Source organism: Copadichromis virginalis, linkage group LG15, assembly GCF_057382275.1.
Source record: "Copadichromis virginalis isolate Kocher_CV1m ecotype Utaka linkage group LG15, C_Virginalis_male_GT1.1, whole genome shotgun sequence".
Lineage (NCBI taxonomy): Eukaryota > Metazoa > Chordata > Actinopteri > Cichliformes > Cichlidae > Copadichromis > Copadichromis virginalis.
The window spans coordinates 7056091-7199278 of record NC_140632.1 but is presented as its reverse complement, the minus strand read 5'-3'; the positions used below and the strand labels follow the sequence as shown (position 1 = coordinate 7199278).

Sequence of the window (143188 nt, the reverse complement as noted above, 5' to 3'; positions counted from 1 at the left end):
GCAAAGAAAGAATTCCATTGCACAGAGAAATGCTTTCTTAGCACATATGACAATAAATGCTTTGAATCCTTTAATGTGGTATAAATTAAATGTTTATCTTCAAACAAGCTTCAGCGTCAGCATCATCCACGCCTGCAGCTTCAGCTTCAGCATCAGTCTTGCCTGGTCCAGCCTCTGCGTCTTCATCCTCGCCTGTTCAGCTGCTTAAGTTAAATATCTATTCAGCAAATCATAATGCAGCAAATCAAAGCATTTAGGTACACATGGTCAAGACACCGGCTAAAGTTCAAACCAAGCATTGGAATGGGGAAGAAAGGAAAAGGAGTGACTTGAACATGCCACAGTTGTCGGTGCTAGATGGGCTGGTCTGGGTGTTTCAGGAACTACTGAATTACTGGGGTTTTTCCCACACAATTATCTCTACGGTTAACTGACTTTACAGCTGAAAAAGAGGAGATATTCAGTGAGCAGAAGTTCAAATAACCTCACAGGCTCGTCTGTTTAGTGATCAGACAGAATGGCTGACTCCATTAAGAGCAAAGGAAAAGGAGTGCGCATATATTTTAATGATGACCAGTGTACATCTACAGACATTATCACCATGCACTGAACTCCTGATATTGGATATCTGGTACTGAAATGCTGACCATTCTACCCACCAAGAGAGTTTCGTGCGGTCTTAATCACAGCTCTTTATGTTCCACTACAAGCTAATACTAAGTTAGCTCTGCATGATACCATTAACAACTGGCTGAGCAAATATCCAGAAGTAGGTGTGATTGTAGAAAGAGACTTTAATTAGGCATAGTGAAAGACTGTAATGCCCAAACTGTATAACAATATACATTTCTGAAAAACGGGAAAAGAATATGACGATCAGGTTTACACCAGCATCCTAGCAGCATATAAAGCTGTCCTATCTTGACACCCTAGCCTCCCTGACCATCTCATCTTGAATTAAGTCCATCATATAGACCTCTATAGACCATGGCCAGCTGTACAAACTGTCCAAGCCTGGAGAGAAGAATCCATTTTACCGCAGCAGGACTGATTTGAAAAGACAGACTGAGTGTTGTCTGTACAGCGCTTGAAGAACACAGCTCTTCTATTCTGGCATGTGTAGCCTTCTCTACTGACAGCTCAGACGCCGCGCCTTGTTGTCGAGGCATAATTTTTGGTTTGGGAACACTGATGGTCTTAACCACCAAGATCATCCATATTCCAAGACCAAAAATGATTGCTCGAGAGCAAGGCAAGGCCTCAAAGTTGGCTTACAGTAATGCCCAAAGAGAGCTAACGAATAGTATTAAAAAAGACAAATATCCTGGGAGGAGCCTGACTTATTTTAAGGTGCTGAACCAACTTGCAGTTGTGTTCACTAAGATCTTTAACCTGTCCCTGTGAGAAGTTGTATATGGTACTATTGTCCCCATGCCCAAGGAACAAGGAAGCAGTCAGGTGTCTCAGTGATCATTGCCTGTTACTTTGACATTGTGGTGGACCACTGGAGGGCTCCAATCACACAGTTTACAGGAAGTGTTGTTGCTGTGTTTTGAAGGTAAAAGTATTCAGTTGTGTGGTGATGAGCAATAAAGGAAGTGTTAATCGAGAGCTCTGGTGCCGTCTGTGTTTATGTGTTTGCGATCGTGGCTCAAGAGTTGGCAGTTTGTCTTGTAATTGGAAGGTTGCCGGTTTGAGCCACGGCTCCGACAGTCTCAGTCGTTGTGTCCTTGGGCAATACACTTCATCCGTTGCCTACTAGTGGTGGTCAGAGGGCCCGGTGGCGCCAGTGTCCAGCAGCCTCGCCTCTGTCAGTGCGCCCCAGGCCGGCTGTGGCTACAATGTAGCTTGCCATCACCAGTGTGTTAATGTGTGTGTGAATGGGTGGATGACTGAATCTCAGGCCTGGGTGGCGGTACGGCTCTCGAACTGATGGAGCACATGCTATCCTTGGGCCGCAGCTCATCGCAGCTAATGGCTTTCCCATTGTAACATTCAGGAAAAGGTTGGTGACTGTTTGTTTTCATGCTGGGATTTCCAGTGAAGCTTTGTTGTTGCCGCTAGCTCTGTGCCTATTTTGGGCGACGATTGTCTTTGTGCCCATGGACTGCTGGTCGATGTCTCTAACAGATGCTTAATCGATGCCCTGTGCTTCTCTTCAATACCCTGTTTCACTTGGGCCATTGAGCCCCTGAATCAGGCTAATTTAGTGACTTTGGGGAATGTTTTTCAGCGTTTGTTTTTTGAGTTTCCTTCACTGACTGTTCCGAATTTCTCGAACATGGCAATGGTGTTTGCGCATGCACACTGCCTCGACCCTGCGAAACTGTCCGTCGCTCGGGAGGAGTTTGCGGCCATGGAGCGCCTCAGCATTGTACAGTCCTCGAATAGTGCCTGGGCCTCTCCGCTACACATGGTGCCCAAATCAGATGGTTGGTGGTGGTTGTGCGGGGATTTTTGCCATTTGAATAATGTCACGGAGAACGACCGTTACCCCATTCCCCATATCCAAGAATTTTCCACACACCTTGCCAGCACCTCGATTTTTTTCTAAAATTGACTTGGTGCAGGGGTATCACCAGGTTCCTGTGCCGAAGACGTTCCCAAAACTGCTGTAATTACCCCTTTCGACCTGTTTGAGTTTTAGCGCATGGCGTTCGGCCCGAAAGGCGCTGCCTAGACTTTTCAGCAGTTGATGGACTCTGTGTTGTGCGGCCTGCCTTTCGACTTCATGTACCTTAACGAAATATTGGTGGCCAGCTGTTCTGAGAGTCAGCACACGTCCCATCTGCGTCAGGATTTTCAGTGCTTGGCGGCACACGGCCTGATTGTAAACCTTCCAAGTGCCAGTTCAGGTTGCCCGTTCTGGATTTCCTGGGGTGGCACATTTCCGCTGAAAGTGTGGTTTCGTGTCCCATGTCGGTGAAAACGGTGCAGGAGTTCTTGGGGATGATCAGTTTCTACAACTGCTATTTTGTAATACAGCACTGTTGGGGTTTTTTTTTTTTTTTTTTGAGCAGACAGCTAGGAAATTAGACAATGGGGATCAAAGGAATATCTAAAGGAGAAACCCATGCAACAAATCTGGTTTTACCTGGTTAAATATAGCCTCGGAGAGACATTGCAGATAAAACAGCTCTTAAAACATTTTAGTCAAAAGCCTCTTAGGCTTACCTACCTCATACCTGACTCCTGTGGTGAAGTTACTACTGCCCTGATACAAACCAAGGCCTTCACAAGGAATTACTGTGAGTACTCAAGATGAGAAATGTCTCTTGTTATATACAGTAGACCTTATTAATTACATTTTTGGGATCACTCGGGAACATAGCATATTAATTGTAAGATATGTAATGGATACAAAAATGGGCACTTGTGCAAAAGTGTGAAAATAAAACACATTTACTTTGGGTAGTTAGCTAGCTTAAACACAATTCACATTTTAACAAATTATATAAAATATAAAATAAAGGGAAAAATCATTATGAAACAAGCTGCTGTGGCTCTGCTTAAGAACTGTGACATATAATAGTACTATTGGGTATTCAAAAGGCAACTGGAAATATGTCTTTACACTGACACACTGAATAGGAACTTATATTATTTAGTATAATCCAAATAATATAAGTCTCTGTCAGTGCGCCCCAGGGCAGCTGTGGCTACAATGTAGCTTGCCATCACCAGTGTGTGAATGTGTGTGTGAATGGGTGGATGACTGGATGTGTAAGGCGCGTTGGGGTCCTTAGGGACTAGTAAAGCGCTATACAAGTACAGGCCATTTACCATAATCTAGAAGAACAAAAAAAACATGTTACATGTCTGAGTCATGACCCGTGAGCTGGTGGCCTGAAAGAAATGCTTCATCTGGTTTTGCAAGATATTAATGCACATTATCCATGCTTGGGTAAATGGTTCAGAACAAAGCTTCAGCAGGAAAGAAAATGAAACTCAAAGTACATTTGAAAAAGTAATGAAAGGCTAAAGACATTACAAACACACCAAGGCGTATCGGCTTACATCTTTTGGCATGTTGAAAAACAAAGACACAAACAGTAATTATAGAGTAATTATAACTTCACTCACCACAGGTGTGCAGCTCTGATTACAGGCACCATTGTCTGTCACTTGCAGAAGCAATGACGAGTTATGCATTTGCCCAGTCTTTAAGGCCAGTAGGAATAGAACTGAGTACATTTATACCCAGAAAATTGTGCCATTTAGAATTTAATGACATCAACATGACTCAGAAAAGATAGGACAAAGCCATGTTTGCCCCTGTGTAGCACTATTCTATGAAACAACATCCTGTAAATGTCTGGGAGTTATAGAGACCAGACATTTTACCAGACAGAGACCTGGAATGTTGGAAGAGGAATGTTATCTCATTCCTAGAAGGCAGAAACTGAACTCAAAGAGAACCACATAAACCAGAGACAATAAATTTAAAAAGTAATGAGGTAAGTGGAAACTGGTGCAGAACACAGGTAATCTAAAAACTAATCACAGAGGACATGACAATGGAAACAGAACTAAAGCTTCAGTGAAAAAGACTATCAAGGCAAAACAGGGAGTAAATTAACACAATGAACTTGACACAGATGGGAAAGGCTAACAAGAATAAGATACTAAACCAGATAACCTAAAGCAGAATGCTAACTGAAATCAGCATGAACTGAAACAGTTTCTTTAAAAAAGTTTCTTAGTAAAGTCTCGATTAAATAACCATGAACAATCAAACTAAGAACTAGAAATGGCACGATACCACTTTTTTATGTCCGATACGATACCGATATCATAAATTTGGATATCGGCTGATACTGATATGAAGCCGATATAGTGTGTTTTTTAATCAATAAAACTGTTTTTTTAATATCTTGCTGCATTTTGTATAAGTTCATACTCAAATTTAAAAAACAAACAAACACTAAAGCTATTCTGTTATACCTGTATGCAAAAAATACACTGCACCCAAAATATTTCATAGTTCAGCAATACTGATCAATCTAATAAACTTAAACCTACTCCATCTTCCCTATTCTGGTATTTTAAAGAGTAAGCAACCTAACTAATAGGGTTGGAAACTCCCAGCAAAAAAAATAGGGAACCACCCCCCACCGCATGATGCTGCTGTTGTTCAGCCGCTGGTTTCCTTTTTCTGGCGCGAAGTGGGCGATAAACAAACAACAGAGACGGACTCGTGACAGAAAAGCCGATCAGCTGGTCATTGATCAGTTTCATGATTGAAGTAGCAGCAGGAGAGGGAGAGAGAGAGAGGCAGTCGCTCCATATATCGGTTGTTAAGCTTAACGCTGGAATGCTTTACAAACATTCAGAGATGAACTTACACACTTGCTTTACTTCTCTCTGGGATAACCTTCTCGGAGATGAAATGCCAGTTTGGTAGCGAGGCTACAAATACACAACCAGACCGCTGACAGGTCTCACACGCCACAGCCGCCTACGGTTATGAACCGAGTTATGCCATGTGGCAAGTTTTGTGAGGTGCTTTTTTGATATTTAATGGATCGGATTACATTTTTTTATTTCTCTCCGATATCCGATCCAGTAATTTAGGTCAGTATCGGACCGATACCGATACGTAATATCAGATTGGTCCATCTCTACTAAGAACCAAAGGGAATATTAAATAATAAAGAAGAATTTCAAATGTCAACAAAATGAAAGAGTCCAGGATCATGACATTGGATAGAGGCATACAGTATATTTCTTTAAAATCCTTGAGAATTGATAGTGCCTTTCAGATATCTAAGCTCCTCATACTATCCAATCTTTAGGTCTGACATCACTGGCTCCAAAGTCAAACAAACACTACAACATTATTGAGAGTTAAAAACTGTCTAAATTCTTTTATCTTTAATAGAATTATCAGTGTGGAGGTTCTACCAGGTGTAACAATTAAGTTTAGCATCCAGGCATCCATGAAAATAGAATTTATCAAGTTAAACAGAGTTAGAAGTTAGCAGGGAGTTACCTTGCTAATTTCCACCTTAACATAATATACCATGTTCTGACTGAGGAATTCCTGAAAAAAAATTATGATATTCCCATATGCAATGTTCAGTATTGAGCTGGCAGTTTAAGTAATAGATCAAGCTGTTAAAGTCCTCTGTACTAACCGGAACTGTTGGAGGTAAAAGCACACAAAAGCAAACATAAATACACAAAATAGCTTGACAGAAAATCCTTTAACACTATCTAATTATGTTTCCTATTAATAATGAAGCATATAAATGCTAAGACTTGGCAGAAACCCAGAAAAGAGCTAAAAGTAGAGTAGATGTTGTTCTTCTATTCATCAAATGGCCAGAAACACATCCTATATTCAAAATCTTATTTGCTAAAACGCTTCTCATGCCTGCTTTATGTATATTATTTTAATATATTTTTTTCCACATTGTGCAATTTCAGCTATGACAAGCCTTATGGAAGGCAACATTCCATATGAATGGAAAAGACTATTCATTTGATCAGCATGGCGACCTCAACTCTGGATATGATATCATCCTATGGAGGCAGATACAAGATTTTTTGGATGTGCGCGACATCGTAGCTCATTACAGTATAGAGCAAGAGAGCCTGTCTTTTACCTCACAGGAAACAAGACATGCTCTCAGCAGTCAGATAGTAAGTATTTCCCTCCACTGGCAAGTTATTTGATTTTTCCAATATTCATTCATGGTTATTATTTTCAGGTTATCTATAGTCCATGTTAGCAGGATTTGTCATCAATATTGGACTGACTTGGAAAAAAAAGGGGGCTGAATTTCACCAACTCTGGTGATTTGCTGCATGCTACTCTATTGTTTTGCTGAGACTGTAATATGCCATCCTTAGTTAAATCTCTTGACAGCTGCTCTGATCATCGCCATTTTGTGAATGGTCCATCCCACTTAAAATTAAAGGTAGTACCATTAGACTTAGGCTACGTTCACACTGCAGGCGAAAGTGCATCAAATCCGACTTTTTTGACCCTATGCGACCCATATCCGATCATGGTTTGACAGTGTGAAAAGCACAAATCCGATCTGGGTCACTTTCGTACGTGGTACTGAATCCGATACATATCTGATGTTTTAGAAAGCGGCTGCTGTTTGAATGGTCATGTCGCATTAAATCCGTCTTCTACGTCACTGACACAAGACAGACGCCAATTATCAGCACTGGAGAAGACATTGCGAACGCTTGCTGGCCATCCAGTGAAACTGTTTGGAAGACAACGTTGGAGAAACGTGAACATTTCATTTGTACTGTATAATCTGCAGATTCTGACAGAAATCTGCGACTATCCTTTGAAGCACCGCTCCTCTCTAAAACAGCAATAAAGATAATTATTAGGCCATATCTAAATGACAAAGTAACTTAGAGCAAAATTGGGAAACGTAAAGTCCGAAACAAGTCTTTATATTAATGTCAATCAGTCAAACAATACTGTTTGGTCTGGGTCTAAACAGAGCGCGTTGTGTGTGACGTCTCCTTTTGCGTCTTCTTCTTTTGGGGGCCGCTTTGAGCATTCACACTAGAGCACGTTTGCTGTCACATTTTATTTGTAGTGTGAACAAGCGCACAAAAAAATCAGATTTGATCAAAAATTCGGAATTGAGCATTAAAACCTGCGGTGTGAACGTAGCCATTGTTGCACGCTATATTCAGGGCTACTTGTTGGCTACCTTTTAGCATGCTAACATTTTGTTTGTGTAAGACGTAGCACAACTCCAACATTACGACAAGCAAACAGATTTAAATTGACAGTCTGTTATAATTCTGTTTTATTTTTAATACAGGGGTATCAGCTGGGTGTACATCAAGTGCTTTGATTGTCAGCGTTGTGCAAACATGTGTTGCACTGTTTTCATTTTGATGTGGTGAGACGAAATACCTAATGGGAAAGTAAATCAATTTGCAAATAAGTACAGCAATCCCTTTTAGAGATGATGTCATGTTGAAATACATATAATAAATCTGAGTATATGTTATGGTTAAATGGTGCAGAGGTAATGTAATTACCAGATCAACAACAGATTGTCAGTTTATGAAGACCAAGGCTGCCCACGTTAGTAAAATAAATTAATAACATATGGTTTATTAGAATAAACACATTGATAGATCTGAATATTAATCTAAAACTGAGCTTTACTTAAGAATTATCTACTCCTGAATCTGGTCTCTGCATAGTACAGTGCATCATCTCTTAGTTGAAAGAAACCCATAAAGACTTTGCATCTGGTTGCATTATTTTTTTTCCAAGTTTCCTCAATTTCCTTCTTTACTTGTGTAATTGGCACCGAGATATTTGGTTATATGAAAATAATTGTGATTTTGTTCTAGAGTCATGATATTGTCATAATTATCCAGGCTTTCTAAGAAATGTGTAGTGAAACTAGTGTTCAGTCCACTGAATAGATCTATGAATGTGACTGATAGCGTCATGCTTCTGTTTAACTTCCACTTTACTGTGTGTCGGTTGCGTAATGTGGTTTCTTGTCTCATTAAAAAAATTACTTTGATTTCACAATTCTGAAAAGCAAATTATGACTTTTATCATTTCAAACAATATTATGAGTTTCCATAATTCCCTGTGGCCACCTTGCCTCAGTTTTTTTTCTTTAAACCAAAGTTATTCTCGCTGTTGTACAATTCCACTCCAAGTCTTTCCCACTGAACGTCTTATACAATGTGAACCTTTACTTAAATGCGTTCAGTTTTATGTATGGTGAGATTGTGTATAGGCTACTTAATAAAGAAAAAAGTCTTGGATTATGTAGTATAAGTTCTACCATCAGAATCTTTATTTCCTATACAGTATCAAACATGTGCATTCAATGACTTCGTGATATTGCCCAAATTCTTCCTCTTTTTTTTTTTTTTTTACTACAGATGTATTTTTGTTGTATTTAATGAAGTAGTTCTGTGTTTCTAAGAAATTTAGCATTTTTAAAAAAAGCATTGCCCTCTAAAATATACAATAGCGCAGTAGCATTGTGAAGTAATAAAAATTTCAAATGTAGCACAAGTACCTCAGAACTACAGTTGAAGACAGAAGTAGAAGTCAACAAAGAGCAGTAAACTGAGGCTACAGTGACTAATCGTAAATGCAAGTGGGTGACACCTTTTTGCCATTTAGGAGTGTTAAGATATATTTGTACATATATGTGTACAAATATGACATAATAATGCTGAGGAATTATTGTGTGAAACTTTTTAATGGGGTGGCGTGGTGGAACAGTGGTTGGCATTGCTGTCTAACATCAAGAAAGTCCAGGGTTTGAATCCAGGCTGGGGCCTTTCTGTGTAAAATTTGCATGTCATCCATGTGTTTGCATGGCTTCAATCCAGTGGTATGTATGGGGGAAGATTAATTGGTGATTCTGAATTGGGCAAAGGTGTAATTGTGAGCATGAACAGCTGTCCACCTTTCTGGGTTAGAACTACAACAGCCTGGTGACCTGTACAGGTTCTACCCTGCCTCTTGCTCCATGTCAGCTGGGATGGGCTCTCGCTCAGGTGTCCCTGAAGAAAAGTGGAAGGCAATTGATGTGTAAGCACAAAATTATACATTCTCTAATTCAAACCAACAACAGCTGTCAAATCAATGTAGTTAAGTACAGAAATATAAAAACCTATATGAATTTGACACTACTTTATATAACAAAGTTTTACTTGTAATAATATAATAAAAATCTCAAATGTTTTGTGGGGACAACAAAGTCAGAAAAGCAGCCAACAGACACCAGGCAGGGCATGTAAACAAGTAAGAAAACTTTTGATTTGCAGACATACATGGCGGCTAATATATCAGAGCCTTTTTGCTTCCTTTGACTGCTATAGAATTATTTTTAATCCTCCTGGGAAAATACCTGGTATTGTCTTGCTAAGTATCAGATGCATAATATGTCAGTATTACATAACAGTACAACCACTGATAATACTTCGACTCAATTGTAACCAGAGTTGTCAAAGTGGATATATGTTGTGTAACAAAACTACAGCTGCTATAGTCCGAATAATTCATAAATCACTTGTTTTTTATAGCTCACAACTGTGAAACCTGTCAAAAATAATTACCAGGAAAAGTAAGTAAAGTAAATGGAAAGTAAAAGGACATCCCATTTCTCAGTGACATCGAACCCCATGTGACCAAAAAAAGAAAAGAAAAGAAAAAAAATGAAAGAACTGATAGTATTTCAAGTTCAAGAACTTTAACCACACCTCTGTCTTTTGCAGGAATGCTGAAGAGATACACACAAATTATTTTTCAGAGCAAGTTTTTGAAGATTCACTCATTTACACTCATAAGAAGCACACGGGGAAGATGAAAAATTCTTTCAGCATCTTTCTTGCAGTTTTATCACATCACTTTTCTGGTACAAAATGCTCCAATGAAGCCACAGCAGACGGTGACATCATTATCGGAGGATTGTTCCCGATTCATGAAAGCGTTACTATTACTGTGAATGATGATGGCCGTGAAAACCGGACATGTGACAGGTAATACACATACACAACTGATCATTGTACACATTTTATTAGGGTATATTTATATATAATATATCTGATTGTGTTGTACAGATTTAGCACAGCTCGTCTGGTCCACTCTCTGATAATGGTGCACGCACTGGAGGAGATAAATCAGGAGCGAGAGTTGGGAAACCTCACCTTGGGATACCTCATACTTGACTCCTGTGGGGACGTTACTACTGCCCTGATACAAACCCAGGCCTTCATGATGAGAAACAGTGAGTTCTCTCGGGGATAGAAATCTGCCTTGTTATTTGAGAATCATTTTTGACACGCAATAGTTCTTACTAATTGAATTTTCTTTGGAGATCATCATGGGAACATAGCACATCAACTAAGAGAGATAATGGATACTAAATTAGGCATTTGTGAACATTTTCTTAAAAGTTGTATATTTATATTTATATTGGTAACTGGTAATTATGGGACCGTGCATTTCAGGTAATTTTACAGAATCAGCAGGAAGTAATGTAGTAGTGTAACGAATAGTGTAGCAAATTACTTTCTCTGGCTTGTAATTAAGTGTTGTTCTAAATTACTTTTAACAAAAGTAAAGATTTATACATTCTTTGTCTGTGTATTCTCTTAAGTTACTCAATGTGAATAATGTATTTGGAATACTTTGGATTACTTGATATATTGTCATGCTTTTTAGCTTGTTAGCTGGCGTTAGCTGAGGTTAGTTCAGAGACCGCAGACTATTAGACTTGATGGATAGTATTAACAACCTGCTAGCTGCAAATAATCATGTGCAGTTCTGAAAGGAATACCAACTAGATTTTGAAATCTTAATATAAAATTAGTAACAGTAGGGTGGACATTAGGTAAGACAGCACTTCTTGCAGTGATCTGATATAGAAAACAATGTCTGTATCAGTAAAATGTTTTCTTTCTGCAGGTTGTCATGCAGCCTGTAATCCAGCCTTCAGTAATAGTAATAAATCACACAGCAATAGTACATCGAAGATACTGAAGTGGCACATAACCCAGGTAGCTACCACAACTATGACAAGGTAGTTGCAGTAGGGTAATGTTAGTTTTTAAAAAAGAACTTACTTCCAGGTGTTTCTTTAGGTTGGAGTATTTTCATGCTGAGAGCAGCTTGGTTGCTGGCAGACAGAGTTTGCATTGCACTCTCAGATTACATCCATTCCTTTCTTTGTGAAGTGGTGTTGGAATTTCCAAGTAAGAAATCCATCCCTGCCTGTGCACTGCTGGCTCTGTTGTGTTGGCTCTGGGTTCATTGTGTAACTGACGCCACCAAAATTAACAAGGCGCTTACATTAGAGCCTCTTGTTGCGTGTTTTGTTTGGATTTCCGGCAATATGTGGAATTACCAAAATTAGAGAAGGGATAGCCTAACATATGAAACAGAAAAGACCGCCGTGCAATCATGTATTTCAACAAAGTAGCTGTATTTTAATTATGACTTATTTGAGCAGTAACTGTAACTGAATACAGTTACTCATATTTTGTATTTTAAATATGTAACACCAGTACATGTATTCCGTTAGTCCTCAACACTGTGTGTGTATCAGTTTAAATGAAGGTAATAGTATCAGTTAATTCATTTGTAGGTAATAATCGCCAAGCTTGTGCACAGCAATCCTCTCCACCTGTCCTAGTTGTCATTGGTGATTACTACTCAGAGATATCCATAAGCGTTACAGGTCAGCTCCATCTGGAGTACATCCCTGAGGTATGACCGACTTCTGAGGTTATGTTACCTAACCCTAAATGTAAAATCAATTGTACAAACATTAGCAGCTAATATTTGGATGATACATTTTGCATTCATGGATATGATGAACAGCAAAAAAAGACAACAAAAACGCAAATAGTATAGCTTAGCAACAAGAATTGAAAATAGGTGAAACAGACACACTTAGTCTAAAAATGAATGATATATGTGTACAAACAGAATATGAAATGTTTGTTTCACTTCATAATGTTTTGTGATATTTTCCACAGATAAGTTACGGTGCAACTTCTGGTTTCCTGAGTGATAAAACCCGTTTTCCAAGCTTTATGAGGACCGTACCACAAGATGATCACCAAGCTTGTGCCATTGCCCAGATTCTTGATCATTACGGTTGGACTTGGGTCGGTGTGGTAGCAACTGATAGTGAATACGGTCGCTATATAACTGAACGCCTCTGGCATCATGCAACCAAAAAAGGCATCTGCTTCGCCTTTGTCTCTGTTCTTCCAGATGCTTTAAATGATGAATTGCTTGAAGAGAAAATTAACTCTACAATCAAAAGCATCATAGATAATAGAAATGTTAGTGTTATTATTTCCTTTGTCAAAGCTTACTGTATGATAGATATTTTTGGGAAACTTCTCAAATATCCTCAAGCCAGAGGGAAAGTTTGGTTGGCCAGTGATATTTGGTCACAGTCACCTGAAGTACTGAGTTCTCAGAACTACAAATTGAGTGACATAGGAACAATCTTTGGGATCACTCTTAAATCTGGAAACACAACCAAGTTTGAGCGATATCTCGATGACCTTGATGAAAATCCCAACCACCACGAGAACAACACATTTTTGTCTAATTTTTTAAATGAGCATGGGACGAATTCATCAGAAGAGTTAAAGAAGTTGATATATCCATATGCTGTGTTCAGTATTGAGCTGGCAGTTAAAGCAATAGCTCAAGCTGTTAAAGACCTCTGTACTAACCGGAACTGTAAAAGACAGCCCTTACAGCCATTGGAGGTAAAAGCACAGAAACACATAAACACATACAGCACAGCATATTAGAAAATCTTTCAATACTAAGAAACTATATTCATTATTTTCTATTAATACTGAAGCACATAAATGATCCACAGAGGCGTGTCAGGTCTCACAGAGGACCTGACTTACCCATTAGTATTGAAACATCACCAATCTTCTAACTATATTCTAAATATATAATTCTATAGGTGCTATAGACATGAAATTCTTTCCATAATTCATAATCCAATTCCATGAATTAACTTATGTGTAATAATGAGAAATGACACAGGAATAAAATATTGAACACGCTTACTGAGATTTCTTTAATACTTCGTACAAAAGCCTTCATCGGTGATGACAGTTTGTATGGAGTCTAGTCGCATGCATTGCTCAGGTGAGATTTTGGCCCATTCTTCCACACCAGTTAAATCCTGGAGGTTCAGTGAACTCTGAGCTTTAGTTCTTTCCATTGATTTTCAACTGGATTCAGGTCAGGTCATTTTAGCACCTTTTTTTTCTGAAACCTCTGTAATTATTTTCTCCAAGCCATCAACTTGTCCCCATTTCAAGAGTGCCCAAAGAAGTACTACTGTTAATGTTTATTCTTAAACATGATCAATTATTAATCGGCTATGTACCACAGGCCTTCAAATTGTTACTTAAAAAGTCATCATGTGACCCAGCTGTCTTAGCTAATTATAGGTCAATCTCCAGCCTTCCTTTTATTTCTATAAAGAGTATTTGTAAAACAGCCGAAAGATCTTCTGCAGAGAATTGGTTTGTTTGAAGAGTTTCAGACAGGTTTCAGAGCTCATCATAGTACAGAAACAGCTTTAGTGAAGGTTACAAATGATCTTCTTATGGCCTCTGACAGTGGAGCCATTTCTGTGATTGTTTTGCTACACCTCAGTGCAGCATCTCACACTGCTGTCCATAATATTTTATTGCAGCAATTGAAGCGTGCTGTAGATATTGAAGATGCTGTGCTGCAGTGGTTTGAATCATATCTTTCTAATCTAATAGAGTCCATTATGTTCATCTAAATGGAAAGTCCTCTTCACACACTAAGCTTAATTATGGAGTTCCACAGGGCTCCATGCTAAGACCAATTTTGTTTACATTATACATGCTTCTCTTAGACAGTATCATTAGAAGGCATAGCATACATTTTCAATGCTATGCAGATGACACCCAACTTTATCTATCCATGAAGCCAGATAACACACACCTATTAGTTAAACTGCAGGAATGCCAGGAAAGACATGAGGACCTAAATGAGCTCTCATTTTCTGCTTCTAAATTCAGATAAAACTTAGGTTATTGTACTCAGCCATAAAAAAAGAAATGGCATTGAAATATTGTACCTAACCAGATGCTTACTCTGGATGGCATTACCTTGGCCACCAGCAACACTGTGAGGATTCTTTGAGTCATTTTTGACCATGATATTACCTTCAATGTGAATATTAAACAAATATGTAGGACTGCTTTCTTCCATTTGTACAATATCGCTAAAATTAGAAATATCCTGTTTCAGACTGAAGCTGAAAAACTAGTTTATGCATTTATTGCTTCTAGGCAGGATTTCCAAACAAACTACCTGAAAAGTCTTTAGTTGATCCAAAATGCCAAAGCAAGAGTACTAACAGGAACAGAAAGAGAGACCATATTTCTGTCTTTCTATATATATGTTAAATCCAGAACTGAATTCACATTCTTGAATAATCAGGTCGCATCTTCTCATAATGACTTTATAGTACTGTAGCCCCCGATTAGAGCACTAGATTTCATTTCTTTGCACGTGTTGATTGGATGAGTTGTTACATCTGGTGAGAATTCCATGTAAATAGCACCTTTAGAAATATATTTAATTTGTAAACTAGTTGCATGTTCAATACTTATTTTACCCACTGTATATTTTTGTGTATATGTATTGTACTAGATATTGAACAAGTGGCCAGAAACACAATCCTCGATAAATGTTAATTTTTCTAACCGCTACAGGTAAATTATTTTTAATTTGTGTTTTCAAAACTTCAGCTACGAAGAGCTTTACGGAAGGCAACGTTCTACATGGAGGAAAAAAGTTATTCATTTGATCACCATGGTGACCTCAACTCTGGATATGATATCATCCTGTGGAAGCAGACTCAAGATTCTCTAGATGTGAACAACATTTTAGCCTATTACAGTATAGAACACCAGAATCTGACTTTCACCTCACAGGAAACACAACAGGCTCTTCAGAGACACATAGTAAGTGTTTACCTTTCACAGGCAAGTTATTTTACTCTTTAACTCTTTTATTACACTATTCTTTTATCATTGGTACTGGGTTCCATTATAATAGCAAATATTGATATGCTAACATGCTAACTTAAGAGTTTGCACATGGCAAAAACTGCCATCATTGAGACTTTAGTCTCTTTTTCTGTTGATAATGTATATGTTAGTGTGTAAAAACGTGCAAACCCTTGTGTCTAAGAACAGATGGTATATGCCACACTGATTTAAAAATAAAAGGGTGGGGGTGGGGTGGGGTATGATTTCATATGGTCAGTAAATAAAATTGACGGCCATGATGGTGATTCTTTCCTCTCTAAGGGAAATGTGACTTCCAGGTGCACAGACAGCTGTAGGCCTGGCTACAGGAAGACTTCAGTTACAGGCCAGCCTGGTTGCTGCTATCAGTGTGAACCCTGTGCTGAGAACCAATATTCCAACTCCAATGGTGTGTATTACAAAAACAACTCCTAACTCCATTTGTGTTGCAAACTGCAAAATATTATGAAAACAAGTGTTTTGAAATGCTTATATTACACAGTCTGTTGCATTGACAGCTCAAGGAATTTGAATCCAAGTTAAATATTCTCATGACCTTTTGTCCTCTGTTTCCAGATTCGGAGACATGCCATCCTTGCAAAGAAAACTATTACTCCAAAAACACCAGTTCAGTGTGTTTACCCAGAAAAACTGATTTTCTGAAATGGGGTGATGTATATCTTATTGTGCTGCTGTCTTTTACTTCTTTAGGAGCAGTGCTTACCATTGTTGTTGGGATCATCTTCCTTGCACACTGGAATACCCCTGTTGTGCGCTCATCTGTTGGCCCAATCAGCATCATTCTCCTCCTCTCCCTTATGATCACATTTACTAGTGTTATATTATTTGGTGGTCCACCCAATAGCTATCAGTGTCAAGCACGGCAGGTGGTGTTTGGCTTGAGTTTTACCTTGTGTGTCTCCTGCATCATGGTCAAGTCCTTTAAGATCGTCTTAGCCTTTGAGTTTGACCCGGTCATTCAAAGTGTGCTGAAGAAGCTCTACAAGCCTTACCTCATTATTGCAGTCTGCATGGCAGGTCAAGTGGTTATTGTCACCATGTGGCTTGTACACGGTCCTCCATACATTGACTCAGAGATCACACAGGACAACATGAAACTGATGTTTTGTAATGAGAAACTAATTACTGCATTTGGAGCCATGCTAGTCTATATTGGCCTGTTGGCTCTCATCTGCTTTGGTGTTGCTTTTAAGGGACGAAAGTTGCCTGACAGTTACAATGATGCAAAGTTCATCACTTTTGCAATGCTCATTTACTTCATCTCCTGGATCATGTTTGGCCCAGTCTATGTCAATGTCACAGGCAAATATCTTCCAGCAGTGGAGATGATCGTTATCCTCATCTCATGCTACGGCATCTTGTTTTGTCAATTTTTCACAAAGTGCTACATAATTTTGTGTAAGAAGGAAGCAAACACAGAGAAAGCGTTCCGTTGCAATATTAGGAATTATTCCATGGATCACAAAGGCAGTGAGGATGAGCTGTCATCCAACAGAGTTGAAAACCCTACTTTATCTGCATCAGTTGAGTCACAGGATAACTGGAATTCAGTCACACCGCCTTGTGTTTCCTCAAACTCTCTCTTTCCAGTCTCAAACTCATGGAATAATGTCCTTGAAAACAACCTGAAATCCACTAAGAAGACCCTACAGAGATACAATAGCTTACCACCATCACTAATCAAATGATTCACAATAGTTAAAAAGGTATTCAAACAATTGGAGTGTAAAGGGGACTAAATATTAGAGTCTATGCATTTTTAAGTCTTTAAAGTTGTTTATCAAGTTGTTGAACATCTTTATCGCCATCTTGTGCCAGTAAAAAATGTGACATCATCTAGGTTGGTTGGTTGGTTGCAGCTAATAGACTTACATTAATTTATGTTATCTAACTAGTGACAGAACCAATAGTTTGGTGAATAGTTTTATGTAAAAAAAAAAAAAAATAGAAAGAAAGAAAATCCACCTGTTAGCTGTAATGTTCAGGTTTTTAAAACACTTTATAATTGAAAACATCCATCAGCATCTCCATAGGAAAAAAAATCCTTCTTCTTTACTTACATTTGATTTTCCTGACTTCTAATATGAAACAATCCACTTAGTGAGATGATGTGAGAGAAAAAAAGATCTCCAAAACTAACTGCATCTCTTCCTCAGAGACTCCTTTTTTCTTTTCTTTTTCTTTTTTCTTTTGTTGCAAGGATTCCCGACCATGTTTCAGTAAGAAATTGAGTCATGTTTGTTTTGTGATGCACATATAGTAAACTGTTTGAATGTCCTTGTGTAAGAGACCATTATTATAATATGTAACAATGCCTCATCAATTGATTCTGCTGCTCGTATACCTGGCCCAAGGAGGAATACTCTGTGTCTGTCTCCAGCTTGTCGTTCTCTTGAATTACCAGGAAATCTGACTCAAACAGGCTCTCCTGCACACTGTCCTCATTTATAAAGTGCTTTACAAGCCTGAACATGGTGGCTAACAGGTGGATTTTACCGTTTCAGTGCAGTTAGCCAAACAACGAGGAACCACTTACTGCTTAACAGTCAGAGAGTAAAAGTGGACAAAGTGGACAGCATATCCTTGGCTTTTTTTTAACATAACGACTCACTGTGGCAGCCTGATCAGTACAAAAATGATCTCCTTTACACTACTTTTTATTTAGTTTCCTTATTTTTCACTGAGTCACTGATTCGTTCACTAGTTAGCTAAACTTAACTAATGTAAGTCTATTAGCAGCAACCAACCCAACGACGTCATGTTATGTATTTGGACAAGATGGCATTAAAGATGTTCTCAAAACTTTAATTTAAACAGTTATTCCTTAAATCCAGCTTTGTGCGACTCCAGAACATCAACATGCTAGCAGCTGAGGTAACATAGTTGCTGTTGATTTCATGTTGTTAGTCTGGACAGATTTTGTCAATATGATGACTTCACACATTTATTAAATTAGTGTAGCCACATTCATTCAATTAGATGATGGCCTTTTAGTGGCCAGTATTCACATAATAATTGACTAGTCGGGGGTTAAAGGTGAAAAGAGTACAGTACAGTAAAAGATCATTTTTAAAAAGAAACATCTGAAATATTGAAAGCATCTTTCTTTACATTATGACTTTCAATATTTACCATCACAGATTTGTTACATATTTTAACTGAATTTGATCATGTCTTCTTCTGTTATATTTTTGTAAATGCATCTGAAGGAAAAGAGACTCTCTAAGAACTAAACTCACTTCATTAGCTGCAAGGTGCTAATACTTGGTCTAGTTGTACTAGACCAGGGGTCTCAAACTTGTGGCCTGGGTGCCACTTGTGGCCCACTTCCCCCTACTTGCGGCCTGTATATTGATGTGAAGAAATAAAATGCAATTTTTTCTAGGGAGGATTTGTTTGTTGTTGAATGGAATGTTAAAATAAGTTCTTTAAGTTATTTGTAAAGAAAACAATTTTCACTCGTAGTCAAAAACTAATGCATACATTTGTGTTTGCATTTTTATTTTGTTAAATACAAACAAAATCATAGCAGAAGTGTTTCCACGTATCTGGCCAGAAAGAGAGTACCAGTTTGTTTATTTAGTATTCCAATGAAAGGCTTCAGTTATTAAGAGTGAAAAAAAATTACATTCACATTTGCTGTTTTGTCTTGTTATACAATATTTGAAATTAAAAAAAAAAACAAAACAAAACGCTACATTTTCAGAAATATTCGTGGGTGTTTTCTCATTTGTTTGTTTGTTTTTTTGTATTACTTGACCATGTCTTCATGCCTAAATGCCTAGAGTTGGTGCCATATGAATGGCAAATTAGATATTTGTCTTAACTAGCAACTGGCCTTATAAAGTGGCCAGTTAATGTATGTATGGTAGAATAACTTTCTGTTACCTGTTACTTATATTCAGGTCACAATAAGACTTTGAAAACCAATAGTAACTCAGTTACAGGTGAACCAGTTATATAATACATGTACATTGTTTCATAGTTTGAATAAAGTAGGAATTATCTGTTTGAATCTGGGTGTAGGTTTTACCTGACACTTTTTAAGGTACACCTTCTTACTTGGTTGGACCCCCTTATGGCTTGAAAACTGCCTCCAGTCTTCATGGCATAGATTCAACAATAATGTCATACAGTTGCTGCAGACTTGTCAGCTGATGTGAACCTCCTGTTCAACCACATCTCAACGATGTTTTACTGGTGACTTTGGAGGCCAATGCACCTAACATCTGTAAGTGTAGTTTTCTTCTGTAGCTCAGACATTCGACTCAACGAAACCATCCAAAGAAGTGCCTAACTGTCATAAACAACAAGCCTGAGCTGATCCACCAAAGAGTTGCTATAATGTGCTCTTTGCAACATTTTCTTTTTAATCTGATCAGTGACTGGTCAGTGTTGTACTTTATGATATTTGAACAAGAATCGGCATGACATCAGCCATAGCGGAGCGAATGTGGATTGTTCCACATTTGAAACATCACATGAGATTTCTTGTCACGGTTTGTAGGACAGAGCATTTCTAACCAATGTCACGGGCCCCCTATCTGATGTGCCAGTGGTCAAATTAACGAATCCAATGCAATTAGTCATTCAATTTACTGTGAGATTCTGTGGCTGCTCTGAGTATGCCCCTCTTTCCCTGTCTCCCTCTCTCGATTTTCTCTAGTTTTCCATTATGGGATTTTCTGTTTATCTGTTGTGGTCTTGACTGTTCATTTCTGCATCCCATGTCTTACTGTGTGTATTTGTGTGTGTGTTTCTTGTCTCAGGGCGAATGTGTGCACACAGAGAGGTAAGTGTTGTCGGTGTGTATACACCAACATCGGTCTGCTTGTGTATGTGTGCGCGGTGACTGTTCATGCCTCACTGTGGGACGCGTTGATTAGCGCTCACTGCGGCTCAGCTCCCAGCTGTCCTTGCGGCTGGTCGCTGATTGAAACCAATCAGGCTTGCGATGGCCCCATCGCAGTGACCCCCAACCCCTCCCACCCCCGGCCTAATCACCTGCTGATTGGCCCACGCAGGGCCCCCTCCCGTTGGCACGAAAGGTTAATTTGACCGACGGATGAAGGCTCCAGGAGGGAATAGGAACGTGCGCTGGGTGATATTGCATGGATATAGCCCACCTGTCAGTCACAGCCACTTAAAGAGGAGCAGCAAGGGAAACACTGACAACTAGGGAGGAAGCAAGAAGCAGAAAGGAAAGGAAAGAAGGAGCAGTGATGTTGGCGTAGAAGAGCACCTAGTGATTAGCAGATGAAGTTGAGACAGAAACAATAAAGAGGAAGACAACAAGATACAGCTGAGTGCTCTGTAAGAAACCAGCAATGTGATTCAAACTAGAGTTTTTAGGTGAACTTTCATCTCCACTGCATCTTGTTTACATTCGGCTCTGATATTTCTATATTTCTGTGTTCTTTTTGCACAAGTGACATAATTAATCACTTACACAAATGGCTCAAATATTATATAGTCTGTGATAAGTATTTTGAAAGAGTGCATATAAAATAATATTTGAGATTAAATAACAATAGTATGTGTGAAAGAGTTGTCACCAAATTACTATAATATTAATCTTCTTTCCTTAAACTCATCAGGGCCAGCTCTGTTCTAGGATGCCCTCTGGACCCAGTGGAGGTGGCGAGTGACAGGAGAATGGTGGCTAAGCTTTCATCCCTGTTGGACAACATCTCCTACCCCATGCAGGAGACTCTGACAACACTGAGCAGCTCCTTCAGTGGCAGGCTGTGGCACCCACGATGTGGGACGGAGAGATTTTGTAGGTCTTTCCTCCCCACTGCTGTCAGACTCCACAACAAAGACTTTTTGCAGCTGATCAAACCCACACATGTGCAATAAGACTAAGTCTTTTCTGACAAAGTTGTATTTTTACTCAGTTGTATATAGCATTTGTATTCTATTTTTATCCTATTGTATATTTTATTCTATTTTATTCTACTGTATATAGTATTTTATTTTATTCCATTCTATTCTGTACAGTTGTGTACAGTATATTATTCTTAATGTATTCTAATTTTTGCCATATAACTTTGCACTGTCCACTTCCTGCTGTGACAAAACAAATTTCCCACGTGTGGGACTAATAAAGGTTATCTTATCTTATCTTATCAGAGTCATTACACCTGAATATTTTGATATTCAGTCAGATTTATTTTATAATTTGACAACCCTATCTTAATACATATACATAAACATACTGAGGCACTCTGACAAAAACAGGTTGGCCTGCCTTCTAAGTTACAGTTATTTATTTATTTATTTATTTATTTTTACAGTCAGTATATTGCATATACTCTTCATTGGAAATATTGTAGTGAATAGGTCTTTCCAGAGGGTGGCGGTGTTGTATTCATTCTGGATACTCGCATCCTGTCTAATAAATAATCTATTAGTGCTTTATGGCCATCTTCTTTATGTTGATGCTTTTAGGTCTGTTTCCCCCTATTACATTACATTTGCATTATGCTCTCTCACATAACTCTCTGTCTGGCTGTATGTGTGTCTATGTAAGTGTGTGTGCGTGTGTAATTATAAGTTTCTAGCATGATAGTTTATTCTTAACCTTTGCAGCTTAGCAAAAAGTTAATTCCAAAACTTCCAGCTCCATCTCATGTGCTTTTTTAACAACAGCTTTAGCTTTTGGATTTGTCATCAGGGGTAATTAGAATAAAAGGTCTAAATCAATCACTAATAAGTCAACCGGGAGTTTGAATTTAAATTTTTCAAAATGCTCGTCGGACTTCTTTTCTGCAGAACACCACAGATTTTCAATTTTAAGTTTATTAAAAAGATTAGACACTTAAAGTCTTGTGTAATCAACAAAGTAATGATAAAGAAATCAAACCAAAGACCCTTCCTTTCACGTTAACACTTTAACGTTACACACCTTCCCCCACACTGGTCTTACTCTCCTTTGCTATGTCAGTGCATAGATCTCTGTTTGCTCTCTCTGTCAGTGTGTGTGTGTGTGTGTGTGTGTGTGTGTGTGTGTGTGTGTGTGTGTGTGTGTGTGTGTGTCTGTGTTTGTGTGTGTGGCAGGTTCTTCTCCCTCCTAGTCTCTGGTGGGCAGAATAATGTTGCCAGATTACCATATCATTACCATATCATTTCCATGTCATTATCACTATGCTGCCTGTGATATGTTTCTGTGTGTGTGCGTGCACATGTGTGTGTGTGCATGCATCTGAACTTTGCATCAGATCTTCAACTGTTTCTCTCTCTGAGGCACGCAAACACTCATGTTCTCACACACACACACACACACACACACACACACACACACACACACAGGAAACACGCATGCACACAGCCCCCCACAGGAATACACACATCCCCCTGACATGCTCCCTCTGTTTTTCACTGTCACAGACTCTATCTCTCTATCTACGTCCCACACCCATGTAAGCGCATCATAATTCTTGATAATCTGCCATTCATAATGCTTGTTTACATGTTTGTTTGCATTCATCTAAATGCCAATTAAAGTCAACCTGTTGGTGGGACAGCCACAATAGCTAACATTTGTTTTTGAGAAAAATGCGGCTCTCTTGGTGGTTTGTTAAAACTATTTTAAAAACATTTTGTTTTTCTCCCAGAGGAGTGATACAGCACTGGACTACCCGCGATCGTGTCTTTAAGGAACAAATATTACAACCAAGCTGCTCCACAGTACTTTTTTTTTTCTTATTTAAGGCGGTGGCTGATAGCATGTAAAAGCTGTTGAAGCTAAAAGCATTAATTAAATGGCGTTGTGATGTTTATTTCACTTGTGTTGTGTTTAGCCTTAGACTCACATGTTGTGGACGTGTGATTTCCAATATTAAGCTTCAGCCATCAATGCACCTTCACGACCAAGACTTCTGTAGTGATTCATCTTCCGGCTGTTTGCTAAAGTGCTGAATACAGCAGCGCTCCCATAACAGTGCCGAGTGAGGAGCAGGGGAGTTATGACAAAGACTGATGTCTTGTCTTAGTTCAAGAAAGACAAGAAAGTGATTCAGGGTACCTAAAAGAGCAAGCGCGGTTATACATCTTACACTAGTAAACTGCTTCTGGAGATTACTGAAGGAATACTAAAAGAACATCACAATGACAACACAATACGTGACTGTATTTAACTGTAAAGCATGTAAATGGTAAAAATGGCCTATATTTGTATAGCGCTTTACTTAGTCTCTATGGACCTCATAGCGCTTTACAGTACATTCAGACATTCACCCATTGGTGATGGCAAGCTACATTGTAGCCACAGCTGCCCTGGGGCGCACTGACAGAGGCGAGGCTGCCGGACACTGACCACCACCAGTAGGTTGTGTCCTTGTGAAGTGTTTTGCACAAGGACCGAGACTGTCGGAGCCGGGGTTCGAACCGGCAACCTTCCGATTAGAAGACGAACTGCCAATTCTTGAGCCACGATCGCCCTTAGTATTTACAGCACATTACAGTAAAATCTTTAAACACAAGTTTAATGTTGGCAAATGTAGCACTTTAGAGTCATTTAATGGTAACATTGCTACTATATATTTAAAGTATATAGAGAACATTTTACATGATTAGTCAGTTGAGATTAGAAAAAAAAAAACACAGACCTCTTAATTTAATTATCAGTTTTGATTTCTCAAAATGAATATTTGTTGCTCTTCCCGGTCCGTTATGATTAGACATTAGATTTTTAAGTGTGGCTTGATAAAACTGGTTATTTGAAGCCGTCAGCTGTTACCTCTTTTTTTTCTTCTGTTTATTAACTAACTGAGAAAGTCGATGTCAAATAATAATGAAAAAATAAATGATTTTACCTGTTATATTGACTAAATGGAGGGACTACCTTTAGTGACTACCTTTTAAATCAACGCTGCATACAAATCAACTGGTAATTTTCCACTTTTGCATGATGCTAGGTTAATTACTGTACGGTTCATGGGAATAGAGAGACACTTGGTTCTGACATGCTATTCTGATAATCCCGAACCTGCTTCCTTATCTTGAATCAGACCTCTCCTGCAGCGCTATCGGTTGGGCAATATAACAAACATATTTTGAGCAACTTTACATCGTTTGTGCGCAGTCAGAAATGCCTCACAAATGAAAAGCACGCCTTCCCCCATATGACCATCAGTCTGCCATTCTGGCTCCAATTCTCACCCTACAAAGTCAGCCATTTTGGGGTCTGCAGATGCCAGACAGAGCCCATTTAGGGAGGGGAGCATGTTAGGGGTCGCGCCCTTGTTTACATGGGGAGCCAGAGCTGATGGTTTTAAAATGGCGTCCAGATGGTGACAGAGGCTTGATTGCAGCAGAGAGGGGGGCTTCTGTGTCCCGCCCACTCCTGCTGTCCAGCTACTTTAGCTAAAGCTGCTATCTCTCTATCTGCTCCCTCTTCCCCTTATCATCAAGCTACCACTCCCGTTTTATCACTCCCTCCTCTGTCCGACAGCCATTACCGCGTGTTTCCTCTGTGGATGTGACGCTACACTTGTCTTTATGCTATCTCTGCCATTGTTTCCTCCCATTACACTCATTTAATCTTTTGCTCTTTCTCTTAACTCACACGCTCCCCTGCAAGATGCATGGCAAGTGTGTGTGTGTGTGTGTGTGTGTGTGTGTGTGTGTGTGTGTGTGTGTGTGTGTGTGTGTGTGTGTGTGTGTGTACGTTATGATCTATGTGATGGATTGGACAACCACCCCTTCAAAGTGCAAGCTTGAATAAGGGAGCTCTGTATTAAGGCAGAAGGGAGAAAGAAGGAGGTATGCAGTTTGATGAATGGAGACAGAGGAAGGTATGAAGCAAAGGCAAGAGAGAGGGAGAGGTGTCAGTCTGCATCCCTGCTTGATTACTTCAGAAGGAGGTGGGGGGGTGAGAGAGGACGAGGATGGGAGAAAAGAAAGTGAAACTGAGGAAGGGGGAAACTGGCGGGGGGTGGGGGGATTGAGGTGAAGATGATGAGGGGAGGAGATGGGGAGGGAAGCTCAGTGGAGGAGAGTGGGGGAGGAATAAGAGGGCGGACCGCATTAGATACAGATGTTGTGATTGTGTTTGTGTCAGTGTGAAATATGATTAGTGTTCTCTCTCATTAGGGAGCTGATCACCCTCTTGCCTGCCACACACACTCACACACGCACACAAACAAACAGACACAGACACACACACACACACAGTTAAAAATGGGTAAGAACCTTCAGATGTGTTGAGTGTGACCCGTGTGTGTGTCTGCAAGCCTGCTTTTTGCACATTTTGACTTGTGAATGGGCTCGTCTGCATCTTAGCGTGCGCGTGCACACGTGCGATGTCTCGGATTTTTGTGTGCGCACGCCGACAAGTGTACCTTCTCTTCCCACCCCCCCTCCACTCCCGTCGTGGTAGCTGGTAAGTGATTCCACAGGCTGTTGGCGGAGCTCCAGCACGGCTCAGAGTGAGGGAGAAAAGTGAAGGGAATGGAGAGGAAAGGAGCAAACAGAAGCGTGTGGGAGAGAGGAAGAGAAACAGTGAGAGAGAGGGAGGCAGTGGCTGTGTAATTAGTAGCAGGTTTTCGCAGCCCTCTGCTTCTGTTTAATTAAAAACTGAAAGAGGGAGAGAGGAAACAAGGAAGGAGAGGGAGTCTGCAAGAGTGGAAAAGAGTTTTGCATAGTTATTCTGTTTTTGCCAGGAGCAGGTGCGAGGCTGGCGCTGGGAAAGATGCCCAATAGCTCCAGGCGTCTCCCACTAGGCTTTCGGAAGAACAGTTAAAGGGGTGAACTCCACCAACAATTTCTGATTCAATCTGAAAGTGGTTTTAAAAAGTGAGTGTTTGGATTTTCTCTCATAGTGAATGATGCACGTGATGATACTGACAGTGACACGGCTGACATGAAATAATCAGGGTGATGGTTGGGGAGGCTTTCGGTTTCTTTTTTGAATCCTGCAGTTGAGCAAAAGAGGACGATGATGACTCAGCGATATTGGCGGCAGTCAAGGTGCTGATGAAGAGTTCCCTCCGTCTTCTCTAACCCAGGGCTATGGATCCATATTGCTGAGCACGCTCTTTCTCTTTCACGGCAAAACTCCATCTTTTGTCTCTTTACTCCACCTACAGCCAACTTTGTTCCTGTCATCCATCCCAGCTCGTTGGGGATCACTGCCCTGTTTTTTTTCTATTTCTATTTGTCCTCCCCCTCCCCGACTCTGTCCCGCTGCATCTTTCTTTATCTCTCTCCCTCTGGCCTGCCTCGTATATAGAAGCTTCCATTATCTCAGTTGTTTTGTCACACACTGTTTTCTCACTTTCACACAGTCTTCACCTTAATGAAATGCAGTGGCAGGAGCTGGTGTAGCGTTGCTTTCGCAGCCACACGCTGACGAGAAAATTGATTTTTTCCTCTTTTTTTTTAGTCCTTTAAAGATGCACTGTACCTGATTTGCCACACATATTATCACGTTCGTCACAAAGCGGACTCTTCGCTTTGGATTTATTCATTATAACAAAACTAAAGTCACAGAGGAACCCACGCTGATCAGCTGGAGCACTTCTAGTTTTCATTTTGTCCTGTGTGGATCCTTCTGCAAGCGTTCCTGCTTCATCCCACAGTCACAGGTCATGACTGTTAGGTTTGCTGTTAATTCTAAATGGGCCGTAGCTGCACGAATACGAATGTTTATCATCTTTCATCATTCATGTATTGCTCTGTTTTGGTCTCCACCAACTCACAAGAGAAATGCCACATACTTTAGCCTCAGGGTGCTGTTAGGATGGTTTGTTAGGTAGGTGATATCCTTTTATTCAATGAAAGAAGCGAGAAAGAACTCAAAGAAGAACTCATCAGTACTCTCATTAATTATAAGATTTTGCACAAAGAACTAAAGCGCTCTATTATCCACTCTATATAAACATCTCAGCCAGAGGAACAGGTGGAATTCTAGTGGAGAGGAGTGAAGCAAAGCTTTTTGTAAACCACTCACAAGAAATATCCTATCATCTGAACGATCTGACCTGCTGCTTCATTTCTGAGTGTCCTCTGTGCTCATGTAAATGTGTGGGGTACTGTAGCGGTATTTTTTGACCTTTTGGAAATTTCATTTGTGTCTTGTGGTGCCTGTCAGTCAATATAAGAGTAACAACAAAGACATCACAGCTACATTAGAGACATTGGTGACAAGAAAAGGTGCTGCAGGAATGTAAGCATCATTTTATATAATTTTTATTCAACAGTTACGCTACAAGGTATAAACAGTCTCTGGGTGTGAGATGTTTGCAAAGGTGGTACCCTGTTCCTCTGGTCTGATAGTAGCCGAGATATGCTTGTGACCTTTCCAAAATTGGCTGAAGTGTTTCTCTTCCATTTACTTAATAAATAGTCTACAAACTCTAGCAGCTACTGCTCTGAACAGACAAAAAGAAAGCCGTCTTTTGGCTGCTGATCAGTGTCAGACAGATAAGATACCAACTAAGGAAGACAAATGCATCTCTTATTTATCACCTGTAGGAACCTGTCTCTCTGTTCCAATACCTTTAAGTGTGTTTACAGATGTAAACAAGCAGCGCGTGTTAAAAATACTGCTAAAACCAGTCCATCTGAAATCTCCAATTATCAGGGAGAACATGTGCATGTAACTGCATCCAGAGACAGTGATAATTTATTACAAGCACTTTGCTTAGTAATGTGATTTATTATTAACGCTAAAAAGCTTTAATACATATACACAGAATCACAAATATATGCCTTAAATATAGATGTGTAGATAGTGTTTAATTCATTTGTCCAGGTTGGACACTATACTGTGTTTGTATTTGGTGGATTTTCAAACACCGGAAGCTGTTGGCTTCATTATTACTGTATGTTAGCTTCATTCCAGTAACACAACCAGGACACACACAAAAATGTGCATTTACAAGCACAGCTTTTTACCTGCTCCTCCACTCTGCTTTCGCCCTTCATTGCTTCTGTTTTTCTTTTGGTCGGTTCAGTGCATTCCCTCAACAAGCCATGTTTTCCTGTTTCATACACCACCCTTTTTTTTCATTGCCAAATGCCTTCGCAGGTTGTCTCTATGATGCGCCCTGCCTCTCTCTCCCATTCTCTTTCATCTTCCACTAAGTCCTCCTGTCTTGAAAAGGCAAATGAGAGCGAGATGAACTGACATATGGTCAGGTAGGAAAATAAAGACAGGAAGAAATAGAAAAAAAAAGGGGGGGGGGGGGGCGAGTAAGAGAGGGGAATAGAGGCGCAGGAAAGGGGAGATGTGTTGGGGAGTGAGGAGCAGCTGCCAAAGCCAGTCAGTTGGAGGAGAGTGAGGAGCAGGGAGATAAGGAAGACAGCCAGAGAGCGGGAGCTAGCAGGCACCCGGAAGAAAGACACTGATACCCCCCTCTCACACCCCAATACCACAGCCACCACCACCACCAACACCACCTCCTTTCCCTCTTCCCCTTCCTCCCTCCTCTCTCAGCCTCCTCTACTCCTTTGTGCAGTGTCTCAACGGAGCTGCGTTTGAGTGGCAGGCTGTCACAGATCAGCTAGCAACTAAAGCAGAGGGCTCCGAGTGTGTGAGTGTGTGTGTGTGTGTGTGTGTGTGAGTGTGTATGTGTGTGTGTTTCAACCAAGGCAGGGGGCTGCCAGCCCAAAGCGAACAGATCAGGGGAGAGTCTAAGTGGGTTTATCAGTGCCACCGAGAGCCAACGCACACACACACACACACATCATAAACTTGAGCACACAACTGTCGCACGTTAACACAAAGTAAAGAAACAAAGAAGTGGTGGGTATAAGACACACATGCAGTTGGATTTAGGCATATGCTCACGTGCATACACACACACACACACACACACACATACAGAGCGAGAGAAAGGGTATTAGACCCAACCAAAGCAAACCTGTGAGCGTGAAAGCGCCTTACTGCCTGCCTGCTAGCAAGAGATGTGACTGGATTCTTAAGCAGCAGCCAGCTAGAGAGTGAGGGCTGCTACACACACACACACACACACACACACTGCTTATATCCCAAGGTTCAGACGAAGGCTGGTGCTTCATTCTTCTTGTAGCTCGGTGCCTCGGAGCCCCACCATGCTTGTTGAGGTAATGATTAGGTGCGTCTGTGCAGTTGTGTCTGATTTCCCATGGTGTTGTATCTTTATTTTGATCACATTTATTAACTTTTTTTGGTTATTTTAAAGGTGGTAACTTCTCCCTTTTTTGTAGAGAGAGTGTCATTCAGAAAGAAGGAACAGAGGAGGAGGGAACACTAAGCAAGATGTCAGAAGTATAAAGTACACCTCAGCATATGTAAGGGCATGCTGACTGAAGCGGTTTGCTAGATATTGTTAGATATTGTGCCTAAAAGAGCTAAGTACTCAAATCTGCTTCAGTCAATATTTTTAGGTTTGACTGTGTGTAAAGTTAAAGAGGTAGCTTTTAATTATTTCAGTTTCTTTTAGATCTGTGGAATGTTTTAGCCTCCCAACACCCCCCGAACAAGACTATAATTACTTCATGTTTTAAAAAAATAAAGCAAAAAGATTAATTAAATAAACATGTGCATGCATTTCTTTAAAAATGCTGCCAGTAGACCAAGGCTGTAAATATAACGAACATGAGAAAGATGCAAATAATTGCTGAGTGGGAATTTTTGGCACATTTGATGTTTTAACGTCTTGATTGTGCTTCACAATTGTGTGTTTAGGTTATTTGCTGACAAACATTATATGTAAGCCTGAAAGTCATGAAAATGTCTGTGTACTTATAAATGTGGATTTTATTGAAATTAAGATGAGCATGATGAGCTTTTTATGCCAACTAAACCCACAGCAGATAAAACAGATTTGTTGACATATATGGCCTGTATTTATATAGCGCTTTACTAGTCCCTAAGGACCCCAAAGCGCTTTACATATCCAGTCATCCACCCATTCACACACACATTCACACACTATACAGTTAACATGTTTCAGATCATAAACCAAATATTAGGCAAAGATAACCCGAGTAAATACAAGATGCAGTTCTTAAATAATGATTTCATTTATTAAGGGAAAAAGCTATCCAAAACCTGTGTGGAAAAAGTAAATGCCTCTTAAACCTGATAACTGGTTGTGCCACCCTTGGCAACAAGAACTGCAATCAAGCTTTTGTGATAACTGACAGTGAGTCTTTCACATTGCAGAATTGTTTTAATTCAGCCACAGTGTTGGGTTTTTCAAGCATGAACAGCCTGTTTAGGGTGATACTAGAGCATCTCAATCAGATTTAAGGCAACAACAGTTTTTTTTTTATTTTGAGCCACTCTGAGGTGGACTCGCTGGTGTGCTTTGGATCGTTTTCCTGCAGGATAACTCGAGTGACTTGAGCTTCAGGGCATGAACTGATGGTCGGACATTCCCCTTCAGGATTTTCTGGTAGAAAGAAAAATTCATGGTTCCATCAATTACAACAAGTTGTCCCGTGAGATGACAATGTGGTGTTTTTAGTCAGCAGTGGGTTTGGTCTTGGACCTCTCCAATAGATGCCATATTTGCCCAGTCATGAACACTAAATTTAACTGAGGCAGGTGAGGCTTGCAGTTCTTTAGATGTTGTTCTGGGCTCTTTTGTGACCTCCTGGATGAGTCACCGATGCGCTTTTGGAGTAATTTTGGAAGGTTGGCCACTCCTGGGAAGGTTCATCACTGTCCCATGTTTTCTCAATTTGTGGATAATGGCTCCGACTGTGCCATTACAACTGTGACACAAAGCCTTAAAAATGGTTTTGTAACTTCTTCCAGACTGACAGATGTCCATGACTTTGTTTCTCAGATGTTTTTGAGTTTCTTTCAAACGTGGCATGACGTGTTGCTTTTTAAAAAAAAGATCTTTTAGCCTGTTTCACTCTGTCAAACAGGTTCTATTTAAGGGATTTCTTGATTTAAAAAAATACATTTTGTATTTACTCTGGTTATCTTTGTTTAATATAAACCTGAAAAAGTATGCGTGACATAAATGCAAAAATAAATACATTAAAAATTACATTTAAAAAAAATCAGGAAGGGGGCAAATACTCTCACTTTCTATTGTATGTTACGTTAGCGTATGTTCGTTAAAATGCATCTGTGTTTGCATATTTGCCTGACCACAGGTGAACCCTTCCCTCTCCGCAGATGTGGCCTACTGTCATGTCTCTGTGTGCAGCACTCGAACAAGCAGGCCTAATTACGTCTTTAAGTGCATAATTAGGAGCAAGTTAAATTGGCGGGTAGCACACAAGGCACACTCCTGACTGGAAAACACAAATCATGTGTGACACTATGCCTAACATGGCTGTTTACTGCAGAGACGACACGGCAGGCGAAGTTTCTGCAGTAATGCACACATAAGTACAGATTACGCTTCGCTGAAATAAATGCAAAGGCATCTTTACATTCATTTTTTAAAAAGGGAATTAATTAAGGGAGAAAAATGTGGATGTAGGTGTAGGATAGGGGTGCAGGATGCAGCAAATACAAGGTTGTTTGGTCACCTTTGCACCACCTGTACACACAAGTTTTCTTTCTTTTAAACTAATCCTGCATAGTGCATCAAAGAAAATATAGAAACAGATGCTTACATTTAAGAAGCGCAAATATTTGTTTATTTTTCTTTTACCTTATTTCTGCACCTTAGCAGCCATTCACACTCAAAACAGCTGCTTTTTTTCCCCTCCAGATGTTCACAGCAGTTTTCAACATAACACAAACACTGCTCTTGCTCTTTCATTCACAGCACTAATACGCATAAATAATGCACACTCCTCCTACTCACACACACACAGAGAGAGGCTCATAGAGGAGATAAAGAAGGACAGAGGGAGGCAGAGGCAGAGGAGAGAGGGGAGAGATTGACAGGGCAGACCTTCAGCCTCTCTCATGTCCACAGAAGGGCTGTTTGTTTAGAGGAAATGACACGTGCTGCCGAGGAGGAAATGATCTGCTTGGCCCCCGTGTAAGATCCTACCTGGCACCAAGACCACTGCACTCAGCTCTTTTTCTCTCCTCCAACGCACCCTCACCCCACCCCTCCCACCTCCTCTTCCTCCTCCACCATCCCTTTCTTCCCTTCATCTTCTCGGCTCTCCATCCATCGCTCGTCTGTCACGGCAGGAGTGCAGCCAATCCATCACGGGTCGGAGCTGGGCGAGCCGTTAGGGCGTGCGTAGGTGTGTGTGTGGATGTGTGTGTGAATGACTGAATATGTGAATCTGAGTCATGTTTGCGCTGTTGTGGCCCACAGCGAAGACCCAACTGTGCTCGAGTCCATTTGGTGTTTGCATGCAAGCTTTTGTACACAAACACACACATACACACACGCTTCCTCGCTCTTTCACCTTTAATAAACAGTGTGACTGGTGCCTGTGTGTTTGTGCATGACACCACGGAAGTGCACCAGCCCTGCCTTCCCCGTGCTCTGCTCACAGATTGTTGGACCATAGCAGGCTACAAAGGAGCACATCACGCTGGGATACAGACTTATGATGAAATATCAAATCATGTAGTGGAGGAGTGTGTCTGCGTGGGGGCTTGCCTGCACACACACACACACTCATGTACACCTAATCGAACTGTTGCTGTATTCAACTGAAGGTCTCCCACTGAGTCATTATGATCTGCTGGTAGCAACAAGGCAGCATTACAGACGGCATGTTGTTTTATTTACATAATACATCTCCTTTAGGCCGCTGATGTGGTCTCTGTAAAATCACTTTGGATTTATGAGGCCACTTTCACGCTTGTTACCACAGGAAATATGAGTGTCTATCAGCGTGTGTTAGTGAGGAAAAGAGTCCTAGCTACGAGCAGCACTGACAGCTTCACACAGGTCGCTCGTGCTTTGTTTTTTGGTGACAGTGAATTGTGGCTGTGTGCCGAAAGCCAAATTCAGCCCAATAAAACATACTGAAGCTTTGTGAGGAGTGTGTGTGTGTGTGTGTGTGTGTGTGTGTGTGTGTGTGTGTGTGTGTGTGTGTGTGTGTGTGTGTGTGTGTGTGTGGACATGCACGTACTTGAGTGTATGTTGCAGGTTAACCATAGAGTAGATCTTCAGAGTTTCCAAGCCATCAGGGGCACACTGGGATCAAGCTAAGCCCAGCGGGGAGCTCTTGGCTAGGCATCAGTATGCACCACCACAGCCGCACTGTGCTGGCTTTCATCAGTCGAATGTGTGCGAGTATGGGTGTGTGTGCGCGTTGTTAAGTACCTGAGCGCAGATCAAACGTGTTTGTCTGTAATTAGTTCATATAAAAGCATTAGTGTGTGTTTTTGTGTCCATGTGCTCATGAATGTGCACATGATTTTGCCTGTAAAGGGCTCATTAATGCTGTGAGCTGTGTGGTCATAACCGTGATCAAGAGGCAGAGTGATGCTCTTTGTCCAGAGTCCTGATAGAATTAAGTGGTCAGCTGAGAAGCAGGTCACAGCATCCAATGACTGAAATCCCATTAAAACATTTCATATGATTGCGTGTGACCATGTTCAAATCATCCAAACAAGGGTGTGACTCTGGGCACAAGAGGTGATCATATTTAGCTTGAAGATAAGACGTGCTACAGCAGCTAAGACAAAGCATGCAGTGTAAGTATCTGAACATATCATCCTCGTCTTGACGTCCAAAAGAGCACCCCGGTCACTTTTTCACAACAGATGTCTTATTTTTAAAAGATGTTATCAGGCCAGGCCTATTAACATTTACTTATCACTTTAAACACAGCACAAGTGTGCAGTGTATGAAAGAAGAGGCACACGCTGTAACATTAGGACAGTGCAAGTCAATCATACAAATCTGTGAGTTGGTTAGCACGTTAGTGAATACCTATAAGCACTTTCACCCTCCCTAAACCAAAAGAGCTCTCTAGTCTGGGAGAGGGAGGGCACAGCTTTCCCACCAGTACGATGAAACACACACACACACACACACACACACACACACACACACACACACACACACACACAGAGTGGGAGATCCTCCCATTGTCCCATTGTTTAATATATGGAGCCAACCAAATTGTTTATAAGTAGGGAAATTTTACTGGGGTTAAAACTGACACTGGTTTTGCATGTATCTGAAATACTGTGGATACTCTGGCTTCCTCCCACAGTCTAAAGGCAAGTCTGTGTCTCTGTGTTAGCCCTGTGAGAAACTGGCAACCTATCCAGGGTGTACTGCAGCTCTTGTCCTATCACAGCTTAGTTAGGCTCCAGCCCTTCTTCTTGAATTGGATAAAGTGGGGATAATTGTGGAAATCCTGTTGTTTAAATAGTGCCAATTCCCAACAACAGCTTTATACTGTAAGGTACAAAACTTACAATATTACAAAGGAACCTCAACAATCACATGACCCCCTATGAACAAGAACTTGGCTAGAGTGGGAAGGAAAAACTCCCTTTTAACAGGAAGAAACCTCAGAAACCAGAAACCTCAGGTAAAACAGGCTCACGGATGGGCAGCTGTCTGCTAAGACCGGTTGGAGGTAAGGAGAGGAAGACGAAACAAAGATACACTGTGGGAGATAGAGATGAAAAATGATGGATGATTAAATATAGTAGTGTTGTGTAAACACACAAGAAGGGAAAACACATGGTAGGAAGAAGAAATGCTCATGGGAAGCCCCCAACAGCCCAGGCCTATTACAGCATAACTAAGAGAGGATTTAGGGTCACCTGATCTAGCCCTAACTGTGTGCTTTATCAAAAAGGAACGTTTTAAGCCTAATCTTAAGAGTAGAGACGGTGTCTGACTCCTTAACTGGGAGATGGTTCCACAGAAAAGCGGCCTGGAAGTTAAAGGCTCTGCCTCCCATTCTACTTTTAAATACTCTATGAACCACAAGGAAACCAGCAGTCTTAGAGTAAAATGATCTAATGGAGTGATACAGTACTATGCTATGAGAGCTTTAAGACAAGACGGGGCCTGATTATTTAAGATCTTGTATGTGCGAATTCGATTTTGAATTTGATTCTGGATTTAGCATGGAGGCACTGAAGAAAAGCCAATGTGGGACAAATATGCTCTTTTCTTTCTAGTCCCATTCAGTACTCTCACTGCAGCATTCTGGATCAGCATATTTAATATTTCAGACCAATTTAAATATTTTCAGAACAATCAGCAGAGAAAGTGTATCACAGTTTACCACTGGTTTTGTAACACTTACGTTCCTTATTCTCATAAGCAGCCTGCTACCTGTAAGTCGTATGTTGTGTATCTGGACTTTTTCCAGGTTCTCAGTGTTTTCATATAGTAGAGTTAATGAAGAGTGGAACTGAGCCAACTGTGTCAGTCAGTGATGAATATGATCATTTTAACAGCCTTAAAGCGTAAGGAAAAACACGGGGGCGGTTTGTACGTTAAGGAAAGAAATAATCAAATTCACAAATGTATAATTTGATTTGATAAAGATTCTGTGATACGATCAAAACTCTCAAACAACACCCACTAGGACTTTAAGGTGTGACTGCTTTCGTCTGTATAGGTATTCAGGTCTGTTACATAGTCTGTATAGAATACCATTATTAACCTGGTCGATAAACTTCAAATTTCATTAGTGTTCACTTTCAAAAACAATAGTTGTCGCCGCTGAAAGCGGAGCCAATTTGTTTATTTATTTATTTTTAAATATCTAATATTAATTTGCTTCAAATGAAACAGTTTCTCTAATATAATTCATGAGGTTCTGGATTCATTTATGTGTGCCACAACTGGAATTACAACAACAAGATGACTTAAGTGATAATCAAATCCAGCCTGCACCATTCGCTGGGGAAACATGGGCAAAGAAACCCCATGAATCAAAAGCAATCTCGGTATTGATGGCTCATGTTTCAATAAAAATCAATGGTGCTTGCCTTGTGTCAGGCGGGGTCAACTCTCCAATTCAATTTCCTCCTGGGGTAGAGCTACACAGGCAGGGGTTACAGACAGCAGTGTGTGTGTGTGTGTGTGTGTGTGTGTGTGTGTGTGTGTGTGTGTCTGTCCTAATATCACACGTGACGTGGATGTAGCTACTGCTGCAATGTGTGAAATCGTCATAACAGCTTCGATAAAGCTAAAGTCAGCAACAAGCAAACTGTACTTTTTTATTGAATGTACAGCTAGTTTTTAAAGTAGTATGTTTTAAAGCACTTCGTTATGATTTACAGCTGTAGTTCGGAGTTTAAAAGTGGACATCAGTCTGCACTTTTTGTCTGTGTTTCTTCGGTTGCGTATGATTGATGTCGTTTCAAGTTGACTGCACAACTGGCGGTTGCCGTCTTCACTCAGTCGACAGCATTTCATTGCTCATCGTTAGTCTGTTCTGGGAAATCACTGTGACCAAAAATGAATAAATAAATAATAATAATCTGCAACTGAACTGTCCATTAACATCTGCTTCTGCATTAATTTGGTCTTTCAGTTTCGATTACTCACAGTTGTTTATTCAGGGGCAATTACGAGCATCCACATATGATGGGTCACGTGTTCGGCTGGACACAACAGTTAATGTTTGCTCTCTGTCCCAGTTTGAGGTCCATAGTGGAATTACAAATGTGCAGGCACTTGTGTTGTGAATGTTCCTTCAAAGGGGTGATATACAAATAGAATAGCAGGAGCAATGTGACACACATAAGGAGACGACCTTGGAAGAGAGTTCAAATTCAAATCACGTGTTCCCTGTTTGCTTTATAGGCAACTTTTTTCTTTCTTTTTTTTTTATCACAGCTTGCATTTTACTTGATATTTCAGATGTAAGTAACTCTGACCTTAGCCTACATGCGACACGCATCTTCAGTTTTCTTCACGTACACCATGACTTCTATTCAGAGTAACAACAAGCCTCACAGAAAAATGTTGAGTCACATTAAACAAAAGAAGCGAAATGTGCTGTGACAAAGTTCCCATCGTCCCAACCGCTCATCAGATCGTCAAACAGCCTCGAAAACACGCTTCCTCCACACATTTCTGATTTTGATTTGATCAGATTTTCTGAAGCTTCTTTTTAGAAATGTCAGAAAACAACAATCTGTAAGTTCTGTTCAATATAAATGTCTCTGGTAATGTCTGAAATGATGCGCCACTATGCTTTAACATTTAATTAGTCCATTCCCTATTACATCCTGAATCTTCCCTCACCTTCAAACTCCTTTTATTTGTCATGTACACAGTCACATCTTTACCTGTAAATCCAGCACTGCCCTCCTAATACATGCTTCTGTTTTTCCAGTTCTTACTCAGACTTACATTTTGTAATATCTCATTAACAACAGCCAATGGGTTTCCAGATTTCCAGCTGAGTCTTTAAGAAACTTTGTATGAATGAATGGTGTGTGTGTATGATGTAGGTTAAATGGTGTGGGAACTAAACAACTCCAGTGTGTGAGAACTACCGTCACGAGCACATGGCCACAGCCACTGTGAGGTTCATGCCAACTGTTGTCACAGCTATAAAGAATTTTGTGTACCAGCTATCAAGATGTTGTTAACGTAAAATATTTTTTCTGCTTTGTATATATTGTCCTAAACATTATTCAGATTAGGTAAGGTTAGGTTATTATTTATTTAATGTTTAACATGATGCTTACTTCATGCAGTGGCTTATTATTTATCTTAGATTGCATTGGAAAGCGCAGACCAGAGATTACCGGAAAGTTCTTATAACAGCTAAATGTCTGTTAGCCAAATTTATGTTAAAGAGGAAGTCACTATAGTTTCACTCTTATAAGTTAGAATTTGGCAAAACTCTAGGTTTTTGTAGAAAAAGAGAAACTGCTAGGAGTTCAGAAGATTAACTTTGGGTTGTGTTCACAATAATCTCTGAGATATACCTGAAACAAGTTGAACACAGTGCACACACATTAGTGTAAGAAGGCTAGCGATTAGCCAAGAAATTATGCTGATTTGACTGAAAAAGAGAGGACAGGTGTGCTGTGTAGAAACAAGTAGATTAGCCTTGCTATCGCTAGTTTACTTGCATCAATAACAATGAAACAACAATGTACCATTAGAACCTATTTTTTTTTTTAAAAACACATGTCCACTTGTGATCACTGCAGAACATGTAAGTTTCTTTGAAATATTAAATAGCTCATCAGAGACTGTGTAAAGATGGGGTCTCATTTCGGGTGCAAAATGTGTTTAATTTCAAAATTATTGCTTATTTAAATGATTTTCATGATCTTAAAAAACATTTTTTGAACATATGTGTTAAACAGCGAATAATCTGTCTTGTGATACAATTATTGATACTAGTATACGATTTTATTATTTTTATAAATGTTTGCAGACAAATACAGTCACATCTTCATGAGTCAATGCAATGTTAACTTGCAGAAAAAGAAAATGAAGCTAAGTAACTGAACTAACACATTTAATTAAATAGCAATATTAATACAGGCTAACACAGCAATGCCGTTTATCTTTTCTTCTTCAGCTACACAGATACTGTAATGTAATGCAGGTTATTGTGTTGCAATGTATCACTTACAGATACACAGATGACACGGGGTTGTAATGTCACTCAGTGTTAATCTATGTTTTCCATTCCTGGTAAAGGTTACTGGCTAATAACCCAGTAATGGTAGTGGTATGGTAGAACTTGAATGAAGAAGGGTGGCTGTAGCTAAGGAGGTTAAGCGGGTCGTCTATTTATTGGAAGGTTGCTGAGTTTTTTTGCACCATGCCAAAGTATCCTTGGGCAAGATGCTAGCTAGAAAGCAATGAGGCATAAAAAGTGTTTGCGTGAATAGCTGAATGAGGCATGTTGTCTAAAGAATTTTGAGTGCTTGAGTAGAAAAGCACTATATAATAATAACGAGCACATTTACTTGAAATTGGTAAGTTGCATAACGATTTTACTTTACCAAGATTTTAATTAAATGTTTTGTTCATTGAAGCTACAAGCTGTTTAAAGTGAAGTTTTAAAGACTGTCACAAAGAGCTTGCTTTACACTGAAATGCACATTTGTTGAAAAAATTCATAGCAGCACAACCTTACATGAAAATCATTTTAAAAAAGGATCTAGTATTTGAATCCTGCACTTAACAGTGGAATCTGACTTCACCATCACATTTGTGATTGAGGTCAGCACAGATGACGTAGTAACAGTTTGTTCCAGCGCTTGCACCAGCAGAAGGTTTTAAGAAGTTAGGGCATCTCTAAGAATTATTTGCATTTCTTTCCTGGACAAGTTAATTCATCTTTTAATGCCTGAAAATGGTTGTTTTTGTATGAGTTTGAGATGATTCTTTCCTTTTTCTTTTGTTTGCAAGATACATTTGTACTATTTAAGGTCAACCATGGGTTCCCATAAACCATAAGGGATAGAGGTACTCTAAAACTTTTTGCTGGTAAGATAGAACTTTTCTTTTGTCTTTTTCGTCCTGTTTGTTCAGTCCCTGCAGAAAAAAAATGAGGCTTTCTCGAATTCAGCTTCTTTCACATCCCTAGCAAAGCTGATACCATCACTCTGCCCAATTCACTGCCTGTCAAAGCTAAAACAGCATTGGACACAGTCATAAAAGCCGGCATATTTAGGGGTCAGAGTTGAGTTTAGTTAAAATTCTCTGGCAGTGTGCACTGAAACGCCTGACGCAGACACTGGAGAGCTCCACTTTTCACTGAAAATAAGAGTCTTCCTGTTACAATTGATTGTTTAGTAAAAAAGGCATTTATGTGACTGTTTTCAATTAAATGTAAAAATCTGGGAATTAATTTTCTCCGCAAGTGGTGAAAATGCCAACAGTTCTTTAGCTGCTGTGCGATTTTTATTAGCTGTACATTCTCATCCAAATATGAAAATGAAGTATAACCCTTCAGAGAGAAGGCAGGAGATCACCTCGTGCCTCCACTCATAGCCTCTTCTGTCTGCCTTTCACACACACATACACTTTACACAGGCTACGTGCTGATTGGACACGGGCAGGGGTTTGCAAACAGAACTCACACACCACACACACATGCACGTACACAGAGATGAGAGGAGCCCCTGCAGTGCTGAGGATTGCTACACAGTCCTTCATACTCTTAACTATAAAAAACATTTTTTTTAAAAGCAAGACAAGGCACACAGACAGCAAACATCTTTAATACACATATAAAGAAATCTTGTCAGTGGCCTTGAGGCTGGTTGAATTTCATGTCTACGTCATATAAACTGCATCGCTCTGATCATGTGAGAGTTTATTAATGTAGAGGCACTTAACGGACACAGGAAAAAAGAAAAAGAGCGTAGCAAGAGGACTCAAGAAGCATGGCTCACTGACCCTCCCAAACCCATCCCATCGCATTCAGATTGTGCTGCTATTTCCCGACTGATCTATGCCATCTGGCTATGGATCTAAATTTTTGGCACCCCATCCGTGTGGAATGCCCCGGCACACGGCACAGCTCGCAGTGAAATGAAGGGAAAATGAAAATGAAATGAGCTGAGCTTCTCTCCTGATCCTGGTCTCAGCTCTGTCCTCTGCTCAATCTCATCACCCCCCCTCCTACCCTTCCACTCCCCTCCACTCCTCCCCTCTGTATCATCATCCTCCTCCCACCTCCTCCTCCCCCTCCACCTCCCTCCCGCCACCCCCTGGGTAATCAGTGTGCTCTCTCATTCTGTGGCACACGGAGACACATTGATCTGGCAGCGCGCACTCACGCTCGTGGACACGCACTTGCGCACACACACATGCACACACCCCAAGATTGTCTCTCTCACACACACAGACACACTCACACATACATTGATCTGGCCCGCAGGTCAAGTTCAATAGGAACAGCCAAGCCCCCCCCCCCCCTTTTTTTTTAACTGACTAGCTCTGCAGTATACTGCAAGGAGCTCTCATTCCTTATCTATCTGTCTCCCTCACACACAAACACACACACACACACTAATACAAACACACTCTGTCACACTCTTTTACACATATTGATAGTGGCACCTGAATCTGACAATAAAAACTGCACAAAATAAATGAATTCTCACACGACCACATGATTAAATCCCATTCTCGAGAATCCATCACGTCTAATTTTCAGCATGAAACATGTTTAAAATGAAGTTTAACTCACGGTCAAAAGACAAACTGTAAGTTAAAATGAGGTTTGGATATGGTTTGTAACACGGTTTTTGTAACGTTAATGTAAAAAACAAATAAACATAACTCGCCCAGATGGTCTGTTCCGTTTTTGTTCACATCACACGCTGAACATGACTTTAATTTTCCTGACAAATAAATGTGAATTTTCCTGTGAGATCATGCTGATCGAGACACACAAATCCTTTAAATGCATGCACCGTACAACCAGAGACACACAGGGAAACATGCAGAGCAAGACAGCCGAAATCAGAGAAATTCTCACAACACGCTGGAGACGCATCTCAGTAAGCAAAAGCATGCCGGGATTGTTTGGGAGGGGGAATCCCACTTGACTAAAATCTCTCTTTTCCTCTCTCTATAATTTATTTTTTTACTCTTTTATGATTCTGGAGTAATTTATCCCTCAGAGAGAAAAGGAGACAGACAGACGGACAGACAGAGGCAGAGACAGCGGGGGAGAGAGCGCGAGAGAGTCCCACATTTGGCACTACACTTTGATTTAGCGAAGCAAATTTAATTTTGTTTGCTTTATGCAAAAAGTGGAATCGGCCTCGACTTCTGTTGATTTCCACTGGAGGCAGAAACATCGCTAATGGGAGCTAGCGCCGCACTCACCACAGCTACAGGGCTACGACACTAACTGAATTAGCCTCATGCATATATTTAATACAGACCTACTACACAAATTAGCCTGGTGGTATGTAGCCTAGCACCTCTCCAGTGAGGCTTTGAGATCTGAGCAGCAAATTAATTGGCTAGGTTGCCTCCAAGAGTGCCTCCTCTGTTTTCCCTCCACCCTGAATTATGCTTTTCAATTGCTAAAGCATATTTGATATGCATGGAGGAGAAGCGTGTAAAGCAGTATTCCTTCACAAAAAAATGCAATGTTTGCTTTCATTTCTTCGCTTTTGTGCATCTGCCAATCATATAATGAGACAGCTGCAAGAGAAAAGTTTGTGAACCCTTTAGAATTACCAGGATTTCTGCATTAATTACTCGTAAAATGAGCCTAATCTTTGTCTAAATCACATTTACAGACAAACACAATTTCACTAATAACACACAAAAAGTTCTACTTTTAAAGTCTTGCTGATCTCACTGAGTGATAAAGTGCAGGCTGAAAAAAATAAGTCAATATCTTTGCTAATAACATTACTTGAATTCAGGCATTCCAATGCAGGAGATGAAATTAAGCTCCATCCACACAGGAAGTGAACTGTTTAGTCGCTAGGGGACATTCCAAGTTCTGGTAGCCTAGGTAACCCTATAATATATTTACTACCAGATTATATGGTGGTAATTCATAGTTCTCTCAACCCGTGTTAAAAGGACCCATTTGACGTAGTCTATGTATCTGGTTAGGATCCTCATAAGCCCGTCCCTTTGGAGGTGGTTTGGGCACCTCAAAAGGCCACCTGGGTTAGACCCACAAGTCAGAGCAATTGTGTTCCTCATATGGCTTGGGAATGACTCGGGAATCCCCAGGAGGAACTGGAAAGTGTAGCTAAGGAGAAAAATGCCTGTGATCCTGCAAAGATCACATCAAGAGCACAATAACTGCCAGAAATCTCTACAACTAGCCCAAATCTTTGATTCAGTGTCCACTATAAAAAAGACACTTAATAACAACGTTGTTAGTGGCAGATACCACAAAATCACCTGGATGTTCCACACAACACACAAAACCTGGGACAAGGTTTTGTGTATTACTGTGACAAAAGTGAAATTCCTTGGCATTTTGGCATTTGGAGGGGGAAAAAAAAACCTATGGCGCATGGTAGAGGAAGCATGATGGTTTGAGGCTGTTTAGCATATAGTGCAGTCGGGTTGCTTTGTAATCACTGAGGGAACAATTAATTCTAAATCTGAGAATGTCATCGCAGCAGTCTCTGACTAAAAGCTCCGCAGAGTTTGGGTAGACAAAGCAATGATTTATAGCACACATTTAAAGCACAAGTAAAGCAACAATAGAACGGTTGAAAGAAAAAAAATCCTGTTTTTTGTATGTCCAAGTCAGAGTCCTGACCTTAATTCATTAATATGCTGCAACATAACCTGAAGAGGGCTGTTCAGTTGAGGCATGACAGAAATATTGATGAACTGAAACACTTTTACAGGGAGGAATGGTTCGAAATGACTCCTCATTTGCAAGCAGCTATATGAAACTTTCATTGCTGTTTCTTTCTGCCAAAGAAGCTTCTGAAAATTCAGGAGTTCGCTTTCTTTTTCCAACCTGTACTTCAAGTTATTACTTAAATTGGTGAATAAAGACAAATTGTATACTTGCGACTAAGCTAAAGATCAGATAAGATTTAATCCGTGCAGAAATCCTGGTACCTTGTCTTCAAATTTCCAGTTATATGGTTGCATATGCACAATTGTTTCATTAAATAAGCTGTTACACATCGGAGTACAGCCTTCAATATTAGAGTTACTCCACAAATACATATCCTCTTGGCAAATACCACGTTGCTTTCATGTTTTATTTGACAGTGAATTTGTCTGTTCATTATGAAATTCCACATGCTGAGAGACAATGTAATGAACTTGAGCACATCTGTATCCCATGGTAACTAGAGACTGGAAACACTGGGGGACTAATCCTTTGACGATTTCATACTCAGGGAAAAAAATGGAGGTACATGTAAGGAAAGCAACACAGGAAAGCAAAAAAGAAAAAGAAAAACTTGATTTAAAAGAGCTTTAGAAAGAGAAAACAAGTAAGAGAACAAGACAGAGATTAGTTTGATTACCACACTGAGAACAACCATTACTGCTCCCCAAGGCCTTACCCCTATCCATCTTGGTTCGATTTCTGGACATGCATCTTGGGTAAGTTTCAGGAAAAGATCTTTAAATGTAGTCATGCCTCACACCATCTCTCACATGTTATCCATTCGAACACACAATGTCCTCTTTATCTTAACTTCATGAACATAGCAGCGTGACTGATTTCAGCACAAATTATTTAAAACCAGGAGATGCGGTTGATGCTTCTCACATCACACACTGGTTTACTTATAAACTCGGGGAAATATATGTTACTTGGCCCAAACTCTAGCCTTTGCATCTGGGTTTGGCGTGGGTGCTGCACTGGAGGGGGGGCCTGTGTGTTTGTTGGGTGTTTAAAAAAGACACACAAAAGTAAGAAGTCTATTGAATAGCCCTCCCTCTGCCCTCGTTTCACAACCCCCAACAGCTCGTAGGAGTGATGGAGGACACAGGGGTTAAAGGCAGTTAGATTCTCTGGTAAAGAGATGAGATGCATGCAAGTGACATGATCCACAATAAAAGCACATTTTATAGAATAAATGTGGAGTCCCCTTTTTAATATATGAAATATGCATTATAAATATACATCTATATATTGTGTCCTGTATCTAAAATAGAAATCTAAAATGTTTTTTTGTAAACTCAACTGTGAGATAATTTAATCTTCTTTAACTACACTCGTTAAAACAAAAGGCATCACAACAAGGCAGTAAACAGAAACCTTGCAAAACCAAATGAAAAGCAGCTCCTCAAACATTTTTGTTGATAAAAATAAAAATGTCCATCTTTCAATTCACCCAAACTTACCCAGCTGTTTTCACAATGCAACTCCCTCTTTATCTTTTATGCCCTTTTCCTCTTTACCCTCTCCTTCCATTTCTCTGTGCACCATTGTCATCCCTTCATCTCCAAAGCAAGAGAACTCACCTTCGCCCCTCTGTTCTGATTTGTAATTGACCAATTTAGTAACTAGTGTTTGCACCTGTGAGTCATCAGTGTGGCCAACTGATCCTTTTGCTTCAGCGTTTTGACAGACAATGCTTTAGCACATGAACACAAGAGAGCTGAGTTGTGAAGACTGTGCCAAATATTGTCAACTGTGTGTTGTGTGTTCGGTGGGGGGAGAAAAAAAAGTATGATTTCACATTGGAGTCTAAGTGAAAAGCGGACAATGTGCTTGTATTTTTTGGTTTCAAGGGGTTTTAGACAGAACTGTCAGGTTTTTGTAAGCGTGTGTTAAATTTAGTTGTTAACATGTAAACAAGACAGAGAAAAAAAAGTATAAAAGCAGTAGAAAAATAACTTTTTGTCTCTTTTGGGTACTTTTTTCCTACCTTCGTGTATTGCACAGAGTATTGAGATTTTGCAGACAATCTCTTAAGACTAACTTTTCCGCTATTTTGGATGTGTGACAATCATGGTGATAGTGCAGGGTCAAGTAATTAAAGCTCAAGTCTTAGAGACTGACCTCCAACCAACTGGCAACCATCTGGAACACACCGTCTTGTTTACACAAAACGCACCAAGCAGATTTTAAAAGGTGTGGCTGTCTCAATTTAATTATTAACATTTTTTGAAGTTTTACCACTGCTTAGCTAGTAATTAGCAAATATCTGCAGACAAGTCAGAATTTTCCATGAAATCTATGGGCAACTGAGGCAATCTGCTGGCGACTAAAGCAATCCTAAGGATATTTTTGGTCCAACACACTTGTTTCCAACTTCTTTGAAATAATAAATTTTTCTTAGTGGCCAGTGGTTGTTTCACTTCCAATATGGTGGATATCTCAAGCAAAACACACATGACCACAAGAAACTTCAGTACTTACTAGATTAAGGTCTGAATTTCACAAACTAGCTGTGGACTCATTGCGAATAATAATAGCAACATCTCATGGATTGTTAAGCTAGCTGCATTAGCAAACATTTGCAAATTGATAACTCTTTGACCACTCATAAACCTAATTTAACACCACATTAAACAGTAATGTTTGATAAAGACAAAGTTGTTGTTAGCTAGCTAGCATTGGCTAGCAAGTTGTTTGGCCCCCCAATTATACTGAAATTGTGATCAGAGTAAGGTTACAATATTCAACCTTCAAATCTTTGACTGTTAAGGACATCCCAGTAAGAAACTGGTATCTGTACATTTCACTGTGAATCCCCAAATGTATTGAAAATAGCAAATAAAAGTATACTAGCACACAATTTAAAGCTAATATCTCTATATACACATAGTAGTATACACTAAATGTGAAAATAACTGCTAAATGAGACTCACCATAAAGTCTTCTCATCTAATGGCCTAATTGATACGTTTGCTGTTTCACACACAAACAATGACATCACCATAGTCCCATCACAACTGTAATCTTCTCCTGAACACTTGGACTCACTACACAAAGAAAACCTTCATATCAGTGCTGATATAGGAGTAGAAGGAATTGCAAAGAGATTTTTTTCCAGAGTTTTCTACAGAAAGTTTAATCTTTTTAAGCTGTTGCAGCATCTCCCTCTGAATAATCTGAGAGTCTCTGAGTTCTTGTACTGATACATCATTGAAAAGTAAAAATCGATTGAAAATGGTGTCTTCAACCTGGCGCATTCCACATTACAAAAAACAAAAAAAGCGTATGACAAGCTGAAACAACACCAAATCACGGCTCACGCTAGCTGATGCGATGTCACTTTTGGTTGACCACCATCCACCCCCATCCCAACCGTCAACATAGTCTTTAACCCTCAGAAACTCCTGACTTAATATAAAATATTTCCCAAACTATTGCTACTATAGCAACAGTTATCAGTTTTTATTCATTTTACTTCTGTTGGTTCCTGTTTTTTTGTGGTCTGTGATCTGTCCCCAATGATTAGAGGAAACCGATAACCATTTAAGAAAGAGACATTAAACTTTACACTAGAAAAATTAGCTGATTGGAATATCGAAATACAACATCCTTTCCTGTCAATACCTGCATTGATCTGTATTAGTAATCAATAGAGAGACCTATGTTTGTAAGATCAGTCTAGACAGCAATGTCCCTCCTCGGTTAGGGTGCAAAGCAGTCAGTCATACATTTCAGCTCTTTAAATCATTCTCTGATTGTGTGTACGCACAAACATGGAAACTTGCTGTTTGTTTCTCAATTTAAACACTCTGCACCTCTTTATAAGGATTTTACTCACTCTGCTCATTTTCATTGACAAACTCCAATTTATTACTTCAATCTTTCACATAAACAGTGTATACCCAGGTACAAACAACCAGTCTCTGTCTTCGCTGAAGGCCTATACAGGACTCATTCATATCGACTGTGCTCACACAGTAACCCATTGTGTGTCCATTTGCATGGATAGCTGTAGATTTATTTGTACTGTAGGGCGCAGTGCAGATTTGTGTATGGACGTTTATGGAGATTTACTCCTGCTTTAACCCCAGGGTTAGCCATCAGTATTGATTGGAACAGACTTAGCCTGATTTTAATCCCTGCTTGGCCCAAGACTATCGATCAAGGCGCTGAGCTTTCAAGTGGGTTTAACGACCTACCTGCCCCTTCTCCCGTCCCGCACTCCCCCTTTTCCTGATGTGCTCTTTTTCTGCTTGAGGAGAAAAGGGAGAGGTTTGTTATCACCCCCCAAAGCAGAAGTGACACGAGGCTTTAAGCTTGTATCCACGAGGCCACACACTCCAATACAACCCTACACCTCCAAACCATTACACCAGGCTGTGACAAGTAGCTGCTGGTAAAATACGACTGCTTCCCCTGACTGGAGTTTGTGTAGGACATTTTAAAGAAGGAGGAGAGATGAATCTGTGCACCTCTACAGCAATGTCACGGTAAAAATACCTGCCGGTGAATTATGACCACTCAGCTAGAGGTAGGAGCATCCCTTTATGTCTTTATAGGTTCTCTGAAGACAGTTATATGGGACAACATGAGAAGTCTTATAGTAGCTCTGGTGTCTTGGGACTTGAGGAGTGTTGTGAATTTATAGATCCACAGAATGGTCACCAGTCTGATTGGTCCACCACAGAAACACTGGAAATCGAGATCTAGGCTTTAGAGGTATTTGACTATATGTGTGTGTTGGCTTTCCACCCCCTATACAGAAATATGAATTTGAGTATTTGAGTGTATTCCTGTACTTTGAAACATTTGTCACTTTTTGTGTAAAATACAGCTAGTGGTGTCTGCATGTGTGTGTGAGATAGTTACTGCGCTTGGTGTTTCTCCTCCATTTGTCCTCCCAGAGGCAGATCAGGCGAAGGGGAAATAAATTGGAGAAAGAGAATAAATCAATGCTAAACTGAGCACCAGTGAGACCTCCCAACCCTGACACCACCTCTTACACACATAAACACACACACGTACACAAACGCACAATGTGAAACGTGTCCATGGAAATTGGTGTATATGTCCATATATCAGTACTTACAAGCTAGGAAAAGAGAAATTGGCTGTTTATATACATGCAAACCATTAGCACTGTGCAAAAGTCTTGAGCTACCCCCTCATTTCTTTGTATTTTGCTAGAAAAATTGAAAATTGGTGCAGTGATTTGTTTACACCTCAGGCAAGATTTCTCGTCATCTCATTAAGTAGTCTTCAGGAATAGTTTTCCAGGCTTCCTAAAGGGCATTTAAAGCTCTTCACTGGATTTTGGCTGCCTTTTTATTCCATCTTGCTCCAGTAATTTTGAGGTCCAAGCTCTGGAGGAAGATATTGTTTGTTTTTTGATCCAGCTGTGTGTGTGTGTACTGCAGTGTGTTTGGGGTCATTGTCATGCTGAAAAATTAATCTGGTGCCAATCAGACAGTTTCCAGACACTCACTCTTGTACCCCTCTCTTGACCTCTCTATATATTGGCAACAACTTGTACCAAAAGTTTCTAATTTGTATTCATCAACAGGTCCAAGAAACCTTTTGTCACTGATTTTCAGTCCAGTTCTTGTGTAATTTGGCATAACTCTTCTCTGCCTTTTCTCCCTGTTTTCCTTCCTTAGAAGCCCACCTTGCATTGAGACCATTTCTGATGAGGTTTCACTGAAGAGTCAATGGATCAACTGATGAGTCAGTTGCATGTCTCAGGTCTTGTGTCATGCCTTTAATGTATTTCTTCATATTTCTTAAAGACTTGACTTTCAGATACGGCTCATCTGCAGCAGATAGTTTTTCATCAGCTGGGAAAAAAACAAGACCTCCTCCAAAGACAGGAAATTCTTGAGAAAGGTTGTTTCCCTATATGCTTGTATATGTAGCATGGAAGGACCAAAGTCTAAGTTATTATAGTCTTCTTGTATGAGCTGTTGGTATGACTGTTTGCACAGCAAGCCATGCCCTAATTCACCCTCAACCAGTCATGGCAGCCTGGTCCTGCCAGAGGTTTCCTCCTTATAAAATAGAGTTTTTCCTTTCCACTGTCACCAAGTGCTTGCTCAGAGAGTCGTTTGATTGTTGGAGTTTTTTCTACATTATTGTACAATCTTTACCTTACAATATAAAGCCCCTCAAGGTGGCTGTTGTTATGATTTGGCTCTATATAAAAAACTGAATTAAATGTTATTTACTAGACGACTGCAGCAAAATGACCCAAATTAAACCAACCCTGCAAATATGTTTGATAGGTCCGGTTCAGCAAAAGGTACCTAGTCGGCATCAGTCTGCAACTGAAAACTGCAATGCCCGTAATAATAAAGCAGACGTTTAATCTTTCATAAAATGTAAATGAAAAGGTTATCTTTACAGATTGGTACTAGGCTGTAAACATGGATAATGCTGGTATTTAGTTGAAGATTTTACAATTGATATTTAAGGCGACCAACTCACTGATATGAGTTTTGGTGCCAGCCTCAAATGGCCATTCAGGGAACTGCATTTTGGCACTTCTGCACTGGCTTCATGTTTCAACCCTCCAGGTGACTACACATCAACTGACTCTACAACTATTTACGATGCACTTAAACTATCTGCGGTAGTGGTTTCAATTGCTTTCATCCTTCACACTTCATCTGGCATTTTCAGTGCCCACATGCACACCAGCAGATTAACAGTCATTAACTTGACATTAAAGTTTAATAAACAGCTTTCAGCCTCTGCATGTTAACTCACTACACAACTATACTCCAACTGACATTTCTGTCATTTAGTCCAAACTATCATTGGCACTTCAACTTCAGATTAAAAGTCATCATTTACAGATTAGCTGACATTTTAACGGCTTTCATCTGTAAATTTTCTGAACGACAAACCCACAGCCGTCGTCCTTCACTATTCAACTCGCACACCAACTGCTTTAAATGCCATGCTAAAAATTTACATTTTTTAATTCTCGGAGCAAATGATCATTGACTGATTTCAGCTGCTTTTGGTTCTTGCATTTAAAACTCTTTCAGAGCTTCAGCCTAAATTCCAACATCCATTCAAAATCTCTGATGCAAGCAGTAAACTCTTCCGGACATTTTTAAAGCCATTTACTGTGTTTGTACCTGCACTTTCTAGTATAAGCCATCACAGCAACACATTTTTTCTCTGTCTTTGCTCTTTTTGTTTCAAACACCCGCATTCACTGCAGTGCTCATCATACTGGAAGAAATCCATATCAATCCAGCTGGATGTATTCTCTGACTCCAACCCCCAAAAAACAACCGAAAACACTAAAACATCACCTCCTGACATGTAGTTTTAACAGACCGCACCGAACGGAGCCCAGGCCACGTACTTCAGGCTGCAGATGGAGTCGAGCACTGGTGGTTGGGGGCGCGAGGGAGGGTGTAGATTGGGATTTTGGGGGTGCAATGGGGAATGGCTCTTCTCTGTGTTTTCTATTCAACCTAAGTCCTCTAAGACCTCCTCATCTCTTCTGAGAGGAGCAAGCTGAGATCTGATCTAATGCTGAGTGCCACATCTGAGTGAGTATGTGTGTGTGAGAGCAAGTGAGAGACACGAAACTACGATAAGAGCCTGCTGGGGACAAGAGTGTGTATGGGTAATGAACGAGGCTTGAGTGTGTGTGTGTGTGTGTGTGTGTGTGTGTGTGTGTGTGTGTGTGTGTGTGTGTGTGTGTGTGTGTGTGTGTGTGTGTGTGTGTGTGTGTGTGTGTGCGCGCGTGAGTGTTTGTGTGCTTACATTTAGGGGTAATGAATTAGTCCAGGGTTTATATTTTTCTGTGTGTGTGCCCCGTGTCTGTGCACTCTCCCTCATCTCTGAAGGGTTGTTTGGGGTATTCTGTTCAGGTTTCACTCAGGGGGGAGGTGGGTTCTCCGAGTCTTGCATTCAGATGTAATTAGCCCAGACAATGGGCTGGTTAAAGCTGGAATCCTCCGAGCCCCCTCTTCCTTTGATTGTGTGGGCCAGCTGTGGAGGAATGGCCATTATCTCCCTGTGTCCGGCAGCATAAAGGAGCCCCCCTTGCCCCAGTTACCCCTGTGTTAGAGTTCCCACAGGGGGAGGGACATGGGCTGGTCACATACTGGTCTAGAGAAAGTGAAAGCAGCCAGAGTACTGGTGTGCTTGCAAACATTCGCTCACATTAATGGCTTCACCTCACACTTGAACTGTTCGTTCTCAAAGCAGTGTGGGAGAGCGGGTGGTACTGTTTACACAGGAGCCAATAAAAAAAGGCTTTTCACATCTGGATTCAAAAAGTGCTGGCCTTTAATGTAGTACTCCTGCTGCACTGCTACACCCAAAAAAATAAATAAACAGAGAGAGTAAAAACAAATTCAAATACAGCAAAAATGTAGGAAATGTAAAAAAAGGAACAGATGCCTTTCTTCTGTGGGTTTTTCCGTGTGCGTGTTTTTTTTCGTTCCATCTCAATCATAATCATTCAATCATAAATATCTCATAAAGAGTTGTGCCTGCGCACAGGGACACTTTGGCCCATTAGACTTGGGAAGAAATTGAATCTTTACAGCACTGGGGCCATAATTACTGTTAATTTAACGCTCAGAATCTCCATCATTAACTTTCACTCGTGAATACAGACAGGGAAACGAAGACTGCATGTGTGTGCAAAAGCGCTGCCTGTGTTGACAGCATAGCCGGCCCTTTGACTGAATTAACAACGACCTCTTCGTCTTGTAAGAACAGGACCCGCATCGTTTATGCGTTATTAAGTCCTGTAATTGGGCAGCCAGTAGTTTGCATATTAGTCTATTAGGGTAATATGTTTTGCCTCTCTCAACACACGGCTTGCCAGAGCCCCTGGCGACACATTTGGTAATTCTCCGAATTACACCCTAATCATAAGCCAGTGTTCTTTCGATCCCTATAAATCTGAGCGCGTCAGTTTATGTCTATGCATCCTCGGCTCAATCAGTTGAAGGATTTATTGGTTAACCTATCAGTTCTTATATGAAATTTTATTGTAGGTCACCTTGGTCTTCAATAACCTTATAAATGCTATTTTCTTTGCATGCCTTAGAGTCCCTCTGGCTTTAAATTTATTTTATATATATATATATATATATATATATATATATATATATATATATAAAAGATTACACAGATGTTCCTTGATGCCCATGATGCTGCACAGCATCCCTGTTTGAAGGTGAAACATTGATGTTTTTTGGTCCTTTGAGGTTCCTTTAACCTCCTAATAGCTATGATGTCTTACAGTCAGTGCCCCACTTTGAGCCAATAAAATCACATCTCCTAAATACCAGTAGTTGCCAAAGTAGGTCCAGGGACCCCCGAGGGGTCTAATAGGGTTTCAGGGGGACTCAGCAGAATTAAGAATAGTTTAATTTCAATATTATTGCATTAATTTAAAGATAGGACCAGCAGATGCTGCAAAAAAATTAGTGCTTTGATGAATTTTCACTAACTTAACTGATATTGTCTTCCCAACACCTTAACGATCCTGTGCTACAATGATAAACGAGGTACTGAAAGCCTTTAGTGAAAGCTTAGTTTCCATTAAAAACACTTTCATGGAGAATTCAAAGTCTTCAAAATGTACACAAAGTAGTGTTTATATGATAATATACATTAAAATCGTCATTATAGCACAGCTTTAATCAAACATCAGTGCATCAGATTATGTTTAAAAGCTCAATCTTCATAGTTACAGGTAACATTAGCTGTCAAATAGGTGTGGGATTTCCTGGATTAGTCTAAAGTTGCATTAATTATCAGCTAAGAGATTTTAAAGTGCAATAAAGTGGATATTTTATATGGTATTTATGGGACTTGTGGGTATACCATTTAAAACTCATGTTGGAGAGCACAAATTTGCTGAAGGAGGAAATATTTTCTACATTTTGTTCCTCATCCGCACATTAAAGGTCGAGGCCTGCTGTCTGAAAAGCCAAGCCTCGCGTGCCACATCTCAAAGTTTACCCAACAGGCAGGTGGAGGTGGGGGCGGGTGGTGTAGGGTGGAGTGGGCTCAGAGCAGGCAGAGGGATCCATTCTTGTAAGCCTCCTCTATTTTCGGCCCCGATTTGCCCTCTCCTCCTCCCCCTCCCCTCCTCCCTATTATTTGTCCCGTCGGCCGAGAGCGCGGCCCCAATGAGCCCTTTGGAACGGAACGAAAAGAAGGAGCGAATTGCAGCTGTGACGTGGGCGTTGTTGTTCCATTCACTGCGTTCGCCATGGTAACGGGGCAGAAGCTGGAAGCACGCAGCCCCTCTCTCTGGACAGCGTCCTGGGGGCAGAGAGGCAGCTGGAAGTTTCTCGTCACGATCGCTGCTTTGTTTTCGTGGCGCAAAATAACCTCCAGATATCCAACTTCACGCGCGTGGAATCAGACGTGGTCGGAATGTTTGGTAATTTTAAACATTTTGCTCTCTGAAAGTTGCGTTTAAAAAAACTATTAAAACGGGAGTGATGGCTATCCTACAATAAATAATATGTAAAGTCTTCATCTCGTGTGTAACTTTTACGCAGCGTTTTGACGCACAAATCCAACACTTGTGACCCAGTGACCCAGATCAAGGTTATAAAAGTACTTTAAAACAAAGACAGAAACGTCAGACACCCCCCCCCCCTTTTTTTTTTTTCTTTTAGTACAACCCAGGTTCTTCTGCCTATTCTGTGTTTACACTGCCTGATTTCTCCCTCCACTTTGTAGTACTCTAGCATCCTGCAGGACTGCCTGTATTGTTGGGCAGAGTGATTGGGGTTTCTGTACAATCTCCCGTGACCAATGAGCGGGGTGCTGTCAGGGGTAACCACATCTGTCAACCGTTCTTGGCCAATAAAGAGCGGAGCGAGGCGGACCACAGGTGCGCGCCTCTGCGTCCCCTTGGCACAGCGCCCGGGAGATGCTGGAGAGAGACGCCTAGCTGCCCCGTGGCGCAAAAGAGTTACTGTCAAAGGCAGCCTCCTTTTAACTCCAGCTATCACTCTGGCTCCGATAGTTATGGCGACCGCAACGTCCAACCACTACAGCGTCCTCAGTACCCCCAGCAGCGCGCCGCCGCCGCACTCGGAGTCCGGGAGCATGCAGCAGGCGGCAGCGTACAGGGACGCGCACACCCTGCTCCAGAACGACTATAGCACGTTACCGGGCGCTGGGCATCCGCTCAGCCACGCGCACCAGTGGATAACGGCGCTGTCTCACGGTGACAGCGGGGCACCCTGGCCGTCTAGTCCCCTCGGAGAACAGGACGTGAAACCCGTATTGCATGACAGTGACCGAGAGGAGCTGCAGAACTCCAGCAGTCTGCAGCAGCAGCAGCAGCAACAGCAGCAGCAGCAACAGCGACACCCTCACCTAGCGCACCAGCAGGCGCATCACGACGCCAGAGCATGGCGAACCAGCACAGCCACAACGCACATCTCCGGTATGGCGACATCTGAGGGCCAGAGCCTGGTGTACTCTCAGTCCGGCTTCGGTCTGATGCCGGGGGGAGAGCAAGGGGGGATGCACCACCACCCTCTGCGCGAAGAGGACCACCACAGCCACAGTCCGCACCTCAGTGAACACGGAGGCGGCCCCGGGGCCCACCAGCAGTCTCTCACACACCATCACCAGCACGGGGGCCATCAGGATCAGTCTGACGAGGACACGCCGACCTCTGACGAGTTGGAGCAGTTTGCCAAGCAGTTCAAACAGCGGCGAATCAAGCTTGGCTTCACCCAGGCGGACGTGGGACTGGCTCTCGGGACACTGTACGGGAACGTTTTTTCTCAGACGACCATTTGCAGGTTCGAGGCGCTTCAGCTCAGCTTCAAAAACATGTGCAAACTAAAACCGTTGTTGAACAAGTGGCTGGAGGAGGCGGACTCCACCTCGGGGAGCCCCACCAGCTTGGATAAAATCGCGGCACAGGGACGGAAAAGGAAAAAGAGAACCTCCATTGAGGTGGGCGTCAAAGGGGCTCTGGAGAGCCATTTTCTCAAATGTCCAAAACCGGGAGCAGCGGAGATCAACTCCCTAGCGGACAGCCTGCAGCTGGAGAAGGAGGTGGTGAGGGTTTGGTTTTGTAACCGGCGGCAAAAGGAGAAGAGGATGACGCCCGCTGGGGGACAGATACCTGGAGGAGAGGACATGTACGGGGACACCCCTCCTCGCCACGGAGGACAAACTCCCGTGCAGTGACCTCAGTTCTCAATCCCGAGTAAAAACACGGACCCCTTAAAGGAGGTATAACGCCTCCTTATTTCTTTTATTCTCTGTGCTGGACCGCTCGGAACTGGACCTCAGCCAGTTTAGATGTTGGACCCACGGACAGACACAGTGGGGACACGCAGTGGCACGCGAGCGCTAAAAATACTCATAGCAGAGCCGTATGGAGAGGTTTCATGCCGCAGAACTGCCAAACGTATCGGGGTGGTGTGTGCTAACCAGAAAAAAAAGAATAAGAAAAAAACAGCGACATTTTCTTTATGCCAGACCCAGGCGCCAGTGTGCCATCATCAAATATGTTATTTAAAAAAATAGAAGAAGAAGAGATGAAAAAAAGGCAGAGTGTGACACGGACGAGACGTGTCCGCGGGGAGAAAAAACATAAAAACTCGCTTCGGGCATGATGATTTAGTCGCAGTGAGTGTGGGTAAATAAACGCCATTTTTCCATCATAACAAAAGCAACAGGGGTTCTTCGCGGCTTGTGGCAAGAGAGGGCTGAAATGGCAGACACCTGCTGTACAATGTTTAAAATTTTAAGCCAATACCAGCCAGATAATTTATTATTATTATTATTATTATTATTATTATTATTATTATTATTATTATTATTATTATTATTATTGTAAAATTGTAGGTATTCGTCTAAATTTATTGTGACGACCTGAACCTATTCACAATAAAAATACAGTATTGCTTTAATATAATAAAATGTGAAAGTATTTACATTTTTACATTCCTAATTTATCAGCAAATAATAATAATAAAATAAATAAATAATAATAATAATACAATTGAGACTGAGTATTGGTGGACTTCAAGGCTTTTCCTTTTGTGCAGAAATTTCTGTGCGCCTGTTTACAGTGTGTTTTTGCTGTTTGTTATTTCTGTACTTTTCCAAAATGCTGTGACGAGAAAGACCGAGACTGTCCGGCTGGAACACTCTGAACAATCCAGCCCATTTTGCCTTCTTTTCCTGAGAAGAAGAAAAAAACTGAATATATCCTGGTACCAGCTCTGGCCACAGTGGCTATACTTCTACTACTACTACTGTATGACTCATTCATTCACGGAGAAGGCGATCTGTGGGATGTATCTTCATTCGTTTTTGTATTGCTTCGTTCGTTCGTTCGTTTGGTTGTTTGTATGTTCAGTTTCTTTTCTGTCAGTCTGTGCCAAAGCACAAACACAGACACGTGTTCTTGTGCCACTGAAATCCTGTGATTGATAACCTGATCTGATAGTAGGAGTGTATGTGGGAGGAAAAACCCACTAAAAGGTTCTTTTACCAAATTATGAAGAATAAATATACATATATATATAAAACAGAAAAAAAGAAAGAAAGAAAGTGGAAACTCAAATAAAGCTGAGGAATACTGATGACTGGAGAGGAACATTTTTAATAGACCAAAGCTTGTTAATGTGAGACAGTGTACAAAAAAAATAACAAATCTGAATGTATAAGTCTTACCTAACAACATCAAAGTAGGTCTATAACCTCCCTTTTCATCGCCAATCATAAAAAATAACCATAGCAATATTTTTATGTAACGTTTTGCAATACGCACATGGCATTTTTTATTTATGGGTAGGTATTACATAACAATTCGCCCTCGATTAAAATAAGGCCCCATATTTGTAAAATTTAAAAAAAAATACTGTAATCACACCCTGTTTAATCTTCAGCTGAATTTGAGTTTCTGATGGGTGGAGGGGAAAAAAGAGGCAAACCAAAACAAAATAGCAGTGACCTGAAATCTGTGATCAAACGAAGAGGAAAAAGAAATCAACGATTGCACAATTTCTAAATGCTTTTTGTCATTAAAGCGTATTTGTTTTCTAAAACTCTGCAGTCCTGCACGTTCATTGCGCTTCAGGGTGGAAGAAAGAAGGGGGAAAAGTCGCATTTAACTGTATTTTTTATTGTGTGCGGACTCGCATTAAAATTGGGGATTTTATCAGTTCGTCTCGGTTGTTTAAAATGTTTCACCTGCTTCGCTGAAGTGTTTGCTACCGCTGATGTGCTCTGATACTGCTGTGTGATGGATGTTACAGAAGATGCTCAGCAAGTGACTTCAAATTATTATTATTAGGATAAATGCGAAATGTGATCGACAAGCACGGCGAGATAAATTTCTGACCATCGAAGCAAAATTTAAAAAAATGTTATTAGGCAATGAATAAATAAATAAAAAGCAGGCCTGTCTGTAAAGGATGTGAAATGAAGGTATATAGGCCTCACTGCAGGTGAGGTACAGAAGCTGATGTAACAATAGTGTTATTATGTATAACTGGGCCTGCTGCCATCAGCATGCACACTAAAAATAACCATAAACCTGTCCTATTTATCATTTTCATGTACGATGAAGTAATATACAAATAGTTTAAATGGGAAACGTGTGCAAATAAATCAACACTGAAATGTTGTGCAAAAAAAGGAAAAAGAACATATCGACAGGGTTTTTCAAATAGAGATTAAAAGGTTGTGGCTTCAGTCTAAATTACAAAAAAAATGAAGCTTAAACTGTTGTTTCAGAACCTGTGCGAGCCTTCACCAGCTGGAAATGCATTTAACAGTACATCTCTGCACTGGGTTTGTTCACCTCGTGTCTGTACTGTATGTTTTATTACACCTTGGCCTGATCGGTGGTCAAATCGGAAAGTGTCCTGACGCCACCTGGTGGTTTAAAGGAAGCCTCAAGAGCCTTAAGTTGAATGTAAGGTGGTCTATTTTTGAACGGTGAATGCCGATGTTAAAAATTATTATTTTTTACAGGCCAGTGTGTCCATTATTCCATAATCATCGATTTTCATGAATAATCATTAGGCAATTAGTTATGTGTTGAGGTTACAGAACAAGAGAAGACACACAAGCTTAAAAATGGCATTAAATTTAAAAAAGTAGGTAAAAAGTGAAGAACACATACAGATTTTGAATTTTACTCATTTTTGAGTGAAATTATTATTATTATTATTATTGTTATTATAATTCCTTCTTTACTATAAAGATTCACAATTTTCCCCTAATTTTTAGATCCAGTTATTATGTTATTTTACTAGATTCCTGCATTTCTCCACCACAATCTTGATCAAACATACTCTAAAAAAAAAGGTTTATTGTAGTATCAATTAAAGGGGAGATGGAGGCAAAGTTTATTTACCTGTGTTAAATTTCTAGGTGAATGGTGGTTAAAAACATTCTGACACTTTGCATTTTGAGAATGTGGAACTGGGATATCTTTATTTAAACAAACTGACAATGCACATTTTTGTAATTTCGAATATTCAATAATAGGTCAAGTTAAAGTAAATGAAAAAATATGTAGATATATAATTTGCTATCAACCTTAAAATAACAAGGAATCTGTCTAACTGTGCACCTGTATTTTATTTTACTATCATTTGATATACACAAGCTTTTATTTTGACACCACTTGAAACTGGTGTGTGCAGTTGAGGGGCAACAAAAGAGAGTGCCTGAAAGAGAAAGAAAGAGATAAGCGTGAATATTTGTGTGTGTGTGTGTGTGTGTGTGTGTGTGTGTGTGTGTGTGTGTGTGTGTGTGTGTGTGTAAACCTGGTTTGAACCCAGCTCTCTGGAGGACCCCATTGCCTGGATTCCGTCCTATCAGCAAGCGACCATCTGCCCTCCTCCCGGCCCTCACGCTCCTACAGGCATCCTCTGCATTTTTCATATTTTTACACACACACACACACACACACACACACACACACACACACACACACACACACACATTCAGACACGCTTAGTTCTCACTACACACATTGTCTCACCTCACATATCATGCATTCAGCCACGTGTTAGACACACACACACAGCTGCTCCCTCTGACACTGTATGCCATCTTTGACTCACCAGAGATGATTTATACTCTGGTGTCATTGTCAGTCCTGAATTGTCTCCCCTATCTTGTGTGGAAGCGATCTCCCAGGGATTTTGCACAATGGTCTCAGAAACGCAACCAGCCAAAGCTATCAAATATCATTCATCTGTTCTCGAGCTGTTTGTCTCTTCCCCTTTTCAAGCCCGCTTCGCACCCAAACCCACGCTCCGTCTCTACATTGGTGCTCCCGCAACTTGCCTTTTCTCTTTCTATACCCTGCTTTTTCCTCTCTGTTTCCCTTAGAGCCCAAAGAAAAGGGCAGAGAGCTAATCCTTCAGCATTGTTGGGTGGGCTTAGTATTGTCGTATGGCAGCAAGCACAGAGGGAGAGGGATTATGAGATAGATATGCCAGAGTATACCCAGTTCAACATGTTGATACTGAACAGTTCATGCAGAAATATTCTAATTTTTCATGCATGCAGCAATCCACACAATGACGGAAACAAAACCAGAGGAAAATATGGCAGTTATATTTAATGAAATATTAGAAGTAATCCATTGTCATACAGCATTTATCTCTGTTTATGATACATTCATAAGAATCTCTTTTTTTTTTAACCCTTGCAGAGCATGTTCTTTCAGGTCATATTCATTTATCTCACTCTCTCTGTCTTTCTATATATATATCTATATATATATATACATTTATAAATTATATATTTAGTTTGGCTTTTTTCTGGCTCACTTATTTACAGTCCAACAAGATACCACAAGTGTTTTTCCGCACGCACAACATCAAGACAACAGCGCAATGTGGCCTCTACAAGTCTACAAGCAGGAATCGGGGTAGAATGGGAACTGTGACGCGCAGGGCGGGGCTTAAACCCTGACTTCTCACCTCGAAATGCAGAGGAACACTGAGACAGACAGAGTTGGCAACAGACTCTTATCAGGAGGACTTTTGCAATTTGTACTGCCAGAGGTGAAGTCGCACGGGAGAGAGGAGACACTGATGATCAGCCGATCAGCAGGATGACTCACCTCACCCTGCTTACAGAAGATCGAGTGTCAGTTTGGTATCTCGGCTTCAAGTGAACATAAATCACTGCAGGGTGAAGCTGAGTTATTGTGTCTTGTAAAGGCAGAGTCTGCAGCAAATGTCAGACATGCAGCAAACCGCATGTATGAGCTGGAAAACTTTCCAGGTTGTGGATATACATGCAACCACTGCTGTGGATGGACATGTGTAGCTTTTATAAGAGTTATATGTCAGCAGAAGCCTGAAGAAAATCTAGCAGCGCACTAATACACCAATGCATATCATTAGTCTGACAGTGATTTTCAGACATAGAAACATAACACGTGTAAACATAACTAAAGTGCAAAATGTAGAAAAAAAGTAGAATTGCTTATCAAATTCAAGCACATCAGCCATCTTAACAAATTAATAGAAATAGCATAAACTAAATATAATATATAAATAAATGTAACATACAAAAACAGAAGTCATACACTGGCACTGGTATGAAGTAAACAGTTTAGCTTCAGCGTCCATAAGGCTGAATCTGACTACTAACATTAAAAGGCAATAGCATGCAGGCCAGGGGTTTTAAGACACCAAACCAAACTTTTCAGTTCATTAGCTTCTTAGTTTCAGTCTGTTACTCCACTGAAATTCAGCTGCTGAACACACACACTTACACATACACACACCCATAAAGGCTTCAGTGTCTGCTGTGTCCCCACAAAAGACTTAGATCAGACTCAGAGTTTGGACTAGCAACTTATGGCATTGTTTTATCGAGCAGAATTCAACAGCGAGGCATCATCACATTCAAACTCATGGTTTTAAAATGACATCAGAATCGTAATAGTGCCTTAAGGATCAAAAAATAAATAAAAAGCCCTCTCATCCTTTGGACTCTTTCCTCATCAGTTCCCTTCGTTATGTAGGATTGTTGCTTCTTCTTTCGAATTAGAGGTAAGTTGATGCTACATCTGTTTTTAATTCTAGTCTTACATACATGCAGCATCCCCACAAACGAAGCCACGCTTGCACATTTTGGAGACAATTCTGAGCATTTGAAAAACTCAAACATACAAAAACAACTTATTATAGCATAAAAGACATTTTTAATGTTATCCTATAAATGTGGTTATTAGAACTGAGAGCAGCAGGAGTTGTGAGCATATTTGAAAAAATTGCTTCCAGTGCTCTCTGGTGGACAAATGACTAACTGGAGATGCAGTTTTTAAAATTACGCCAAATATATTTTAGTGTAACTTACTGGCTGACATCATGTATACACCCATTAAAGGCCTCACATCAGGGTTTAAATTACAGTTTTTCCAACTGTAATTACTGATCACATCCACAATTTGTTTACTGTGAGATCTGTAATTTCCCCTAAAGTTCCCTAACAGAACTTTTAGTTTCAGCAACTCTGTAACTCCGTTATGGACAGAGTGTAGGACAGGTCGAATAAAATGTCTGGGACTGACTGTGATTGCTGAGTTCACCTAACTAGCTCAGGTACAGTCGTGTGAAAAATAAAGAACACCCACACTAAGTTTTACAGTTTTGCACATCTGGTCCTTACCAGATCCTTAAATGAGGTAACTACAACCTGATGTGAAAAATAACACATGCATTATTACACCATGTCATTATTTACTTAACTAAAACTAAGCCAAAAATACAGATGCAGTGTGTGTACACCCTCACTGCTTCCACAGAAGTAGCAACCGGATGCTGTTAATCAAATGCACTTCATTAACTGATCATCAGGAAGTGTGAGCAATTCTCTGAAAGGAAAAGGTTTTGCCGCTTGTTTGCGTTAACACACTGCCAAGGAGCAAAGACTTCTGCAAAGTTCATAGAGAAGAGTTATAATGCGATTTCCAAACAATTTGAAGTCTGTCATTCAACAGTGAGAAAGATTAATCTCAAGGGGAAAACATTTTTCAGTCGTCCCAGGAGTGGACATCCTGGCAAATTCACCCCAAAGTCTGGCTGTGCCGTGTTTACAGAAACTGAAAAAAACAAAGAGCTAAATCTGAGACTCTACAGGCCTCAGTTAGCATGTTAAATATTACAGTTCACATGTAGATCACAGATCACAAGACATCTGGAACAATGCCGTTTGGACAGATGAGACTAAAGTGGAGGTGTTTGGCCATAATGCACAGCACCATGTTTGGAGAAAACCAAACAAAGCAAATTAACACAAATATGTCACACCAACTGTCCAGTACAGGAGTGGAGGTGTGATGATGTTGGTCTGTGTTGCAGCCACATGAAAAGATTTTCACCACAACAATGTGAGAGACTGATTCCGTCATGGAGAAAACAATTACGTTCGATTACTGATGCTTAAAGATGGCTACTGGACCATGGGGTATACTTGGTTATTCACATCCTGCTTCTGCATTTCAGCTTATTTTTTTTAATAACAACACAGTGTAATACGTCATGCGTTGGTATTCACCTGAGGCTATATATACATTATTTTAGAATCTGGTAAGACCATGTGACTTTTTAATATGTCCTGACGTGTTTTCTGACCTTAGAGTTGAAAGAGGGTGTGCTTTCTTTATACCAGGACTGTAAGTACAGACAACAAACTTCTAGAGCTAAATATTTTTAAAATGATGTGAGGCTAATGTGCACAGGAACATAAATAGTATTTCGCCCTTTCTTCCATGCATACAAAACGTTGTCGGTACGTGCGCTTGATGAACGACAAGCGCACATAGAGCCTGCTCCTTACCATCACACACCACAATTATCACAGCCTGGCATAAATTGAACCTGTGTCTGTGTCTCTTATTGCTTTACGTAACATTTTCTGACAGAAATGCTGAAAGAAAACAAGTGCTTTTTTTCCATAATCCATTGGATACATGCTCGCACGGCTGATTTGGCCAGAGGCACCGACAAACAAGCTACATCGTTCCATCACACTAGGCTTACTAAGAAATGTAGCTAAAGATTATCAATGTGGGGTGCTAAGAGAGACTTATGGGCCTGAATCAGCCATGCACTTTGATTCAGACTGTCTTCTATCTATCGCTCTATATCTACACGATTGTTTGGCGTGCGCTCAATGCTTGAATGCATGTAAAATCTCCTAAAAACAGCAGCGTACATTAAGATTTGGGGGATTTTTTGGAGGCAAAATAATTGCCTCAGTTAGACAAGATGTTAATGGAAACTGGGAGTTTACTACCTATTATGTTTTATGATTTTTCTTTTCTCAACTGTTTAAATACTGTAATATCCCTGTAATCGGATACATACAGTAAAAGAATTCACAGGGTTCCTCTAGCTGATCTTAGACCAGCAGGGTAGGAATTCATAAGATAAACACCTAGAATATTTACACCATATGACAGACGACATAATACTATAGTTCCAGCCTATCTATATTATTTATACTCATATATAATACAGTTTTTATCTATTAAATCTGAGAATGAAGTCAGATTCGTTTATATATTTACACTGAAATGTTTTCTTTCTGATGGATTCTGTACAGATCCTTTCATGTATTAAAGGTTCATTTGGTACACGCACACACACACATGCACTCACAAATACTCACACACACAGACGCAAAACGCTGCTGGGTGGTGCGAGCTGCTACGAGGGACAACAGTGGGCACGCAACAGACAACAGGTAGAAGGTTGTGGTTGCAGTTGATGTGGAGGAGTTTCTCGGCAACTGCGTCATTTACTCCTGATTTGAATGCGTCTAGTTCTCACTTTTAAACCTACATTTCTTTTTTTTCTCTTCACTTCTTTTCCAGTTTCATCTCTGTTGTACCTTTTTTTCCTTGTTCTGCAATCTTTCCTCCACTACAGTTGGCACTTTACCCTCCTACACCCTCAACGTCCCGGCCGGCGAACACCGAATACACCCCCCTGTTGTTTTCTGTTCTAAGAGGTAGAACATAGGTGGGATGCAGCTCCCTCCTGCGGCGTGCCTATATGTAGTGTGTACTATAAGTGTGTGTGTGTGTTTCGTCAGCACTTCGGCTGGTCTATTTCAGAACACTCTGTGTCCATGTCAGAGTCGTACAGCGAGTGGCCCGTGGGGTCACTCTGAGACGATGGCGGGTCTTGTGGCGTGTGAGTGTGTAAAGTGTTTGAGCGCGTATCGTCCTGGAAAGTGTCCGTGCGGGAGTAGAGGCCGAGGTCGGGGAGCTTCGAGGGCGAGTCGCTGCCCTCTGTGGTGTCGTTGTAGCGGAAGTCCTCCAGGTCGACGAACCACTCGGGCCAGAATCGTCGGCGGATGCGCTCGCAGTACATGGCGAGGTTGATCAGCTCACCTGGGTGGAACAAACATCTCAGTAGGTACAGCGCCCATAAGGTATCTCACTGAGACACCAGTGATATAAGTGAGTATAGGATTAGATCTCACAGTCCATAAAACAGCAAATAGCAACGCCAGCTGATAGCTCAGGAAACACTTTACTGGGGATTTCTGTGCAACTGCTCTAGCCTGCCTACAAGCTGCTTTGCAACCCACCTAAACACCAGTTGCTCATTTTAATCCCATCTTGGGCTGTTGTGTATACACATATAGAGCACTGCCTAATGGAAATAACACCTTCTTTTGACTAAAGTGGCCCTAACTGAAATATTATTTTCCAGTAATGATGACTTAGATTTAAAAGAAGAAGAAAACAGATTTTTATGTATAAATAGTAATAAAATGATAATTCATCACTTTTCCATTGGTCCTTTTAGGCACTGATGAGCTTTAAAGGTTAGCAGAAAAGGTTAAAAAAGTTTCTAAGTCAAAGATCAGAGAGTTTCTTATTATTAATTTTATTCTTATTCTCTTAGATAAACAAATAACTTGATTTACAGTTTAGTGAATTTCATTTTCATTTTGATGTTTCTCATCTTGCATCAGTTGATTATGATTTTCGCTAAAGGACATTGTGTTGTTTTCCTCTCATACATAGTGTTCAAATGTATGAATTCTGTGCTGAATGTGTAATTATAACATGCAAAAGTTCACATTTCTATATTTCTATATTTCATATAAAAATTCAGAAAGAAAAAGATTAGATATGTTTCCCGTGTTCTATTATGAATCAAATATGGATTTGAGAGATTTGCAAATCATTGCATTCTGTTTTGATTTACACTTTATGCATCATCCTGACTTTTTTGGAATTGGAGTTGTGTATACTGTACATACATCACTCAAGTGCAAGTTTGCTTGAAATTAGGTAGACTGCCTTTCTGGTGAATTCACCTTTGATTAGCTTCTCTGGCCGTGATCCCGGTAGCGTCCACATAGCAGGGGCCAGGTGACCAAACACTGCGGCGTCTACTGTTGAAAGCTTAGAGCCCATAATGTACTTCTTATCACCTTAGACAGCAGACAGAAAAATATAAGTCAAACAGTGAAGCTTTCCCCCCTTGAATTCCATTTTCTTCTGTTTTATAATAAATAAACACATACTGGTAACAGATTAACTGACACCTTTAGTGAAAAACATTTAACCTGAGAAGCCACCTGTCATGGCCAAACAACTGCAAATTGTCTACCATGAACTACCCGGTTTGACAGTGATTGCAATGCTAAGTTTCTACCACAGCAGGTCAGTGTTCAGCAATCCCTTCAGTTTTTTTCCATCTACTGCTGCTAACAAAAGTGATGTCTCTGGTTATAGGTCTCAAGGCGCATATTGAAAAGCCACTGATCTGGCCCTGGGGTAAAATATGCAACCAAAATGGTGACACACACTGAGATCGAGCTTCACAATACAAAGTGATTTGTAGATTTACAAAACAAAGCAAAAAAAAAGGAAGAAAAAAAAGTGTTTTCCCACTGAAGACTCGAATGTGACCACATCTAAATCTGGGTGATTTTCTGGATTCCAAGTTTTGAATCCATTTGTCTTCTGGATAAACATACTTCTAACCTTAATGCATACTTAAATAGATTCAGTTGCCCATAGGCTGACTCATACTATTTTAAATTGGAAAAAAAACCCTCACCTAGCAGGGTGGCCAGGGTGCGCATGTCCTTCTCCATTAAGGCGTACACCTCCTCGGTAGAGAACCGTCCAATCCCGTGACCATACATCTCCCTCTTAACTATCCCACCTGTCAGGTGACTCAGGATCCACTTGAGTAGGTCACTCAGTGGACCGCTCACCGACAGCATCTTCTGGGTCTCCTCCAGGTTGTCCACCCACTGACAGTAAGCTATGGTCCTGTGAGATGCATATATATTTATATATACAGACACACAGATGCACTCATTTAATACAAAAACAATCAGCTTGAATCTCAGCGGTCCCTCACCAGTAGAAGTGCTCATCTACCATTTTGGTGATGGCGCGTGATAAGGCCTTCTCCTGGGGTGTCAGGCTCTTGTTGAGGCTCACGCCCAGCTTCTCCTCCAAGTAGTCGATGATGAATTCTGTCCCACACACTTGCTCCTGGTTGTACTCGATCCATGGCATCTTTCCCTGCGGCGAAAGCTTCCCATCAAAGTAGTTCTAGAAGAGGATTAAGGAAAGGGGGTGGGAAGATGATGAGAAAATTCTCAAAGTGGTTGGTAAATGCTGCAAAAGAAACTGAGTGACCTTTGCAGGAGAGATTATTTTTAATAAATTCATTTTATTATATAACAGACAAAATATTGTTTTTCTTTTGCAGCCACATAAACACAGTCATACCTGGTAGGGCAGGTCAACCATACGGAGGTAGGTCTCCAGCTTAAGGCAGAAAGGCGACAGAGATGGGGCGCCAGTTTTGGGCCTGGAGAACTGGTGGAGTATGATTGCATCTTTAGAGTCCAGCTCTTCCTCCTTTCTGTATGAGGCAAAGAAGGAAAGAGCTGCATGTCACATACACTCCAAGGGTTGTGAAAAAACAACAACTAAACACTAAAATGTAGAGTGTGGGTTGGGTGTGAGTCAACTGCATACATGGACATAGCACTCGTCTTCTATATTTCTACATAGACATTTAGTCCTTTGCAGTTTTCAGCATTTTTTCATTTGGATTGTGTTCTTCATCAGAAGTTTAGCCTTTTCTCTTGATGCTACATTGTAAATATGATGGATTAAGACCAATCTATCAGCCTCAAATACATCCCTGCTTTTCACTTTGATTAGAAGACTGATACCATCCTCATAGCCGCCTGTTAGTAGTCTACTTCATATTATAGCTGAAAACAGGGAAGCAATTAGGCTGTTCCCGCTTTTAGGGAACAAAAAGGAAGTCGGCATGACACAAATCTTTAGATCTTAGATGTACAAACACTTGATATAACATTAGACCATGTTTAAATTTACGTTAGGATGAGTGTTAACCAAGTATTTTGTATCAACTATATAGAGAGTGTAGTTTTTTCTATTATTTGATGTTATTAGCCCCTCTGATGTCAGTGAGAGTGGGCATCATTGAATAGTCAGTTTTGGCACAGGCACACGGGTTTACAAAGGGCAGCCAATCAGAGGAAATCTGGCTTGGAGGGCGGCCTTAAAGGGAGAAGAGCTATTAGCTTCATACAGTCGAAGTCTGGCCAAAAGCCCATTACAAGATAAAGAACTATACTGCAACTGTAGAAGAGTCCATGAACAAAAAAATATGGAGATAGCCACCACAGTTGCTCATAAAGCACTTATTTTTGTGGTTATTGTTAGAGTAATAAGGTTGGTGTATGTATTTAGCCAGTTTTGGGGAGCATACAAAGATAGACTTAGCAGATTTTATGGTTAAGGTAAGTCTCAGAAGCACAGCACATTTTTATTTAATTTTAGCCATATTTTTTTCAAATCTTTTACTTTCAGTCTAGTTTTAGTTGGCCAAATATCTAAAGATTATAGCAGACTAGATCTGAAGCTGATTCAGGTGACAAAATATAAATATGTTGGTGTAAAAATTGTTGTGTTTTTACTGTTGAGAGTTTTTCCAGCGTCCTGTTTTCCTTGACATCAAATGTAAATTATGTCCATATGTCTACTCTTCTCTTCCTACCAAGCATTAGAATTTTGTTGCATTTCCGTGAGAAACGGGGGTCATGGGCGCTAGCTGTACCTAGTAGTGGGCAGATCGATCCAAATATGGATAGCATCAATACCAACGCTGGAACTGGTATTGGATTGATACTAGCACAAGAGGGCTGATACTCTGTTTCTATCCTCTAAGTAAGGTATGTCGGCCTCTGAATTGTGTTTTTGAAACCTTTTTGTTTTGACTGTCATGGATTTATTTACAGCGTAAAGCACACTTGAAAAAAGTCCTTTAGAGACAGGAACATTTGCACTCCAAAAAGTTTCCAAAAAGCAAACAAACAAAAAACGACAACAACACAGTTTCATATCCATGAAAAGGTGAACGTTGTGTTTTTATTGTGTTAACTAATTATTGTGGAAAGTAAAAATCACAGCGATTCAGTGGTCTAAAATTTGAAAATTGATAGTGATTCGTCTCATTAGTCATGACACACTTACTCTCCCCTACATAAACTGCCTTTATACACTGAAATCAGTATTGGTACTGATATTGGTATCGGCAATAGTGGCCCAGTATTTACTTGGTATTGGATCATACCAAAATTAGCAATTTTGCTGCACTGTTTCCGGGGCCAGATCAAATTTGCGACTCTAACCTTCTGACTGAATCACTTCCATACTCATCGGCTGTTCTGATTGGCTCTCCGCTCTCCAGATTATTCTGATCTGGTTTTTATTATTTGAGGAAACTGTCAGTACATTTCCTCACAGTTAATGTCCTCCTGCTTTAGTTTTTACTAAGTTACTCTCTTGCTTTCGTCAGCAAAATAAAAAATGAAAATGAAAAGGTCGTAAGTATGTGCATCACGTGGGCTGTCTGCATGAAAACTGTAACATTATAATAACGAATCACCGACCGGTTAATGTCAAAACTGCCACAACCACAGCCAGACGAAAAGCAGCACATTCACGCGGAGAGGATGCAGAATTAGGACAAGGAGCTGTCCGCCGTGTAAAGTGCTGAAACGACAAACAAGCAGGCGGCTGAGTGCAGAGGAGCTGTCTATTTTCAGTGCGGTGCTTAAATAGCCGCTGACACCAGAATAGAAGAGGATCGCCTACAGCACGCATGGCTGCTGACAGGACGATGTAGAGAAAGGGAGGCAGGGGGGAAACTGCAACATATCCGCTCATACAGGTACAAAAAAACAACAACAAAAAAACCGCAGAGGAAGCTTCCGTTTCCTCATCTTAAAAGCACATCGTCAGTGCCATTTGCAGTAACACTAAGTACCCTTTAAACTGTAACATAGCACAGACCCTGGCCTGGACTGCGGGTAAATCGAAGAAATAAACTCGCTCAGTCAAAGCTTTCACCCTGAAAATGAATAATCAAGCACACAGCGCTTCTTTCTACTTTAAAGCTACCATATCCCCTCCCGCAACCTTCATGATTCAAGGTGTTTACATCAGAGGTTATAAAAGACCGACACACCACTGCAGCGTTTAGACTGGACCTAAACACCAGCGGGAGTGTTAACCTCCATCACCTCCCTCGTCCTTCTAGCAGAGACTAATGAAAGCGACCTACTGCCTCTAATGTCCTTTCATTTGGCAGCAGAGCTATGTGAAGGCCGTGGTAGCACACGGACATACAATAACACTAATAAACTATTATCATATCACTAATCACAGAAATAAGCTAGCGAAGATGGAAATCTCCCCTAATATGTGTGTGTTTATGAGGAGGAAGCTCAAGGGGTGGAGGTTCCGTTACATCACAACACCCCCACCCCCACTCACGACTCCTTCTCCCCCGTCTCCACTCTCACCCAGCCCAATCAGACGAGATTAAGTAATATCAGACCTCAGTGGAAAATACAGCTTTGGAGTGAAAATATGAGCAGATCAAATCCACACGGATTGTGCTCTGGCCTGGGAGGCCTGCGTACAGGGATCCTGAGGTCTGCCTCTCTCTGGCAGTCCCTGTGTTGTTGTTGTTGTTGGTACCTGATGGCCAGCAGTTCGTGCAGCAGATAAGCAGCGGCAGCGAGCAGAGCCCCTCCGGTCAAATACAGTGTTTTCCGCCACCACGAGTCCGAGCCCAAAGCTGACATGATCCCGCCGCAGTCCTGCAGTGGGTATGCGATGATGTACCCGTAAAACGAGAGCTGATCATCGGACCCCAGCAGACCGGAGGAGAGGCTCTGGTTCGGTCCGAGATCAGCCACACACGACCGAGTCCAGGCGAACCCGACACGCCAGTACATGCTCTCTGTCTCTGGCCACTTTCCGCCTCACCCTGGCAGCCAAGAGCTTCATCAGCGGGGGCTTCATGGGTGCACGCGGATGCAGGTGAGAGGCGACGGCACGAGGACCAGCCGACCGGACACAAGCATCCCGCCCGGAGCCCGTCCCCGTAGCGGGGTTGACTTTCTCTGAAGCCCGCTCGGAGCTCCCAGGTTATGTCCCCCTTTTTATAATTACTGTCAAGAGTAAGTGAAACACAAAAGGGTTTCCGGTTATGTTTTCAATATAAAAGTGGATTTGCGGGTCATCCTTTGCAAAATAATTCGAGTAATGTCAAGAAAAGTGCCGAACAAAAATAGATAAATCCAAAGCTAAATACAAACCATTATTAAACTACTACAAAATAATAAGGCTACTTTACTGGTGGACAGCCAAATGAATGAGTGGCAACAGGACAAAATTCCTTCCCTTTTGACAATACTTTGTATCTAACCTTTTAAAACAGATAAAACTCTTATAAATGAGGCAACAGTGCTAATAAAAATATTAGAAACAGCACAATATTTGTGGCAATAAAAGGTCACAAAAATGAACAGGTGTGCCACAGAGAATGAGAAAATATGAAGATTTGTTTCAAGTTTACTGAAGCGTAGTAGCTTTAAAAGTCGAACTTCAAACAGGCTTTTGTATCTTTTGACCATGATTAATTCTTTGGGGTTACACTTATTTTAAACTTAATTCCTTGTCGGTGCGGTTGCCAACAGATTTGTCACAGACTTTACGTTAAGGTTATGATTAAGTACTCCTGAAGAAGCACTTAAAAATAGTTTTGCTTCCGCATTTTGTCAGTTCATGTGTAATCTTGACTTTAGACCTTTATTTTGAAGGAGACATCACATAGCTTGCCATACTACCTCCGCTGCCCTTATGCAGCTAAAGCGACGTCACGGGAACTGACTGTACCCCGAAGGCGTCAACTACCAGAGTTTACTGCACCGTCAGTGCTTCATTTTCATAATCATAACGTACAATTTATCCTCATTTTTAATGTCGCCACTTGGAGCCCCAGGCTGTGCACATTCCGAATTTTCTACCAGTACATGTCAGCTGTCACTCTTTGTAATCAACACTAGGGGTCCCACCACAGCCCCTGCTCTGAGCAGACACTGCTGTTGGTAAAAAGGATTTCCTATGACTTTTGTAACATGCTGGAAGATGCCTCAATGTGCATTACACAAAAACGAAGGCCCACTTTGTTAAGTAGACAATACACAATAGACTTTATTACCATAACTGAGCTTCGAAATGAGCCTTAAAATAACATTTTCTTTGTTCTTTAACTAGAACTAGATATATCCATGTAGGATCATAGGATCACACCCTATTTTAAAGTGGACACCAACAATAGAGGAGTTGAATGGCAGGAAAAAGGCCAGAGGGCACCGTGCCACATCTGTTTTTCTTTCTTTTTTTAAAGGAAAAAAAAAGAAAAGGCCTGAAAGAAAAATAATAATAATAAGCAACAATAGCAGCACACTATGCAGTTCACCTGAATGGGACAATGTGCTTTCATGAGGGGTTCTCTCTTTAACCAGCAGCTTTTATTTTGTAAGGCTTTCAAGCACCTTGTTTTAAGTACAGCCACACACACAGCTTCCGCTGTATTACATCACAAAAATATAGAGACATTTACACACACATATTGCCACAACTCAGTGATTAAATTCAGGGAATAGAGTAAATTAAAATAAGGTACAACCAAAACTTTGCAGATAAACATTTAAAAAAATATGTTCCTTGACAAATTAAAAGCAAAGGTTTTTCCAAAAACAAAAAAAGTGTTAGATAATGCACTATACAACTAAAGTAGGGTAAATGGAAAAAATATTTACTATAAAAACAAACAGGGGCACTTTTATCTGAAGCACAAACCAGCTCATGATTTCCATTAAACTTTTCTTATATAAGCAAAAGCATGAAAGATAAAAGAAAAGTATCATAAGGCTATTTACAAGGAGGTGGGGGTTGGTGGGTTGTCATAATTCAAAACAGTAAATTCTTGTATTCAAAGAGCTCATTTGTGCCCTCATGAGGAGCTTCTCTTGGCATTTCTCCAGCCACAGTTTACCAATCAGCCAGCAGAGACACTTAACAGGGCAGGTGCATCCCATCACAGCTGAACAGGGTGATAACCAATAAGATCCACCCTGTAAGCTCAAAATCAATTAACAGGAAAAAAAAAAAAGTCTACTGCAATCCCTGAGGAATTAAAACCCACCCAGAGTGGCCGCTCACATGTAGTACACACAGACACAGACATGCACGCACAGTGCTCGTGATCAAGTTTTGTTTTTTCAAATCCCACGGAGCTCGACGTGTAAACACTCACTCCTCTGGACTGTTCAAGGATGTCAGGATCATCACAATGACGAGTGTCTACTGAACCATTACATCTGTTCCCCCTACATTCCCTTCCACCCCCAAAATGTTCCTTGGCTTTTAAGTTCGTTTCAAGTTGGAGCCTAATCGAGACAACGTCATGGCTTGTTGTATTCGATTTGCTGTTCACTGCAGGCATTTCCGTGTTTCTCGCTCAGTCCACAAACCCATAATGATCAGACAAGGAGGAAAAGGTAAAGACACTCAGTTTGTTGGGGAGTGGGGGTTGATTGAGGATCAAATTTCTGATTATTGTGACTGTTTCCAAGTGACACTGTAATGGTTGCACTGTGACATTACAAGAAGATCCTCCACGTCGACATTATGGATTCCCACGGAAATACAGACGGCATGCTAAGACTGACTGTAGGAGTTGCTCTGGTTCCCATTGGAGCTCTGATCACTCTCACTGCAGACAGAGAGAAAAATGAAGTGCATACAGGTCACTGAGATAGACTGTGAGAAGTCCAAGTGTACAAGAACATACTGTACTAATGAAAGCAGACCCACAGCAATTAAAAACAATTAACTTGTGAAACCATTTCCAGAGAAAAGAAGCTCAAACCTCATCTTCACATGTACAGTAATTTTCTACCTACACTTTGCACAACCTTTACATATTTCTTAATTTCTATTCTAATATCTGTCGGTAGTTAGCGTACGTACGTACGTACGTACGTACATACATACATACATACATACATACATTTTTTTCCTGTTATGAGGATTAATAATAATATTTAAAGATACTGTAAACACCATATATTCCATTTCTGTACCACAGTTTGATTTATTTTTTTTTGTACCATGACACCAAGACAAATCCTCGTTTGTGTACAAACGTGGCAATTTAAAAAAAATAAATAAAAAAAATAATACAGATTCTGATGAGACAACCGTCTACAATCATTTTCACCTGAGACTATTTTTTAATCATCTCCATCTTTTCAGCCACCTCTAACATGGAAATCCCCATGTCAGTGTTACGTCAGTATGACACTAACTACAGTGGCTTGCAAAAGTATTCGGTACAAAGTAGCGTACACGTGAGAAGTGGAACGAAAATCCTACATGATTCCAAACATTTTTTACAAATAAATAACTGAAAAGTGGGGTGTGCGTAATTATTCAGCCCCCTGAGTCAATACTTTGTAGAACCACCTTCTGCTGCAATTACAGCTGCCAGTCTTTTAGGGTATGACTCAACCAGCTTTGCACATCCAGAGACTGAAATCCTTGCCCATTGTTTTTTGCAAAACAGCTCCAGCTCAGTCAGATTAGATGGACAGCGTTTGTGAACAGCAGTTTTCAGATCTTGCTACAGATTCTGGATTGGATTTAGATCTGGACTTTGACTGGGCCGTTCTAACACATGGATATGTTTTGTTTTAAACCATTCCATTGTTGTCCTGGCTTTATGTTTAGGGTCGTTGTCCTGCTGGAAGGTAAACCTCCGCCCCAGTCTCAAGTCTTTTGCAGACTCCAAGAGGTTTTCTTCCAAGACTGCCCTGTATTTGGCTCCATCCATCTTCCCATCAAATCTGACCAGCTTTCCTGTCCCTGCTGAAGAGAAGCACCCCCAGAGCATGATGCTGCCACCACCATATTTGACAGTGGGGATGGTGTGTTCAGAGTGATGTGCAGTGTTAGTTTTCCGCTACACATAGCATTTTGGCCAAAAAGTTCCATTTTGGTCTCATCTGACCAGAGCACCTTCTTCCACATGTTTGCTGTGTCCCCCACATGGCTTGTGGCAAACTGCAAACGGGACTTCTTATGGTTTTCTGTTAACAATGGCTTTCTTCTTGCCACTCTTCCATAAAGGCCAACTTTGTGCAGTGCACCACTAATAGTTGTCCTATGGACAGATTCCCCCACCTGAGCTGTAGATCTCTGCAGCTCGTCCAGAGTCACCATGGGCCTCTTGGCTGCATTTCTGATCAGCGCTCTCCTTGTTCGGCCTGTGAGTTTAGGTGGGCGGCCTTTTCTTGGTAGGTTTACAGTTGTGCCATACTCCTTCCATTTCTGAATGATCGCTTGATCAGTGCTCCGTGGGATGTTCAAGGCTTGGGAAATCTTTTTGTAGCCTAAGCCTGATTTAAATTTCTCAATAACTTTATCCCTGACCTGTCTGGTGTGTTCTTTGGACTTCATGGTTTTGTTGCTCCCAATATTCTCTTAGACAACCTCTGAGGGCGTCACAGAGCAGCTGTATTTGTACTGACATTAGATTACACACAGGTGCACTCTATTTAGCCATTAGCACTCATCAGGCAGTCTATGGGCAACTGACTGCACTCAGACCAAAGGGGGCTGAATAATTACGCACACCCCACTTTTCAGTTATTTATTTGTAAAACATGTTTGGAATCATGTATGATTTTTGTTCCACTTGTTACGTGTACACCACTTTGTGTTGGTCTTTCACATGGAATTCCAATAAAATTGATTCATGTTTGTGGCTGTAATGTGACAAAATGTGGGAAAGTTCAAGGGGGCCGAATACTTTTGCAAGCCACTGTACAGGCAGCACTGTGTTGTTCACATTATTAAAAAAAAAAAAAAAATTGCATAAAAAAGGAAAAACACTGTAAAATGTACACATGAACTGAGATAAAAGTCATTTCAAAATCACTTAAACACTGAAAATATGTAGCGGCAACAAACCAGATGTTAAAACTAAAACTGTGTTGATCAAACCACTTTATCAAAATCTCTGTTTTTGCACCAAATCCTTGCATTTTTGTTTTATTTGCACAAAGGTCTAACCTCCCAACTTCTTTTATAAATTGGTTTGTAAGAATCAGAATACTTTAATAATCCCTAAGCAAATTATGTGAGTTACAGTTGCTCCAAAACAATAACAGTAACAGACTAAACTAATTAAATTATACAATATATTACGAAGTTTACAAAATATAAAAAAATAGCTAAAATATATACACAAATGGCTCAATTTAAATATCAAGAATATTACAGAGGTGAAATATATATGATTGATATTTTACTCTACTTAATCTGTCCTGTGTGTTTTAAAATATAGGATTTTTTTTTTTTAAAGAGAAAGAAACAAGTACACTACATACCTGTTTGGAGGTGGTTTGGGTTTTGGCATCTTATTTAGGACAGCAGCTATCTCCTTTCTATCATCAAAATTTTTCCACTGGTCATACAGCTTCAGAATGACACGGATAATCTCCAGGATCTTTACAAAAAATAGACACACAAAAAACACAAGACAACGTGAGGCAACGCAACATCAGTAATGAAAACTCACAAATGTTAAATCAAAGTAAAATGGGTCATTTTCCTGTAAGTAAAATATACAGTAGTCATTGAACAAAATGAACATTTTCTTATGTAAAATCATATACATGAAGTGAATGACATGATCCGTCTGTGTCAGTATGTTACATGCTCAAATCCATAGCAAACATATCACTTTATGTGGTTAATATTTGAGCACAAAATATTACTAGCACATACAGTACATAAAAGGATAGCAGTGATTTTAATAACTAGGTCAATCTCATGACCTCGTGCTACTTAAACGCAGATAACTCATCAGCAGTTAATGGTGGCAAAGTGAGAATAAAGATGTAAAAACTTGATTTAAACAGGCAACAATGTGCCTGCCATATCACAATGTGTGGAACCTCAAGTTGCTATATGTTATGAGGCTAAGTACGAATGGGTAAAACTCTACAACACTGAAACTGATATCAAACTGACTTTGTCCATGTCGACCGAGAGCTCTGCAAACCACTGTCTGGCATCTTTCTGCTGCACCACACAGGCAACATGCAGACAGGCTGTGGGAGGAAAAGAAAAACTGATCAGGTTAAAGCTTATTTAAAATCAGTAACTATATTAGAGAACAATCTGAAATGCATGGGTACAAGTCTTACCCAGGGCGATCATGAAGGGAGGGTAGAGCAGACACAAATCTGTCCTGTACGTGTCATTCACAATTCGCCTGGTAAAGAGACATTGGCAGGGGAGGCACAGAGTGAGGACACACAAAAACAACTAAATCGAATAAACAAAAGCGACAAATGTCAAGCAGATGGTATCGTACCAGGCCAGAGGCAGCAGCATGTCCTCCTGTCCCATATCCTGCACATACTGCAACAGTGGTCTGTAGGGGTGGTACACAATCAGGCAACAGTCCTGAAAACATAGAAAAACATTACATCAATAAATCAGTAACACAACACTCAGTCAAGCCAGCACTAAAGACACAAATCTTTCTGTACTTACCATCAGCTCCAAAAGGTAAAATTCACATTCTAATATCTGTAAATACACAAAGCAGGACTGGGTTTAGGACACAACATGCATGGCAACATAAACTAGTTCAGAGAAGACTCCAAAGAAAACACATGGCAGCTTCTTACAGAGATAACTTACTCACAAAACAAATTAAAAATGCTTAAAAACCAAGACATCTGAGAGAAGACCATCTGGACAGTATAATATATTATACACCTTTAAAAGCTTGCAAAGCTTTTAAATACTATTCAACATACGTGACATAGTGTGTATATATATATATATATATATATATATATATATATATATATATATATATATATATATATATATATATATATATATATATATATATACACCGTAAATGTCGGGCTATAAGCCGCTACTTTTTGCACAAGCTTTGAACCCTGCGGCTTTTAGTCAGGTGCGGCTTTTCTATGGATTGTCCGTGATTTTTGTCATATCGTAAGACGATTTGTTTTGTGTGTTCCGCTGTTGTACGGCACTACGTTGCCTGGCGGAAGGATCGGGGTTCAAGAGTGGTATGTTAGTCACATGTCCGTCCGCCAGGCAACGTAGTGCCGTACGAAGTAGCGCGAAAAACAAACTTCAAAGTAGCGCTACGCATTCAGCGGGAGGCGTGGATGATGAGCGGCGATAAACTTGCAAGTTATGTCCAAAAAGCAAGTTATGCCCAACTCCACCGGTGGATTCTGACAGCGTGGAAAAGTGTGAAAACATCCACGATCACCAACGGATTTTGAAGGGCTGGACTGCTGCATGATGGAGAGGAGGACACCGCCACGGCCCTTCTGAGGGTGTTCGACTCTGACACTGACAATGAGGATTTCTTTGGTTTTGAAAGTGACAACGAAGGAGAGAAGAAGAGTGGATGACGAAGCCATCCTGAGCCTGTTTGTATCCGACACTGGAGAAGAGGACTTTGGTGGTTTTAGTGCGCAGGAAGAAGAGAAAGATGGTGGTGAATGACTGACTTTTCTTCTTGTTAAAGCCGTGTCACTGCACCTGAGCCTAAAAGGTAGTCCGAATCTATTTTTCTGGTGTGCTGTAGGTTACTGTTATGTACTACATGTGCAAATATGTACCCATAACTTGTTTTTCAAAATATTAATAAAAGTGATGTCTCCAAACAGCCATCTCTTTCCTGACAATTCCCTTTGTGCATATTCTCTTACATATGATAAGTCAACATTGAAACACCTGCGGCTTTTGGTCAGGTGCGGCTAATGTATGTACAAAACAGGATTTTCCCCTGATTTTAGCTTGTGCGGCTAATATTTAGGTGCGCTTTGTAGTCCGGGAAATACGGTATGTATATATATATATATATATATATATATATATATATATATATATATACATACATACATACATACATACATACATATACACACACACACACATACATACAGTGTATATATAATAATTAATAAAGCAATTCCAAAATTTCTCAATTAACATGCAAAATAACAATTTTATTTATCCCTCTTTGTTTATTTTCTCTGACTTATAACTTGAGGAAGTTAAGCTACCCGTTCTTGAATTTTTATGGTTTAGTAAACATTCAAATAGATAAGCAGTCACTTGTAGCACAATTAGAAATAATTAAACTTCTGATAAAAACTCCACCAGCAAATATTAGACTGCTCACAATCTACACCGCTTTTTGTTTAGAACTGTCTGTGTGCTACTCCATCATTCTCTTTTACTATGTCTGCAAAAGCAGACACAAAAATTTATGTTTATGAGTAGCATCACCTTGCAAATTCCCTCCCTGCTGTGTGAACCACTCCCTCCTTTTATCACTTTGCAGTGGCCCTCTATAAATAATAATTTACACACTTTTCTGGTCAGAGGGCATGTCAAAGCTGTGCTGGTGATGTCCCGGAAACCCTGCAGTGATGCTAGATAAATAATCTTGTGGCAGCTCACTGCATTTGCCACCACAATGTGAGATGCTGTGCACAACAACTGTGCGTACTGTAGCACACAGTACAATGCTATCTCTCAGAGTAACTGAGTTTTCATCACAAGGGTGTGAACATTAGCTGGGGAATCTCACATATTAATAGACATTAATGCCATGACACTGTGATATAGAGTAAAAGGTTCTTGTTATGTTGTAAAGCGGCATGGCGGTTAATAAATAACTTTTCAGATCAATTGAATTCTGTCCATTTTTTCCTCAATCTCTGCTTTACTAAAATATCATGTACATAAGACAACAACTTAAATGTTTTTCATGTCTAATGTCCTCAACTCTTTCTGTCCTGTGCAATTTACCATCAAAACTCAAAGCGGTATTTTTGACTGTCATAAAAAAGATCACTTTACCTCTTTATATTATGATGCTGTGCCTGTTATATTAACTTCCGCAAGGATATTTTACTTACATGATTCATTCTGTAGGGGAACTCCTTTGGAAAGGCAAAGGAAAATCTTGTTTTCACTGTTTGAGAAAAATAAAACAGCATTATACAACCTACACTGCAGGAGAAAAAACACATTTATTTTTAAATTTAAAGAATATGTTGCTGAACACAGTCACTTACACACAGATGTTGCTGCAGAGATCAGCCTGGTGTTGGATACAACTCCAAATTCCTAAAAGGACAAAAATGATTAAGATCAGATCAGTTAATAAGTGGGAACCTTAAAGACAGTAAGGAACTTCGAGGCTTCGTGGCAGCACAGAAACACTCATACCTCAACTTTAGAAGCCAGGAAAACACAGGTAGGAGCCATGAGAACTGGATCTATACTTTTCAGAGAATACCTACATAGAAGAAGACAAAGAAAATTATTTGTTTGAGTAGTAGGTATTAAAGTAAAAAAATAATAATAATAAAAACAACTATTTAAAAAACTGAACACAATAACCTAAAACATTTTATATTGAATGATAGATGTTTTTGAATGGAGTATATGGACACATTTCACTGCCACTCCCACAGGAGTATAAAAATAAGATTTTTAGTCTATTTGGATGGGATCCGTTTACCTGGCATAGAAGCGTTTAAAGTAAACAGTTGCAGTAGCAATGACCTGCTGACGCAGCTTCAGGTGTTCACCTAAAGCCTGGATCACTGAAAGACACAGAATTAAATATGAAAAGAGGTATAGCGCATTTTATTATACCAATATAGATTGGCTATAAATAACTGTTAAGCCTGGAGATGTTTTTTTCTTAAGCAAACACAGCTTACACGAACAATACCAACATAACTTGGTAGGCTATCAATTACTATCAGCCAAATATAACAAATACCATTGGCAAAGAAAATCTGTAGCTTCCAGTACTCCTCTTCTGTGAGAAACTTCAGGTCCTTCTGGCGCTCTTTCATCAGGTCCTGCTTATCCAGGACCCACTGCAGACTGACAAATACATGAAACAATATTGTTTTAAACCGCTTAGACGTCAAAACGTGAGCAATGAAGCTAGCAGGCAAGACAACAATAACAACATAAAGCTAAGCTTTAGCCGCCGGCTCTGGTGTCGCTGACAACATAACAGAACGCTTGCATGATTACGTTTTATGGCATATACAATCTTACTGAGTTTTCTTTCGGTCTTATTTATATTGACTATTTTAGATCCTAGCAGCAGTTTAGGAGAAACTGTTAGCGTCGTCATACGATGCATCCGCAAACACAGCTAGGCCTCACAACAAAGAAGGCGAATTCATAAACAAAACCGTAACATGTCGAAGTTTTAATAAAAACTTACTAATGAGAACTCTGCCAAAAATTCCCCGCCATATCGTAGCAGCTGAGGTAGAGAAGTAAGCTTTAAACTGATATTACTCGCTTGCAAAGGAGTGAATACCAGACGGAAAGTAGTTAGGCTAAGCAGAAGCTAGAGTAACATCAAAAACCTTCCGGAAAACGAAAGGGGATGGTTCCGGATTGTATTTAAAATCCTTTAAAATGTCAAAAGTGGGATTTTTTTTCTTCAGACAGTGTTGATTTGAGTTTTAAATAATTGATAATTAATTTGAATAAAGTAACATTATTCAAAGGACTAAAGCAGTCCATGTCCAGTCAATATCATTGTGTTAATGATACAGTTACCATTTACAGTAATACAGTAACATGATGCAGTAACATTTTGATATTTTATATTCAAGCTAGCCTGATTCTATTAACATTGCACTGTACAAGTAAAACAAAAATCACCAGACACAAGACAACACTAAGAAACAGTGAGTAAGTAAGAAACACATGTCAGTCGTCGTAAGTCTGTCCTTCTGTCTGGAAGTTTTTATCCACCAAAATGTGTGACTGGTATATTGCTGAGAATAATATGGGCTCTAAATTCAGATTTCAGTGCACTGCATATACACGTTGCTTTAAAGGAGGCTTTAAAAGTAGTTCAGCAGAAAATTCTGTCATTATTGTCAGTAATATTCTTTCAGCAGTCCATAGGTCTAATAAATTATTTGGCGTAAGCTTGACAGATATTTGTAGGGACATGCACCCTTTGGTTGGGGAGGTTCTACATTCCTCTTTAGGTGCTGAGGGAAGGGCTGAGGAGAATATAAGACCCCAGCACAGACTGTGAGACAAAGTAAGCGTCCGGTTTCCAGTGTTCAGCTCCATAAGTGAAGTCTGCCAGGATGAGCCGCAGTCCAGAGAGGATGTCTTCATACCGCCGTCATTTCGAGGGCACTTTGGCAGCCAGCTCTGCCTGCCAGCTGCGGGCTTCCAGTCCATCTCCCACCCGGAAGGAGACCCGGCATCGGTCAGCAAGCTTCACCCGGAGTGGTGAGACAAGGGGGCGCATGGCCCTCAGTAACAAGGCTCGACTGACCAGGTGGGTAACGTGTAAAAATGTATTTATTGGTTATTTATGTTAGTTGTGTTCAGATTTGTCTTTTTAAAGAAGTGTGAAACAAAAAATACTAACATCAATCAGAAAAAAGTTTTCTCTTCCTTTCCTAAAGCAGTACAAGTATGGGAGCTCTGTGCTTTGGTGTGTCTAAGGATGGTGAGCTGGAACTGGACCTGGATGTGGCTGCAGAGGAGAACCGGGCCTTTATGCTGACTCGTACCCACGAAAGGCAGGAGATGGTCATCCTCAATGACCGTCTGACAGTGTATATCGAAAAAGTAATCTGCAGTCCAACCATATTCTGCTTCTGTGTTTATAATAAAACCTGAAACACATACACACAGGTCTGCTCTGTTGTCTGTTTTTCTTATTCAGAAATGAACAAGAACATAAAAGTTAATATTACACATAGTGCTTCATAACCTTTTAAGATGAAATGGTAGCACATTGTACATTTTGGGGTTTTTTTGGGGTTTTTTTTACTTTTAACCTGTTTCTCATGCTCCTTGCTTTAGGTGAGAACACTGGAGTCAAAAAACAAGCAGCTGGAGGCTGAGATTGAGGCCCTGAGAAGCAGCTATGACAGATCATCTGGGCTTAGGAAACTCTACGAGTCTCAGCTGAAGGAAGTGAACAGGGACGCAGAGAAAATGAGAGAACAAAGGGTGAGAGAGAGAGTCAAGTGACTTTTTAAGTGGCAAACTGAGAGAGCTGGTGTGGGTCCTTATTGTAGTCACCACTGCATTATTTCACTCCCTTATTTGTTCAGTTCTTACCCCTCAGCAGTAAAATATTGATGGAGTGTTGTTGTCGTCCTGGGGGACGGGGCTATGGCTCCCCACACCCTCTAGCAGATTGTTACATGGGCAAACCTTTTGAATACAAGCACGCTCATCCACACAGGTGTACGCACAGGTGCACACACGGGTGTTCACTGCTCACAGACACAAACTACACCTTTGTTGACTGCTACCTCAAAGGACATTGTGCGCTGCCGGTTCTGCGTGCTGCACTACAACATTCAATATTTAGTATTTACTGTTATTTACACTAAGCTACATTATTGCGATGGTGTTGTGTTTATTATGTTGCTCTCTTTTTTTCTCTCTCAACAGGTGATCCAGGAGATTGTTTCTTTATAAGTGCCCCTTCTTACTGTCCCTCTTCCCCTCTGTTTTTCTTTCCCTCCCCCTCTCTCCTTTTCTTTCTCCCTTTCCTGTCCCCCAGCCATGTCTATCCCGTCTGTAACAACTGAAAATAAAATAAATAATAATAGCAGAGGTCGATCAAATGGACCAATACGGCAAGGCCTTCAGACAACAATTCTGATGGCTAAAGAACCAAACGGGACAGGCAAAAAACAAAAACAAACAAACAAACAAAAAAAACCCACCAGCCTCTATCAATCTTGTACTTAGAGCTTGTTCTTGTGCTGTCATGATTCCACAGTCTCTCTTTTTTCTTTGTTTTTTTCTTTCTTTTTGCAGAAACTCTGGTGTGGAAAATAAGTACCCTGCTGGGATAAGCTGGCCAAAGTGTTAAAATTTTATGTGTGTGCGTGTATTTGTAATATTTTGTTGCACATAAATGATGCGGTTCTTTTTCATGTTCTTGTTTTTTTGTGTATTGTCAAATGGTTTGCAACTGTGTCCTGGTTTCCTCCTTTACCTCTTTTCCCACATTGGGTAGCGCTAGCGCAGAGGGGTAGCACTGTTTTTTGATTCTACAGGAGTTTGACAGTTGTATCTGTGGCCTGTACAGGATCTGTCTTTGGCAGCCAAGGCGGCAATGTTGGGCCAGTTGGACACGCTGAAGGCAAGATATAATGAAGCCCTGGAGACCAGGAAGAAGTCAGAGTATGAGATTGAGGCTCTACGCCCGGTATGACACAATGAAAAGTCAATTTGTAACTTTGAATAAAGACACTTAGCAGCTGCTTGTGAAAATAAATTACATTTATATCCCTGTTGTTTCTGTTCTTCTCAGAATGTGGACGAAGCAACCTCAGCCCGGATTGCGCTGGAGAGGCAGCTGGAAAATCTGGAGGTTCAACTCTCCTTCCTGCAGAGAGTTCACAAAGAGGTAACACATAGCTGCCTCGTGGTTGGCACGTCATTCATATTCCCCATCAGTGGTTTAACGGGCTGTAAATTTGCTGGTTATTGTCAAATCCAGCTCGTGTTGATGGACAGAGTGAGTAAGACCATAAATATTGCAGTTATCTATTTGGTGTGAAAACTTCAGAGGAAGTCAAACAGACAAGTTCTGATTTATCTGTGGGGCAGAGTGGTAGATTTGAAAATGTTCCTAGCTCATTTAACTGTCCCCCACCCGTGTTTGTTTTTGTTCTACTGAAAGGAAATTGAGGAGTTGATCCTGCACATCTCTTCAGCATCCTCTGAATCTGACTTCATGTTTGGCCTCCCAGACCTTTCCCCTGCCCTAAAACAGATTCAGTCTCAGTACGACAGCATTGCTGCCAAAAACCTGGAGGTAAGTGGCATTGATGAAGCTGAAGTATGCCCCGACTCTGGAGAATTAGTCTCTAGATCTCTTTGCATCTCATTCTGTGTTGTCCAGGAAATGGAGACCTGGTATAGAACCAAGTTTCAGGATCTTGATAACACCTCCAGTGAACATATTCAAAAAGTCCGAAGTATGAGAGAGGAAATTGCTGCCTATAGGAAGAATGTGAGTGTTACTTTCTGTTCTTCTTGTGGTTCATTCTGCAACTTTTCTGGATACTCAGTGTACATATGCACAATTAGATCCTAGACAAAGAACATGAACTGGAGGTACTGAAGACAAGGAATGAGTATTTGGAGGCCGAGATCCGTCACAGATTGGAGAAATATAAGAATGAAGAGAAGGGCTTAGAGGTAACTAACTGACTGACTTATAGAGATATTTTTTGTCATCCTATGGCCTGATCACAACAAAAAACATACACCTCTGATGTAATTTCAACAGGAGCACATTGAGGGAATTAAAGTGCATTTGAAGGTGAGCAAGGAAAAGACTGCTCTGCTGCTGCGAGAATATCAGAACCTCCTGAATGTCAAGATGGCTCTGGAGATTGAGATCGCCACCTACAGGTGAACAAGCATTACAATAGGTTTTAAGCACTTAGAACACTTAAACTGTTAATGTGCACACACACAGATGTGGGTGTGTGGCTTTTACATCAAGTAGAAAATAAATAGTATTATGCAAAAGTCTTGAGACACTCCTTTTTTTCTTTACAGTTTGCTTCCAAAGAAACAGATTTCCCTTCTAATTTTCTCAAGGCTTTGTGAAGGTTTTCAATGTTTTTCTTTGGACATTGCCACCCTTTTTCACTAATTTTCAGTCCAGTTCTTGTACCTGTCCTTATTTGGTAAACCACTTAACACTGAGCTATTAATCATTCATTTACAACTGATAAATGAAGCCTCATTAGAAATGGCCTTAGTGGAAGGGTGGCTGTCAAGAAGGAAAACAGGAAGAAAAGGTGGAGGTATGCAAAATTACACAAGATGTGGAAAGAAAATCGGGCAACAGATCAGATGGATGTAAACCGGTAAAACTTTGGTTCAAATTGTCATCAGTTTTCCTTTCTTTTTTCGTATGTTTGTGTGTTAGAAAACTGATTGAGGGGGAAGACAGCCGATTGGGCACCATGGTCCAAAACCTTTCCTTGACTGGAGGCTTGCAACTTCCTTCCAGTGATAGCAAATGTGCTCTCTCAGCACCTTCAAAGCTGGGTGGATCTTTGAGTGATACAAGCGGTAACAGCACTGAGAGAGCTGCAGGTGCTGGCCGAATAGCAGCAGCCTCATCAGACATCCAGGCTGATGGTAACTTAGAGAAGCAGGCAACAGTGATGTCCAAGAGAAAGACGGTCCTCATCAGGTAGAGGATGACTTTGGCACGGAATGCATGACATATAAAACCTGTAACATTTTCAGCCAGATCTCTAGTGACTACACAGTAATCATATTATTCTGTCTGATCTCCCCTTTCCCAGAACAGTTAAGACAGATGAGGACATTTACGAAAGTGACACACAGGAGTGCACCATCGTCATTTCCGGAGCAGCCGATGACACAGATGAAGAATAAACCCCCAGCTCTGTGATTCTTTTTGAGTACATCTGGTGTGCCGTCATCACTCCGCTCTGCCTGGTCCTAACTCGCTCTCAGCCTCTGCTTATCTAACCCTCCTGTGTGACATGAGCATGTCACTGAAAGTAAGAAAAATAAACAGCAAGCAAAAATAGTTGTGGTTGTCAATTCAATCATAGAATTCTATCAGTGTTACTTCACTGTAATTAAAAAAAAACCCACTCTCCTTTTTTCCATTATTTAATTCAAATAATAGCAGCAAAGCCGATTCAACAGTCATTATGTAAACTTACATGATTTAATGAAAATTAAGGGAATTATTTAAAATAACTGTTCACAAATATCTGGGACCAAGTGAAATGACCACCCACATTAAAACCAGCTGTTTGACTGTTTAAATTTTATATACACACACACAATTCCCCCAACCTTTATTAATTCCCCTCATGTGTACCCCATCATCAGAGTGACAGAAATACAAAGAAAATAAGGACAATATAAAATCATTTGGTATCACCTGACTTTAAAAAAATAAAAAATAAAATAATGATCAGCAATTCTGTAATTCTGATCGATCAATATGGTGTGTTTGTGTGATTGTGGTTCTAATGCAATGGTTTGGGTTCATCCCCAACTCCTCCAGCAAGGCGATACACTGCAAGGCTGACTTCATGTGCCAGGGCGTCAGCACTCTCCTGAAACAACACAGAGAGCCAGAGTATTATTCACAAAACCCTTCCCTTCCAGATATTTTTTAACCTCAGTAACACTGGCTTGAGAATCAATAACAGAGAAAACTTGGAAAATAGATTTCTCACCTGCGTGTCTGCCTCTGCATATACTCTCACCACATCCTCTGTGCCAGAGGGCCTCACGAAGGAGCGAGCCTGTCTGTATTTCTTCACTAAATTGTCGATGGCCTCCTGCAGGCCTGCTGGGGTCACCGCCCGCCTCTCTGCGTCTGTTGTGTCTATCACCCTGCGGTCCGCCACCTACACAAAAAAAGAAAAAGAAAAAAGATCACCCTCAGGAGCCACTATCTCTAACTGGCTATGTGCAGGGTTATAGTAGACAAACGTTTATCTAAAAAAATAAAAGCCTCCTTAGTTTGGTTCGGCACTGCTGTATCATACTATGGAATAAATTAAATGTAAAGTGCGTATTTCTTTCTATCAGTCACACTTTATATCCTGGATATAATACATAACTATACAATATGAGCACCTTGACTTTAAGTTGCCTATTTGGCAGGTCGGTATAGATGGTGTCCCACTGCTGGATAGTCATTCCTTTGATGGCCAGTATGGCTTCAATCAGCAGCATGTCAGAAATGGCATCTCCTACAGTCTTTAAAAGAAAATATCAACGTTAACAACAGAGCTCCATTGTCTGCATGAGCTCAGTTCAACATTGATGTCAGCGTGAGCGTGCCTGGTTGATGACGTTGATCGTGTTTCGCAGCAGGAGAGCTGCTTTCTTCCTTTCGTCGTTGACGTTTGTGTCCTCAGCCAGCTGCTGGATTTTCTCTTCAGCTGCCTTGCTGAACAACACCTGATCCAAACACAAACAAACGCAGGATGACACATTACTTCTGATTTTTAGCCTTACAGGTGATTTTCAGTGCATTTAAATATGTGTGCATATGTGTGTACTCACTGTTCCGTGGCCATTGGCCTCAAAGTACACACCGACATCAAACTCCTGGGCTACATGGTGAAGATGCTTCACTCCAGTCTTCGTACACCTCACTAAGACCTAATTGTCAAATAAATCTGTGAGAACCGTCCTCTCCATATAAATACTAAATAAAACACCTGAATTCTCTGTGGAATTTTTTTTGTCACCTTCATTGTGTTCTCCAGATAGTGTGTTGAACTTCCATTAGCATAAGCAGTTTGCACTACTGCTATCTTCAAGTCTAGTCCAGCCTGTGCATTCCAAGGGAGAAAAAATACAAAGAACAGCGATTCTTGGTAAGTGCGTGCCCGTATGTCATTTACATGATTTTTTTTTTTTTAGAGTATACCTGTGTGAGCAGCTCTTTGAGAAAAGTGCTGATGAGGGTAGCCATCTTGTCTCCATCCAGCAGGTGAAATGTTCCTTCAGAGTCTGTGTAGTAATAAACTATTCGATCGGCGTCGCCATCAAAGGAACAGCATCGCTCTCCTGGGTTAATCTTAATGCCTTCATGTGAGAATGCAAGACAGGTCTCGCATATTAAAACGATTACAGTACATTCAAGTAATTTAACTGGCCCTATGCGCACCTGTTGGGGGTTTTTGCTGCACCTTCACATAGTCGGCTCCGCACTGGTGGTTCAGCCTTCCTTTGCTGCCATCATTATTAAGAGAAATTTGTAGCTCTTTCTTCAGGTGACTCTCCATCTCACGTACCTTCAGAGCCCCAATGCCATTAGCGCCATCCAGGCAGAGGTGCTTCTGGTCATCCGTACGGTTGGACGTCTAATGGAAAGAAAACCATGGAGGAGAGAAAGAAAGGAGTAGTTCCTGGATGAATGAATGTATCATAAAACACGTTGACACAAACAAACAAAGAGTGACTGAATGCAAGCGCAAAATAACACACGACACACTTCTGCTTCTTACATTCTTGGTGAGCTGAATGAAAGCTTGGCAGAATTTAGTGTAGTATCCTTCCACTGTGGCCTCTCCATATTTACCCTGTGTGTTTTGACAGCAGACCATGTAGTGAAGCTGAGGGGTGGTCACCAAACCATAGTCTGAAAGGACAGATGGAAAGGATAAAAAGGCAGATAAGGAGCCAGAAGAAGAACCAACAATAAAAGAACAAAAACAAAAACAAAAAAGCCAAGCAAAGAAGGAAACTAATACATTGCAAAGCATATATTTTAATGCAACCCAGCTGAGGGGCAGCCAATCACAGGAATATCTTTTAGGTATCCACTTCTCTTACCTTTGCTGTGACCACCAAGAGCAGAAACTCCATCCAGTACTGCTTGTGAAAGGCTGGCACTGCTGCTCCTACAGGCAGAGGACACGACTGTAAAGAAGCTATTCTACTCATACACACAGGTTTATATTTGATCAGTTTTTGATTTATTTGTTTGTAGTAAGACATTATACCTAGTATCTTTTCCCACAAACACATTAGCCTCCTGGCTCATGTTAATGGCCTCCTTTTCTATAATGTTCTTCAGAGCAGTGAGCAAGTCTTCCTGATCTGCATTGGCCAGCTGGGTGGCATGCTCCTCCCAGTCCTGTGTCACCATCTCGCCCATTGGGTCAACGAGCTTCACACCGTTGTCTTCCTACACAAGTACAGACATGATGAGACAAACAGGAATGGGCTGAAGTTGTAATTTATGATGAAAATAAACCATAGCTATTTGCGCTTATGAATCCCTCTAACCTCTGGGTTGTGCGATGCAGTGACCATGACACCGATGGTTGCTTTGGTCTTTTTGGAGCGCACTGTGGCCAACAGACCCATCCTGAACATGATGTGGTCCAGCTGTTTGGCGTTGGTCCTGAAGCCAGAAGTACCATACTGCAAAACAAGCCCTGCGGGCTTCGGGTGCAAAGCGGACAGCTTTGATATTTCTTGAAATTCGGCCATTGCTGAAACATATCAGAAAAGCATCAGTGGCAGAGAAAGTGTTAAGATCTTCCTTAAAAGCCCCGCCATGTTAACCTTACTTGAATTATAACATGTACAGTTATTATTATGCAATAAAAGCAGGGGATTCAAGCTACCGATGCATACCATAACACTTATCAAAAAAAATGATTATCTGTTTATTAACAGATAATTTTTAAAATAAACTCTTTAACAAACAATGGACTATTTAGAGGAGTTCTGAAGTTCCCTAAAAGTTCCCTGATATTGTTTTTAAATAAGGAATTCTCGAAAAATGTTCTTTGGAGAATTTTGTACAAGTCTTTGTTATTAAAGAACGTTCCCTTTGAAGTTTGTCTTTAAAGTTTCACAAATTAATTTTGAATGAAAGTTTTATGATGGTTAAATGAAGGTTTTACAAAACAAACCCTCAGAGAACATTCCTAAAAAAAAGAAAATTGCAAACACTAAATTTGTAGGAAACACTCTACGCATCTTCTCTCAAGACTCTTTTTCATAAAGTCCTAGAGGGAATCTTCAGGGTGTGCTCCCTCTAAACAATAGTTTTCACAAAATAATTTCTGGGTAACTCCTCAGGTAGTGTTCCCTGGAGGTTCCTGAAGCCTCTCTGAAGGTTTCAGAGAATTACATTTTTCAGGGAACCTTTGCTAAAAAGGTTCTTCACATTTTTTGTGAAGAAAAAAAGAATTCCTTTTACAGAAGTTTGCACTGCCAGATTAGTAAATCCAGCATACACTTTAGCTGTATTAAACAGAACTATAAAACCAAATTCATTGGAGTAATAAAGAACATCTTATTCAGAAAAGCAATGTTGTAAAATCGGTAGAAACGAGAGGTATGAATGTCATCGAGCTTGAAGTAACTCATGTACTAAGTACTATGTTAAAATGGTTGGAGCATTTGTAAAAAATTAACATTATGGTTTAGTATCCTGGCATATCTTTTACAAAAAGCTGGAGGAATAACATTAATGTTGATGTAATTAAAAGTTAGTTAAGTTTCAAGTTTTCTGATTATCACGCTGTTAATTAAGTTACATAGACACTGTTCATTAATGGTTGTCGTAGAAAAAAAAAGCATTTCCTGTGTTAGAATATGATATGATTAAGTTTCGGGTTTCTATAAAGAGCCAAGGTGGAATTTCGGTGTGTAAGCCTTTTGATTATTGGAAAGTTTTATATTTATAAGTGTAGTTTTGTTTATTCCAAGTTTTTCTGCATTTAAAAATTATGCAATTTATCTTCAGTGTATAAAATGATTGGAAAAGAGGAATGCTTTAAAACAGAAATACTTGGAATGAGTTAATTTAAGGTACTTCATTTATTTGTTTATATTCTGTTTTTCTTTGCTGGCTGGAATATTTGATGAACATGTTTGACAGCAATGCCTGTTTGTTTACTTGAAGGTAGTTTAGTAAAAGGATAAATAAATAAATACAATTTTGGCTCTAGCAAAGGTAATACCACCTGTATATGTTATGTGTGTGTGTGTGTGTCCCAGCTTTACTGTTTGAACATATTTGCAAAACAAGCCTAGCAAACCATGAAGGTTATTACTATAAATAATGGTTCGCTAATCGTAATTTGGGTAAAATGTTTTAATTAGTCGTGATTTTGATTTGAGGTCACATGCCCAAGCCCTTGTCTGGAAATGCTTACTTTATTAAAATGCTGTTTATCATATTTAACCATATTTAATAGATTAAAAACACGGCGACTGGACTAAACACTGACAGCACTTAATGAGGGCAAAGTATAAAGCTCAATAAAATGAAGCACAACAAATGAATGGCAAAGAAAGTTACGTGCTTCTCCCAAGTAAAATAAGTTACATAAAATCGTCTCAAGCCACATAAACAAAGAGACTACAATAAACGCGTTGTGTTTAAACCAAAGGTTGCGCTGTGCAGCAGATTCGCTTAATTTTAATTTACTTACTGTTGTGTTTTCTGAAGTATCTCCACTACAGTGCAGTCAGTGAAAAGCTTCCTGGATCTAGGTTCCTCCTTCTCCCTTCTCACGGGAGACGTGGCTTCATTTCCGCGTACGTCACGTGTTGCGAATACACAGCGCATGCTCAGCCAGAGTCGAGCGTTTTTTTTGTTTGTTTCTTTTTTATACTTTACTGTCGGTACATTTTATTTTCCTAATTATTGTATTTTTTTTCCCAGCTCATTTTCACAATGAGAAAGACAACAAAAACAAAAGTAAAACAACACAGAAGTAAAACAAAATTAAAATACAGAAGTGATACAACTGAGGGTTCTATTTAGAGCTCTGCAGAGCACTGGATCGTGACGTCGCCGACGTCATGCATTATAGTGCCCTGACTGGGCACCTCCCGTACACTTCATATCAGACATCTCTTTCATGGATACAGGCTGCAGGACAGCTGCGAAAGCAAAATCTTTATTCCTTTGTTTCCGGAAAGCCAGCTTTTGAAATGCGACAATGAAATCTGGGTAGGATTTTACACCTCAGACACACAGAAGTCTCTGCGACTCCCTCTGACTGGCATCACCACAAGCCCTTCCACTTGCTGCTGCACCAAAACATGAAGTGTTGTAATGAAACACTGTACCATAATAAAATACATGAAAAACAATTTAACGTATGAATTACTCTAATTCTGAAAGATTCACTGTACAGTTTAGTGTAACTATAGTGTAGAAACGTAAGGGCATTATGACACTGCAATATTAAAATTCCAAGTAAAACCTTTTGCCTAATAAAGATGTATGTGGTGCTATAAGATGTAAAATTATAAACTGGAAAAGAAAAGAAATATGTAAACCTGCAGCATTAAAAATACCAAGTAAAAAGAAACTATGCAAAGTGTCTTTGCAGGGCCAAAGATCCAAAAAATGTTTTTCTGCATGAATCACAGAGCCAAGCCTCACTGGTTGCCTGACTGAGTCCCACAAATGTTTTGTTGAGAAAATGTTGCATTCTGTGTTGATCTTATAGTAAAGAATGCTAGTAACCCAGCTTCTACATTTAAATCAGCATTATGGGTGGGTAAGTACTGTACATCTGTGTGGTTTTAAAAGCATTTTATGAATGTCTGTGTACTTGAAATGGTTTGGCCTGTAAGAAAGGGGAAAGAGTTGCTGAACTAATAAAGTTTAGCCTATATGAAAGCGGGAAAAAAATGTCAACTGTGTGAGTTAAAAGTTTCAAGAGTCTAGACTTTATTGTCATTATGCAAGCATAACAAAATGAAGGCAATACTTCTTCACACAGTGCAATAAAACTTAGATAAGCTAAAAATACTGACATAAATATGAATATAAACGATATATATAAACATAATTTATGACATGCGTTAAAATGTATAGTTTGAATAAGTGTGTATATGTCTACTCACAACTATATAAAACCATTCCAGGTGACGACCCCATGAAGCTCATTAAGAGAATGCCAAGAGTGTGCAAAGCAGTAATCAAAGCAAAGAGTGGTTATTTTGAAGATCTAAAACATGTTTTGAGTTATTTCACACTTTTTTGTTTCTGCATAATTCCATATGCTTTAAGTGAAAATCTACACTGTAATAGTCATCAAAATATAGAAAAAACATTAAATAATTAGGTGTGTCCAAACCTTTTACTCATATTATATTTAAATATATGTATGTGTGTAGTTTCACACCTACTGATCACTAGTTCGGCAGCGTAAGTCACCATGGCAATTTAGCCTGGCAAGAAGTGAATCCAGGGTCAACCTTGAAGTTAACCTGGATAAGCCCAAATCTGGCTACAGGCTGGTGTCCATCTTTTTTAAAAAAAATAATTATCTTGTTAATAATTAAATTAAAAAACTTAGCCTAAATAACAAGAACATAAACAAGATTCACAATATCAGATAAGCCAAGGGCTCATAATAGCAGCATAAATGACTAACTTTGGTTTTACGTGAACAACAACATGGCCGGGTCTACCCAGAATGCATCGTGATTATCGAGCTCTCTGGCAGAGTTGAGCTACAAGCAAATACGCTAACTCACCATATGGCATACATCCCCAATATCATCTGCTCTGAATACAAAATACGTGATGTTCCCAAATACAAAACAAAAAAATATTGTGATCAGTAGTTTTTTGTGGTTTAACGTGTGATTAAAAATACCTCTGCCGATCACATATTTAAAAGGAGCCTGCTTAGAGCAGGAATTGTTTCACCTTCATCATCTGTCACTCCGCGTGATCTACGAGCAGCCCCGGTGGGATACAGCCCACATGCAGCAGCTAGTATGCCACCATGACGCTGGTGTATTAACCCTTTGGCGCAAATTGATAGCGATTTCTGTACTGTGACCCCCCCATGCCCACACCCCTTTAAGAGACGTGGTGATGCGACGTGTGTCACCCAACGCTGTCCGAGAAGCTGCCGAGAGGAGAGTCTGGATGGACTTGTAGACAGGTCAAATAAATAAACAAACCACAGGGGGAAGGGGAAAAGGAAATTCCCTCCTCGCTTTTCCTGTTCCCGAGCCTCTTGCGCTGCGCAGTGTTGGCGACGGGAAGCGGTGCGCAATTTTCTATCTGAGGAAAGGACCACAGCCTGAAACGGCATTTCCGAGTCGAGACTGACGGATCAAAGAGGAAAGAAAAGCCGCAATCTGACGACCTGCTTTGCACTGCGGGTTCTTCGTTTATTCAAAAGCTTTTTTTTTAATGCAACAACGAAGGAGGGAAAGGGAGCCAAAACCGGTGTTCCCCCCAACAGGGACATTTGACCGACTTATGCAGCGCTGATTTATATACCTTATTTTTCAGAAACACTGTTCTACGATTAGACGAGTCTATTCCATTGCTGGAATAAATTTCACCGGGTTGAGAAAATAGCTTTCGTCGCCAGCTTGTTACATAACCGAGTGGCTTTAGCTCTCCAAGGTGCTGAACTGAACGCTCGGAGCCTATAACAGAACGAGCCGCCGGGAATTCACAACCTTGCGTAAGTCTACTCATGCAACGGCGAATATTAACAACGTGACCACACGATTTACTGCGAAAATAACATTTATCCAGCTCATTTTCTCTGCTTTCCCCCCACCCCCTCCCACACATAAGGTCGCAGGCCTATATTATCTGGGAGAGGGACGCACTCATCTCAGTGAACCGCAGGGAAGAAGCTGGGTTGTATTCGTATTTTTCCCCCCTCCCCCTCACCGTCCTGTGGTGAAATAAATTCCTGAGGAGGTCGAAACAACTAGGAGAAAATGTCGGGGCAAACGCTCACGGATCGCATTGCCGCTGCGCAGTACCAGCTAACGGGATCGGATATGGCCCGGGCTGTCTGCAAAGCCACCACTCACGAAGTGATGGCGCCCAAGAAAAAGCACCTGGAATGTAAGTGTGGCCCTCATCCTCACTGCACTGACTGTAGCTTTATAGGTCCTAGGCCTTACATATTACACAGCCACACACGCAGACCATGCCAGCATTATGGGCTTGTTCGTTCCGTTTACTTAAATGGGTGTGCTGCAGGATATAGTAGCCATGGTGATGACCCCCTCTGTTGACCCTTTGTGTCCAGCGAAGATGGTGGACACCCAGGGAGAAAGAAGGAGAGATTGGGAAGGAGAAACATGTATGATTTTAAGGTAGATTGACAGACCCATTTAAGTTTCCCTTCCCCTGCTGTTTCAAGGCCACTTTCTTTTACTCCATGCTGAAACCGACTGTAACCGAGGTGGTGCAGCGTACAGGAGCCTGTGCACTAACTGGGTTAGAGTGGAGCCATTTAAGACCAATAAAGTCACAGCTGAATTAAATTACAAACCTCACAGCTTCATTGACACATCTACAGATGACAGCAGGAGCCACCTCCACAAATCATCATTACCACAAACACTGAGTCAACCCAAAGCAGTGGCACTGCTCTGGATAGTTTGATTGGCTCTTTTTCTTGTATGTCTGCCTGTGTGTTTTCCAAGGTTGTGTGTGTGTGTGGTCAGGTCTAGTCTGGTCCTGTGTCTTCTGCTAGGACTTTATATCTTGTGATCCACTCCCCTGCTGAATAATTTAAAAATCAGCCAATGGCTGTCTTGCATAATTTACAAAGCCAAAGGTGACAATGCAAAAGCTAGACTACACCAGAGAGCATTGTTTCCTCATTCTCTGCTGCTCCATGTGATAGTTTCAGTGTTTCTAGCTTTCAGTGGTGCTGATTTGGACATGTGCATGTGTGGACGTGTTGTAGCCTTTTTGTCCAAGGACATAAAACTGCTGCAGACATGTAGAGATTTCTCTATATATTTTCATTTAGTAAGCTATAACATAAACATGTGTCTTTTATTTCCATAATCAAATAGGTTATACTGGGTCTATTTCTAGGGTAATTCAACAGGGCAGTTCAACAGACCTCTGGTATGTAGGCCACTGTGCCTCTGCTGCAGTCTTGGCTGGAGGAAATTCCTCACCTCAAAACAGTAAAACACATTTTCACTATGAAGACCTATGAAGAACCACACATAGCAAAAAAATCTAATAAACAACTAAAGGCTCACTAGGGTAATTTTTAATGATCAAAACATTTCTAATTAGCTAGCTTTCAGTGTTTTTGATTAATAATATTAAATATATTATGCAACTACAGGTTTTAGTTATTGCTTGGTGATTATTAGGGTTATTCAATGCTTGACATGCATGTGTAGCGGTGGTTGTGCAGTGCAGTTGCCAAGGGAACAGATTAATAGTGTCAGGGGGCAGTGTAATGACAGAAGGGGACTCTGAGAAGAAAGAGTGGAAATGACATGCCTGTCATCACTAGACTGCAGAGGAAATCACAATGGATGTGTAGCTATTAAACTGAGACATTTGTTTTGGTCTTTCAGTACAGTTAACTGTCTGACCTTTTTAGTGACATGGTCCACTTTTATGAGAACAAATTACTGATTTGATTGTCTTCAGCAACATAATAAGTAGCCTTAGAAGAAGCAGGTGTGTAAATATGGATTAGTAAGAACATACAGGTGCCTTTCCACCCATGAATAAACTACAAACTAAAAGCTCAAAATGTTATGTGCTTTTCCTTTGGAGCAAAAATCGCCTTGTCTTTTGACTTAGATGTCTGTGTTTGATTTTATTATGAAACGTGCTGGGGTTAAATGACACACTGCATTGAATTTTGTATTTCTGGTTTGTCTAGTCATGCATGGTTATGGCAAACATAGTGAAAGAAACAATGGAGGGCATGTACAGAGTTAATGTATCCACCCAAGGTCAATGAAAGAGTAGCGTTTTCTCATCACCACAGGCACTGATTGTCCGTTTTTTAAATGTCAAATTGGTATAAAATTGCTGTTATGAAGAGTGTCCCAGTGTTCTTACCTGATCTAGAACTATGTCATACGAGCTTTAGATTATTCAGTCAGTAGTTTAGTACCTGAGTCAGCCTGGCTTTTTCCAGATGTAGAACACGTGCCCACTGGCATCTATAAACTTCACAAACTAACATTTTACATCTCCTCGATTTAAAGATGCAATTCATAAGTGGAAGGGGTTGCTGGATTAATGATATGACCTCACTTATATGCTGTGTGGGCCAGTCCTTGGTATTGCCTATTGTCAGTGACTCTGGGAGGGGGCATCTAAAGCATGTGTGAGGAAGTATAAATGCAGGAAGAAACCAAACTGCTAAGACATCAGACATCATTGAGTTTATGTTTTTTTCATTGACTGTCTTTCATTCAGCATGATTAAAAAGAGTAAAGAATCACAGACTGTAAAAAAAAAAAATCCTCTCCGGACAACATTGCTATTCCGTCACCTGGTGCTAGCTAATTAGCATGCTAACTTAAGCAGACAGTACAATATACTAACTTACATATTTGACAACTTCAACATACTGTAATGTCCTATTTTTTTAATTCTTCACAGTCTGTTTAGTTAGATTAAGTTTCTAAACAGTGTTTTAAAGAAACACTGTATATATTGAAAGTGGAATATTGCTATTTTCAGATTGCAGAGTAACATGGAAGAGGCTTTATGGTGTAGTGGATTATAAGTGAAAGATCCCTGGTTTGATGCAGACCCAAAGGGAAGAGACACAACTTCCTTTTGGGTCTGCATCTGCATAAAAATTCTGCCAACTCAAACAAATGGAGCTACTTGCTGTAGGGAGTGTGTGGTGTGGGAGCACTAACTTCCTAATTTCCTGTTGTCAGCGTGAGATGAATTTACTAGCTTTGGCTAATTTTGATGTATTTAGATAAAGCAAGGCTAGAAAGTTTTCCCCTGTTTTGAGAACTTATGCTAACCTGTGCTAACCATCAAATATCTTTATCCATGCACTGTATTTCACATATAAACACTAGAGTACTGGTAGAATAGAATAGAATAATCCTTTAATTGTCCCACAAGGGGAAATTTGGGTGTAACAGCAGCAAGAAAGACACATATACAAACAAACAGTACACAAGACACAGAACAGAAACATACACAATTTTTACATATTTACATCAATGACAATGGTTACCAAAAACAGAGTACTGTACCTTTATTAAATTAAATAAAATTTAATACAGATCAGAGGCAAACCGTGGTTATAGTGTGAATCGGTTGATAAAATAGTGCCAAGTTACAGCGCTGATGTAAACATCTATGTTTGTTGGGAGCAGTTCTGATTGTACAGTCTGACAGCTGCAGGGAGGAAGGACCTGCAGAAACGCTCCTTCATGCATCGAGGATGCAGCAGTCTGTCACTGAAGGAGCTCTGCAGTTCAGTAACATTTACATGCATTGGGTGGGAGACTCTGTCCATCAGAGATGTTATTTTGGCCAGAGTCCTTCTGTCTCCCACCACCTGCACTGGGTCCAGGGTGCATCCCAGAACAGAGCTGGCCTTCCTAATGAGTTTATCCAACCTCTTCCTCTCAGCTGCCAATAAACTACTGCTCCAACATACAACACTGTAAAAAATGACAGATGCCACCACAGAGTCATAGAAGGTCTTTAAAAGCACTCCCTGGACTCCAAATGACCTCAGCCGCCTCAGCAGGTAGAGTCTGCTCTGACCCTTCCTGTAAAGAGTATCAGTGTCGTGGCTCCAGTCTAGCTTATTATTCAGGTGAACACCCAGGTACCTATACGAGTCCACTATCTCAATGTCCACTCCCCGGATGTTCACCGGTGTCAGTGTGGTGGGTCTGCATCTCCGGAAATCCACCACCAACTCCTTGGTTTTCCTGGCATTGATCAGCAGGTGGTTCTGCTGGCACCAGTCCACAAAGTCCAGTCCACTGTCTGTACTCTGAGTCATCCTCACCTGTGATGAGGCCGACTATGGCAGAGTCGTCAGAGAACTTCTGTAGGTGGTAGCGTGGGGAGTTGATGGAGAAGTCTGCAGTGTAGAGGGTGAAGAGGAACGGTGCCAGCACAGTTCTCTGTGGGGCCCCCGTACTGCAGACCAGCGTATCAGAGACACAGCCCTGTGACATCACATACTGTGGGCGTTCTGTGAGGTAGTCCAGAGTGGTGGTCCACTCCCGATAGCTCCAGCTTGTCTCTCAGAAGTCGTGGCTGGATGGTGTTGAAAGCACTAGAGAAATCAAAGAACATGATCCTCACAGTGCTTTCAGGCTTCTCCAGGTGAGTCAGAGCTCGGTGCAGGAGGTAGATGATGGTGTCCTCCACCCCGATGCCAGGCTGGTAAGCAAACTGCAGCAGATGAAGACCTCACCAGGGGGCGCAGATGGTTTAGAACCAACCTCTCGAGGGTCTTCATCAGATGTGATGTTAGCTGCTGAGGTCCTTGGGATGGGAGGTCTTTGGTATGGGTACCGGAGAAGACTCTTCTTCTCCTTGAGGAGAGCCTTTATTTCAGGATTTATCCATGGCTTGTTGTTAGAAAAACACCGTACCTTTATGATGGGTATGGTGTTGTCCACACAGAAGTTCATGTAATCCGTAATGCGGTCTGTGATGCTGTTGAGGTCATCCTCCAAAGGGCTGCAGAGGTTGTCCCATACAGTAGAATGGAAACAGTCCCTCAGGGCCTCTTCAGTCTCTGCCAACCATTTCCTAACTGTGCATTTCACAACTGGTTCTCTGTGTACTAAAGGTTTATACACAGGCTGGAGATGAACCAGGTTGTGATCTGAGCCCCCCAGGGGAGGGAGAGGTGATGAGCTGTATGTCTCCTTGGTGTTAGCATACAATAAGTCCAATGTTTTATTGTCTCTGGTGTGGTAGGTGACATACTGGGTGAAGGCGGGGAGAGTGGAGAATGGGGAGATGTGATTAAAGTCCCCAGAGATCAGGAAAAGGGCCTGAGGATGCTGTGTTTGGAGTCTGCTGGTTACAGTGTGCAGGATCTCACAGGCTGCTGCAGCGTTAGCAGAGGGCGGGACATACACAGCTATCATAATGACGTGTGTAAACTCTCGCGGTAAATAGTGTGGTCTCATGCTAACCGCTAGCAGCTCAATGTCCTTACAGCCTAGCGTCTCTTTGATAGATAAATGACCAGAGTTACACCATCTATCGTTCACAAACACAGCCAAACCCCCTCCTCTCTTCTTACCACTTTTCTTTTTTATGTCTGCCCGGACCAGATGGAAACCATCTATGTTTATGTGTGAGTCCAGAGTTAGCGTGGTTAGCCACGACTCTGTGAAGCACATCACGCTGGGTTAGAGCCGCCAGTTCATCCATTTTTTTGGGGAGCGATCTCACGTTCCCCATAATAACAGATGGAATCGCTGGCCGGTACCTCCTAACCTTACTGCGACGCCCAATCCCAGCCCGAATGCCGCGTCTCTTCCTCCTCACCTATTGGGGGATGTTGGCTCGCTTGGCGGTAGGCAGAACAGCGGAGGCCCCGAGGGCTAACAGCTGATCCCTGCTGTAAACAATTGGCGGTCGGACCTCCACGCGCTCTCCGGACACAGATGCCGTAAAAAATGTGATAAAAAACATGATTGTCCATAAAATTCTGAGCTTCATTGTGGAGTAGTACAGTCCTCAATAAAAAAAACAAGAACAAGAAATACAATAACAACAAAAAAAGAGAAAAAAGGACTCGGTCAGGTCGGGAATCCATGGTACCTTCTGTTAGCAAGTTAGATGTTTCCCAAAATGTTAGCTGATTAAAACATTCTGCTAAGTGGTGCAGTGAGGTCCCATATGAGATACTGGTCACATTAAAAGCTCCTTATTTAACTTTTATTTACCATAGAAATTGTAATGTTTAGCTAGCTGTATATGCTAGGTCTGAAATTTATGTGCTATATATTTCCAATGAACAACCGCCTAAAGTATTATTGATAGCATTATAAATCTACACATGTAGCACAGTAAGCAGATGTGTTCTGCTTACCATTATCTAGAATATTCGGGCTGGTGCACGATTTTGTTGTGTAACTGTAAAACTCATTCCTCAGACTAAGATGTAGGGTAGAAAACGCACACTGAGACACTGTGGTGCAGAGAAATACACAGTGTGAGGCCTCGCAGTTCATTCTTAGAACTCGTGGATTACCGTAAGAGTCTTTATTTAGCTCAGCCAATCCTCATTATGCACACATAGGCACACCAGTTGTATGTCAGTGTGTGTTTGTTTCGGGTTATGGTACCACAACACGGCAGCATGGATTACAACCCGTGATATGGCTAATATGGCAACATAGCTAACATCCATAAACGGATGAGATTATGTATGTAAATTGATATTTATTATGAGCTGGACATCTGAGAAAATGGCTCTTGGTTAGTGCTGTGCTCATGCTGCTAATAGAAATCTAAACTTGTAGCTGTGCCAGTGACATGATAATGTTATATAATCTAATCTCAGCCATTGTGGATCCTGACTCTGTTTGTGTGTGTTTGAAAAAGCTTCAGGACAATCTTTAACAAAACATAGAGTATATTCAAATAAGGAAGGGGATGATTGGTTGAAATGATAAAAAATGAGAGAAGATTTTCTTTAACATAGACTAAATGACACTAAAGTGGGAAAATGGAGACTAAATCATATCTAAACATGTACAGTGGAAGGACTGATGTCACCCCAACCTTCATTAAAAACATCAGACATCTTTGGAGCAGCTGAAGTGTCGCTGTTACCATCTGGTGAAGCTGTACAGATGGACTGGGATGTAATTAGTTCAACAAAGATCAAAGGAAGAGCTGTGATCATCACTGTGAACCAGCTAAAACACATTCATGGAGCACATCCACCTGCTGTTTATTTTCATTTTGTCCGGTTCGTTTTGTGCTAAGATCATCAGTTCCATCAGATTATCAGTGAAACATCCTACAACGCCACAGACAAAAAGCTGATAATGAAGACGTGTTAGGTGATGAGCAGTGTGTAGAACAGGGTGTGTGAGGTGTAGCAACCAACCACAACAGAAAAGAACAGGATCAGTGATTAGTAATAATCTGTTTACAGCACCCCAAGCATTAAAACCCCCAACCCCCCAACCAGCCTGTTGTCTGGACCCTGAGCAGCTTCATTGCTCAAACTCGTATATCGCTTCTTTTATTGCACACTCATCTGACTCCCTACTGTTCTCTTCCTTCTTGTCATCCCTTTTCTCATCACCTTGCAGACTTGTGGTCTGGTTTAATTTATAGTTTGCTCTCTACCTATTTGAAACAAGCTCAAGGTCTATTGAATAGAATGGCCTTCCACTCCCTCCATTATCACAGATGTCTGCCAATATTTGCTGCATTTCTTTCTGTATGGATGCACTCAGTTGTGTCCTTGTTGTTCAGATGCCAATGTCAGCAGGACACAAAACAATGTACAGCTACACTATGCTATGTTTAAGCGAGCAAGAACATATAAAACGAAATGTTCATCTGTTCTACTGCCACAGTGAGCACAACATATACAAAATCTACCAATGGATACATTTCTTTATTTACACTTCATAAATGTCTGTCAGTGCCCTCTCAAAGTGTTACTTCTTCTGTTTCAACTAAACTTTTTGTGCCTACTTTTCAGCCGCATGCCATATCCTTTCTTTATTGGAAAGAAAACAAACTGATGCCAAACTCAATCAAAGCATGAACAAAGGAAAAAAGAATAAACAAACTGTTCATTATTCATTGCAGATAGGCATGGCTGATGCAGAACCGTTCACAGTTCATGTCATCATACCATTATTTTAAGCTTGTGAGCAATGCTGATGCACAGTATATGGACAAAAGTATTGGCCCACACCTCTTAATCTTTGAATTTAGGGCTTTCATTCAAGTATATAAAATCAAGTACTGAGTACTTAGCCATGCAGTCTATAAACATTTCTGAAAAAATGGGTCATTCTAAAGAGCTCACTTAAGCATTACAGAAAGTCAGTTTGTGAAATTTCTTCCCACCTAGATATTTTACAATCAACTGTAAGTGGCATTAATGCAAAGTGGAAGCACAGTAACTCGGTCAGTCGAGAACACATAAAGTCACACATTGGGGTGCTTGAGTGCTGAGGTGCATAGTGTGAAAAAGTCACCAGCGCCCACGGATATTAACATCAGCACAAAAAGGGTGCACTGGGAGCTTCACATCATAAGTGTCCATGATTGAGCCGTAGCTTCTGTAGGTGTAATGCATGATTAGTGATTATAGCTTTATTAGTTTCAAGCCATGGACCATTCATGTGTCTTTAGTGTCTCTATCTTTATTTCTGCTTATTAGATTTTATTTATTTATTTTTTTACATTTTCAATACAAAAACTCAGTTTTCTTTTGCTATCAGCCGTGGTATGTTAGATATAGAGAATGAAAATCTTGAGTGTTCACAAGAAGAACATGAGTCTGAAGTAGATTGAGAAATCACATGAGTCCAACCTTTTCAAAACCCGAATCTTTTGGTTTTTCTCAAAACAGAAAAACCAAAAGATTCGATATTTGGGTTACGCCTAGGTTCATCTTATCTGTATCATTACTGTCAAAGTACGTTGTACCTTCTGTTATATTTTTTACTGATGCAATAGTCAGGACTCTTTATTTCTGGAGACTTCTCTGTCTGAGTATCTGAACTGGCAGCCAGGGAGAGATGACAAAGCATAATTCTCTCTCTTTCTCTCTCTGCATTGTCAGCGTGTGTCCCCCCTTATGTGAGTGTGTGTGTGTGTGTGTGTGTGTGTGTGTGTGTGTGTGTGTGTGTGTGTGTGTGTGTGTGTGGGTGGGTGGCTGGGTTCTTGCACCAACATTTGGTATGTGCATCAGGTATTTCTCCTGCCTCAATATTTTCATAACTGTCTGGTGCAGCTCTGCAGTGAGCACTTTGCCTCCTCACTTAATCAAAATTTAATCAGAGCAGTTAAATCAGGGCAGAAAATCTTGCATCGTGTGTCTAAGAATAAGTTCACTTCCCTTTTAATAGCATATAATAAGCTATTTAATGAAGGGTGTAGGAAAGTTAGTGAATCAGGAAGTACAGAGGATTAGTAAAAAGGAAGTGGGGGGCAGCTATGAAGAGAATAAAGATTAGAAAGGTGTTTGGTCTTTGAGACATTGCTGCAGAAGTATGCAGATGTCTAGGAGCAATGGCAGTGGACTGTTTGACCAGAATGTTTAATACAATCCTGGAGAGTGAGATGAAGCCTGAGGAAAGGAGATGAAGTCTACAGGAACCAATTTTCAAGAACACGGTGATGTGCAGAGCTGTAGTAACTACAGAGTAATAAAACTAATGAGCCATAACATGAGGCTATGGGAAAGAGTTGTTAAAGCTAGATCAAGAAGAGAGGTGATGACCAGTGGGCAGCAGCATGGCTTCATCCAGAGAAAGAGCACTACAGACGTGATATTTGGTTTGAATGGAGAAGATCATAAGGAGTTGCAGTGTGTTTTTGTAGATCTAGAGAAAGCACATGATGGGGTACTGTATGAGGAAGTCAGGCATGACAGAGAAGCATGTGAGGGTGGTGCAGGACATGTATGAGGACAGTGAGACAGTAGTGAGGTGTAAGGTAGAAGTGACAGATCGATTGAAGGTGGGGTTGGTTTTCATCAAAGCAGAGAGCCTAGAGAGGTGGAGGCATGCTGTTGAATATGGAGCTGTCAGTCAGGAGGAAAAGAAGAATACCACAGAGAAGACCCTTAGATGTAGTAAAGGAAAGCATGCAGATTCTTTGCATGACAGAAGCGGATGTAAGTGATGGGGTGAGATGGAGACAGGCAATCCACTGTAGTTAAAAGAAGAAGAAGAAGACGACAATAAGCTGTTTAAAGTTACCACAAGGTTAAAGCACTCTGTGAGAGAACCTTTGACAGATGAGTAGAACTCTTTGTTGCTGTGTTGCAGACCTGGTGTCAGCCACCAATACCACCAACGTGAACATCCCTCAGATGGCTGACACACTGTTTGAGCGATCCACCAACGCCAGCTGGGTGGTCGTCTTCAAGGCCCTCGTCACCACACACCACATGTGTGTCTATGGCAATGAGGTTAGTGAACAGTAAATAGACCATTTAACATGTGAAGCAGTTTGGTTTAAGCTTGAATCTCTTCTAATCAGGATAAAAGATCAATAGAAATGCTGAATAGTATATATTATAGTATACTTTAATATAGTAAAGTTTTTTTTCTAATTGCTGACAAAAACAGCCACCCCTTTGAAATAAATAATAAATGTCTGGTGTGGTGTGAAGTTACCACTTTAGAGAGCTGAAATTGGTCTTTCAAGGCATTTGCAGGAAGCCTGATGTTTCACAAATAAATAGAGGCTTTGACCACAAGTTAGTGGAATGGGTCCACTGTGCATTACTCCTGTAAAAGCTATTAAATAATGGAATAAAAGCTTGAAAAGCACAACAAAGAAAACCCTTACTAAAGATGTCAATGCTGTGTTGTTGGCTGTAGTTTTCAGCTTTGACTTCTACAGGAATGTTCACTGGGTTTTCTTTCTCTTTCTCAGAGGTTCATTCAGTACTTGGCATCCAGGACATCCTTGTTCAACCTCAGCAACTTTATTGACAAAACCGGATCTCATGGTAAGACGACAGTCTGATCAACTGTAATATCCTCCCTTTGTGTCGTTGTGTATCGTTCTTTGTAAATGGATAATCTGATAATAACCGCACATTACTGAACTTTCTCATCCTTTGCTCCTTAGGTTACAGATTTTAGAGAAGAACCTACATAAAGTTAGGAAAAATAGGAACTAACAGGAAAATAACAAATATCACATATCAGCTACAATCCCAGCAGCCGATCTCAGTGCTGATGGATCAGCCGCTACCCTTCCATATATACATTCAATCTAGGGTGTTGTTTAATTTGTTGCACGCTTTTCAAACCACCTCCTTTCCTGCTCCACCTTTCGCTTGGACTTAATCGGTGTCAACTAATGAGATCCATAATTTGTTGGACAAGGATAGAATTTTTGTAGTTTCATCTCTGTACACAACCAGACAATCTAAGTGAAGTACAGACTTGAAGAATTACAGCCCTTTAAATACACAGCTCCCCCATTTTCAGAGATTTAAAATGAATTGGACAAACTAACATAATTTTAAATATAAGGACTGTTTTTAATACTTGGATGGAAATCCTTCCCAGTTTATGGTTGCTGAAGTTTAGAACCCATGGACATCACCTAATGCTGTATTTGTTCCATTGCAAGGTGGCTGCTAAGCCTTTACTGCAGCCACCTTTATTGCAGGGTCTTTCCATGTACGGTTTTATTCAATAACTGAAAAATCAGGTGATCCTTTGAAGAATATTTTATTTTTTTCCTCGACAAACTGTTGCATTGCTTTTGTATTTTGGGTCATTATCCAGTCCTGAAAATCTAATTCTGGCCTTTCTGTTTTTGAGTGAAACCAGTGATTTGCACCTTGTTATAAGCCATCTTCCATTCATGAATGCATCTCTTGATAATGATATGTCTACTTTCTTAAGAGTGTCCTTTTTCTTAACTATGGAAAAAATGCTGTCATCATGCATTTTGTTGTCTTCTGATGTATTTCGGACCTTTTAGAGTTGCTTAACTGGCCAATGCATTTTTTCCTTTTAAGAATGTGCCAGATCACTGATTTGGCCCTCACAAAGGTGTATTTTTAGCCAAATGACGACCTCGCTCACTTGCACTGACATCCCTTTGGGCTCTTAAAATTACAGTGAAAAGCTATGAAACCTTATTATATCAAATATTGTGTCTTGTGACTTCATTTGTCATGAAATAATAAGATGACAGGTCTCACTTGAATTGGCAGATTCATTTTAGCCTCTGCAAATGGGGGCTACATAAAAATATTTTTTGTTTGATGTGGTACATTACCACTGTGGTAATGTACAGAGGCTACAAAATTGTGTGTTCAGCAAATTATGGACCAAACTATCTCAGCTACACATGGGGAAATTGTGCTTCCTGTTATATTGACTGCTTTAGGGATACACTGTTTACTGCAGGTTCTAAAAAATATTTTCCCACTAGGACAAAAAGAGATCAATGCATGAAGTGAGCTGTTGAGAAACAAATGACAAATAATAGAAATAATCAAGAAACAAATACGAGCAGACAGCAAGAAGCCTATTAGCTTTTTGTTCAACAATCATTTAATTTTGATTTCATTTTGTGTAGGCTATGACATGTCTACATTCATCAGGCGGTATGGACGATACCTGAATGAGAAAGCCTTCGCTTACCGCCAGATGGCATTTGACTTCACCAGAGTCAAGAAAGGGTACGGTAAACACGGTGTGCATGCAGTTGCTCATAGCAACACTTGTTTGGCCATTAGCATTTTCTTTTACATGCTTTTACTTAGTGTGTGGTTAAAACCTGTGGCTCTTCTTTTGTGTAAAATACTCTCTCTGTTGTGTTACCTCAGCGCTGATGGAGTGATGAGAACCATGACCACTGAGAAGCTGCTGAAAGGCATGCCTGTTCTGCAGACACAGATTGACACACTCCTGGAGTTTGATGTGCGTCTTTGCTTTGATTTGCACACTTTTTCGCTCTTTTTCTTCTTCTTTATTTATTTGGATGAACAGAACCTCAGACAGCCCTACTTATCTCTGTCCTGTCTCCTCTCAGGTTCATCCCAAGGAGCTGAACAATGGGATCATCAATGCTGCATTTCTGCTTCTCTTCAAGGACTTGGTGAAACTGTTTGCATCCTACAATGATGGGATCATCAACCTATTAGGTTAGTAGTCCACTTAAAGTGAATAGATTGCAGGGTTTTTTTTGTTCATTTCACCGATGATAATCAAAAAAGATGGACAAGGTGTTTGTCAGTCAGCAAACCTCTTGTTTTTGTGTGTAGAGAAATTCTTCAAAATGAAGAAGAGTGAATGCAAGGAGGCCTTGGAGATCTACAAGCGTTTCCTGACCAGGGTGACAAAGATTGGAGAATTCATGAAGCTGGCTGAGGTAGCCTCAGCAGTCCTTTTTCTTTTGACTCACATAGTGACTGTAAAAACTGAGTCTGTGCAGTGTGATAATATTGTTTTTTAAATATATATATATTTCTTTTCTTTAACAGACAGTTGGAGTTGACAAAAATGACATTCCCGACATCAACTATGTAAGTTACATATCACAGCTCTCAGGGTTTTTTAATCCCACTTTGCAAGCGATGGGATCAAGAATATATAATGCATATGAATACCATCCATCTCCTCTCACACACACATGCATACACAGAAGCCCATGTCTCACCCACCACCATCTCCCCACCCAGTGTCTCCACCCAGGGGTAGTGGTGGATCTAGCAGACTCGGATGACGAGGACTGCCCCTTTAAACCTCTCGAGGAACCGGTAACCACAGAAACAAAGGGGTTATTTTGGCTGAGTGCCTGTTTACAGGATGAAGTGTTGGCACGTTGACCTTTCTTTAATTTGACAAACAAGTCACACAAAACACACAAATCACTCTTGTGTTTGTGTGTGCATAGACACATGCATGTGACTAATGCGGTGGGATTTTCTCTCACTCTTGTTTCTGGTGATTAAACCTCGGCTGGAATGTATCTGAGGAGATGATTTAAGATTTGTGTGGAGTTGTGATTACAGTTTGAAATTTCTTTGTTCTGCTCAGGCTCCCAGCAGTATCCTAGAATCTCTGGAAACCCACATGAATGGCCTGGAGGATATAAAAGGTGGAAAGAAGGGGTAAGACGTAACATTTCTTTGCAACGTCATAGTAAAAACATTAGGATAACTCTTTCTATCTCCCGCTTTTGTTTTCACGAGTAGCCAATAGAAATATTGGTAGAAACAGGTTTTGTATTTCTACAGTTTCCTTTAACCCCTCCTCTCTTTTACTCTCCTTTACGTTGATTTGGAAACACCAGTGAAGGGTGAGCATATGTGTTATGTTTCGTTTGCAGTTTACTAATTATTTAGATGTATTTACTGTCCCACCTCTCGCCCCACCCTCCCCCAGGTAATAAATGGGCACATTATTCACATGTGAATTATGAACTGGATCAATCGAATAGTTCACACGTGGAAATGTGTGTGTCGGTGTGATTACATGCGTGACCTCTGGGAGACACATGTTTTGGTAAACAGCAGGTCACCACATGTGTACTGTCATACACTAATATGCAATGTGAATCGCTATATGAAGGGTTTCATTCCCAAGTCAAACTGAAAATGAAATAAAAGCTGGCAAAATCAGACTGATTTAACAAATCTTATGGGCTGGATTTTATTCTTGTTTTCATACTTGATTATATATTATGGTACTTTGGAAATTAACTCTTCATATGATCACATATGATGCAGTCTATCTTAAATGTTTGTTTGAATCCCCGATATTGAGTTTAAAATGATCTGTAAAATTGAGCTTTTGTCAAGCAGTTTGTTTTAAGCACATCACTTATACCTCCTCTTGTTCTTCCACTTTCAGGTCTCCAACAAAGGTAAGATGCACATTTAAAGTAGTCTGTTTTTTTCTTTAGCCTTTTATATTGTGAATCAGCACTGAAAGGGGGCTTGTCTGTCTACTTTCCAGGGATCTCCTACAAACAATGTGTCTCCAACGTCAACTCCAGCCAAATCTTCAAATGCTGTTCCCACATTGCAGCCTCCTCCTGGGGACAGTGCTGGCAGCGCTGCTGCTTCAGCTGCTCCTGAACCGGCTGAAGAGTAGGTTCCTATTTCTAGTAAATACCCCGCCAATGCAACCTTTCAAAAAACATTGGATTTTGTTAACATCTATAAAATACCATATACTTACAGTGTATCTGTATTGTCAGTATTGCCAAAAGTAATCACCACCCATCAGAATTGATCAATCCAATTCCAGCATGGTACCATGATACGATGCCACCCGTGCAACATGTCCAGTGTGAAATTTCCTCTCTATGAAATATTCCACAGTCAGCTGTTAGTGGTATTATAACAAAGTGGAAGTGATTGGGAATGACAGAATTTTAACAGACAGACAGAAATCACGAATTGTGATTTTTTGGTGTCTGCTTGCCCAGTTTAGTTTATAATTTCATTTAGTTCACATGTATAATTTGGATGATGGGTAAATGATCTCAGAAGCAAGACATTTCCCACGATGTTGTCTCCACTTTTTTTAGTGCTAGGTAACAAAATGTCACTCCAACAGTGCTATTTTAACCTCACCCAGCTGATTAAGTGCAAGTAAACTATTGATCATGTGCAGCAGAAAATTTTCACTCAGAAAAGTGTGGTTAAAACTTTATCATCTTCCAGTTCATTGCTAGATCTGGATCCACTGGCCTCTACTGGCCCTTCAGCACCATCAGCTGCCCCCACATCTTGGGGAGGTAAGTGGCCCTCCTTCCTTTAGAACAGCTGCTGGTATCATGCACATGGTTTTCGTCGCAGTCATTGTTAGAAAGAACGACAGGTAATCTAGTCCTTTTAGTGAACACGTAACAGTCTATTTTCATTGGAGTTGACTAGAGAATCAAATCAAATCCCCAGAACAAGACATATCTTCTCCCTGTTTCTTTGTTTTCTGCCTCCGTAGATCTTCTTGGATCAGGTGAGTGCAACTCCTCCTCTTTACTTCACCTGTAGGATCTGGTCCAGACTAGTCCATTCGTAAAACCTCCTCCAGGTTGCCTTGATTTCCCTGGTTTTCTTGCTGTAATATGAAATTGAAGCAACCTGGAGGCAATATATTGTTTCTCTATTTAGAAAATATAAAAATAGACAACATTGCAGCAGTGTCACATGGTTACTTCCCTGTTTGTCTCCTCAAGCTGTTCTCTTAGTCTGAGTACTCTCTTTGTTTCTCTCTGCCTTCTCCCTCCCCTCCCTCCACATACTCCATTGTCTGTTTTTGGTTTATAATGGGGGCTATTTTGGTTGATTGCTTTTTAATATCTATTTCTTGGTTATGACTGGACAATGCTGGATCATTTGGCGACTTTTAATTTGTTTAAAAATACGGGTTTTTCTTCTTCTTTTTTTTTGGCCACTTCTAAATGATCTTTATTGGGCTTTATTTGGATTGACCTTTCTTTTGGCTTTTTTTTTTCTTCACTCTCACAACGGTGACTCCACTGGCTATTTTGGTTCCTCTTTTGTGGTTTATTTTGCCTCCTTTCTATGGGGATTTCAAACACCCCTGATGGTACTGGAAGAAATGGGCGATTCCTTGCTATCTGAACCCACCCTCGCAGCTGAGCCCACCCCCTCCCTTGCAGCGGCATCGCCCACTCCTGCAGCAGCAGAACCTGGAGTCTCTCTAGCTCCTCCCACTAGCACAGCAGCTGCCACCTCCCCTGGCGCCGCCAATGTGGATCTGTTGGGAGGTCAGTGGGCTTCCAGAAAATTCTCTACGAAGGAATCACTCTGGGAAGCTCAACTGTAAAACCCATCACACGATATGATAACACAGACGACTGCATGCTCAAACACGTACAGTATGTAGACAGAACTTTGCTGAATTATGGCAGTTGTTGTCTGTCCACTGCAAGCAAAGTTGTATCATCAAAAACTTTCACTGCGTACTGGATTGATGCACATCCCTATCAACTGCCTTAAAATTATAGCCCCGCATTATTTAGTTATATTTAAACAGACTAAATACATTTGATTATGGATTAACCATGTCAAAATATATACACTTAATAGCTTACAATGCTACTCAATGTTTAGAAAAACTTATCACATGAATTTTCACTTTTCATTTCCTAATGCCACAGTTCATGACAGTGTAGTAGTCCCTGCCTCTGTTAGCATCTTTTTGACGTTGATGCCCTAAAAACATCAATTTATTAACAAGATGCTGATCGTAATTTTGGCCGGCATTGATATTACTCAGCGTTAAAAGAAGGTGAAAAGAAAGAAATGCTTCCATGCAGGTTGTGTAGAAAAGATGGTTTGTGAACTAGGGTTTGCCATTTTGGAGGTTACTATGTTCGTTTTCTTGTGACGCTATTCATTGTCATGTGAGGGTAGAGTTGGGGGAACTATCAGCTACCCTGCAGCAATGCTGACTTATTTCACAAGATTAATCTGTAACTTATCACTGTCTATACTTCAGCAGGGTTATTAAAAGTGTTTCTTAGTGAGGAGACTCAATAGGTGTGCCTCTTGCTTTGGGCTCACAGAGTGTGCACATTAGTGACAGGAACACATATTGGGTGAACATGAAGGGTCTAACTACAAAGTGAAGATTGCAAAGTTTCTTCTGATAGAAACTCTACAAGATTTACAAGAAACTGTAAATCCAGACAGCGTTACCACCACAGGCCAAAGACAAAAAAGCCGGCTGACTGGTTAGGTTCCACTCCCAGGCATGCGTGGCTGTGCTGAGTGGGGTTTTTCTCATCATAGTTGAAAGGTTTGCTAGATAAAGATTTGGGGGCAAAATAGGGCATTGTTAATTTGCAGTTGATGCATCAAACCCTGTTCAATAAACTATCATTCTAGCATAGCTTTGAGAGATGTTGCATGCCAGTTGTTCTTGATCAGTTCATTGCTTGGCTGAATTTGTGCACAGCCAGGATTGTAGTTCTGGACCGTTGGCTTGCTTTTCCTGTGCTCCGTGACATAATAATAATCTACTGTATTACAGAGAGTGGTATAGTGGCTAACGTGTAGTATAAAAGATTTCCTGTGTCTGATCATGTAGCAACAAACAAAAAATCAGTCTATTACTAAAAGTACTGTGCACTAAGTGGTGCACAGGGTGGTCCGAATTATCCATGAGCTGTTATTTCCACAGCACACCGCAGCTAAGTACAGTACTGCAATTACAACTTTTGTTTCAAAATGTTATGAGCGGAATTGATCAGATTTGGAGAGGTACATGAAATCTTGTCACCATTCAGGGTTGCTCCTTCTTGGAAGAAATTTACTTGGGTAAAGTGTGTAACTATGTGGGCAGTAACAATGCTTTAGTGTCATGAAAAGTGTCATTATTTAAATTACTAAAAGTGAAATTCTGATGTGAAAAATATCTCAATATAGAATTTAAATGAATGAACTAGCTAATATGATAATAAGAATGACTAACAAGCAGTTTAGTGATGAGTTGTGTTTTAATCGTTTATCGGTGGTACGCAGTTTTATGTGATGTGCTTTTTTGGGAAAGCAATCACATTATTTTAATCCATACAAAATGTACAATCAGATTTAGACTTAATATTTCTACAGATATTCTCCACATACTCACCACATGTTCACTTTTGGCTTGTATATACACTGCTGCACTCATGCGTCCTGTTTGATAGGCCGTAATGCTTTTCTTTGATCTCTGAAAAGCAATTCTATCAAACCCTGTCACATGTCTACAGCTACAGATGGCAGCTGTAACACTTGTAGAGTCCTGGCTTATTCGGCTCTTTGTGCACTAGATTAATCCTTGCTGTAATGCCTCCTGTCTGTATTCCCATTTGCTCATTCACCTGTCAGTCATTGATGTCACATAACAGTTCTGTACGCTGCTGTTTCTAAAAGCTGAAAACAGCTTAAAAATGCTTCTGCAACTTAAACGCTTTAATCTTATGTTCTTTTTTCTTAATAGTCTTGTTTTCCTCTGGCTTTTTGACTCTCTCTTTTTTATCCTTATTTCTTCATCTGTCTCTCTCCGCGTTTCTGTCCTCTCCTGGGGTTTTGCAGAAGCCTTCGCAAGTCCTGCTCCTGCCGCTGAGGCCTCCGCAGGAGCAGCTGAAGGTGGGGCTGCTGCTACATCCACCCCAGCTGCCAACGCTGGAACTGGTGGGTGACCAACATCTGTCTGTGTGAGAGAGAGTGTGTATGTGTGTCAGCCAGTGGCATACATGAGAAAGCAACAACAACAAAAAACATGCAGTTAAGCAATTCTTTCTTTACATGTTTTCTGCATGAAAACATACAAACAACACAGCAAAGCAAGTTAGCTAAAAACTCAAAACCTCAACAGGAAAGAAGCTGTGAGCTAATTTGTGATGCTAATATTAGCTTAATTAGCTTTAGAGATTTGCTGGCTTCAACAGCTACAGCTATCTAAAATAAAAACCAATTGTTTCAAAGTTGTTGTTTTTTTGTTTTTTTTAATTACACAGAGTAATAAAAAACCTACTCACAGTAGAAAAGGTACAGGTGTAACTATTAAAATAATGCTAGCTTTTGTTTGTGTACGTTGAGTCACGCTATCGTGGCTTTATATTTTCTCCTGTAACTTTTCAAAATGCGCATATTTATTTAGAGACTTAGACTTAGAGACTTAGAGCTTTTTCTTGTCATTGTGCAGTTTCTTGCACAGCGAAATTGGGTAGCTGAACCACAAAGGTGATAAAGTAAGAAGAAGAGAAACCAATATACAACGAAGGCGGAAAAGAAATAAATAATTAAATAAATAGAATAAAATAAAATAAAAACAGTGTACATGTATACATATGTGAGTGGAACTATATACATGGTGTATGTGTAGGAAACATTGAAACAGACTGGGACCAAAATAATTGCACATGAGCCAAAAATATTGCACAGAACATGGAAAGACTGAGATATTGCACATAGATGATCAACAGCAGTGTCAGGGTGGATGTCTTGGGGAAGTCTTTACACACTCTTAGTTTGCATTAAGAGTTCTGACAGCCCACGGGAAGAATGGTAAATGGTAAATGGCCTGTATTTGTATAGCGCTTTTCTAGTCCCTAAGGACCCCAAAGCGCTTTACACAACCTGTCATCCACCCATTCACACACACATTCACACACTGGTGATGGCAAGCTACATTGTAGCCACAGCCACCCTGGGGCGCACTGACAGAGGCGTTCTTTAGTCTGTTGGTTTTGCACCTGATGGATCTGAGCCTTTTTCCAGAGGGCAGGATGTTGAAGAGGTGGTGGCTAGGATGGAGGTGGTCCTTTATAATTGCCCTGGCTCTGGAGAGACATCTTGAGCTGCCAATTAAGTCCAGGGAGGGGAGTGGACAGCCGATCACCTTCTCTGCAGTTCTGATGACCCTCTGTAGTCTCTTCTTGTCAGCTGTTGTGCAACCAGCGTACCACACAGGGATGGCGTGCACCAGCACACTCTCGATAGTGTCACGGTAGAAGAATGCAATTGTGTGAGTCAGAGTTTCTCATCAATAATTACTATATTTTACTTACATACTTTATTTTCCTAGTTAGGAAGGTATTCTTTCGACTTCTGTGCATTTCCGTAGTTTGAACTCAGAACATGGAGATAACATGGGCACAACAAAGAGTTGTTAAAATACAGGACTTTAATGGAATATATTGCTTGTTATGTTGTTTTTGTATTTCTTTTATTATGACTGTGAAAGAAGAAAATGTTATAACTTTACAGAGAAAGATGTAGATGCCTGTGGTTGTGAATGTGTAAAGGTTAATGAGGGTTTAAACTCACGTCTTTGTGCAGGTAGTATGGATTCATTCATCATTACTGCTTGGGTATGGAAGGGAAATCTTGTTAGTGGCGTTCAAGAGCAAGAATATTCATGCTTGTCTTTTGTCATCACAAGAAAACTTTAGACTTTCTGTTATGGAGAAGACTGTCTGGTTTTATTTGAAGTTCCTAACGTTATGGACTGTGAAAGGATTTAATATCCGCTCCAGTTGTTTGTCATTTTCTCTCCCATCACAGATGCTATTTATAGCTGTAACTGTTACGACTGACAGCAGGAGTATGTTGGAGCTCTGCACATTTTCACCTCCTATCATTCCCATCTGATGTTTTCCATTTCTCTGACCTCCTTCTTGTGGTTATTGCGGTACTCCTGTAACCGTTACATAAAACATACAGTATTGTGCAAAAATGTTGAAAAATAATGCAGTGAGTAGCTTCATAAGTTCACCCTCAAATCAGTAATTGTTGTGCTTGCACTTTTTATTTGATGCAGCACCAGTTCTCAAAGGAACATTTTTCAAAGCATCTTGAAGCACTTGCTGCAGTTTTTCTGTGTCAGCCTGTCTCTCACTTTTCACTGTCTTTTTGTGTAAAGACAGACTGACGCATTGATATTGGGATCAGGCCTCTGCGGGGGACCAGATATCTAATGTCTAGAATTGACCTAAACCTTTGCTCAGTGCCATATGTCTGCTCTCTTTTGTATCAAAGTCAATGTCTAACATTCCCCTTCTCTCAATGTTTTACATTTCTTTCCTACCCCCAACACCCCCCATTTCTTCCCAAAAGACCCCTTTGCTCCCTCAGATGGTAGCACCAACGCAGCGTCTTCAGGTCTAGACCTTTTCGGCATGATGTCAGTGGAGAGCAATAACCCGGCTAGTTCCCTGGATGCCTGTTTTAGCTCGGGTGTGCCCCAGCCCTCCCCTTCCCATTCCCCTTCACCGCTCTTCACCTCCTCATCCAACACCATCACCACCACTGCAACCATTTCAGCTCCTATTGCCGCCAGCACCACCAGCCCTGGGATTGACCTTTTCAGTGGTAAACATTGGAGATTTGTGTGATCCGGCATTAGTAACTATCGCATCATACTGAGGCAGGCTGGTGTCTTCTTGACTCTGATTTGAGGCTGTTTGACATTTTTTTTGTCATTATTTTTATGAGGGAAAATGTGCACATGTTTGCAGCTTTGCCTCTCCAGTTGAAAGAGTTTGAGCTTTTTAATATTCCTGTCTTGGGTGCGCATGTATTTGTAGATATCTTTGACTCCATGCCAGACACGAGCTTCTCCAAAACAGACCTCGCTCCCAGTGCTGACTTGTTTTCAGCAGGTACCCTTTTGCACTCAATCTGCCATCTTGCGCGTGCTCTTACTCTCATATCCTGTCTTGCTGTTTGTGTTTTTCAGCTTTGTCCTTGGCTTTGATCAGGGAAGAAAAGAAGGAAATGAGATTGCTCTGTTATGGGTCAGCTGAAAGCCACTGAGCTGTCTGAAGCATTTAGTGAATGACACTTACCTCTTTTCTTATTCCGGCATGTACTGCGTGCACTGAAACTGAACTTGATAAAAGCGCACTGTGCATTATAATGAATAGTTTCTGTGTGTGTGTGTGTTTAGTGTGTATTTGTGCGTGTTTGGGGTCTAAAAACATAATCTCCACCTTGCCTCCTCCAGCGGATGTGTTCAGCTCCTCTGCCCCCATCCTCTCCTCAGCACCCCCATCCAAAATTGACACAGGAGCCATCATGAATCTGTTTGGTGGTGGGTAACTCACATGACCGCCTCCCCTCACTCTGCCTCTCTTGTTCACGCTGAGGAAGCGAAGGACATAAAATGAAACAAGTGATTTTGAAACCATCAGGTTTTCTCCTTTATGATCATAGCTATTGCGATTGTTGCTGCTGTATATTTTGTTTTTGTTATTCATGTGGGTGGATACATTATTGGAGATTCGCACACAGATAGCTGAGATGAGTCAAAGTATTTATCAACTGCTAATAATGACTCTGGCTCAAGATTTTCTTTCTGTTAAACTAAAAGTGGCTACACTACTTCAGCACAATTATACTTGCTCTCATTTATCCTCTAGAAAAATAGGATTATGAGCCCAAATCTAACAACTAAAATTCCTTGCTGTGTATATCTGAGTGTTACATGTGAAAAGGCCATTTTTATAAGCAGTATGTGTGTGTGATGTTTTCATTTTCTGAAATCGAAAATCCTGCGCTCATGCTTTCAAGCCCTCTTTTCTAACTCTAAGCATTTTGTCTGACATTAATAGTGTGAAGCTGAAGGCTGATTGTTCCCCTTCTTTGCCTTAATGCTGCGATGGAAATGGCTCGACCCACTGCGACCCTGTCATGGAATGAATGGTGGACTGTGTTTATGTTTTTTGGTTGACCTGCCAGAGCCTACAGGAGGAGATGCCCCAGCTGCTGCTGCTGCCCCTGCTCCTGTTGCCCCCGGTGCTGAACTGATGTCAGGTAAATCCTCAGATGTGGAAGTGCCAACCTGAATGTGATCAGTGAAGGTTATATCATCATGTTTGTATGAAATAGTTCCCTCTCACTGCATGTATTGTGGTCATGGATGGATTTCATAACAGATATTACGAGCACAGGTCTGGAGGCTCCTGAGCTAAAGCCTCTGTATTAAGGTTTGTTTTTGTCGAGTTTAAAGTGGAAATAGACTGATGGTATTGTTTTGTAAAGTCTGTAAGCGTGGAATAAAAGAGAGAACATTAACCAGAGGTCCTCACAGACTGACTGGATGGCGTCATGGTACCAAACAAGCACGCTCATTTATAGAATTCCCCACTCAACAATTATTTCAATGATGGACTCATGCGCTCCAAATATGAGTCTATATTATTAATATATATGCGGCAACAAACTACTCACTCATCAGAACTTCACCTTTCAGACCATGCTCTCAGCAAAGTCAGTGCTACTCAAGTTCCTTAAGTCCAAAGTCCTCCCCTCTACTCTCCTTCCTCTTTTAAGGACCACTTTTTTTTTGCTTTGGCTTGCTAAACAGAGGAGCTACTCTGTTTTTTTTCTGACACTTGCCAAAAACAAAAACAGTTGCATACTTGACATCAACAGGTTCACATGCATGTTCTGCAAATGACAGACAGCACAAAAGGATTTGATTCATAATATTAGTAATAATATATTGTTTGAATACAGTAAGGCTTTGGTTGATGAGTTAACATGACTTAAACATATTGTGGAACTTTTATGTGTTAATAGATCTATCGACCTTGCTTCTCCTGTCTTTTGGGCCCTGGATGCCCTGTCCAAAAAAGAATAGGTTGGGGTTTCTGCTTAGCTCAGAGGCCCTAACCTGATCATTCATCCATGGCTACAGCTGTTCATCTTGTAATAACACTCATGATTCCTTGTTGTTGTCTTGCTAATACCATAATATCACTTTACAATATTTTACTAACACTTTCTTTGATAATCTTAAAATCGGTTTGCTTGCCAGACTAGCTGTTTCGTGTCAGTGGATGTATCACTTACTGTTTCTATTAACTTTGGTAATGGTTAATGAAATGGTTTGCTGTCAGCAGCTTCTCTTTGGATTGTATTTATTAACTTTTAAGAGCAACATACATCAACACTGTTTGTGCCACACAAAATGGTGCATGTTTCTGCTGGCTTGGTTTTTGCTTCAGTTTCATGATAACAGCATCACATTTTGCTTATGACGACTTATATTCTTCGGAAAATCCTCCAATCTTTCTCACCTTTCAATACTTGATCCCTGCTTATGTGGTTCCTGGTCCTCTCCTTTTGTGCTGCTGGTCTCATATTATATAACTAATGGTCTGCAATACTTCTGCTTTAAGGCTTAACTCTTTCTCTTTTCCTTCCTTTCTATCAACCATACAATAACCTCCTTAGAAAAAAAACACTCTATTGAAACCTCATTGCATTTTCCCCCCTCTCTCTTTGGCATCTGTGCTTTTTTTTTTTACTCTCCTCTCTTTCTCTCTCCCTCGCTCTCTTTCTTCATCTGGCTCTTGGGCTGGCTCATTTCTTGCTTCCTGCCATTTGATTGGGTGAGTCCCCTTGCTCTTTAACACGCTAATTTCCCACAGTGCACTGCATTGCGGTGGTGCAAGGCAAGCTCAGCTGCACTTTCTCCTGAAACACCAGATGCTTGACGGTTATGAGGACTGTGTGAAGTAGCAGTTATTATTCAGTGCTTCTTTAGCATTTAACCCAGCTTCATTCTAGCTTCAGTGCTTCTGCCCTCATGCCAGTTTCTGCAGCAGTCACAAACTCATGGGAAAACTACATTAACGGTCGCATTCTTGACATCATGTTTGATGCTATGCAGAAGCAAGCTCAGGTTTATATCTGTCCCACATATATATGTACTTTTAAAGTTCTTTATCTTACTGCAATTGATCATAACAGATGTCTCCTGAGTCATATATTCGATGGTTTTATGTTATATTCTATTTCACATGATTGAAATTCACTAAGATTTAGTATTTTCCAAAAAGAAACCATATGTCGTATTTTAAATGAACCAACTCTTCCTCAGTAGGTTACATTTCAATGCTCTCTTTTCGCTGTTGTCATGGAGACATCTGTTGGTTGTCATGGTAATATCCCAAGTAATAAGAAGGCCTGCTCTTGAGTTGTAGTAGAGTGTGAGAATTGCTTGTAGTGAAGGATACTAATATCTCCCTCCCCTGTCCATCTTCTCCCTTCCCTGTTGCACCTCCTCCCTGCTGTAGTATTTGATGGCCTAGGGGATGTAATGAAGCCCACAGTGACTCCCCAGGCTGGGGATGTTGACACCTCTATGGCTAACATGGCAAGTAGTAAGTAGAGTTTTAGATTTCTAGATTTCTGGACTATGTAATGCAGTAAATTAACATTTTGAGAAATATGCTTGTTTGTTCTCCAGCAGAGATTCTTAAATTGCAAGGTTTGCTTTATTTATTCATTCTAAATAAATTGTGAAAGGCTTGAGAGTTACTTCTTTACATATTAAACAAAAGAGAAAAGCAGTCTTGGGAACGTTAGATGTGCTGGCAGTCACATTTTCTTTTATATTTAACAGAGCCAAACCTATTTATGGTATACATGCCCAAAATGCTAACTAAGTAATTTGAATACTTATAATTTTGTTACAATGTAAAACATTTGGGAATTTGGTGAAATGAATTTTATTTGAGTGGCGTACAATCATTACATTTATTCAATATTCAGTTCAAATCAGTTATATTTCTATAGGACCAAATCACATCAACAATCACCTCAAGTTGTTTTATTTTGTATGGTAAAGACTCTATAAAATTACAGAGAAAGCACCAATCATCAGATGACCACCTATGAGCAAGTGCTTGGTGACAGTGGGAAGGAAAAACTCCCTTTTAAAAGGAAGAAACCTCTGATAGCACCAAACTCACAGAGTGAGTTGCTTAAAGTTTATGAGGGCAAAGAGTCATTTTTTGAGTGTGTGACTCCATCTGACACTTAGTTCACAATTTAAAAAAAAAGTCAAGTAAAAATAGCAGCAGTAGCTCTAACTCCCCTATAAACCACAAATATGTTTCTTTACACTTAAAATTATTTATGAAAGTAAATCATTCTTGTGAACTTTAAGAGTGCTTGTGTTAAAGATAAGCCAACTTATTAATCTTTCCACCTCTGTTAAAAGAAAGCAAAGAAACTCATCTACTAAAATGGCAAACATCTACTTTAACTGACTTTCTGTCTTGTAACTTAGAAATCACTGCAGTAAATTACAAGTTACAAATGATGCGACAGATTTTTTTGCAGTACCTTTTTTCTCTCTTTCTTTCCTTCCAAGATCTCACAATGGGAACTCCAGCGGCCCCTCAGGTAGCTCCCCCAAGTTGGGGTGCTCCGATGGTAAATGTTGTCTGTGTCTTAAAGCATGGAGTGGAGCCGCATGCCAGCGACAGATAGGGCAAACCTGTAGCAGCAGTCACAAGTGTCGCCTTCATCACCATATGGAAAAGAAACAGGAAAAAAAAAACTTATAACAAATGCTTATGTTTTGGAGATTTGTCCTCTTTCTTTTCAATATGGCCCAGCTCTCCAGGTTCCAGGTGTACCATAAAGCTAGGAAGCAGGGCATAAATTTAATTCAGCCTAATGTGTGTTTCTGGAATATTTACTGGAGAGTGATGAAGGGGGAAGTGATAGTACTGCATTAAGAAGCTGTTGCTTGGAAACAGCTATTAATTTTTGAGTTTTCTTTGAAACCTGATTGAGTTGAGGCAAACCTGGACATTGCAGTTGGTTTGACGCTTCCATCTGAAGGCTACATGAAACAAGCTTCACTGCTCTCTGAACCCCTGTTCATATGCAAATAGACAACAAAAACTGAAGATGAAGTTGGGCTTTCTGTTGTGGCGTGTCCTCGTTTCTTGTGTGCCAGTTTGTTTTGTCCAGCATTCGGTGTGTCTGTCCTTTTTTTTTTACCTTAAATTTTTGTTTTCTGTGTTCATTTTGCCATATTTTCATCTGAAATGTAGTATAGTAACATCCCACCTCCTCCTCTCCATCCCCTCTCATCCACACCTTTAGACCATACCCATGGGTGTCAGTCCTTTTATGGGGATTCACCCTAGCTTCACCATGGTAAGACCTCCAGTCCAGTCTAGTAATGCCCAGGCAGGACATTACTGGATAACTAATGGACAATCACCCCCTTTGGGTGGCCCTCACACACCCATAAAATAACAGACATCTAGTTTTATTGACTCTTTTCCATTCCATCAGGCCGGAGCACCAGTTGCTGGAGCTCCCATGATGCCAATGGCGAGACCAGGCTTCCCAGCCGCTGGGGTGACCCCAGGAGCACCGGTAACACACTTGATTTTTTTTTTTTTTACAATGGAAAATATTATTATTTGCACAGGTTACAATGACAAAAGAAGGAATATGAGTGCTAAAATAAGGTGTTTTACAGATGTCTCCTGGAATCGCCCAGAGCCCCAGGAAGCCTCCACCACCCAGGAACGCTCTGGATGACCTCAATATTAAGGACTTCATGTAGACTGACTGATCCAGAAACCCCCAAGGTACACATCTTTACTGATAGTATGCTGAAACTGCAGATTCCTCTCATTACGGATAACATTCGTATAGTTTTTCTCTGTAGAACAGGCTGGGGTTTCAGCATAACAGTAATCTACAGCACTACTACCATCAGTTATTCTGCTTAAGATGTAGACATGCTTGTTGCTTGTTGTAAACCTGTTGTGCAATTGCTAAACTAAAATATCTCATATGTCATGAAATAGCAAAGCATAAGGAGAAGAATTTGAGCCTTAAACAATAACCACATGCAAGTTCAATTTGATGCTGGAAAAGTGGTTCCCAGACCTGAAGATAAAATTAAGGGTGGTTTTTCTGAGTTGTTTTTTTTTCTGTAAACAGACAGAAGTCACTGGCAAATATCAAGATTTTTTCTGAAAGTAGACTTCACAAATTTTAAGTGATCAGCATTCACAAAACAAAATGTGCTAAAAGCTGCTTTGGATTGGGATCCACAACAGTACCGATAAGGTAAAGAAACCAAATGTGTGACATTAGGGTTAGGGAAAACATCTTGTGACAGTTAAATCAGATATCACATGCCAGTTTCATGCTGTTTAATAATAATAATGCAATATGTTGTGTCTGCTAACACATTCCTCTGACAGAAAGCTAAAACAAGACCATGTTCTTTCTCTGTGTAGGTTTGTCATCGTGTCTGGAGCTCTGTGGAAGTGGATGTCTGCACCCCCCCCCCCCCCCCTTTTCTCAGCCTCTTCAGCCAGCCATCAGCTCTTCGATCTTTGCCCCCCCACGACCCCTGAAAGCAACCTGCCCTCTTTATCTAATGTTGTAGCACAACTGTGAATGTGAACCCTAGATACAGAAAAAGAGAATTCCGTTTATGTGTGTGTGGGTGTGTGTGTTATTCAGTGTTAACATTTACTTAATATACTACAGAAAAATTAACAAAAAAAATCAGTAAATGTGTATTTAGATTCATTCTGGATTTTGGCGTATCAGCTGACTTGGAATGGTGGATATATGTTGGTTTCTTTGCGCATCTCCCAGACGAGGACTGTGTTGTTCAATGTGGACTGTGTTCGGTGTAACTTCACTGGCCAACTCCCACTCCTCTATCCCTGTTGTTCAGACTAATACTGTTTATTGTCATTAAAGACTTGGTTGTACCCATATATATCTGATGGCCATCCATCCTACCTGTCTACTTCAAGTTTTTTTGGACAAAAGCTCCTTATCAAAATGTACTTAAACACCACTTGCACTGCAAATCTGGGCTTATCACTAAAGACATTAAACAGTGTTTCGTTTCATTTTCACATTATCTTTTTTTAGGGATTGTATGAAACATGCAAAAATTGACATATGCATTTTAGACTATTTTAAATGACAGATTATACATATTTTCTTTATTTTAAGTGAAAAAGTGTATCATATATTTTTAGTTACATTAAATTATATGGTTGGATAAAAATGCAAGTAGACTAAAAAGTTTCCCACTTTGTACATACCTCTGAAGCTGTAACAAATATTGAGTGGAAATGTTGCTCAGAGTGTGTGCTGTGTCGCCCTTTGCTGGTGTGGAGTGGTACTGCATCATGACGTGAAACAGGTGAATCTGGGAGGCACTCTGAAAGAGCTGCATTCCTTGTTTTATCTCTACATACGATGAGTCCAAGTTAAGGTGGAAACAAAGACACGAGGAAGTGTTTGTGATTGGCCTCAGTTGTTTTTGGGTGATTTGTGATAGAGCAGCAGTTGGTACATTTGTTCATGTGCTGCTAACGGGCTCACTGTAAAGCACTCGAGTATACGCTGGATGTTCTGTGTATTATTTCAAAAAGTGACTGTATCTTAATCCATTGTGGCATTAACAAAGTGTTGAAGGAAAAATAAAAATGGCACCAAAAAACAAGAAGAATGTGGATGAATATCAAAAATTAAGGATTCCTTTCTTTTGTTTTTTGTTACATGGATGGCATCACCCCCCCTCCCTCAACCCCACCTGCATGTGACTCCAAATGAGATGCAATAAAAGACACATCTGTTGATCTCAGTGACCTCAGTTCATCACTTATGCCTGCTTTGGTTTCTATCAGCACTATTTATATTTAACAACAAAAAAAGTGTTTGTGACATGAACACTACCCAAAATAATGAAAAAGGAAACTAAAAAAAAAAAAAAAAGGTGGATATTCACAATTAACAATTGAAGCACATATTGTTAGAAAGAGGGGATTCATGAGTTTCACATGGTTGCTGGTAGGTAGCAGTGGCCTTGAAAATCTAAATGTGAAATTGCACAACAACAACAACAACAGAGGTTGTAGTGACTCTAGTCATGCTTGCAAAAGCAAATGTAAGTTGTGCTATCATATTATTAGATTCATATAATGAATCTAATATGATTGTTAGCTATCTGTCGCAGGGGGACATATTGAGCACTTGTGAACATTGCATGTTTTGCATATGTATACATTCCAAAAAAAAAAAAAAATCCCTTCTCACCCATCTGGGGTACTGCCTGGTGTGGTAGACCCCAGCCTCTATGGATCTTGTACTTAGAGCTTGTTCCTGTGCTGCCATGATTAGAGCCTCTTTGCTGTCTTTCACTTGATCTTTGTCCAGCCACTAGTAGGATTTCTGGATGTGAGCCACTTCCTCTATATGCTGGTACATACTGTGTCGGGTAAAACACCTTATTTACTGCAGCGCTAGAGGCAGCTGTTTCACGGTGGCTGCAATGAGCATCCAGCGTTACCTTCAGGTGGTGCACTTTGAGAGGAGGTTACATGAAGTTGAAGCATGGCGGCTGTTGGTTCCACTGTGGCTGGTTTCAATGATCCTGTCCATCCCTGCTTTAGTGGTTCAAAACCTGGACGACGATCAGCACTGGATATGCTGCAAAGCTCACTACTCCTCTGAGGGCCAGAGGATTGCGGTGGTGTTCACAGGATTCCTGGTAGGATTTGTGGCATTTTTGTCATAGCTTTTTCATACATCAGTCTCTACAGAAAAGTGAATCGGGCAGCCTTTTTCAACAATCCACAGACCACGAGACTGATTATCAGCATTGTTGTGACTGTTTTTGTTCTACGTGTGCCATATTATGCCATGAATATTGTGGAGATAGCAGCTGTTTCCCTAAATAACAAGCCCCTGCTGAGGTTTTGTGAGGACAACTGGGGCACTTTTGCCTCTGTACCATTTGTAAACAGTGCCGTGAATCCACTCCTGTATGCCTTTACTTTTAACCCTCTCAAGGCAGGCGTTGCCAATTTGCAATAGTTGAAAACTAACAACCTGATTACCCCACATACATATTTTTAGTTTTTTTTACTCAGAAGTACCACTGCAGGACTTGGTTGTGCATTAGCAACAAAAAGTTTAATTTGAGCCTGAGAGGGTTAATCGTTTTTTCACTCTTTGCCAAAAAATGCTAAATGTGTAATGGAAAAGATCTGAATTCCCCCAAATTGGACTAAGGCAGGGGTCAGCAACCTGGGAGCTGCAAATACTTTTTAACATCTAAAATGAAGATAACACTTTTTTAATAAAGCAGGATTCTGAGATAAGATATTGTGGTGAACTCCTGCAGAGTGTGCCGGGGTTCTTCCTGTGGATGTCTCATTGATTCCTTGGAAACCTGCTTATCTTCCCGACTTGTTCCATCATTTGAGCTCAAAGCGGGGGGGAAAATGCAAGGGCAGGCTGTATGCAGGTACTCATCTACATCCCAATCTGGCATATAACAACTTTAGTATGGGGTTATCTGCTGCTTTTGCAGTTAAACTGTGAACGTCAAATTCATGTTAATTGGCCTTTTTAAGTGTGTCCTGTCATGAGCAGAGATGGGCAGTAACGCGTTACTTGTAACGCGTTACTGTAATCTGATTACTTTTTTCGAGTAACGAGTAAAGTAAGGGATTACTATTGCAAAAACGGTAATTAGATTACGTTACTTTCCCGTAGGAACACTGCGTTACTGCGTTACTAAAACCTTGATTTATTTGCGAGAATGTCTCACGACAGTGCGCCGTTAGTGACAACAACTGTGTGCAGATCAACAATGGATCACATATCGATTGTGGGAGAGAGTAGGAGCGTGCAGCGTTTAAAGTGTGGAAGTACTGACCTTACTTTGAGTTTGATTCCATAAAAAGTGACAAAAACATTAGCGTCCATTGTGCATGGGAAGAAAACTTCTTTTTACAGTGAAAAAACCCCTAAACTTCCGAGCAAGTACCGAGTGCGCAACGACGTAATGGGAAACTCACAGAGAAAGTCGCGGATTCTTCAACTGATCGCGGCACACCTGCACCAGGGTAAACCTCCGCCTACCGCAGTCCTGCTTTACAGGTGAAAATAGAGCAACAGGGCCACTGAGTCTTTGACTTTATTTATGTTCTGCTGTGTTTTACTTGCATCTATTTGAAAGAGTGAGTGTAAACACAAAAAACATTTTATTTTATGTGCTGGAATGTGCAGAAAATAGGTTTAAATGTTAAACTAATTTATTCAACTCAGAGAATGTTGCATATAATTAAATTTTTGCTTGATGCATAAAGTTAAAAGATTAAAACTGATAAAACAAGTTAAAAAAAGAGACTTTTCCATTTGATTCCATTTTGTATGATGGATTATGCAGAAAAAGTAGAATTGGGCTGAAAAATCTATCGCTTTATCACCTCTTCAGGTTTTAAATCGTGTTTTTAAAAAGTAACAAAGTAACTAAGTAATTAATTACTTTTGAAAATAAGTAATCAGTAAAGTAACGGGATTACTTTTTTGGGGAAGTAATCAGTAATTAGTTACTGATTACTTTTTTCAAGTAACTTGACCAACACTGGTCATGAGCATGTTATTACCACACGCACAAGGCCAGAGCAGATCTAACCTGTTTTGTTTTTTAACACTTGTTGCTTTATTTTACAGCCAGCCTTACTGCTACACGCAACAATGGTTAATTCATTCCACAAGCTCGTCATGATCCACACCTAATTTAAATGGAAAATGTTCGCATTAGCATGACTGTTTCTCTGTTATTAGTTCCTCTTTGATTCATCAAAGGAGAACAGCTTGCTCACCATATCATCATGACTTGTTCAGTGCATGACAGTCAGCAAGCTTGAAACATACCACAACTCGGCTCCACCATGGTTACTTATAACGACGACTCCTCTGCTGGAAATTCATCTGGAACCTCTTTGGACTCCAGAAGTCTGATTCCTGCAACAGTGCTGTCCATCTGCTTCCTGCTGGGATTCCTTGGAAACATCGCTGTGATGATTCTCAAGCCAAACTGGGAGAACATGTCCAGTCTGAGCCAGAGTTTGATGCTGAACCTGGCTGTGTCAGACCTGCTCTGCATGCTTACCATTCCACTGTGGACATACTCGTTTCTCAATAGTTGGACCTTCGGGGTTGAGGCCTGCAAGCTGGTAACATACCTTGGCTACTGCAGTGTTTATGGCAGCCTACTGACTGTGACTGCAATGAGCATCCAGCGTTACCTTCAGGTGGTGCACTTTGAGAGGAGGCTACATGAAATTGAAGCATGGCAGCTGCTGGTTCCACTGTGGCTGGTTTCAACGATCCTGTCCATCCCTGTTTTAGTGGTTCGAAACCTGGACGACGATCAGCACTGGATACGCTGCAAAGCTCACTACTCCTCTGAGGGCCAGAGGATTGCGGTGGTGTTCACAGGATTCCTGATAGGATTTGTGGCATTTTTTGTCATAGCTTTTTCATACATCAGTCTCTACAGAAAGGTGAATCAGGCAGCCTTTTTCAACAATCCACAGACCACCAGACTGATTACCAGCATCGTTGTGACTGTTTTTGTCCTGTGGGTGCCATATCGTGTCATGAATATTGTGGAGATAGCAGCTGTTTCCCTACATAACAATCCCGTGATGAAGTTTAGTGAGGACACCTGGAATGCTTTTGCCTCTGTAACATTTGTAAACAGTGCCGTAAATCCGCTCATGTATGCCTTTACTTCTAATCATTTGTTCACTCTTTGCCAAAAAAGTGCTAAATATTTAATGGAGAAGTTCAGAATTCTCCAAAAGCTGCCTGAGTTATCAGATATCACTGCAGAAACTGCTCAGTGATGAAGGTGCTGTGGTACTCTGTGTTTGTCACAGCAAGCTGTAGGTATTTGGTGGTTTAATGATGACATCTTTTCTCACATCAGCTGTGTACTGATTAAAGCTGGTCCTCACCCAGAGCTGCAAAACAACATGTTTGTATAGAATGCAATGTTTGTTGACATGGAATCAGGTAAACATTCAAAACAAAGTACCCAGTATTAAGTGATATACGTATATTTTACCATAAATTATAGTCTAATCTCCATAGTTTTTAATCTTGTTTAAATCATCATTATAATCATCTTTAACTGTTACCATCCCCTATTGCATGCCATACTTCAGACCTTAAATTTCCAAAACCAAATCAATTAGCTTTGCAGAATAAACCTAGCCAACCACCGACCCTGCCAATGCTGAAAGCAGCCTGTCCAAAAATCACGAGTTAACAAAGAAGGAATAAGTAGTATATTTCATAATACTAATCCTAATACTAATGATGATAATATAGTTTATAGTTATAATTCACAAAGAAAATGTAAGTTAAAAAGGCGCAGTGCTCTTCTGTTGAGTTCTCCCATCTCATTAGGTCTATTATCTCCAGCTGTGCACTTGTTATCGTATCCCCTCATTCTCATGTATTTATGTAATTTTTTAATTCTTATTATTATTCTTTTTTTTTTACGGGGGCGTCCTTGCTGATTTCCCCGTGTTCTGGAATTTTTTTTTACTAATCAGCATAAATGATTGCTTTGAGTTTACTCCAGCCTCCTGTGTTTTTTCATCTGGGTCAACAATAAGCAGCTTCCAAGCAAAAACAAAACCAATAATAACAAAAAATCATTCCAACTTATTTTTCTCCTTCCTGTATAAAAAATAAAATCTTTTATTAAATAAAGATGTATTGTGTTGTTTAGAGAGAGATCTGACAAGGGTTTATCTCATGCTTTTGCAGTTCAAAATGTCAGTTGACAGGAATATAAATGCATCATTTGTGAACATATTTAGAGGAATATTTTCATTTTTTGTTATTTATAATTGAATGCTGCTTCATATAAGTAAATAAATAATACACACACACACACACACTTCTTTTTATATCTTAGTGAGGACATCTAACAATCAAATATGAATGCCTAACCCTAACCCTTAGGCACAACCTAACCACAACCTAATTGTAACTCTGATACTAAAACCACATCGGAGACGACCATTTTATCTGTTTTACTGTTGGTTCACATCAGTATATGTAAAGCTGCTCAAAAGATGAAATGTTTTCTTGTATGTTATTTTTTTTTGTAAATGAAAACATGTACGACGCTACTTATCTTTTCTCTCATCACTTGTGAAATCTGTCACTGCCTTCCCTGTTCCAGCAAACTTTTGAACCAATTTGACCTACGGGCACATACAGGGTGCATGGATGTGTGTTGTCTTAGTCTCCAGTTATTCTTTTGTTTTGTCGTCCTTTGGAGCTTTGTGACATAACCCTGACTATGTGTATTTCCTGGTGATTTCTTGTTTTTTTCTGGGGTTTTTTTGGATTCTCTTCCAGAATTCTCTGTGTTTGTGGAGCTCTGAACTAATACTCACTTAATGAGTGTACTCCTCCCTACAGTTATTTGCATTCGGGTCCATGATAAACAGCTCACACAGGTTACATACAAAAAAGGGTCATGCAAATACCCATGCTGAGGAAAAATGCAAAAACCAAAGAGCTCTTGGGTGCAAAGAAAACCAACACATTCAAAACAATAAAGCTTTTGTTAAAATAAGAGTTCAAAGAGAGGAACATGGGTATGGGTTTACCTTGCACTTTTGCAGTTAAATATCAGGCAAGAGTCAGCAGTTTCAGCAGTTTCTGCTCCAGAGATTTTGATCTTTTTTGATGATCGGACCATCGTTTTGTTAGTCTGAGTCAACCTTTCTCTCATTACAGGGTAACATGATGGTAAACTGATCAAATTACTAAAAGCAAATGTAAAAAAAAACAGACCCCACACAAAAAGGTCAATATCCAATTATATGACATAAACTTCAATGTGTGAAAAATAGTGTTCAACATTTTAGGTGTAATCAAAGTGTGTTCTTTTTCTCAGTAGTTCAACATGGAGACCTACGATTTGGTTCATGTGGGATACCTCTGAGCTCCATGTATGTTTGCATTGCAGGTCACATTATTAGTAGAGCTCTTTGTGTGAGTAAGGGGATGTGGGTAAATCCTTGGATTTTGTTTTTTTCTAACTCAAGTCCAAGTTACACAAACAAACACAAACAACGAACTATATCCTGTTCAGATAGGACTTGTTGGTGGAGACCGCAGAGCCAAGCAACAACCTTGAAATGTAGTTCAACAGCACAAAAACTTTAGGCTTTAGGGTAATATGTCAGAATTGAAAAAAAGGCTGAAGATCTGACGATATTCCAGAGTTACAAAGCTAAAAAAAAGGACAAGAAACTGTATCCTTTTCAGATAGTCCAAGACAGAAGATATGTTTGCTTTTATTTTCCACTCCATCTCAAACTAAAAGAAATTTTCCATTTCACCAAAGACATACAAATGTGCTACTAAATGCAAAAATCAAAAAGGAAAATCCAAAAGATTCCTACTAGCAAAATAAATGAATAAAAAGATTCAAAACTCCCAGTTATTCGTGTCCATATTTCCTTTTGTGGAAAGAGTTATGCAAAATTCTGAAAACATGGTGGCAGGTGTCTTTGGGATTTTGCATAGCTCACAGTTTCCTTGTTATCAGTTCCTCTTTGACTACATCAAAAAACAGCAACTTGTTTACCTGACTGCACATTTATCATCATCATCACTTGCTCAGTACACACCCGAGCAAGCAAGCTTGCAGCATGGCACAACTCAACTCCACCAATATTACCTATAACATCTCCTCCTGTCCTGGATATTCACCTAGTTTCTTCTTGGAACCCAGGAGGCTACTTCCTGTGGTGGTGCTGTCCACCTGCTTTCTGCTGGGATTCCCTGGAAACATTGCTGTCATCATTCTCAAGCCAAACTGGGAGAACATGTCCAATCTGACCCAGAGTTTGATGCTGAACCTGGCTGTGTCAGACCTGCTGTGCTTGGCTACCCTCCCAATATGGATTTACTACTTTGTCTGTAGCTGGACCCTGGGCCTGGCGGGCTGCAAGCTCATGTCATACCTCATGTACTGCAGCGTTTATGGCAGCCTGCTGACTGTGACTGTGATGAGTATCCAGCGTTACCTTCAGGTCGTTCACCTGCAGAGGAGTTTACCTCAGGTAGGAGCAAGCTTGCTGCTGGTTCCGCTCTGGCTGTCTGCAATGATCCTGTCCGTTCCTGCTTTAGTGGTTCGACAGCTGGTAGAACAACCACATTGGTTTTATTGCAAACATCAATACTTCTCAGAGGGCCAGTCAATAGCTGTGTTGTTGACAGAGATACTGGTTGGTTTTGTTTTATTTTCTATCATTGTTTTTTCATACATCAGTCTCTACAGAGAGGTGAATCGGACAGCTTTCTTCAACAATCAACAGACCACGAGACTGATTACCAGCATCATTGTGACCTTTTTTGGCCTATGGGTGCCATATTTAGCCATAAATGTGCTAGCAGTGGCAGCTATTTCCCTAAAAAATGAGAGCCTGCTGAAGTTTTGTGAAGACACCTGGAACGCTGTTGGAACACTAACATTTCTAAGTAGTACCATGAATCCACTCCTGTACACATTTACTTCTATTCATTTGTCCACTCTGGGCCAAAGAATTGGTAACCAGTTAAGAAGGACGTTCAGAAATCGCTCTCGGTCAAGAAATGTCACTGCAGGAGCAGCACCTCATTGATATAAGCTCCCTGAGAAATGATTTTTACTCTGCTGATACAAACAGTGTGTGGTCATCTCTATTTGTCACAGCAAGCTGTTGCGGATAATGGACTTACTCGTTGAGCTGGTTCTCAACCAGAGAATTCAAACAGCATTCAAAAAAATCAAAGTACCTATTAAATGACCTCTAATTTATTTCACTACATATCGTACTGTGTATGACTGTGTACGTGACAAATAAAATTTGAATTTGATTTTAATTACATATAATTTTTCCTTAACTTATATCATACTCTCCAAAATATTTTTTCACCTGCTATGAAGGCTATGAGGCCCATTAACTGACTCTTATCGACTGTCATCACTCTTATGATCATACTTCAGATTGGGCTTTAGATTAGTTGTTAGCCAGAGGACCTGTGTAGCATGTCTCCAGCTACATGAATTCCTTAATCTTAACTAAGCAAACTACATCCAGCTACTCCAAAGAAGCCTGCTGAGACAACTAAGCCACTCAGGGCTGCTACTACTATTGGTTTGTGAATTGATGCTGAAATATCAATTATAATACCAGATATTTATGTTCTAGAAATAATCTAGCTCTTATCTAGAAGTTCCCATAGTAAATTGGGGAAAATTTGTAGTTTATGATTAACAGGAACATAATGGAAAGCATCTATATTATCTGCATTGTCTAAATGATTGGTAGGAACTACTTCTTTTTCCGCCTCTCATAATGATATCCTAATTTCGACTGTCTAAATGCATCACTGCTCATGTGTGCTCACTCAAAATGTGGAGCTGCTGGCAATATGTAGCACTGTAGCTGAATTTTGGAAAGTGACTTGCATCTGGGTTTAGGTTTTTGCCTCACTACAGCCTGTACATACTTATAGTTATAGCATATTCATAACATACTTCATACCGTGTACATTATAACATATCATAATAGACCCATTTCTGTAATATACTCACATATCTATATTATTGCTAATATATATTTGTAATATATCTATATCATGGCTAAAACACTTCTGGATGGATGCAAACTGCATTTCGTTGCCTTGTGCCTGTGACATGTGCAATGACAATAAAGTTTAATTCTATTCTATTCTATTGTATCTGTGTTTAAATGAGTGAATTCCTGTTAAGAGATATACTCTAAAACACTTCTTCAGTAGAGAATCAGAGAAGAGAAACACAGAACTTCTTGCTAGCAAGGGCAGCCTCCAGAACTGAGACTCGCACTGAGGACTGCCCTGGTCTTTATTTATATACTTCAGTGAGCGCTTGTTGTGTGTGTGTGTGTGTGTGTGTGTGTGTGTGTGTGTGTGTGTGTGTGTGTGTGTGTGTGTGTGTGTGTGTGTGTGTGTGTGTCAGAGTGTGACCCCATAAACGACTTCCCTTAACCTGCTGGTCTGGAAAATCCAACAGTTCATCTATATGTAAAAAAGGCACTTAGACTAAAACTAACATAGCTACGTTAATCCTACTGTAAAACAATAAAACAAGGTACAACCTTTCCCATGCTCCTAGGATGTGGGGGTGAACGCCAGAACACCCTGGAATGTTACAGACCTCCTAGGATGAGACATTCTTTCAATATGCCACCAACTATATACTTCTAAACACAAATGATTACATGCAGTATTCTACCATATGCAAACTTATATCATTAAAAGATTATACTGACTACTAAGTACAATTTTCCATTGACAATTCCCCACATCCTTAAAACCACAAATTTCCTTTTTTTTTTTTTTTTTTTTAAATCGTAGAGCATTAAAAGTGGATTATGTAGACTAGGTATCTTTAAAATATACAGGGCACTCTCAGTAAAACAACTGCTGTAGGCTTGAAAAATCCCAAAATACAACGCAAAATATTTTCTAGATAAGATAGCTTTAAAATAATATGGATCTATAAAGTCTAAAAAGATGTTTCTCAGCTGTATTATTATTTTCATTCAGTCACATTTTGGTAATTGAATATTTTCAAATCTTTTTTTTTAAATTTCTTCTATGATAATTATTCATAATTAAACAATAAGAACAAGAAGTCCCATGTCTTGTATTCATTAGAAAAGTTACAGTTTGAAATACGCTACTTTTGATTTTCCAAACACAAGTTGTTGTACTGGCATCAGATCAGTACCATCGATACAGCCTGAATTTGACTTGCCATTAGATCGGAATGGAAATCAGTCACGTCGTACATCACTACTACATATCTATGACAGTGACAACAGCTCAAACTTACCATTCAGTGAGTTCATGACAACCAAAGCAGCTTCTCCACATCTTTAATTTTCTTCTTTCTCGATTTTAGAGGCTTGTGTAGATTCTGAGTTAATGTAATTTTTTTTTTACAGTATAAAGTGATTTGAGACAACTGCTCCTGTGATTTGGTGACATATAAATAAAACTGCATTGAAACTAAACAGAGGTGGAAACAACAATTAATGAAAAAAAATGAATAAATGTTTGCTTTGGAGCTCCTCCTTCACCAGAATCGACCATCTTTCTCCATTCTTAACAACAGAAAGAGTTAGAAATAGACAAGAAGAAGCGCAGAGAAGGTGCTGCACTGACACTACAAGTCTATAAATCATGTCATCAGTTCAGTTCAGTTTTATTTACATAATGCTAAATCACAATAACACTCACCTCAAGGCGCTTTGTATTGTAAAACCCTGCAATTATACAGAGAAAACATCAACAGACAACAAGTATTAGCAAGTGCTTGGTGACACTCCCTTTTAACAGGAAGAAACCTCTGCAAAGATGCTGAAACATATAGGAGGTGTTTTTATAATATTCATTACAATATGAGGTACTGAAGTTAAATTTTAAATATGTTGAAACACAATACTGAAACATTCAAAATAATATAAAAATTAATAAAGGTATGTTACAGGCTTTGATTTTAATGATTAGTCAGTTGAACAGCCACATTTGTCAGAAACAATTTAACAGTTGTTTAGCACAACATGCATTTATTTAAAGGGAGAAATTTAACAACATCATATCATATATATTATATTATTGAAACACCTACCTCTATGGTCAAAGGAGCTTGCAAAGAAAAGCGTCTGGACTTCTTTAATTTGCTTGAAGACGTTTCACCTCTCATCTGAGAAGCTTCTTCAGTTCTAAGGTCAAATGGTGGGGAGTCCCAGATTTAAAACTAGTGGGAGTAACCCCCCACAGAGGGACAAAAGGACCCCCTGATGATCCTCTAATCGCCTGAGCCAAGGTGTGAAACTGGGTGTGGGTCCCAATCAGCCAGGGTTTCGGGTGAGCTCATTGTGAAACCTGGCCCCACCTTATCATGTGATTTCCTGAGGTCAGATGGCCCAGGACGTACACCACTTTGTGTTGGTCGTTCACGTGGAATTGGGTATCATTCCAGTGCTGATTTACTCTGTCCTCAAAAGCTGGCCCATAAGTCTGGGCACAGACTGCCCAAAAAAATGAAAATAAATGTTCATTATCTGTATGTAAAATATTCTTTGCAAATATTCTAAGGATGTATTCATGTAAATAAAACTAGTGTGACATTTTTTAGCAATGAAATGCAAGAAATACAAAACTATCAAAAAAAAGTAAATCAATAAAGAAATAAATCAATAAATAAAACACAAAAGTATTTTTATTCAAATTATTTTCATGTTGCCTTGAAACAAAATACCTCCCACTGCTGTTACTGGAGCTTGCAGCAAATTACCAAAACTTCTACATATATTTATGTTTCATGCTTTGGAGAGGCAAAGTATGAAATAAACAGGGTAGACCAGTATTTCTAGTTTGCTGTGATACTGGGTTGCATCTCCCTTCAAATCAGCTTTGTGACAACTGGTCCTCAACTGTGAAAATATTGTAGATGTTTGTTGAAAAGGAGACATCTCAAAAGACTCAAACTTTCTAATGAATTGGATACAATCTTACCTTAAGTTAGAGTATAATATCAATTAGATTTTTTTCCTCACCTGTGAAAGTTTTAAGCAGATAAACAGAATATTATTGATTGTAATCACTTTCCTGATCCTATGTCTATGTAGGTTGTCAGTCATCCAGGTCATGATAATCTAAGGAGCTTGGAAAGAAAAGCGTCTAGACTTCTTAAGTTGCTTGAAGACGTTTCACCTCTCATCTGAGAAGCTGCTTCAGTTCTAAGCTCCTTAGATTTTAATGATCATACTTTATTGGGCATTGAGGTCACAGGGCTGTGTCTCTAATACGCTGGTCTGAAGTACGGGGGCCCCACAGGGAACTGTGCTGGCACCGTTCCTCTTCACCCTCTACACTGCAGACTTCTCCATCAACTCCCCACGCTGCCACCTACAGAAGTTCTCTGACGACTCTGCCATAGTCGGCCTCATCACAGGTGAGGATGACTCAGAGTACAGACAGTGGACTGGACTTTGTGGACTGGTGCCAGCAGAACCACCTGCTGATCAATGCCAGGAAAACCAAGGAGTTGGTGGTGGATTTCCGGAGATGCAGACCCACCACACTGACACTGGTGAACATCCAGGGAGTGGACATTGAGATAGTGGACTCGTATAGGTACCTGGGTGTTCACCTGAATAATAAGCTAGACTGGAGCCACGACACTGATACTCTATACAGGAAGGGTCAGAGCAGACTCTACCTGCTGAGGCGGCTGAGGTAATTTGGAGTCCAGGGAGTGCTTTTAAAGACCTTCTATGACTCTGTGGTGGCATCTGTCATTTTTTACAGTGTTGTATGTTGGAGCAGTAGTTTATCGGCAGCTGAGAGGAAGAGGTTGGATAAACTCATCAGGAAGGCCAGCTTTGTTCTGGGATGCACCCTGGACCCAGTGCAGGTGGTGGGAGACAGAAGGACTCTGGCCAAAATAACATCTCTGATGGACAGAGTCCCCCCCCCCCCCCCCCATGCATGTAAATGTTGCTGAACTGCAGAGCTCCTTCAGTGACAGACTGCTGCATCCTCGATGCATGAAGGAGCGTTTCTGCAGGTCCTTCCTTCCTACAGCTGTCAGACTGTACAATCAAAACTGCTCCGAACAAACACAGAGGCTTGTATCAGCGCTGTAACTTGCACTATTTTATCAACCAATTCACACTATAACCAGGATTTGCCTCATAACTTCATTTAATTTTATTTAATTTAATAAAGGTACAGTACTCTGTTTTTGGTAACAATTGTCCTTGATGTAAACATGTAAAATTGTTTATGTTTCTGTTCTGTGTCTTGTGTACTGTTTGTTTGTATATGTGTCTTTCTTGCTGCTGTTACACCCAAATTTCCCTTTGTGGGACAATTAAAGGATTATTCTATTATTATTCTTCTAAATTTCATACAAGTTTTAAGCCTGAGGACATGTTTTGTCAAGTCTAGTGAATAACAAACAGAAAACAACTGAGAGTACATACAGTAAGCAAATGTAACTCCAACTACAATGTTTTCATAACCAAATTAATTAACTTTACTGCCTAACCATAACCAAACACCTGCCACCACCTACCCTATCAGTGACCGTAATAACAGATTCTAGAGATTTTTTTAAGTGAAAGTCTAATTTCTTTTCATTTACCCCAACCAATCCAGTACATGGCCTCGTTCTGCCAGAGGCTTCTTCTTGTTGAAAGGCCGTTTTTGTTTCTCACTGTCACCTAATGATCGCTCATAGGGTATCATTTGATTGTAGGGTTGTTTTTTTTCTGTATTACTGTAGGGTCTTTATCTTACAGTATATGTGCTGTAAGGTAAAAAAAAATGGTGTTGTGTTTCAGTGCTATATCAATACAATTTAACTCAGAGCTTAAATCTGGGACTCTCCACCATTTGACTCTAGCCCCGAAGAAACTTTTCGGATGAGAGGTGAAACATCTTCAAGCAACTTAAAGAAGTCCACATGCTTTTCTTTCTAAGCTCATTAGACTACGATGACCTGGATGACTGGGAACCTTCACAGACAACATTTTCCTTTAGATGATCCTCCCATTTTTTGGTGCATGTTGAATAGAAATACTAGAGAGACTGATATTTACTGTAATGCATTGATGACAGCCACATATGGATTTCAGACAGATTATTCCTCATCACTTCACTTGTTCCTTTAGGCTGATATACCCTGATTATAGTTGTTATAGGCTAAAAAGCAATAATGTATGGGTTGGAAAAAATTTATGTTCTTTTTTTCCTTTCAATTTGTAAATAAAACTAATATGCCAGTTATACAAACACATGCAAATGTGTATAGGTAGAAAAATGCAAAATAAATAAATGCAAAAATAAAAATTCTCAAGTTTTACTGACAAATGATGTGTATTACAGACATAAAGCATTTACAGTATTTGCAGGATTTGGGTTGAGTTTTATTCAGCACATTTTTGTGGAAACAGCAGCAAACTTTGGTACATGGTTATAACCTGTAATAAATTCAAAAATGTATAAAAAGAGCCATGCAAAATCCTGACACCATGGGTGTAAATGTTTACTTTGACATGACTGTTTCCTTGTTGTTAGTTCCTCTTTGACAGTTCATGTGACTGGACATTTATTATCATCACTTGCTCAGAGCACATCATTACCTGGAAGCTTGCAGCATGGCACAGCTCACCAACGCTGTGGTTACTTCTAACATCTCCTCCTCTCCTGGATATTCACCCCATTTTTCATGGGACTACAGTGGTATAGCTGCTGCAGTAGTGCTGTCCATCTGCTTCCTGCTGGGATTCCCTGGAAACATCGCTGTCATCATTCTCAAGCCAAACTGGGAGAACATGTCCAGTCTGACCCAGAGTTTGATGCTGAACCTGGCTGTGTCGGGCCTACTTTGCATGTTTACCGTTCCATTTTGGATTTACTCTTTCCTCAACAGCTGGACCCTGGGCCTGGTGGGCTGCAAGATCATAACATATTTTGGGTACTGCAGCATATATGCCAGCCTGCTGACTGTGACTGTGATGAGTGTCCAGCGTTACTTTCAGGTGGTATACCTGCAAAGGAATTTAAACCACATACAAGCATGGAAGCTGCTGGTTCCACTCTGGCTGGTTGCAATGATCCTGTCCATTCCTGCTTTAGTGGTTCGACAGCTGGTAGAACAGTCAGATTGGACATATTGCAAACATCAATACTATTCGGTGAACCAGTCAATGGCCGTGTTGTTGGCAGAGATACTTGTGGGTTTTGTTTCAGTTTCTGTCAATGTTTTTTCATACATCTGCCTCTACAGAGAGGTGAATCAGGCAGCCTTTTTCAACAATCCACAGACCACCAGACTCATTACCAGTATCATTGTAACCTTTTTTGTCGTGTGGGTGCCATGTCTTGCCATAAATGTCCTGGGTGTGGCAGCTATTTCCCTAAACAATAAGGACTTGCTGAAGTTTTGCGAAGCAGCATGGGGCACCGTTACAGCACTAACGTTTGCAAACGGTGCAGTGAATCCACTCCTGTATGCCTTTACTTCTAATGGTTTGTCCACTCTGTGCCAAAAAAATGCTGAACATTTAATGCAGAAGCTCAGAATTACCCCACAATCTAAGTCAGCAAATACCGTTTCAGACGTAAGATGACAACGTTGAAAGCTCTTTAATTATTTAGATTTTTTTATCAAATGATTTTCCCCCTGTGATGCTGGATCTTCTCTGTCCTGCACTGTAAAACAACAACAACAGAAATATACAGTAAAATAATTGTGTGTAAACAACAAAATTACCTATAATATCGCCAATCACTGTTCTAATACAATTAATCAGACCTAACATAACAGTGCTGTTGGATTTTATTATGTATCTTATATGCAATGTTATACTTTTACTTTTAATCCATAATTAATGTCATAATAATGTAACACCCATTAAATAAAAATAAAAATACTTTTATTAAACTAGTAAATGGGTTTAAAAATACAGCAATCCTATGTTTTTTTTTTATTATACTAACTGTCTAATGGGGGTTTGTGTGTATTTTAATAAAACACTTTATAATAATGTAACACTATTAAGCATTAGTAAGTATTAGTATGGTTGTAGTGAGTGCTTAATTTATCATTTATATATCATTACTCCTCCTTGGTATTTCATTTATAAATACAGATATGTTTATCCATCTGTTACTAATACCAAAAACCATGTACACCACCACTGCTGTACGTTGTTTAACTATGTACAGTTACTGCTAGTAAAAACCATAGTCGTTATAATAGTCATAATAAAATATAGTTATCTATAAGTAGGATACCTAGGAGCAGTTTTAGGGTTTTCACTAAAACACCACAGCACTGAGATGTGTAATTTCTGAACATCCTTAAAATGCTTATGGTTGAAAATTTACCTTTTTGGTAAGTAAGGCAGGTTTGACTTGACACCAACAAGTCATAATGAATCTACTGAAAGAAACAATAACAAGTCTGTATGAGGGAAGGACACATTAAAATAGATACATATGTCTAAATTTAAAGAGGCATGTGTACTGAATCCTAACTGTTGGGTACAAGCAGCTAAAAAACTGAAACCACTAACATTACCTCAGTCATTAACTTTGCTAGCAAGCCCACTCTCCTCTGAATATTATGAAAGCAAAGGGTTGGTTCAGTAGTTAAAAAATAGTTAGTTGACACCTCTGTTAACTACAGTAAAGGTAGTGTGTTATATTAGCAAGCTACTGATACTGAACTTAAGTTTCTTATATTTGTCTTGCAGATGCAACATGTACAGTTGTGCCTGGTGTACATTGTGATCCTTTTTCCTCCCCTAAAATTAGTTATTGGTGTTTTTACAACAATTTTAGAATGTTCCCGATGTCCACACACAACAATTTAATAATTACTGAAAATCTTGTGAAATATGCTTAATTCATATAAAATTATACTGATGTGAGATAATAAAGATAATTGCTTTGTTTGGTTACGAAAGCCATTAAAAAAAAAGGGTCTAGTACACCCCATGCCCCCTTTTAGACTCACCCCTGTTTGCTGATACTAACGCTTCCATGTAAAATAGCACGGTTATAATAAATGTATATTTAAACATGTTGTCAGATAGTGACAGATGAAGCCTCATGGAGACTTGTAGCTTTCCATTTAAATGATTTTAAAAAAAGGTTAGTTTCTTAAGGCTTCATGTGTAAACATACCCCCCTGCTGGTCAAAACCATTATTGTCATTTCAATTATTTGTGACATTGTTTTGGCTGTCATGCAACAGTGTCAACATAGACGTAATCACTGCCTAGAATTAAAAAAAAAAAAAAAAACAACGACTCTAATTTGATTGTATGTGGCTCATTCATTTATCAAAAAAAATGTTGATTGATGTGCGGTTGACAGTAGTAGAAGTCTATCAATGTCAAAAACCTTGTCAGTATGATTTCAGTATATTTTTGAATAAATCCAATCCAAATCCATGACATGAGATGTTGATGTTAAAATCACAGTCTTTTCAAATGATGAGACAGTGATTGTGCTAATGAATACTGTGCGGATGTTGACTTTTATCATTTTTATCAAGATATTATATTTTTTCCATTGTGCTTAGACTCAGTTTCTCTTTTTGCTAATAACCACTCTGGCTTTGGAGAAACCGTTTCACATTGTGCTGAGAGGCAGGAGTGCAAAACTATCCCACAGTAATCTTGCCTAGATGATACCCATAGATGCAGTGTTGTTGCCATTGACACACAATTAACACTTCCCAATGGAATGAAAAAAAGAAAACAGACTTGTGTATATTATAGTAGTAACACATTTCATTATTTACAGGCATATTATTTGTAATACTTTATTGGTAGAGATCACCTCATGGGTGGAGCAGCTCTTCACCTCTTTGTGTACACTGTTTTGATGGTATATATGCATCAATCTATCAATCGTTTGTTGTAAGATTCAGGTAATTATTTTTTAAAAGCTAGATATTTTAAATGAGAATAAGAAAGAAAAGTATTTCTTTGTGCCCCCGTTTCCCTGTTAATGCCCTACCTGGCGCCCCTGGCAAAACATTGCTAGACCCGCCCCTGCACAGTTACCAGCTGTCAGCTACATAGAAAAGGATCCTGGTGTTATTTGTCTCTCAGAAACAGTTCATAACTTCCCTTTAACTCATTCA

General features: G+C 40.2%; 10 protein-coding genes and 1 pseudogene across 15 annotated transcripts; 8 read left to right on the top strand and 3 right to left on the bottom strand.

Annotated features, from left to right (window-relative positions):
- Nucleotides 1–2281: 2281 nt before the first annotated feature.
- Nucleotides 2282–17380, top strand: LOC146691685 (G protein-coupled receptor family C group 6 member A-like). Its single transcript, XM_085433146.1, has 8 exons — nt 2282–2432; nt 9445–9556; nt 10588–10754; nt 12114–12235; nt 12508–13257; nt 15301–15516; nt 15865–15991; nt 16159–17380. Exons 1-8 carry the CDS (start codon nt 2282–2284, stop codon nt 17289–17291), a joined length of 2778 nt encoding a protein of 925 aa, XP_085289272.1. The 3' UTR covers nt 17292–17380.
- Nucleotides 17381–54500: 37120 nt separating this feature from the next.
- On the top strand, nt 54501–57967 carry pou3f2a (POU class 3 homeobox 2a). Its single transcript, XM_085431600.1, has one exon. The coding sequence runs from the start codon at nt 54583–54585 to the stop codon at nt 55978–55980; it is 1398 nt and encodes a 465-aa protein (XP_085287726.1). The 5' UTR covers nt 54501–54582; the 3' UTR covers nt 55981–57967.
- Nucleotides 57968–60360: 2393 nt separating this feature from the next.
- On the bottom strand, nt 60361–71322 carry faxca (failed axon connections homolog, metaxin like GST domain containing a). The gene is made up of 6 exons (XM_085431599.1): nt 70850–71322; nt 67556–67691; nt 67179–67375; nt 66870–67087; nt 66121–66237; nt 60361–65182 (listed from the first exon to the last, which is right to left on the bottom strand). The coding sequence occupies exons 1-6, from the start codon at nt 71107–71109 to the stop codon at nt 64878–64880; spliced, it is 1233 nt and encodes a 410-aa protein (XP_085287725.1). The 5' UTR covers nt 71110–71322; the 3' UTR covers nt 60361–64877.
- A 1014-nt stretch (nt 71323–72336) lies between these two features.
- ccnc (cyclin C) lies at nt 72337–81702 on the bottom strand. The gene is made up of 12 exons (XM_085431598.1): nt 81549–81702; nt 81090–81196; nt 80823–80907; nt 80528–80597; nt 80374–80425; nt 80215–80270; nt 77789–77824; nt 77607–77698; nt 77437–77504; nt 77261–77340; nt 76615–76733; nt 72337–73937 (listed from the first exon to the last, which is right to left on the bottom strand). Exons 1-12 carry the CDS (start codon nt 81578–81580, stop codon nt 73883–73885), a joined length of 852 nt encoding a protein of 283 aa, XP_085287724.1. The 5' UTR covers nt 81581–81702; the 3' UTR covers nt 72337–73882.
- Nucleotides 81703–82341: 639 nt separating this feature from the next.
- Nucleotides 82342–86880, top strand: ngs (notochord granular surface). The gene is made up of 11 exons (XM_085433536.1): nt 82342–82634; nt 82765–82930; nt 83168–83317; nt 84414–84533; nt 84639–84734; nt 85011–85145; nt 85233–85343; nt 85421–85531; nt 85623–85747; nt 86274–86543; nt 86659–86880. Exons 1-11 carry the CDS (start codon nt 82438–82440, stop codon nt 86750–86752), a joined length of 1575 nt encoding a protein of 524 aa, XP_085289662.1. The 5' UTR covers nt 82342–82437; the 3' UTR covers nt 86753–86880.
- Nucleotides 86881–86989: 109 nt separating this feature from the next.
- pgm3 (phosphoglucomutase 3) lies at nt 86990–92590 on the bottom strand. The gene is made up of 13 exons (XM_085431596.1): nt 92311–92590; nt 90146–90354; nt 89860–90044; nt 89690–89757; nt 89362–89495; nt 89022–89217; nt 88782–88939; nt 88600–88683; nt 88412–88510; nt 88187–88306; nt 87980–88102; nt 87574–87747; nt 86990–87450 (listed from the first exon to the last, which is right to left on the bottom strand). The coding sequence occupies exons 2-13, from the start codon at nt 90350–90352 to the stop codon at nt 87361–87363; spliced, it is 1638 nt and encodes a 545-aa protein (XP_085287722.1). The 5' UTR covers nt 90353–90354; nt 92311–92590; the 3' UTR covers nt 86990–87360.
- A 2002-nt stretch (nt 92591–94592) lies between these two features.
- On the top strand, nt 94593–125243 carry LOC146691679 (clathrin coat assembly protein AP180). 6 transcript variants are annotated; one of them, XM_085431595.1, is made up of 23 exons: nt 94593–95325; nt 95442–95720; nt 105629–105771; nt 106242–106317; nt 107910–108012; nt 108160–108253; nt 108366–108477; nt 108598–108704; nt 108817–108858; nt 109373–109446; nt 110189–110201; nt 110294–110427; nt 111007–111080; nt 111287–111301; nt 111906–112076; nt 114391–114489; nt 117806–117892; nt 118540–118614; nt 120885–120971; nt 121967–122028; nt 122905–122988; nt 123095–123206; nt 123867–125243. In XM_085431595.1, the coding sequence occupies exons 2-22, from the start codon at nt 95591–95593 to the stop codon at nt 123179–123181; spliced, it is 1869 nt and encodes a 622-aa protein (XP_085287721.1). In that variant the 5' UTR covers nt 94593–95325; nt 95442–95590; the 3' UTR covers nt 123182–123206; nt 123867–125243. The 6 variants fall into 6 exon arrangements, 5 of the variants coding, with proteins under 5 accessions (XP_085287721.1, XP_085287717.1, XP_085287718.1 ...); XM_085431591.1 differs by lacking the exon at nt 117806–117892 and having other exon boundaries at nt 94596–95325; XM_085431592.1 differs by lacking the exon at nt 117806–117892 and having other exon boundaries at nt 94597–95325; nt 120900–120971.
- Nucleotides 125244–125435: 192 nt separating this feature from the next.
- Nucleotides 125436–126471, top strand: LOC146691678 (leukotriene B4 receptor 1-like; annotated as a pseudogene).
- A 1853-nt stretch (nt 126472–128324) lies between these two features.
- Nucleotides 128325–129299, top strand: LOC146691677 (leukotriene B4 receptor 1-like). The gene has a single exon (XM_085433137.1). It carries the CDS (start codon nt 128340–128342, stop codon nt 129297–129299), a length of 960 nt encoding a protein of 319 aa, XP_085289263.1. The 5' UTR covers nt 128325–128339.
- A 2803-nt stretch (nt 129300–132102) lies between these two features.
- Nucleotides 132103–133271, top strand: LOC146691676 (leukotriene B4 receptor 1-like). The gene has a single exon (XM_085433535.1). The coding sequence runs from the start codon at nt 132135–132137 to the stop codon at nt 133107–133109; it is 975 nt and encodes a 324-aa protein (XP_085289661.1). The 5' UTR covers nt 132103–132134; the 3' UTR covers nt 133110–133271.
- Nucleotides 133272–139685: 6414 nt separating this feature from the next.
- Nucleotides 139686–140873, top strand: LOC146691675 (leukotriene B4 receptor 1-like). Its single transcript, XM_085433534.1, has one exon. The coding sequence runs from the start codon at nt 139686–139688 to the stop codon at nt 140658–140660; it is 975 nt and encodes a 324-aa protein (XP_085289660.1). The 3' UTR covers nt 140661–140873.
- Nucleotides 140874–143188: the final 2315 nt, after the last annotated feature.

What these genes read in the sequence shown, in the direction of transcription:
- LOC146691677 (XM_085433137.1), top strand. Translation starts at nt 128,340, where the DNA reads ATGGTTACTTATAACGACGACTCCTCTGCTGGAAATTCATCTGGAACC.
- faxca (XM_085431599.1), bottom strand. Translation starts at nt 71,109, where the DNA reads ATGTACTGGCGTGTCGGGTTCGCCTGGACTCGGTCGTGTGTGGCTGAT. An exon ending in CACGAACTGCTGGCCATCAG is followed by an intron (nt 67,692 to 70,849) that starts GTACCAACAACA and finishes TGCCTCATACAG; the next exon opens with AAAGGAGGAAGAGCTGGACT. An exon ending in TGGTTGACCTGCCCTACCAG is followed by an intron (nt 67,376 to 67,555) that starts GTATGACTGTGT and finishes ATCCTCTTCTAG; the next exon opens with AACTACTTTGATGGGAAGCT.
- LOC146691675 (XM_085433534.1), top strand. Translation starts at nt 139,686, where the DNA reads ATGGCACAGCTCACCAACGCTGTGGTTACTTCTAACATCTCCTCCTCT.
- ccnc (XM_085431598.1), bottom strand. Translation starts at nt 81,580, where the DNA reads ATGGCGGGGAATTTTTGGCAGAGTTCTCATTA. An exon ending in TTTACCTTTTGGAGCTGATG is followed by an intron (nt 77,699 to 77,788) that starts GTAAGTACAGAA and finishes CTATGTTTTCAG; the next exon opens with GACTGTTGCCTGATTGTGTA. An exon ending in TCTCGGTCGACATGGACAAA is followed by an intron (nt 76,734 to 77,260) that starts GTCAGTTTGATA and finishes TTTTTTGTAAAG; the next exon opens with ATCCTGGAGATTATCCGTGT.
- ngs (XM_085433536.1), top strand. Translation starts at nt 82,438, where the DNA reads ATGAGCCGCAGTCCAGAGAGGATGTCTTCATACCGCCGTCATTTCGAG. An exon ending in AGATTGAGGCTCTACGCCCG is followed by an intron (nt 84,534 to 84,638) that starts GTATGACACAAT and finishes TGTTCTTCTCAG; the next exon opens with AATGTGGACGAAGCAACCTC. An exon ending in TGCAGAGAGTTCACAAAGAG is followed by an intron (nt 84,735 to 85,010) that starts GTAACACATAGC and finishes TTCTACTGAAAG; the next exon opens with GAAATTGAGGAGTTGATCCT.
- LOC146691676 (XM_085433535.1), top strand. Translation starts at nt 132,135, where the DNA reads ATGGCACAACTCAACTCCACCAATATTACCTATAACATCTCCTCCTGT.
- LOC146691679 (XM_085431595.1), top strand. Translation starts at nt 95,591, where the DNA reads ATGTCGGGGCAAACGCTCACGGATCGCATTGCCGCTGCGCAGTACCAG. An exon ending in TGTGTGTCTATGGCAATGAG is followed by an intron (nt 105,772 to 106,241) that starts GTTAGTGAACAG and finishes TCTCTTTCTCAG; the next exon opens with AGGTTCATTCAGTACTTGGC. An exon ending in TTCACCAGAGTCAAGAAAGG is followed by an intron (nt 108,013 to 108,159) that starts GTACGGTAAACA and finishes GTGTTACCTCAG; the next exon opens with CGCTGATGGAGTGATGAGAA.
- LOC146691685 (XM_085433146.1), top strand. Translation starts at nt 2,282, where the DNA reads ATGGCAATGGTGTTTGCGCATGCACACTGCCTCGACCCTGCGAAACTG. An exon ending in GGCCTTCATGATGAGAAACA is followed by an intron (nt 10,755 to 12,113) that starts GTGAGTTCTCTC and finishes ATTCATTTGTAG; the next exon opens with GTAATAATCGCCAAGCTTGT. An exon ending in ATCTGGAGTACATCCCTGAG is followed by an intron (nt 12,236 to 12,507) that starts GTATGACCGACT and finishes TATTTTCCACAG; the next exon opens with ATAAGTTACGGTGCAACTTC.
- pgm3 (XM_085431596.1), bottom strand. Translation starts at nt 90,352, where the DNA reads ATGGCCGAATTTCAAGAAATATCAAAGCTGTCCGCTTTGCACCCGAAG. An exon ending in TTTGTGGGAAAAGATACTAG is followed by an intron (nt 89,758 to 89,859) that starts GTATAATGTCTT and finishes CTCTGCCTGTAG; the next exon opens with GAGCAGCAGTGCCAGCCTTT. An exon ending in TCTTGGTGGTCACAGCAAAG is followed by an intron (nt 89,496 to 89,689) that starts GTAAGAGAAGTG and finishes CTGTCCTTTCAG; the next exon opens with ACTATGGTTTGGTGACCACC.
- pou3f2a (XM_085431600.1), top strand. Translation starts at nt 54,583, where the DNA reads ATGAGCGGGGTGCTGTCAGGGGTAACCACATCTGTCAACCGTTCTTGG.